The sequence below is a fragment of the Lagenorhynchus albirostris genome, chromosome 3 (genome assembly GCF_949774975.1).
Source record: "Lagenorhynchus albirostris chromosome 3, mLagAlb1.1, whole genome shotgun sequence".
Lineage (NCBI taxonomy): Eukaryota > Metazoa > Chordata > Mammalia > Artiodactyla > Delphinidae > Lagenorhynchus > Lagenorhynchus albirostris.
The window spans coordinates 127,401,178-127,545,356 of NC_083097.1; the positions used below are offsets into that span (position 1 = coordinate 127,401,178).

The window sequence follows — 144,179 nt, forward strand, 5'->3', positions numbered from 1 at the left end:
AGCCTAGTAGGGAGCCAGGGAAGCAGGCGATGATAATGCAAGATAATGCAAGTGTTAAAGGAGCTGTGTATTTGGAGCGAAGAAAGGATCTCTAACTCAGGGGCGGTTCGTGAAGAGAGGAGGCTTCCAGAGGAGGAAGTCTTCGTTCATCTGAAGATGGAAGATGGGCCAATTGGGAAGGAAGGAGACAGAACAGCATGTAAAAGTTGAAAGACATTAGAGGGCATGCCTTGGGAGGCAGAGATATTCAGATTGAGGGGCAGGCACGGAGAGAGATGGAGAAACGAAGCTGCAAAGACAGGAGACCCACAGATGCTCTAGGACACTTACAAAGAGGTGTACCAAGACTCAGAACCTCAGACACACACACACACACACACACACACACAGAGAGTACCAGGCTGGTTCTGTCCTTGTAATATCCAAGGGGCTCCCTCCAAGTTAATAGCTTCAAAGATCTCTCATCACTAGAACTGCTTGGAGAGCTTATTAAAAACCCAGATTTCTAGTCCTTTCATTAGATACACTGTCCCTTAATTTCCAGGTGTATTTTTAGTCTGCGTCCTCCTTCTGGTTTGGGGAACCACGTTGAGGAAAACTATAGTCTTTTTTTTTTGGCCAAGCAGCGAGGCGTGCAGGATATTAGTTCCAGGGATCAAACCCGTGCCCCCTGCAGTGGAAGCGCAGATTCTTAACCACTGGACGGCCAGGGAAGTCCCAAATTATAGTCTTAACACATACCTGAAACCTTTTTGAGAAAGTGTGCTGGTTGTTGATTTATTGTCTCTTAGCTCCATTTCATCCTTTTTTTTTTTTTAAAGAGCTCATTCATGTAATTTTATTTTTTTTTTGAATTTTTATTTTTTATATAGCAGGTTCTTATTAATTATCTATTTTATACATATTAGTGTGTATACATCAATCAAAATCTCCCAATTCATCCCACCACCACCACCACCGCCCCCAGCCACTTTCCCCCCTTGGTGTCCATACATTTGTTCTCTATATCTGTGTCTCTATTTCTGCCCTGCAAACCTGTTCATCTGTGCCATTTTTCTAGGTTCCACATATATGTGTTAATATACGATATTTGTGTTTCTCTTTCTGACTTACTTCACTCTGTATGACAGTCTCTAGATCCATCCACATCTCTACAAATGACCCAATCTCGTTCCTTTTTATGGCTGGGTAATATTCCATTGTATATGTGTACCACATCTTCTTTATCCATTTGTCTGTCGATGGGCATTTAGGTTGCTTCCATGACCTGGGTATTGTAAATAGTGCTGAAATGAACATTGGGGTACATGTGTCTTTTTGTCCAATTCATCCTTTTTGCCTGCTTGTGAAAATCTGGACCCATTAAACATTGTTTTTTCATTGCCTGATGGCAGGATGTTAAGCTTTGCCAGTAAAGGCTCTGGAGAGACACTAGAGGAGAAAAGCTTTTCCTTTCTGATTCCAGTGTGCTCGCTTTCCAGGCTCTTGCAGGATGTGTGATTGGCCTCTGCCTAGCTTCTGAGGATGGCTTCCCCAGCACCAGGCTCCTGCTGTGTACAGGGACCAGCAGCACCTAGCAGCCAGCAGCTTCTCCCAGTACCTGCCCTGCTTATGCACTTTCATAGAGTAACTAGAGTGAGATGATTCTCTGTGAACAGCTTTCTCCAGCATCCTAGAGGGCAGTTTTCCAGCTCAGAGGGTGAATTTCTAGCAAGTTCCACCAGCATGGTACCATAGCCACTCCTCTGCCATTCACAAGGGTTGGATCTCAGCCTGGGTGTGTGGGGTGCAGGATTCTTCTTTACTATTTTAGCCTTGTGGGCAGTGGCTTCTCCCCGAATTTGCTACTCCTATATTCTTTAGCGTTCTGTTTACCTCTTACTAGCCAATCCTTCATTACTCTAGCTCCATTGTAATCTTTAAACTCTTCTCTTTCTAATTATGGTGTGGTTTCCCTCTCCTGATTGAACCCAGACTGATTCAGGGAGTGACAACTTGCCTACCTCAGTTTAGGAAAGAGGATAATGGTTCCACCCTTAGTCTAAGTTCAAGGAAAACAGGACATCCCTGGTGGTCCAGTGGTGAAGACTCTGCCCTTCCGTGGTTAAGAATCCGCCTGCCAATGCAGGGGACACGGGTTTGATCCCTGGTCTGGGAAGATCCCACATGCCGCGGAGCAACTAAGCCCGTGCGCCACAACTACTGAGCCTGCGCACTAGAGCCCGCAAGCCACGACTACTGAGCCTGCGTGCCACAACTACTGAAGCCCATATACCTAGAGCCCTTGCTCTTCAACAAGAGAAAACACGACAATGAGAAGCCCATGCACCGCAATGAAGAGTAGCCCCAGCTCGCCGCAACTAGAGAAAGCCCGCGCACAACAACAAAGACCCAACGCAGCCAAAAATAAATAAATAAAATAAATAAATTTTTTAAAAATTAAAAAAAAAAAAGACTCTGCCCTTCCACTGCAGGGGGCACGGATTTGATCCCTGGTCCGGGAACTAAGATCCCACATGCCACACGGCCCAAAAAAAAAAAATAACCTTAATTTTCAAGGAAAACAGAAGGGTTAAGTCTAAACCAGGACCAGTCGCTGACTCACACTGACCCTAGATGACTAGGCCCACCAGCATGGTGAGTAGAAGGGGCATGGATATTAGAGCCCGTCCTAATCTGCTCAGGCTGCTGTAAGAAAATACTGTATCACAGACTGGATGGCTTAAGCAACGAAAAGTTATTTCTCACATTTCTCACAGTTCTAGAAGCTGGGAAGTCCAAGATCAAGATGCCAGCCCATTTGGTTTCTGGTGAGAGCTCCCTTCTTGGCTTGCAGACAGCTGCCTTCTTGCTATGTCCTCACGGGGTCGAACGAGCTAGCTCTTGTGTCTCCTTCTCCTCTTACAAGTGCACCAGCTCTACTGAATTAGGGCCCCCCCTCTTTTAACCTTTACCACCTCCTCACAGGCCCTGTCTCCAAATACACTCACATTGTGTGTGTGTGGGGGGGCTTAGGGCATCAACTATGAATTTTGGGGGAACACATTTCAGTCCATAGCAAAGCCATGTATACCACAGGTTGAATCTTAGCCCTATCATTTACTAGCTGTCTATCCTTGGACAGATTAATTTACCTCTCTAAGGCTCAGTATCCTCACTTACAAAAGGGAGCAGTTTGGGACTTCCCTGGCCATCCAGTGGTTAGGACTCCGCGCTTCCAGTGCGGGGAACACGGGTTCCATCCCTGGTCAGAGAACTAAGATCCCGCGTGCTGTGCGGCACGGCCAAAAAAGTAAAAATAAAGTGTTTAAATAAAAGGGAGTAGTTAAGATAACTATATACGTTTTTATCCAAACCTCTAGTTGGTGAAAGGGGATACCGTTAATAATGTTGTCAGGACAACAGGCATATACCATGACTGTTCCAGGGCATATGGTTCCCTCAAAGAAACCTACACTGTAGTATTGTTTGGAGGAATATATATGGTAATGTATGCATATTGTCTAGCACATTGCTTGGCAAAGGGTAGGCATCAAAAAATATTAGAATTCTTCTAATTGCTAAAATCTCTGCTGGCCTCCCTGGCACTGGGTCTTCCCCTACTGGCAAAATGCTCACCGGTTAACCCTCCACCCCCTCCCTACCTGCCAGGTGTTTCCTAAAGGAGGGAGGGAGAGAGGGAGGGAGGGAAACCAGTGAAGGTAGCACTGGGGACAACTGTTTACTGAGACTGGGGAAAGCTAGATCACTGTAGGAGGCAGAGGAGGGAGTAAAGGAAAGACAGAGGAAGAGTGAATAGCTCAGAGAATTGGGGAGGAGAGGGTTAAGCAGAGAAAGTGCAATTTAATGATAAGCAGCATTATGAAAACTCACTAGAGATAGCAAATGAAGACCTGTCAAAGAGGAGAGGAAAATGTACAGGATTATAGTTCCTATATATGAATATATACATAAATTCCATTTATTTACATGAAAATAAATCTGAAATGAACTACAGCCAGTGTTACTAGAAGTTATCTAGGATGGGTGCAGGATTACAGGCAAAATCCCAATGTACATATTATTTTTAAAATGTCGAATAATACAAAAAGATACGGAGGGAAAAGTCAGTCTCTGTCCTACCCTAATCCCCTCTTTTAAACAAAAGGCATACTATATACAGTTTTGCCCCTTGCTTTTCTCACTTTACAAAATATCTTAGAGATTGTTCTTTACTAGTACATGTCAATTCCCTTCATTCTTTTTAGCACTACATGGTGTCCTACTATTCAGTTGTACCATAATTTATTTAGCCAGTCCCTATGGCAGAAACCTTTGGTTGGTTAATCCAGCACTCATTCCCAGTCGTTTTACTCTAGCTACTGTAGAGGCTGGAATCCCTAAATACTTGCTTTCCCATCCTCTCTTGCAGCCAAGTGCACCCACATGATATGACTTAGGCCAGTGAGTCAAAAGCAGACTGCTGGGAGGCTTCTGGGAAAGCTCTTGCTTTCCTCACAAAGGAAACAGATACCACTCCTTTTCCTTTCCTGCCTAGAATGCTGATAAGATATCTAGAGCACAAGTGCACCATCTTGCAACCGTGAGGGAAATGTCAAGAGAATCTAGTTCTGACTGTGTGGTCACTGAACCGATGCCAGCTGCAGCTTGGGCCTCCGCACTTGTTATGTCAAAAATGTAAGCCCACCTTTATTTTTAGCTACTAGTACTAAGACTTCCCGCTGACACATTCCAGATACGGTCCCTTACCACTGGACATATAGGTTGCTTCCAATCTTTTATTGCTAATAACAGTGATGTAATGACTATCCATATCCATACATCTTTGCTTAAAATTTTGTATAGAATTCCTAGATGTGAAATTGCTATTCATTTTTAATTTTGATATAGCCAGATTGCCTCTCAAAGTTTTATTAACTACATTTTTCCCATCTCCAGATCTCTGTGTATTATTCTTACCCTTTCCGATATTACAGATCATTTTTATTTCCTTTTAAAAACTTTGTCATATTTTCAAGAGTGAATGTGTATTAAAAGAAACACAGGGAAAAATATTTTTAAAAAGCAGAGTTCAGGAATTCTGAGTTCCAGACTGCCCAGTAGCAGTCTCATTACTAGCCTTGTCAACTTGGGTAAGTTTCATCACTAAGCCAGTGGGCCTGGGAGAGACTACGGCCATGTGTAGTGGTGGGTTCTCACACAGTGATTGGAGCCTTCTTCCAGGGATACCCTACCTCTAGACTCCACCTACTGGAGTGACCCTTTGGTGGATGCTTTCCAGTTAAGCTTTGGAAAGAGAGGCCTTTATAGCTGCTGCCTACTCCCTCCAGGAGACTGTTTATTTTCTGTGTTATAATACAGGTATGCACTAGCTGCTTCACTGCTTTATCCACTAAGGAACGCTTAACCTAAGATCAAAGGTTCTGATCTGAAAGGGCCTGCAGAGAAGCCCAGGCATGAGAAGAGACGGGCTATAAAGCCAAGGGAGCTTGGGCTGCAGGCTTGGGAGAGGGAGCATAGCATCTGGCAGAGTTGCAAACTGGCTCAATCTGGCCTGTAGACATATTTTATTCAGTTCCTAAAGTATTCAAAATATTTTTAGAGTAGTTAACATTTAAGAACATTGAGTGAGGTTGCACAATATTGTGAGTATACTACGTGCCATTGAATTGCACACTTAGAAATGGTTAGATTGGTAAATTTTATCACAATTAAAAACAAATCTACTTGTAGAATGGCATGTGAAATTAGTTGCTTCTTTATTACAAGAACTAAGAAAAGCATTTAACAAATTAACATCCCAAATAATGTTTAAAAAAGAATGAATTTAGGGGCTTCCCTGGTGGCGCAGTGGTTGAGAATCTGCCTGCTAATGCAGGGGACATGGGTTCGAGCCCTGGTCTGGGAGGATCCCACATGCCGCGGAGCAACTAGGCCCGTGAGCCACAACTACTGAGCCTGCGCGTCTGGAGCCTGTGCTCCGCAACAAGAGAGGCCACGATAGTGAGAGGCCCGCGCACCGCAATGAAGAGTGGCCCCCACTTGCCACAACTGGAGAAAGCCCTCGCACAGAAACGAAGACCCAACACAGCAAAAATAAAAAAAAAAATAAAAAAAAAAAGAATGAATTTAGTTATAGTACTCTTAGAAAGAATATTTCATTATTTTTTAAAGTGAGAGCAAAACATTTTTATACCATTAATACAATGTTAAGAAAAAAAAGAATGCTGAGTGATGTCACGTGATGACCCAGATTTTGAGTATCTCCTGGAAAACTGGAAGATCTGGAAACCTATCTATAATTGGCAGGATAGGTCAGGTAATGCTGTGGTAACAAAGAATCCCCAAACCTCAATGGCTTGAAACAACAGATTTATTTCTTGCTCATGCCCTATGCCCACTGCAGGTTGGGCACCTTGGAGGAATGGCTCTGTGCAAATTGTTTTTGCCCAGGGATCCACATCGAGAGAGACTATCCATATGGGGCAACATTGAATATTGGGGGGGGTGGGGAGGGAAGACCTTGGCAAAATAATCACCAGCTCCAAAGACTTCCTGGAAGAGATCTCTGTCACTTCTGCTCACATTGCTTTGGTCAAAGCAGAGCACATGGTCATGCCTATTTTTTTTTTTTTAATTATTATCTTTTTGGCCATGCTGCTCAGCTTGTGGGATCTTGGTTCCCTGACCAGGGATTGAACCCACACACTCAGCAATGAAAGCGTGGAGTCCTAACTGTAAGGTCGGATCTTAACAAACGGCACCGCGAAACAGAGGAAAGCTTCAAGTGAGCTTTATTAGGGAGCGCTCCCGGGCTAGGTTCACGGGTCCGAGAGAAAGGGGCCAGAGAAGTCGCGCCCGGGTGAGGGTTGGGCAAGATTTTATAGGGGAAGAAGGGAAAGGGGTGTGGTGAATCTGGGGGGGCTGGGCTGGGTTCAAAGTCTCCAGGTCAGTTTCTGGAACTGGGTGGTCCGGAGAGTTTCGGTCTGATGCAACCTGTGAATCTGATTGTGTTCCCCTGCCTCGGGCCAGTTGGCCTTACACTAACCACTGGACCGCCAGGGAATTCCCATTCATGCCCGTCTTTAAAGGCTACAGTAAAGTATAATCTTGCCAGGCATCTGGAAGGAGGAGAAACAGCATTGTCAGAAAACAACACTAATGACTGCTAGGGACTGTTTAGACAAGGCACGAGCTCTTTGGGTCACCACAGTCCCCAGCATGCCTTAGTGGACTCCCAGCACTACAGCCAAAGGTCAGAGGACATTTGTTACACCGTCCTTTTGTTCCTTTATTTTCTGCCAAACTACTCTAGGCTTCCAGGCTTTAAAGCTGTGTTCAGTGAGATAATCCAGACAAACCTGTGCTCAATTCCTGGCTGTTCTGGACAATTAACCTCTTCAAACCTCAGTTTATTTCCCTGTAAGATAAAGATAATAATTAGACCTATCTTCATAGTGCAGTTGTGAAAAATAAGACAATGCTCACAAAATAGTTCACTGCCTGGTACACAAAAGCACTCAGAAGCTATTCTTAGGGTTATGACAAGTTATTTTTTAAATTACACAATATATGAGAAGTTTCTTAATGTAAAAAAAATTAAAAATAATACAGATAGGGCTTCCCTGGTAGCGCAGTGGTTGAGGGTCCGCCTGCCGATGCAGGGGACGCGGGTTCGTGCCCCGGTCCGGGAGGATCTCACGTGCCGCGGAGCGGCTGGGCCCGTGAGCCGTGGCCGCTGAGCCTGCGCGTCCGGAGCCTGTGCTCCGCAGCGGAACAGGCCGCAGCGGTGAGAGGCCCGCGTACCGCAAAAAAAAAAAAAAAAAAAAAAAAATACAGATAAAGTAAAAGTCTCCTTCAAGCTCTTAGGTCACTGTCTTCCATAGAGGTAGTAACTATTATCAGGTTGCTCTACATCTTTCCAGATATTTACCTATGCATTTACCAACACTGACAAACACATGCAAATAATAGTTGGGATTTTTTAAGCATATCTGACATACTGTACATAATTCGTAAGATGCTCTTTTTAATGAATATGCTCTGGAGATTTATGCTATATAATATTGCAATATATACTTAAAATATCAATATCTATGTATATAAACACACATATATACACATATTATAAACCAGGTCAATCTTTAAAATTACTGCATAAAATTCTCTAGTATGGATTTATTATTGTAAATTTAAATATTCCCTTGTTGATAGATGTTTCGATTATTTTTCAATATTAAAAACAATGCTATAATGAACATCTTTGCTCACTGTATACATGTGGGAGAGTTTCTTCAGAAGGGATATAAAAAAGTGTAATCTCTGGGTCATAGAGTGTATGGATTTTAATTTTAATGGATACATTCAAATAGCGCTTGGAATGGTTATGCTAATTTATATTTTCTACTAGTAGTATATGAGAATAACTACTTTTCCACACTCTTGTCAACATTTGATTTTAGCAAATTATCATTTTCTCAATTTGACGAGTGAACAGTTATTCAACTTCTTTTTGCCTTGGTTTCCCCCTGTGTTAAAGTGAGCAGTTTGAGAATTAAATGAGCTATTGTATGTATTTTATTATTGTTCCCTTTTTCCTTATTGGGCTTTGGATTTAGAGTGCTATTATCCTGAATTTGAATACCAGCTCTGCCACTTCCAAGCTATGTGACCTTGGGCCAGTCATTTAACCTTTCTGAGCCATAGTTTCTACTGCTGTAAAATAGAGTTAATATTTTAAGATGTTTATGAAGAGTTTTTGTGAGGAGGGACTCAAACATGGTGCCTAGAGCACCATGCTTATCATATAGTAGGTGCTTGATACATGCTACGTTATTTAGACTTCAAGTTTTTGTCCCTCTTCTAAGCCACAGGAAGTAAGGACACCTAGGTCTATAGATCGTACTGGAGTGTGCTCTTTTTGCAAAGAACTTTGGCTGCAGATTACCAGGATTTGCCATGGATTAAATTCTCAAACCACCTGGAAAGCTGTCTATGCAGCAATACCTGGTGCTGTGCCTGAGAGAATGAAAGAAAATCCCAGCCTCTCAGGGGTTTCTGAGGAGGTCCTGTCCCTTTTCCCTACTTGGGGCTGTATTATCCTGCCCTGGGCAGTACTGACAAGTGGGTAAAAGAATATGGACTTGAAGTCAGAGAGTCCTACTTTCTAGCTCTCGCTGTGTGACCTTGGGCAAGTTGCTTACTCCCTCTGAGCTTGTTTCTGAGAAATGGGAAATAGGGTTGTTGTGACTATTAAATTAAATGATCTTTGTAGAGAACATTAGTAGGGTGCCTGGCTGAGGCACTGGTCAGAGGTTGAGGAGGTGATGTGTTTGCAGACAGTCAATGCCAGAGGAGAGAGGGATCCAATTAGGCATGCATTTCTAAGCCAGTAAAGGGTCTCTTTGGATCTTTGTATGATTTTTGTAAGGTAAGGAGAAAAAGGAAAAGAGGTTAGCAGTCTGGGAGGGAGGCAGATTAAAACATTAATGCTTCATTTCCAAAAGCCCTCATATACCTAAAGGGGTAATGTAGTGTTCCAGCTGTTTGTTTTAAAGATTAAAGTTTTCATATGTGTAGTTCCTCATATCACTATTAAAATCTACACTTAACATTGAATTTTTGAAAAATACATGCACATGTTTAAAAAAATTATAAAGTACCAAAGGGTACTTTCAATGAATGAAAACTAAGCCTTCTTCCAAATCAGGTCCAATTCATCTCCCTGTTAGCAATCATTGACAGTTTCTTATGACTCCTTCCAGGTATTACCTGTGCATGTACAGCAAAACCATACAGGACTGTGCATGGATAACTGTAGCAATAGAGTATCAATAGAAATAATTGCCCCATTAATAATGGCCCCCTACCCTGTTTTCTTTTTTCCTATCTTCATTTATTGATATCTCTTGGAGATCTTTATAACCATACACATAGATCTGCCTCATTTTCTCTGTTTGCATGACAGTCCACTGTAAGAGTGAAACAGGAGGGAAGGGGGCAGGGCACAACTTTTAGAAGAATGACATAGCCCAAGGACATGACATAAACTGATTAGAACCAAATAGGTCCAAGATGGCGGATGAGCTGACTTTCCACTAGACCTTGAGCCTCAGTATACGCTCATTGTAATACATCAGCAAGCTAAATGACACACCCACAGGCGCCATGACAGTCCCAAGGCTGACCCTAAAGGTCGAGAAGTGGGTGGTGGCCCAACTTCTGGAAATCCCCACCCCTTCCTCAGAATAGCTGGAATACTCCTCCCACTCATTAGCCTATGAAATTACCCACCCCTATAAAAACTGACAACCCCATATCCTGGTGCCTTTCTCACCTTCTGAGATGGCCCACACTCTGTGGAGTGTGTTTCTCTCTAAATAAATCCACTTCTTACCTATCACTTTGTCTCTCACTGAATTCTTTCTGTGACGAGACATGGAGAACCTGAGTTTCATTAAGTCCTGAGAACAGTGTGTGGTCTCAGTTAAAAGACCATGGGTTCAAGTCCCAGTCTGAGTTGCACGGTTTCAAGAGTGCACTGTATTGTATTGTATCTACCCAGTCCCATATAGCTCGACATTTGGGTTGTTTCCTGTCTCTACTGCAAGCAGTGCTTCAGTGAATAATATTACACTGGGTCTTTGTTCATAGGTAGAAGTTTAACAGTTAAAGGTACATACAGGCACATATATATATATATATATATTTTTTTTTTTTTTTGCAGTACGCGGGCCTCTCACTGTTGTGGCCTCTCCCGTTGTGGAGCACAGTCTCCGGACGCGCAGGCTCAGCAGCCATGGCTCACGGGCCCAGCCGCTCCACGGCATGGGGGATCTTCCCGGACCGGGGCACGAACCCGTGTCCCCTGTATCGGCAGGCGGACTCTCAACCACTGCGCCACCAGGGAAGCCCAGGCACATATTTTTAATCACTCTTCCTGAGTGATTAGCTTTGTTTGGGAAATACTGATTCAGGTGATATTCTTAGGAGCATTCCTTACCCAATACACCACCCATCCATCCTCTCCACAAAAGTGTATTTTCTGGGGTCTTGCCCATGCTTTTTTCTGTTACTAAACACAAGTCCGTGTGCCAGATGCACAGTGAGGCTAAACAAACTGAAATGTCGGAGTTTGGAGCAGAGAAAGGTTTATTGCAGGGCCATGCAAGGAAAATGGGTGACTCAGGCTCAAAAACCACCGAACTCCTGACGGCTTTCAGGGACAAATTTTTACAGGCAAAATTTGGGTTGAGGGCTGTAGAGTGTGTGACTTTTTTCTGATTGGCTTGGTGGTGAGGTAACGGGAGAGTTTGTTCTTACTTAGTTGAGGCATGCATCGTTAAGGTGCCTGGGCTCTTCGCTGTGGTGTGCAGGTTTCTCTAGTTGTGGCATGCGGGTTTCTTCTCTCTCTAGTTGTGGTGCGCAGGCTCCAGGGCACATGGGCTCTGTAGTTTGCATCATGCGGGCTCTCTCACTGAGGCGTACAAGCTCAATAGTTGTGGCTCTCGGGCTTAGTTGCCCTGCAGCATGTGGGATCTCAGTTCCCCGACCAGGGATCCAACTGTGTCCCCTGCACTGAAAGGTGGATTCTTTACCACTGGACCACCAGGGAAGTCCCAGTTCCAGGAATCTTGTGCTCAGCCTGAAGTTATCATCTTCCACCTGGGCGGAGGGGCCTTAGTACCTGCAGAAGAACTCAAAGATATTGTTATGTATCTTCCTTCAGGAAGAACTAAGACCCTGCCCCAAGGCTGCACTATTGTTTCTTGACTTCTCCTTTATCTCTGCATTCCCTCCCTTCCCTGACTAGCAACTGTTTGAACCTCCCCTTTGGAACTCAAGGAAGGCCAAGGAGGCCGAAGTCTTTTTCCAGCAAATAAGAAACGAGACATGGAAAGGATTTGTACCAGGAAGGGCCCCACAGTTCCATTTCATTTCCACCTCCATTCTCAGACCTTTGGGAGAATTGGCAGAAACAAAAGGTTGAAGTTGTGTTCTGCAGGGTTTGCAGAATTTGTTTGCCAGTAGAAAGCCTAGTAGGAGGCTGGGTACTCTCCCTTAGATGACTACATCGGGGTTCTCACCGCTGGCACTATTAATTTGGCCCCCTTCATCATGGGGGCTCTCCTGGGCTTCCCAGGCCTAGGCCTCCATCCATTAGATGCCAGTAGCCCCTCTACCTAGTTGTGAAAAGATCGTATGTCTTCTGGGGGCAAAATCTCCTCCATCTTGAGAACAAGCGCTCCAGACACTTCCATGGTGGTAAATTACTCACTGAACATTTACTAAGTATCCAGCATCTGGAGCCTGAGGTAAATGACCACAGGAAGATGCCAACTTGTTCTCTCCTGTGGAAGACAGTCACAGCCACCTGAAGGGTCTTGTCCACATTCTCACTCTGGTAATCCATTTCCTCTTCCTTTCTTCCTACCCACTATTAGACAGCAAAACCATACAGGATTGTGCATGGATAACTATAGCAACACAGAGACAACACAGTACATGAACACAGTCACATTGTAAAACTTTCCAATAATATATTATCCTTGTTGCTCCCACCCTAGGGGAATCCCTAAGGGGAATGGCTTGTTTTAAATTTAGAATTCTTCCCCGGTGCACTTACATACCTATTTTAACATACAGAAATCAGGCGTTTTGGTTTTTCGTTTTTAACATAAATGGGAATTCACTGTATGTTTTGTTGAACTTGATTTTTTCAGTTAACAATCCAATTAACAACTGGAGACAGGCTCATATCAGTATAGTTCGACCTCATTCTCTTTTAGCTGCATAGTATTGTATACTATGGGCATATTACCGGTTAATCAGTTTGCAAATTGATGAGCAATTACGTTTTCAGTTTTTAAATATCATAACAAAGCTGACAGTGCTGTAATGAACAGGTAGTACATGTCTCTTGGTAAAAAGAAAACACATGGCTATCAAGCAAGAAGGGAGATATACACAATTTTAACAGCCTGCCAAACAGCCCTACAAAAAGAGCTGTTATCACTTAAAATTCCCTCCAAATGTGATTAAGAATAGCTTTGACCCCCATCACAGGCCACCTGGGTTAAATTACCAATCTGAATTTGAAGTGTTGCCAATCCGCTCTCCTTAGCGTTTCAATTTGTAAAGTCTTGTTGTAAAATGCAAATTTCTTAGTTCACCCTTTAAGAAACCTTTCAGGGGCTCTCCAACGCCCTCAGAATAAAGTCCAAATTCCTTAGCCAGACTAACGTAATCCTGGAGGTTCCTTACTCCAGAAAACCTCTAGCAGCTTCTCTCCTCTAAGCCGAGTTCCCTCCAGTGCCCCCATAGCCCCAAACGCCCGTTCCCCAGTTTGGGAGCTCCCGGCACGGCGCAGAGGCACTGTTTGTTGAATGGGTGACAGCGGCAGGAACAGCATCTCGGTCATCTCTGACCCCAGCCCCTGGAGCTCAATAAATGCTTATTGAGCAAGGCCAGTGCGGGAGAGGGGCTTGGGGGGCCAGAGGGACGCTCCTACTTTGCTCCTGGAGCCGCACCTCCGACCCCACCAGGCTGCTGCCTGCGCCCCATCGGCCCCAACAGAGAGGGCTCAGGTGCTTCATTTCCAAATTTGCAAAACAATGAGAGCCCCTTCCGCAGGGTCACATGCCTGGAAGGAGACCCTACAGAGGCGGTCTCTGTATTTCCATATAAAATGCTCATGTGATCAACAGAGGGCCCAACAAAACAGTAAGAGTCCTGGACAGGACCAGGCTGGAGTGCCACTTATCCCCTAAAGTATTTCGGGAAAGCTTCAGGGTGTCTCATATAGTTCTTTTTTTTTTTTTAAATATAAACTTATTTACTTATTTTTGGCTGCGTTGGGTCTTTGCTGCGGTGCGCGGGCTTTAAGCACGTGGGCTCAGTAGTTGTGGCGTGCAGTTTCTAGAGCGCAGGCTCAGTAGTTGTGGTGCACGGGTTTAGTTGCTCCGCGGCATGTGGGATCTTCCCGAACCAAGGCTCGAACCCGTGTCCCTTAGCATTGACAGGCAGATTCTTAACCACTGAGCCACCAAGAAAGTCACCATACAATAGTCTGACAATCAACCTTTTAAAGACTGCAACGACCTGAAGAAATAAACCCTCACAGCCACAGCAACTGGAAATCTAAATGACAATGGTGGTGACGCCCAGGATGCTGCAGGAAGGCCCAGGCCCATCGGAGAATTTACAAACTCCCGTTTCTCGGTGAACACCCACCAGCCAGCCTGCCGCAGCACTTGCCGAGAACAGCAGGGTAGAAATGGGTGTCCTCAAACTCAACGGTTTTCACCTGCGACCTTTTTACAGGATCTTAGGTAAACAAAGGGAGTTACTTTCTCCTCTGGCTTTCGTTGAACAGTTGTTCCACAAGAGTGCTGACTAATGGTGGCAGCCAGCAAGTGCCCTTAGGCGGCCTCATAGAAATAAAAAAGTTGGTATAAGAAAGAAAAACAAAACAACCAAACAACGGGAAACTGTACCACCTGGCTCCAGTGATACCAAACTGTGAGGAAAAGGCGGGAGAGGGGTCCTCAGGGATCGCACCCAAGAAGTGAAGAAGAAAAAAGGACATGAAGCCCGAGCCCAGACAGCCTCAGAACCGCCCCAGAGGGCACGGCGTACCCGGGGCTAGGTCTCCTCGGTGCGGTCCAACCTCTGCGTCAATCAGTTCTTTCCCGCGCTGTGATTGGTGGGCTTCCTTGGCCACCCTGGCGCCCACCTCCTAGTTGCTTGGGGTTTACTTCCCCAAAGTACACGGGCCCCACCTTGTGGAGCAACCGCTCCTGCATGGAAAGCGGATCTCCGCCCTGGGGAAGACGTTGTAACGAATGGGAGCATCCTCAAACATTTATTGGCTACCGTGGATATCGGTCAAAGAACTTCCCACCCTCCTTCCCACCGTACCTTTCAGTTATTGGTCTCTCTTAGTGCCAATCCGTTACTAGGGAAACGAGCTCCTCACAGTCTCATAGGCATGAGTCAAAGCCAATCAAGAGCCACGCCTTCATCCTGAGTCAGTACCCAATTGCTGCTCGAAGAGCCCAGGGTGCGCAGTCGGGATTGGCCACTAGACTGCCCGACCTGGCCGCAACAAGTTAGGCTGAATCGCCCTTATATAGCCCGGCGACGGAACACGCGTGTGTGCGGACGCAGTTGCGTGAGGGGTTTTTTGCGTTTTGCGGTGCTGTGGAGCAGAGCTTGTTCCTCTCCCGCTCAGCCGTGCAGGTACGCCGAGGTGTGGACGGGGCTGGGCAGCCCCGGGACGAGGACGAGCTGGGGCTGTGGTGAGAAGGAGACGTCCTAACGGCGGCCGCGCGAGGCGCGCCTCCCCCCCCCTCCGCAACGGCCGCAGGCGCGCGGCGGACGCACGGGCGCGCGGAGGCGCTTCGCCCCCCGCCCCCACCGGCCCGGCGCGCGTGGCTGTGGACGCGTCCGCCGCCTGCGCGTGCCGCGCCCAAGGGCCACGGCGGGCGAGAGCGAGCCGCGGCCGCCGCCCGGGTCCAAGGGTGATCTCGGGGGCCTGGGGCCCCGCGCGGCCGGCTCGGTAGCTTTTCCCGCCTGCCCCCCCGCCCCCCCCTCCGCGCGCCAGCCGAGTCCTTCCTCCCCTGGCGGGGGTCTCCAGCTTAGCCCAGACCAGAGGAGGCTTTTCTTTGGGTGGGGGACACGAAGGTGCGATGAGAATTTCTCGATTCGGGAAGCAGAAGTGCTGCTCCTAGGTTTCATTTACTAGGAGTAACGGGGGGAGCAGCGAGTTCGTGGATATTGAGTGATGATAATAGCTAACATTTTTCCAAGTCCTCGCTGTGTGCCAGGCACTGTGCGGAGCAACTTGTGTGTGTCTTCTTTACTCCCGAAATGCCCCGTTGAGGTATGTACGTTGCTTTCCCTCTTTTTACAGCGGACTCGAAGGCCCAGAGGTGGAGTGACACGGTCAAAAGCACACAGACCGTAAGGGGCAGGTATTTGTTTGAACCTAGGCGGTCTGACTCCCAGTCCCCGGACCTGTTTTATTCTTTGTCCCAGCGCCCTGTGCGGCTCTAGGGCATCTTTGCCCCCAGAACGCTAGTCCCTGGGGTCAGCATCAGCCTCGGAAGGCCGACTGCAGCGGCATTTGTACTTGGGCCAGTTGAGGGCTTCCAGGGAGACGAGGGTTGGACGTGGGATTATTTCAAAGGAAAAGAAAGGGTTTTTTGGGCTTCTTTTCTACAGATAATCCTAAAGGTAGTTGATGGATGTGCTGCCCTAAAAGCTTCTGGGAAAAGCGTAGAGTAAAATGAATAAGCCCCAATGATCCTGGACAGTGTTCCTCGTCAGATTTGAAACTTAGAGGCTGATGATGGGAAGTTCCCGCCAGCAGGAAGTTAGGCTCTGATATTAGATCTTGAATCTTCTTTCTTCCTTTTTTAATTGGAGCAGGCTTTTGAGAAAGACCCTCGAGAAGACAGTTGAACTTCCTCGATTTATGTAGTTGAAGAAAATGAGGTTGCAGAGCGATGAGTTTCAAATCTGGCCATGACGTATAAGTGAAAATTTGAAATTGGAGTGGGAAGCTTGGTGCCCAGTTACAGGACAAATTTGACCTCTGTGGAGCCTCAGCTAGGTGAATTAGGGGTGATTGAGAGGTGTTGGAAGTCTTACCCTTATGGCAGTTGGGAACTTCTGTGGATGAAAACTTGTCTACATACATTTATTTAGCATTGTGTGTATGCTCCTGTTATATGCAAACGTAGAAGACACCTTCAAAGACTTGAGTGTAAATTTTTCTGGTAGAGTTATATCCGAGATTTTTTTAAAACCAGTTTATTCCTTGACTTAATGAAATAAATGTTCCTGTGTTGCAGGTCCGCATCATTACTTTGCATCACAAATGTCTCTACTTGAGCTAAAGCTACATTAAAAGTTTTGGAGCTAGCTCTTCTGAATTAATTTTGATTGGAATGGCTGTCGACCATTTTCCTTTCTCTCTTTTTTTTTTAAAGAAGTTTATCTATTTTGTTTGTGCAGACACTTTTTAGAATTGGTCTTTGTATAAGAATTGTTTTTCTGCTAGAGGGAACACATAATTTACATCTTTGTAAGTAAATTAAAAAGCTGTGAGGAAACAAACATTTTTGTTTCCATTTACCCAGTAATTTACATATTTCTTGACAGAAAGTAGCGGTAGATACAGGATCAAAATAGCTTATGGACAGGTTCCAACACCTTTGTTGGTGTTGCCATGAATGACACATAGCTTTAGAGTATAACATTGTTTTCTTTGGAACTTGCCTTCTTGTAGCAATTCCAGTTACCTGCATTTATATACACCAGTTAGCTATTGAATTAACATTTTAAGTTATCAAATGTTAAAACACTAATGATCTACATTTAAACTGTTAATGAGTCCACTAATTATTCCTTGAGGTAAAATATATCAGAATGAAAGTTCTTTGTGTATTATTTGAGGGAAATTTTTGTTAGTTTCCCCTTCAGATATTTTAAAAAATACTGTTCTTGGCTTCAGGCAAATGGTTATCGGTTGGGTAGGAATATGAAACCTGGTATTTCACAGATTGGTAGCCCAGTTGATCGCTTGTGTATTCATTGATCAAGAACAAATGAATTGAAGCAAATTGATAATACAAGACTTGTCTGCCTGTCTTCAATCCAAGCTAGAGGTTACTTTTGCTGTTAAAATCCTTTGAATCTAAGCTTTTGTATCTCTTCTAACTGGTAGAAAAGTAGGTAGTTCTTTGTTCTTTTATTTAACTCACTTTAGTTTGCTGTTCTCAGCTGACAGTCTGCTAAGGGAACATCAGGAGATTTGGTAATGTTTCTTGGTGACCTACTTCACAGCAGTTTTTGGTAATTTACATTTTTTTTTAAACTTGTTTCAGTACTTTGCCTAGAAAGTAAAGGGCAGAAGTTTGTTTTAAATTTTTATAGGTTTGTGAATTGTATATGGTTCTTAGGACGGATGAGGCAGTGTTAAAAAATGAAATTCGGTATAAAGCCTGAATGTGTGACCTAAACCAGTTTTTCCTTTTGCCAGTTTACTAACATTACCCACTTGATCTTTCAACATTTTGCAGTTAGATTTGTTTCTTAAAATACTTCAAAATTCAAATATGCATTGTATATTCATTTAATTGCACTTTAAGACTTCCTTGGACAAAATTTACTGACTCTAAAGAGGGAGATAATTGTTAAAGTAGGTAGCTAAGAAAAAAAGCCCCCCCCCCCCATCAGTTTTTAACACCTAGTGGGACCTTTAGTACAGTACTATCCTTCCAGCCATGGAGTTAAACTTAAGATTCAGCAACTGTAATCACACTTGTAGTTGGTGATCACACTGTGGTGAAGAACTAAGTTTGTTTTTAAATCTCAAAAGTCAGCTTTCTGTTTGTTTGTTTATTTATAGTATTCTTGGTCACCCTCTCTGGCTTTGGTTGGGAAAGCTTAATTGCAAGCCTGATGATAAGATGAAGAGGGTGAAGAGTTAGGAAAAATGTGCACATGAAGAGTGGGAAGAGGGGGCTTAACAAAGCAGAAAGTTATTAAAAATTCTCTTGTAGGCTGTGGCCTTTGTAAATAAAATCAGGTCTTTAGATTTTAAGTGATAAGATTTCCACTTCTGCATTCTGGCCAATCTGTTATGTCATATTGCTTGGCTGTTTAGCCTGGGTGCTGTATTTCAGGTATTTAATAAAAAGTAAATATTAGAGATGGTAAGATATGGTTCAGAGGATAAAAAGCTGGCTTCCTAGATGGGACACACTTCAGCTTAGTAGGAATGTCATCCTTGGTGGCTGTTAAGTGGCTTTGTGGCAGCATCATTGCTTATTTGTATAGCTGTTTATGTATTTTTAAAGTGCATTCACAGATCTTAGGTTTTCTCCTGTTTTTGCATATAAGACCTGGAGCTCTGTAACCTAAGTAGTTGTCTAAACTATTTTGTAAAGCAAGTGGTGTAACTGGTAAGGATATGTGCTAGATATATTTCCTTGTTCAGAAACTTAGAAGGTTTTAGAATTTCCTTATTCAAAAAATCTTTGAAGGTTTTAGAAGGCATCAGTGGCACCTACCTGCCTTTCCAGGGTTTTTTGTTTGTTTGTTTTAACAACTGCACCTCAAGTATATCCCATGTTTATGGACTATCTTGAGCTTACTCCTAGGGATTCCTGGCATACATCCACCTATGCTTTATGAGATCTAAAGCATAGGAAATTCATGTTTTCAAGGAATTTCATACATGAAGCATTAGTATATAGTTAACAGTATTTTTTCATCTTGGTGAGAAAGGACAGATTGTTGCTTAATTATAAACCTAGCTGACTAGCTTTTAATGCTGGATTGGGAAAGGGATGTTAAAAACCAAGAAAAGTTAGTGAATTAATTTTGTCAGTTCTTGAATTTTTTTCTCTTGAGGAAACATGTTTTTTGAGGTAATTTTGTAGTTACAGACAAGTTGCAATACAGACATGTTTTGTATACCCTTTACCTAACTTCACTAATGTTAACGTCTCACCTAATCATGGTACATTTTTCAAAAATAAATTGACATTGATAAAGTATTATTAACAAAGTCTTGACCTTATATGGATTTCCTTAGTTTTTCCACTAATGTCCTTTTCTTCTGTTCTAGGATCCAATCCAGGATACCACATTGCAGTTAGTCCTCCTGTCTGCTTGGTTTCTCTTCTCTGATCTGTGACAGTTTCTTGTATTTTCTTTGTCTTTAATGACCTTGACACTTGATCTCAGTTTGGTTATACTTGGTGTTGAGTAGACTGAGGTTATGGATTTTGGGAAGAATACCACAGAAGTGACTTAGCCTTCTTACCGCATCACGGGGCACATAATACCATTCCTAGTTGAATTTAACCTTGATCACTTGATTAAAGTGGTGTGTACCAGGTTAGTATTTTTTTCCTTTCCATATTCTTTTTATGAGAAGCTAGTCACTAAGGGAGGAAAATCTTTGAATATGTGGACATATATTAAAGCTACCGCTGTAGTTACTAAACATTTGGGGGGAAACACTTTGAACTTAGGCAGATATTCTGTTTCTCTAAATTTTCCCCGCTTAATGTTAGCATTCATTAGTGGATCTTGCCTGCAGCTCTTAATGGTGCTGTTCTCATGGTGATTCTTTATTTCCCTTGTTTCTTCTCCGTCATTTGAAATTCTTAGGTAAGAAAGATTTGTCTCTTCTCCCCATTTTTTTAATTCTTCATTTTCCCATTTTTTAACACTATTTACCCATTAATTTTAAAATTTTTAGTTATATCAGTATGGGCTCATGGATGTTCTTTGGGGTTGTAATCCAGTGTTCTCCTAACTTATTTTTGGTTTTTTACTTATTACTTTATTTTTTGAATTGTTCCAGTTTTGACTCTTGTGTTCTTTTGATGTTCCCATATTTTTTTTTTTTTTAAGCATTTTCTTTCTTTATCAGGTACTTCAGGCTCATGTTGTATTTTGCCTGTCCTGTGTCTCCAAGAAGTTGTCAGGAAGAATTTTGAAGGAGGGTGACAGGTGGTAAATGTCAAGAGTTTGGAAAGTAGATTGAACTGTAGTAGATGGATGTAGTGATAGTTAATGCTGCTCTTGCTCTGAGCAAAAGCGGCTTGGTTTCTGTAGTTTTTTCTCTGGTCTGGGAAAGCATTTTTATTTCTCATAACTAAGCCAAATTTCAAATGTTTGAATACATAGCATAACTTTGCAACAAAATTTGCAACATATTCATGTTAGTACACAGAAACCCTCGCTGTTTATTTTTCCGTAGTGTTTTAGATAGGTTATTACAAAACAGTAAAAAGATCCCTTAAATGTCATTGTACTCAGAATTGACAGTTAACATTTTGAGTCACTCTTTTAAATTTCCTTTTTTTTCCTGTACAGGTTCCCGTTCTGCTCTCTTCCCCTGAGATGACCTTTTGTCTTTCCAAGCTATTATATTGGTGGGTTAAAAAACAGCTTTATTGAGGTATAATTGACATACAATAAATTGCACATATTTCAAGTGTAGAATCTGATAGCTTTTGGCATTGTTTATACCTATGAAACCACCGCAATCAAGATAGTGAAAATAGCTATCATCCCCAAAAGTTTTCTCATGCTCCTTTGCATTCCCTCTTTCCTGTCCACTCTCCCTCCTCTTCTGCCCCCAGGGATCCCTTATCTGCTTTCTGTCACTGAAGATCAGTTTATACTCCCTAGAATTTTTATGTAAATGGAATCATACAATATGTGCTTTTTTAAAAAAAATTGCTGAGTAATACTGTTTGTTCTGTCCTGTAAATATACCACAATTTGTTTATCCATTCACCTGTTGATGGACATTGGTTTGTTTCCAGCCTTTAGCTATTACAAATAAAACTTCTTAAGAAACCGCCTAACTTGTACAACGTGGTTGTACCATTTTACATTCCTGCCAGCAATGTTGGAGGGTTCCATTTCCTCGATATCCTGGCCAACGCTTTATTACCAGCCTTTTAAGTTGTCATTCTGACAGGTGTGTAGTGGTACTTTACTGTGGTTTTAATTTGCATTTCTATAATTACTAATGGTGTTGATGTTCAGCATTTTTCATGTGCTTATTTGACATTCGAATAATTTCTTTGATGAATTGTCTCTTCAGATTTTTCGTTCATATTTTTTAGTTGTTTTTCAGTTTTGAGACTTCTTTAATATATTCTGTATACAAGTTGCTTTGCAAATAGTTACCTCAAGCTGCTTTGCCTTTTCATCCTCTTGATAGTGTCTTTGCAAAGTGAAAGTTTTTATTTATTCGTTTATTTTGGCTATGCCGTGCGGCATACGAGATCCTACTTCCCTGACCAGGGATCAAACCTGCATCCCCTGCAGTAGAAGTGTGGAGTCTTAACCACTGGACCTCTAGGGAAGTCCCTGGAAGGTTTTAATTTTGATGGAGTTCACATTATCAATCTGTGCTCTTATAGATCACGTTTTTAGTGTTGTGTCCAAAAATGACTCACTGTCACATTCAGATTTTCTTTAGAAGTTTTATAGTTTTAGGTAAAACCTAAAACTATTAAGTAAATTTTAATATTCTGTGAGTCTTGAATTGAGGTTCTCTTTATTTCTATATATGGATGTGCAGTTGTTCCAGCACCATTTGTTGAAAAAAGTATCCTTTTTCTACTGAATTGTCTGCACTTTTGGAAATCAATTGTCCATTTATGTGTGAATATATTTCTTTATTCTGTTTCATGGATCTGTTTGTCTGTTTTTACATCCAGGCTGTTTTAAAAATAAATTTACCAATGTATCTATGAACAATACTGCTATTGTTTTGCGTATACTAAAAACAAACATTTCAAGGCTATCATACAGTACTTATTTGACAAGTGACTTTTTGTTTTCTTTAAATCCAAGCTGATTTATTTATCTTTTAGAAATTTATTTATTTATTTATTTTTGACTGCGCAGGGTCTTCATTGCTGTGTGCAGGCTTTCTCTAGTTGCAGAGAGGGGGGCTACTCTTTGTTGAGGTGCGCGGGCTTCTCATTGCGGTGGCTTCCCTTGTTGTGGAGCACGGGCTCTAGGTGTGCAGGCTTCAGTAGCTGTGGCACGTGGGATCTTCCCGGACCAGGCTTGAACCCGTGTCCTCTGCATTGGCAGGCGGATCCTTAACCACTGAGCCACCAGGCAAGCCCAACTTATTTTGTTTCTGAGATCTAGTTCATGCTGACTTTATGACTGCTATAAATAGGGTGACTTTATATCTCGGTTTCCCAGGAACACTCCTAATTCACTCCAGTTAAGCTGGCGTAATTATTAATTGTATCACTTTTTAATCTTTTTTTTAAGTGCCCATATGATAATCTTACATACAGCCCGCTCCATGATGTGAATAAACTGCAACTTAACCCATTACCCCTTTGATGGATATGTGAATTGTTACCTGTCTTATGTTTCAGAAATAGGGTGGCATTTAATTTCTCTGTTTATATCTTGTGTAAATGGGTGAGTTTCTCTTGTTTATATATCAATCTACAAGAGAATTGCTGGATTCATCAGATTGGTTTTAATTTTGTTAGACAACTGCAGAGTTGTTCTCCACCGTGGTTGTACCAGTTGACACAGCAGTTTTGCAGGTTCTTTTTTCATTACTTCCTTTCCAGTGTTTGATATTGAGTGATATTTTAATACTTTGGAGGATCTCCTGTGAGAAGTGATAAGTTTTAATATGCATTTTACTAGTTACTTACTTTATCTTTTGTTGTTGCCCGTTTACTTTCCTGAGAGTTGCCTGTTCCATTTCTTTGCTTGTTTTTCTCTCAGGTATTCTTTGTTTTAATGATCTGTGTGGGAGTTCTGTATCCATTTTGCATATTAATCTCTTAGAGTATGATGCTGTGCTTTTTCTTAATTTACAGTGGGCATTTAACAGATCCTGAGTTATTAAGACATTTTGCTATTTTGCTATTATTAGAAAGAGTAAGCTCAACTATTTAAAAGTTCAGGTGGATTATAGTTGGTCTTAATGCTTTCCTGTTCTTGGAACATAAATTCTCACAGCTTTATTAGACTCAGTTAAAAGAAGCACCTTTAACATTTCTCTGAATTTCAGCAAAATTGATGTGGAATTTCTTTAAAGTTGCCATGCAGTCTAGTTAAATTGGGCTAAGTGAGTATTTTGAAAGTTAGGGAAGTATTGAATATTTCACAGATCAGGGTCAACTAGTAAAAACAAATCAGTGATTATGTTAGTACATGAGGTATTGACATTTCCGTGAGTTTTTTTTAGAATAGCACTCATTGATGTTGCATGCTTTACAAATAAGGTAAGAAAAGTATAAAAATTACATTCTTCACTCCTTGTAGGTAACTAATATCAACTCTGTTGCCTCAAACTTTTTTTTCCCTGTTTTGTAGACTACCTTAGTCATGCTTTTATTGTTTGCTTTGATGGATCCTAAGGCCAACACGAAGTGATGCTATTGGAAAAATTATACTATTAGAAGCCAGAAGCGAATCTTTCCTAAAACTGGAAAACTTATCAGAAGATATTCTGATATAATCCTTTAAAAAAGCAAAGTACATAGATATCATAAGACAGATTTAGAGATGAAGCCAAGAGCTTTTTAGGAGGTTGCTCCACTCTAAGACCTTAACCCTGAAAGTTGGGAGAAAGTAACCAGATAGAAACTTCCTGCATCATGAAAAAGTTTAAATTGGACCATCTATACTTGCTGCTAGTAAATACAGAGAGATGTTCTGTGGTCCTCAGATCTGGTAAAGTATCCCACTTGGACTAATTAAAATCACACAGTGTGGAGTTAGTTTATGGAATTGTGAACTTAAAGGGATTTTTTTTTTTTTAGTTTTTTTTTTTCTTTTAAATTTATTTTATTTATTTATTTTTGGCTGCTTTGGGCCTTCATTGCTGCACGTGGGCTTTCTCTAGTTGGCAGCGAGCGGGGGCTACTCTTCCTTGTGGTGCGTGGGGTTCTCATTGCTTTGGCTTCTCATTGCAGAGCACAGGGCTCTAGGTGCGTGGACATCAGTAGCTGTGGCTTGCGGGCCCTAGAGTGCAGGCTCAGTAGTTGTGACCCACGGGCTTAGTTGCTCTGCGGCATGTGGGATCTTCCCGGACCAGGGCTCGAACCTGTGTCCCCTGCATTGGCAGGCGGATTCTTAACCACTGTGCAACCAGGGAAGTCCCTTACGGGGATTTTTAAAGATCATTTTGTTTTAAGAGCTAGAATATGTAAGATAACAGGTCATAAATTATTGGATGTTGGTACCCTTTGTTGCGTTTTTCTTTTTCTTTTATTCTGAAAGTAATTCGTGTTCATCCCAGGACATTCCAGCAATTCAGAGGTCTATGAATTTTATTCTTTTTAACATGTACATAGTATTCCATTAAAATGTTTTATATATATTATATGGAACAAAATATAATTTTCTGTAACACAGGTAATGAAATGGTGAATACTTTTTAAACCTTATGTTGTATGTATTTACACCTTGTGTTTTTTATATAGTACTTTTTGTATGGTTTATTTCATAATATAAACATCCTCTCCGCCCCGCCCCCCCCCCCAAAAAAGGAGTGGTCAGTATTCTCAGTTTTTAGGTTGCTAATGTGAGAAACATTTTGACTTGTATTTTCTTGTAGTTTTTCCTCAGGGGAAATATTCTTTATGACTCCGATGGCTAAAAATTGTTTTAGAAATACTTCAGTTCAGCAAACTTATTTTCCTAGCCTAAGAATAAAATAAATTTTTAGCAGTGTTTAACAGAAAAGTAAAACTTAATGCTTTATTTATGTTTTTTTAAAGAGAGCAGAAATTTTTATATCTAACATAGCATAAACGTACCTAAAATTATTGTAGCTTCGTGATGCATGTTTTAAAAGTTAAGATATTAAGATGTGCACGTCATTTGGTTTGACAGTTTAATTGGGCCAGTTACATTCTGTGGGCACACAGGTGACTCTGTGGCATTCATGAGTAGACCACTGCAGTCATCAAGTCACCCTAGAAGTTCACTAAAAAGTAGTTTTACATTAAGTGCTTGGGCTTCCGTAGTCCAAGGTACTCTAGAAAAATTCTTTTTTTTTTTTTTTTCTCTGCGGTACGCAGACCTTTCACTATCGTGGCCTCTCCCGCTGCACAGGCTCCGGACGCGCAGGCCCAGCGGCCATGGCCCATGGGCCCAGCCGCGGAGGCACGCGGAATCCTCCCGGACCGGGGCATGAACCTGCGCCCCCTGCATCGGCAGGCGGACTCCCAACCACTGTGCCACCAGGGAAGCCCTAGAAAAATTCTTATTCTCTCAGGAGATAATCCTCTTTTTATTTTGCTAGCAAAATAGTTAAATAGTCTTCTGGGTGACAGAAAATGGTGGGATGTAGAAATGTTTTCTTTCACTATAGTTAATGGTTATAATAGTAAAAGTAATAGTAACAGCTAACATTCATTTCTTACTACCCAGACACTTAATTCTTGCAGTTATGATTTTAATTTTAAAGATTAAAGAACTGAGGGCACCAGAGAGATTGTTACTAGCTCAGGAGCACAACTAGTGGTAGAATTTTGCTCAGTGAGAATTGGTCAGAGAAAATTTGAAGGTTTCCTTTTGTTGCATCTCAAATACTCATTCACTGTTTTAAAATAGAGCACTCAGTTTCAGAGTTCATTTGTTACATATTGCTGGTCTTAGATTTACCAGTTCAGTTAGAACTGGTAAAGTGAAGGTATTGTTTACTATCTTTGCTTCCTTAAGTATTTCTAAGTGGCCAAGTTTTTCTTTACTTCTTGAGGTCAAGAACTGTTCTGTTCTTCCCCTTTCCCTAAACTAGGACTTTTTCAGTATTTCTTGAAAAAATTTTTAAGGGGAAGTATAATTTTTAAAACGTATTTTTCTTGTCCCCTTTGTAGAGTACAATTTTGGCATATTATGACATTCAGAATATTACAAACTTGGATATAAAATTAATGGAAAGTAAACTTTAGTGGAAGTGAGTGATTTCCTCCTTCCCCCTGTATTCTTCCTAGATCCTGTTTCTTTCATCACTGATCTTTCTAGACCACAATGATTTAATTTTATATCATTTTTTAGGAATATTACTTTTGAGTGATTTGTAATATATACCCCAAAAGGTTTATCCTGTAGATCTGAAAGCAGTGTTGCAAGGGAGTGATCTCCAAATTGGAATAACTTGGAACGTTTAATGAACTTACTTTGTCTTGGGAGAGTGGCATGTATCTTTTAGGAAGTCTTCCAGTCTTCATATCAGCATGGGGAAGGGGGAATTGCTGTTGATAATTAAAATAATAAGACTATCTAGTTTGTCTCTTATTTCTGATTTCGGTGCATGCTTCATAGTCCAACCAATAATGTATCCGTTGGCATATGCTGTTATATAAGGAACAGCCAGAATCCATAGTATTATAAATTTGTAAAACCTCTTCTAAAAGGACACAGTGTTTCAGGAGTATTTAATAAATGAGGGAGGATCTCATGTATTTTTAGCATGTATTTTCATTGGTATGCATAGTTTCTAATTGTCATAGTGGATCAGTAACTGGTAAAACATCAGCTTTTCTGAGATGCCATTTGATTTTGTTTACTTTCATTATTTTAGATTTGACAGAATTGAGAGTTCTAATGAACGAGGGTGAGATTAAAGACTTTATTCTCAGGAGGGTATGATGTTAGTTTACATATTTCTCATAGCTTCTGTTTTATGTTTGGACCAGAAATAAAGGTGGAGATTTCAGGGTGGTGATTTACCAAATAAAATTTTTCTAATGAGAATTGATTGAGTCTGTTTGTATAGACTAAATCTTTTGGGCTCAAATTGCCAAAATTTTCTGCATTTTCTTTTTTACTGGGAATGATGATCAAATAGACAAGGTTATTCCCAAAACTTTCAGTGTATGGTCTTAGATTACTGAAGAACTTCCCTAAACATTTTGTAGTCACTGGTGCTATTGGGTGGTTCAGTACTCTTAATTATTCTAAGACATTTTATGATGTCTTCAGGATTTTTTTTAATGTGGAAGCATTTTTATTTAGATTTTTTGAGGCATAATTTACAAACCACAAAATTATAGAATTTAAGGGTTCAGTTTGAAAAGTTTTTTAGTTGTATACAGGTAGCCATCACCCAAATGCATACAGTCCTCTCACCCCAGCCAGTTCCCCTCCAGTCCTTCCCAGTCTGTTCCCTGTCAGGCAGCTTCTGTTTTTTAAGCATGGTAGCTTAGTTTTCTCTTTGGCCTTTTCTTAATCATTGAAAAAAAAATGTATCTACGGTCATAATCTGAATTCTGGACAGCCTGATAGTTCAGCCTGACAAATGGATGATCAGAAGTCTGTTTTGCTTGTATAAAATTCTAATCTCCACTTGTATTGAGAATGATGAATGAAAGAAAGCTTTTTATTCCTGAGTGTGTCAGACACTCTTAAGTTTTAGGGCTAGAAAGTTGCATAAGAAATTGTCTCTACTCGTAAGAAACTTTATGACTTCAAAGAAGCTTGTAGCCTTCTTTCAAAATGTTATTTTTATCTGACCATGGCTTACGTAGAATTCTTGACGCTTTTGGCTATTTTAAGAATCAGTCCTTTTTTTTTTTTAAATATTGAAGCAATATAGTTTCTTTTCACTAAAATGCTATGTGTATTTACACACATGGAATATTATTTTTTTCTCAATTATTGAGATATAATTGACAGAAAGATTATTTTTAAATACTGCTACCATTTCCCTCGAGCTGATTGGTCGATATTTATTATAGAAGAGCTTAAAGGAGAGACTTGAGCTGGAGTTTCCACCTTAATGGAACCATAGTGTGAATATAAGCCTTGGGAGTGCGCAAGGCTATTTGAGGTAATCCTGGAATAAAGTACCATCTGTTTGGAACATTTTAAAATGCTAATTGAGAACCTAGTTTGCAAAATATTCAGTTATATTAAGCTGTTAAACTAATAAAGAAACTCGGTTAATAATACGGATTTCTCTGACAAGCTTCAGAAGTATAACAGTTAAAGAAAAAATTCACAAATGAGGTAAAGATCAATTTACTGTATAAATATGTTAACTTTCTTGGCTTTATGGCAATGACCTGAAGTAAAACACTGATGATAATGGTAATCAAGCTAAGTTTTTTTTTTTTTTATTTTGAATTATCTAGATAATCTCAAAGGGAAAGGAGAAGTTCCAGATGTGGTCTTAAGTTTTTATTTTTCTTACCTTTGATATATAACCTGGAGGATTTTCATCATTTTTCATGGAAAGATTGGATGTGGGAAGCAATATTTGATAAAATATTATTTAGAAATTTATATTATAATGAGACTACTTGACAGTATCAAAGGATGCAGTTAGGTTGATGTTATTAGTCTAGTTTCTTAGATCCTGGTGAAACAAGTAATAAATGGTCTAGGTATTCAGGAATAATGCAGTCATGCACTAGATGAGGATAATCATCTCTATAGATTGCTTGTACGGGAATTGACCAACCAAACTCGATCCATTTTGCCCATTCTTTAGGAAAACTGAAATACAATTTCTCTTATTTTTCCTTTATACTGTAGTTAATTATACGTACCTCTGTTTGCCTTTATGTTTATAAAGTTCGGGATGATTTTATCTCCTCAAATGAAAACTTGGATTATCTCATGCCAAATATTTTTTTGAAAGGGTTTTTAAAAAAATAATAACTGACAGTAATTGAGAACTTACTGTGTGCCAGGTGCCTTAACACTCCAACATACTTTAAGTCATAATTTTGAGGTGGTAGGGATTATTTTGTTGAGTAAAAACATTATTTGTTACTTTTTGCCTATTTTTTTTCATTTTAGAATTTTTTTTCATTTTTAAAGATAGTAAAAATTTCTCTGATTTAGTTTGACTAAAAATGTGATAGTATGTGTCTATATTGTCAAATATATATTTATCACCCTTGAACCTAATATTGCCATAGTAATATGTTGTAATATTACAAGTGGAACATGCTTAATTGATTTTATTGGCTTGGGAAAGTTACGATAGGATGCATGTTGGCAATATGTACTTTTGAAGTTCTTATATTAAGTTTAAGGAAATTGAATATTGGGAATAATGATGAATTAATTCTTCGTAGTGATTTTTTTTTCCCCTATAGCATTCATCTGATTACAGTAAATTTGAATATATAAAACCTCACTGGTCTGTGTGGGTTTTGTTTCTTATAGTGTTTATTCCTTTTAAAAACCAAGAATTGCTGAAGTGATCTTGTTGGTCAATGAGTCCGTCTCAGCTCTTCTCCCCTGACCCTTTCTCCCCTTGTACTTGATCTTTCAGGTTGAACGTATTTGACTTTTTTTTTCCAGGTTGAATTGACCAAAGCAATGGTTATGGAGAAGCCTAGTCCCCTGCTGGTCGGGCGGGAATTTGTGAGACAGTATTACACACTGTTGAACCAGGCCCCAGACATGCTACACAGGTGAGACCTTTCTTTTCCTGAGCATCATGTAATGCTGTGTTTTAGTGTGTGGGTACTTATCCTTAAGATTCTCTTATTCATCATGCACCTTCTAGGGTTACTGCATAAAAGTGCTTTGTAAGTACCAAAAAGTGATGGTTGTTCAAATTATGTAATAGTAGAATATACAAATATTATTTAAAAATTAGTCTAAGTTACCTATACATTATCAGAAAAGTAATGCTTGATAATGTAAACGTATAATAATTGTGCTTTTGATTTTGTTTGCCGTTTTGCTGTTTTTGGTGAATCATGAATTATTTAGTAAGAATGTATTGAAGAAGATGTAAGAGTGTTCCTGTAATGACATACTTTTGTGTTGATATGCTAACGATTTTTCTATGTAGGTGCAAATTTTTTTATCAAACTGTGTTTTAGCTTTTTTACTTGATAATCTGTGGTCATCTTACAAGGGTAGTACATGTATCACAGTAATTTTGTTACCCATGAGGTTTTATTTTCCAGAGGTGTAACATGTGTTTTAATCCCCTAATGATGAATATGTAAGTTGCTTCCATTATTTCCTCTTACAAATAGTGCTGCATTATACAAAGCTCTTAAGTTTGTTTATGTAGACTTATTAGAATATTTTTTAGAAATTCTAAAATGTGTATTTGTTGGACCAGAACTATTTTTTCTTCTATATCTTGCCAGTTTGCATATTGGATACCACGATTATTAGGTGAAAGAGAATGTTTTTAAATTCATTTTGAGTCCTTGTTCTGAAAATGGAAAGAATCACTTGTGTTTTGGTTTTTTTTAAGGCTTTATAATTTCCAAAACACTTTTAGCTTTTTCTTCTTGATCTTTATAAAAACCTCTTAGTAAGGCATTGTAGGATAGTTAACTTCATTTTACAGATAAAGACACTAAGGGGTTAAAAATTTGTTGGTACTCACACACCTATTAAGTGATAGAACAAGTCCTAAACCTTTCTTTCCCCCTCTTTTGTTGTTCTTTTTGTCAATTGTATTCTGTGCCTTTAGAAGTTAGATACATTTGGAATTTAAAGTGGAGCAGGTGTTGAAACAAACTAACCAAATACATTTCTTGTCAATATTGTTATTTACTGGTTCTAACACATCTGTTTTTCACATTTCATCTCTGAGGTACATTTTAGATACAATGAAAAGTGGATTAGCCAGCAGTGAACTGATTCTGGCTGACGTGCAGCCTTTTAATAACTTTGAAAGTTGAAAGGTACTTTTGAGATCCTTAAGGCCCCAGATCTGTCCCTTTTTTGGAGGAAAAAACAATCAGTATGTAGAATGACATGTATGGGCTTATTTGTGAAAAATTGTTAATTTGGAGTACAAGTGTCAAGAAATCCTAAAAGTGATTATCCCCAGGTTAGGATATTTTCTCTGTGTCTGTGTGTGTGTTGGGGTGGGGTGTTGTTGGCGCTTCCCTAATTCAGTATTGTTGTAATGAAAATAAGACAATTTGAGGATATAGGTGAATTAAAGCTATGAAGATTTCAGTCTGAAGCTCTTAATGCATCAGCAAAAGTTGTTAAAACTACTCCTAAAACCCATCTGCCTGAGTTACTGGGTTTTTAATGGGAACTCATCACATGCATTCTCAGATATAAAAGGACTCTAAGTCGGTAGAGAGTATAGATGTCCTCTTGTATATCAAGACTACCTGTGGTCTCCTTGAGTGAAAACAGGAACTTTTATTTTAAGGTGCCTTCCTGACGTGAACTACAAGATCCTTCCCAACATGATCATCCTTTCCTGAGACCTGAAACTTGTGACTCATAAAAATTCCTTGACCAGATTCATTCCCATTCAGCAAATGTTGTGACATGTAGGTGATGCATATATTATGATACAAAGATGAAAAAGAAAATACATTCCTGCCTCCAAGAATGTACTAGTCAGACAGATGGGTTCAAACATGAATAGTAAATACCTGGTCTTAGGATACTTGAAGATGACAAGTATCTTTCTGTTTTACAGATTTTATGGAAAGAACTCTTCTTATGTCCATGGGGGATTGGATTCGAATGGAAAGCCAGCAGATGCGGTCTATGGACAGAAAGTAAGCAAAACAAGCTTCGTGTAGGCTGTTGAGTAGCTAGAAAATAACCCATAGAATTGAGGTGGATACATGCTTGATACATTTGTTGATATTTAAAGATGAAATTTCTCAACTTCTGTTTAGAAATTTAGGTATTCAGTAACTACTTGGTTTATATGATAATCATTGAAAAGCTTATAATGTCACTTTTGTTCATTTTTATGATATATTCTGAAGTTCTTTTATGTTAGAAGATGATAGGTTTTAGCATGGGGATCATCTATTGTAAACATTTTAGTTATGTTAATTAAGGACAATAATTTTAATAATTAAGGTTAAGGTGTCATTGGGAATATACTATATTAAGACAAATTACAGTGGGGTCTGTGTAGTTTGTAATTTAAATGTGCACAGGTAAATGCTCTATCTTTGTTGTGTTAGAAAGTTTTTTGTTGTTCTTGGAGATTCTGCATTCTCTTTCTTCGATTCCTTAGGAAATCCATAGGAAAGTGATGTCACAAAATTTCACCAATTGCCACACTAAGATCCGTCATGTCGATGCTCATGCCACCCTGAATGATGGTGTGGTGGTCCAGGTGATGGGCTTGCTCTCTAATAACAATCAGGCTTTGAGGAGATTCATGCAGACCTTTGTCCTTGCTCCTGAGGTATGAAAAAAAAATAACAATGAAAGGTTGTACATGTCTTTTTAAAAACTGTTCATTTTGAAGTTTTAAATATACAGAAAAGTTGAAATAATAGTGCAGAAGTACTCTTTCATATATCTTACCTAGAGCCACATTTGTCCACACATTTATAATTCTTTTTCTATTTACCTATAATTTTTAATTCTAAACTATTTTAAAAGTAAATTGGAGGACTTCTCTGGTGACACAGCAGTTAAGAATCCACCTGCCAATGCAGGGGACACGGGTTCGATCCCTGGTCGGGAAGATCCCACATGCCGCGGAGCAACTAAGCCCGTGCGCCACAACTACTGAGCCTGCACTCTAGAGCCTGCGAGCCACAAGTACTGAGCACATGTGCCACAGCTACTGAAGTCCGCACGCCTAGAGCCCGTGCTCCGCAACAAGAGAAGCCACCTCAGTGAGAAGCCCGCACACCACCACAAAGAGTAGTCCCCACTCACCGCAACTAGAGAAAGCCTGTGTGCAGCAACGAAGACCCAGCGCAGCCAAAATTAGATAAATAAATAAAATTAAAAAAAAAAAAAGTAAATTGGAGATATTATGCCCAGTCATCCTCCAGTACTTAAGTGAGCACTTCTTTTTTTTTTTTTTTTTTTTTTTGTGGTACACGGGCCTCTCACTGTTGTGGCCTCTCCTGTTGCGGAGCACAGGCTCCGGACGCGCAGGCTCAGTGGCCATGGTTCACAGGCCTAGCCGCTCCGCTGCATGTGGGATCTTCCTGGACCGGGGCACGAACCCATGTCCCCTGCATCAGCAGGCGGACTCTCAACCACTGCGCCACCAGGGAAGCCCGTGAGCACTTATTAAGAATAAGGACTTCTCTTCCATAACCATAGTACAGTTATCAAATTAGAGTATTTGTAATACAGTTATCCATCTATAGTCTATATTTAAATTTTGGTTATTGTCCCAGTAATACAAAGAATAGTAATTTTTTTTTCCTTGTCCAAGATTCAGTTCAGGATTACACATTGCATATAGCTGTCATGTCTCTTTAGGCTCCTTTAATCAGCTATAATTCATTAATCTTTTGTTTTTCAAGACGTTGACATTTTTAAAGAGGACAATCAAATTACCGTGTAGAATGCATCAGTTTGAATTGTCTGATATTTCCTTATAATTAGTTTTAGGTTATACATGTCTTTCAGTGCCTCACATTAGGTAGCACTTGATGTCATTTAGGCCCATTATTAGTATTACTTAGTTAAGGTGATGGTCACCAGGTTTTGCCACTGTAAAGTTAGTGCTTTTACTTTTCTCATTAGTAAGTAAATTGTGGGTGCTTCTTTGAGACTGTGCGTATACTTTGTTCTTCATCAAACTTTTAGACGCTAGTTCTAGCATTCATTGATTCTTGCCAGAATCAATTGCTACTCTGATGGCTACAAATGGTGATCATCTAATTCTTTATTTATTAGTTGGCATTCTACTGTAAAGAACTTTGCCTTTTCTTCTGTCTGTCATGGGGTCTTTATTTAATGGATTTAGTTAATTTTTTATTAATTTCCGAAGTGTCCTAGGATCTGCTAAGTGTGAACCCCTTCAAGCAGGTTTCTGTTTTTTTTGTTTGTTTGTTTTGGGGTTTTTTTTTGCGGTGGGGGGGCAGTTTGTGGCACAGATGTTTCAGGTTCACCTTGCACTCTCCCTGCTCCAGACACGACCCCAGTTCTGGAGTCAGCTGTTACTTCAAGGAGCCCTGTTTTTCTTTTAGTTATCATGCTTTTCATGAAAAGACTACAGGCTTATGTTGATTAATTGCATTTGTACTGCCTTCTCGACTGGTCTAGAATGAACAGAGTAAGGAATCCTATCTGTGAGCGTGTGGAAGGGGCTCCAAGAGGACCTGCTGACTAAAAGTTTTCTTTAGCATTACTTGTCAGATACTTTTCTGTTGAAGGGTAGTGAATCTAAAATCCCTGTCATTTTACTGTTTGAATATAAAATAACTCAGTTGTCTATTTTAAAAATTACATGAAGTCGCTTTAGTCATGATTTTTAGAGGAAGGCTTAGATTATCTATAGTGTTAAAATTGTTGATGGACTTCTAAATATTCAAGGAATCATGGGATGATTATTAATTATTCTAAATTTAGTTCTTTTTTGCCTTTAAAGATCTTAACATTACCATAGTATAATGGATTGTTACATAAACTGTCTCATTTAATATTCAAAGCTCTAAAGTATGAGTTGGTATCCTTCATTTTGCAGATGAAGAAACAGCCTTAGAAATTGAATGACTAGTAAATGACATAGTTGGATTTCAGTGTAGTTGTGTCTTATACCTAGGGTAGGCAAACCTTTTTAGCTACACGTTTGAGTGCTTGTGTCAATATTCTTGGGTAGAGATTTAGCGAATTTTAAAGTGTCTGTTGCAATTGGTAATATGTATTTATTGTTCAAGAAATGATTTGAAGTCTGGGCTTTGGCATCTTAAATACTTAGAGTTTGTCAGTTTTGGATATTCACCTGGTGGTATTTTAAGCACACAGTATGTAATGTAAAGCAGGGATCCTTTCAGCCTTGACCTTATTGGCATTTGGGGCTGGGTGACTGCTTGCTGTGGGGCTGTCCTGTGCGGCGTAGGGTGTCTGGCAGCGTCCCTGCCATCTCCTCAGTAGTTGTCAGCTCTCCTCCCTGACGGGAAACCTGAAATGTCTCCCAAAGTTGCCAAATGTCTCCTGGGGTGGGCAGTATTGCCTTTAGTTGAGAACGATGGTGTAGGGTGATGTGGAATTTTAAAAGTTTGCTGAATAAATGAAAACTTTCTGTTGGCATTGCAGGGCTCTGTTGCAAATAAGTTCTATGTTCATAATGATATCTTCAGATACCAAGATGAGGTCTTTGGTGGCTTTGTCACTGAGCCTCAGGAAGGTAAGTTACTTGTCTAAATTTTTTTGGATGGCATCAGATTGACCTGAAGAGAGTGTAGGTTTCTTGAATGTTTTCATAATTCTCTGTATCTTTCATTAGTAACTTCTGTCAAGGCATAAGAAGGGTTGGAGATTTTAACCTACTTGAGGCTGATAGGTTAGTCTACTTCACTGATACTGGTAGAAGACATCAAACTCCTAAATCAGAAGTAGACAGGTTATTATAGCAACAATAGTAGCATCTTAGCCATAGTTTCCGTAGGACACTGCAGAAGTTTAGATGATACCTGCGGTGCAGTGGGGTGCATTACTAGAGTGGAACCTAAGTTTCAGCAACCAAAACCTTATAATGGGGCAGCAAACATGCCTGCCCATTGCTCTGGAGAGAGACGCTGTTTTCTGAGAGTGTTGCTGTATAAATATTCTTAAATGGTAGTCTGGAACAAAGATTAGCCATTGCCTGAGTTGTAAGATATGCAGAAACACAGCTACCCGTGGAGAATTGTCTCTAAATGCTGAGTAATTAGTATTTTAGTGTTTTCTGTATGACTCAGAATTCTAAGTGCTTTGTACTTACTGTATAATACAACAGCCTTACAGATAAGTATTTTAGGAACTATTGTTCCCTTTTAATAAATTAGGGCACTGAAATGCACGGAGGTCATTTGCCTGATGTCATATAGCTAGTTAGGTGGTAGAACCTTCGTTGGATTACTGGCAATATGACCTCAGACTCCATGCTTGTAACCCAAACATTACGATGGCCTTAATTCTGTCCTTAAAGCCTACGTCATGATTTTACCCAATTTTCTTTATCTTTTATGTATGTGTACTGTTCTTATTTCATTGCCTTTTTTATCATGGTGAACATTGTGCAAGTGAATATATTTGTGAGTTAAGTGAGCACAAATATGTTAAATTTCTTTTCTCATTTAGAATCTGAAGAAGAAGTAGAGGAACCTGAAGAAAGACAGCAGACACCTGAGGTGGTACCTGATGATTCTGGAACTTTCTATGATCAAACTGTCAGGTAAGGAAAACTTTGTTCATCTGTCCAGAGCTGCATGAGAATTTGAGTTGTTTAGTCTTTCTCTTTGTTGGAGGGCAGCCATAATGCTCAGAATTATCTCAGAAAATAGTGATAATTTCCCAGAAGAAAGGTTTTGCTTTTGGTATGTAACATAAATATGTAACTTGTTTAATATAGATTGCAGTCTGAGGACTACTTAAATAGTATCCATCAGTTGCTTTTCGGTTATCAAGTATTTAATACATCAAGGCATAGCTTTAAGTGCTTTTTTTGAGATGCAAGGTGTACAAGGACTTAGACATAAATTGACAAAAATTCAGACATGAGTTAAGTAACAATAAAGAACTTCATTTATTAGCTCAGACAAATGTGTGACTATATCTTAGGTTTTTTTTAATCTGCAACTGGAACAGAAATATGTTGGATAGCAATATAAATTAATATTTACTTGTTGCCCTGTGATACCCTTAATGTTAATATTCAGTGCTTAAAGTATACTTTCAAATGTGTCTCAAGGTGTGGTGATGGGACTGACTTTACTCACCTGGGTTGCTGGTTGAAAATGAAGATTTGTTGTCCTACCACAAACTTACCAAATTAGAATTTCCGGTGGGGGAAAGCATCTGCAGTTTGTTAAAGTGACTTATGTGGAAGTTTAAGAACTATTCTGAGTCACAACTGATGGGTTTTTTTTTCCCTCCAAAATTCCTTGTGTGTTTTTGTGAGAAAAAATTTTGATACTAAAAACCACATAACATAAAATTTACCTTCTTAACCATTTTTAAGTGTACTTTTTAGTAGTGTTAAGTATATGCACGTGATTGTGCAGCAGATCTCTAGAAATTTTTATCTTGAAAAAACTGAAACTGTACCTTTCCACCTCCCCATAGCCTATTAGAGTTATGTGATAGGTAAATTGTAATAATTTTGGGATTCTGAGAAACACTGCTCTGGTTCATTTTGATCTGTTTGATGCATTTGCTTAATCAGAATTTAGCAAATCTGACTGCAGTTAAGATTTGCTCACTGAGGGCTTTTCTAAAAAGTTGTCTTGTTTTAATACGCAAATACATAATTCTTAGATCTTTTTGGGGAGGAGAGAGCTATGTTTTTTAGGTTCAGGTCTCTAGGAATTTCTTGCTAAATCAACGGAAGCAGAATGATATTTCTCAAATTTTACCATGAAAGCAATGACTTAGAAGAACATTTAGAAGAACCTGTTGCTGAACCAGAGCCTGATCCTGAACCAGAGCCAGAGCAAGAACCTGTGTCTGAAGTCCAAGAGGAAAAGTCTGAGCCAGTATTGGAAGAAACTGCTCCTGAGGATGCTCAGAAGAGTTCTTCTCCAGCGCCTGCAGACATAGCCCAGACAGTGCAGGAGGACTTGAGAGTATGCAATGCGTCTTCATTTTTATTCCACTTCTATTTTTAAAAATCTCTCTTCTTCTTTATTGTTGCTTGGTTGCCTTTTGTAGGTACATTTTCATATTGGTTGTTTAGGGAAGTTTCTTCCATATTGAGCCATACCTCAGATAAGAAGTAAGATGCATATTGCTTTCTAAAATCAAAAGTAGTTTTTCCCCTCCTCTAAGGAAACTTGAATACTTTTTAGGCCAGAAATTTCAGGTGCTATTTTATCACTGCATCAACAAACCTTATTTTTAATATTACATCTTTCAAATTGCAGATTATTGTGTGCTTGTTAAACAAGTGATAGTCTATCTTTGAAAAATAACATGGCACAACAGACTTTTCCTGCCCTTTTCTATGAAATCTAATTGAGGACAACTTTACAGTACAAGTAGAAACAAATTGCTCAAGTATAACTACTTTTCTAATCAGAATACCTGATTTGAAAAGTTTGAAGATTTTCACTTACTGTCCCTGAGTCACATCAAGATGATAACTGAACTAACAGAACCTTTACAGTTGATGCTCCTTGAAGGAATATGTTTTAGTGCTGTATTTATGGGACCAGGTTCTTGTAATGCCGTTTCTCTAACAGTTATTTCAAGTGTCTTTGCGTTAGGCATTGTTCTAGGTATGGGAACTGTCAGTAAAGTAGATAGAGTTCTTGGTCTCTGGAAGCTTCTGGGTGAGTAGGAAAGAGAAATGGTGAAATCACTTTAGCTTGCAGGTGGAAAAGTAGGTTGGCTGGATTGAGAATGGATGACAACTTAGGTGGCTTAATTATAGTAGTTCTGGAGAGAGGTAATGACATCTTGGATTAGGGTCATGGCAGTGGAGATGGAGAAGAGATTTAAGATGTAAATAATAGGATTTGGTGATTTTGGTATTGATTGATATAACTCAAGAAGATTCTAAAGTTGGTGTGATTGGGTTATAGATTGAGAGAATCATAGGAGGAAGAGCTGGTTTTGGAAGGAGAATTTTCTTTGATTCACAAACTTGAAATTATGTGAAAGTAGCCTCTCATACTTTGCTGATACTTGATTAGTCCTAAGGAATTTTAGTACTAAATTTTAAGTAAAGGGGAAAAGGAATCTCAAGTTACTTATAAATTCCATCTTGCCTCTGAAAATGAGATGTGCATGTAATAATACAAGAATTCAAAAGCTAATACCTTTTTTTAAATAAATTTTATTTATTTATTTATTTATTTATTGCTGTGTTGAGTCTTCGTTGTGTGTGGTCTTTCTCTAGTTGCGGCAAGCGGGAGCCACTCTTGGTTGCGGTGTGTGGGCTTCTCATTGCGGTGGCTTTTCTTATTGCGGAGCACGGGCTCTGCGTGCCCAGGCTTCAGTAGGTGTGGCTCGCAGGCTCAAGAGCGCAGGCTCAGTAGTTGTGGCACATGGGCTTAGTTGCTCCGTGGCATGTGGGATCTTCCCGGCCCAGGGCTTGAACCCGTGTACCCTGCATTGGTAGGCGGATTCTTAACCACTGCACCACCAGGGAAGCCCAAAAGCTAATACCTTTTATATTGTTGTGATAAGTAGTGTAATCAACTGATGTTGGTGTGTTCCCTTAGACCTTTTCTTGGGCATCTGTGACCAGTAAGAACCTTCCACCCAGTGGAGCTGTTCCAGTTACTGGGATACCACCTCATGTTGTTAAAGTACCAGCTTCACAGGTGAGTTTCTAATTAAGCTTGCATATTAGGCAAATTTACTTGTATTTTTGTGTAATGTGATTTCACAGAGGTTTAATGAATAAGGCAGAGGAGAAGGGTACAAGGTGATTGTTTTTTTTATTTTTTAATTTAATTTTATTTTTTTATATAGCAGGTTCTTATTAGTCATCAGTTTTATACACATCAATGTATACATGTCAATCCCAATCACCCAATTCATCACACCACCAGCCCCCGCCCCTGCCGCTTTTTCCCCTTGGTGTCCATACGTTTGTTCTCTACATCTGTGTTACAAGGTGATTTTTAATGTGTGTTTTTTTTTTTTTTTTGTGAGAGAATGAGGGAATTGTCATTTTCTAGTTTAAACCTTATTGTTAGCTAGGATACTTCACAAGAATAAAAGGTAAGCTTGCTTTGTTCTTACACAAAAGTTAACGTTACACATTTTTTAGCCTCGTCCGGAGTCTAAGCCTGAATCTCAGATTCCACCGCAGAGGCCTCAGAGGGATCAAAGGGTGCGAGAACAGCGAATAAATGTTCCTCCCCAGAGGGGACCTAGACCAGGTGAGAGCTCAGAAGGGTGGCTTCTTTAGTCTGAGCCTGTTGAGGGTGAGAGCTTGTTTTGGGAGGGTAGTTGATGTTTGCGTGTACTTAGATTTTAAAAAATATGTTGTGGAGTTAATGGAATTGCCTGTATTTAGGGGTAGAGAGAACTGTTGAATGGAACAGTCATGTAAAGGTGTCCTCTTTCTCATTCCTTCCTGCTTTTGTTTCCTCTTCAGTCCGTGAGGCTGGTGAGCAAGGTGACGTTGAACCCCGAAGAATCGTGAGACACCCTGACAGTCACCAACTCTTTATCGGCAACCTGCCTCATGAGGTGGACAAATCAGAGCTTAAAGATTTTTTTCAAAGTAGGTTATTGAGTTTTAAATACTAGATTCATTTAATACAGTGCTATCCAATAGAAACAGATGAGCCACATTTGTAATTTTAAGTTTTGTAGTAACATTTTAAAAGGCAAAAAGAACCTGGATAATTTAATTTTAATATTTTATTTAACCCAGTGTATCTAAGACATCATCTTAATATGTACAAACATGAGATACTTTCCATCAGCCTATCCTAAGTCTTTGAAATCCAGCGTGTATGTTGCACGTAGGGCACATCTTATTTTGGAGTAGCCACAATTGACATGCTTTGTAACCATGTGTTACTAGTGGCTTTCATTGGACAGTGCACGTGTAATACTTAAAGGAAATGTTCTAAGTTATTTGAGAATCTGTGTTCCACTTGCAGATTATGGGAATGTGGTAGAGCTGCGTATTAACAGCGGTGGGAAATTACCCAATTTTGGGTTCGTTGTGTTTGATGATTCTGAGCCTGTTCAGAAGGTGCTTAGCAACAGGGTAAGCAGTTTTTCATCTTGATTTTCTGTATCTTTGGTCTTTTAATGTATTCATCCTTAAAACTGTGTCTTATATGTAAAGCGCAGTTTATTCCAACATGTCTGGGTAATATTTTCCATCATGTTTAACCATTATTAAAAGAACTGCCTGGGAGTTAGAAAAACAAAACTGCCATCCAAATAATGTACTTTTTGAATATGTGCATGATGGAGAATGAAATAACTATGGTAACCAATGCACTGAAATTTATGCAGTTCCTTTCTTTGGTAGTGGCTTAGTGGCTTCTGGTGTAAGTGATGAATTAAATATTATGTTACTTTTAGCTAAGATAACTTAGAATCAGTTTGTTTAGCAGGTATATTTGTAGTCTTCATATATAACTGTTTGGGTATAACTATGAGGAACTTCTTTTGTTCTATAAGTTGTCTGGGTTTGGAGTCACCCTACCTTAAGGCACTTTTATTAACAGTACTTTTCTAATAATAGAGGGATTTGTAGAATCAGAATCTTATTTCTGTGTTCTTAAAGAGACCGTTCCTGGGCTTCCCTGGTGGCGCAGTGGTTGAGAGTCTGCCTGCCGATGCAGGGGACACGGGTTCGCGTCCTGGTCTGGGAAGATCCCACATGCCGCGGAGCGGCTGCGCCCGTGAGCCATGGCCGCTGAGCCTGCACGTCCGGAGCCTGTGCTCCGCTACGGGAAGGCCACAACAGTGAGAGGCCCATGTACCGCAAAAAAAAAAAAAAAAAAAAAAAAAAGAGCCCTTTCCTTTCCCCACGTCTTTCATTAGCAAAAACCACTTTCTGTAGTAGTAGAGAATAACAAAGGTGTAAATACTGTTAATTTACTGAGATGGGTGTGGGAGTTTTAAGACCTCACTTTTTTTTCGATTGAGGTGAAATTCACATAACAAAATTAACCGTTTTAAAGTTCAAGACTTCCTTGTTGGCGCAGTGGTTAAGAATCTGCCTGCCAATGCAGGGGACATGGGTTTAAGCCCTGGTCTGGGAAGATCCCACACGCTGCGGAGTAACTAAGCCCGTGTGCCACAACTACTGAGTCTGCGCTCTAGGGCCCGCGAGCCACAGCCACTGAGCCTGTGCACCACAACTACTGAGGCCTGTGCACCCTAGAGCCTACACGCTGCAGCAACTGAGCCCATGCGCCACAACTACTGAAGCCCGTTTGCTCTAGGGCACATGTGCCGCAACTACTGAGCCTGCGTGCTGCAACTACTGAAGCCCATGTGCCTAGAGCCTGTGCTCCACAGCAAGAGAACCCACTGGAATGAGAAGCCCGCACACCACAACGAAGAGTAGCACCTGCTCTGTGCAACTAGCAAAAGCCTGCACACAGCCATGAAGATCCAGCGTGGCCAAAGACAAATTAACAAAACAAAACAAAAAATTTCATTAAAAAATAATACAGGGCTTCCCTGGTGGTGCAGTGGTTGAGAGTCCGCCTGCCGATGCAGGGGACACGGGTTCGTGCCCCGGTCCGGGAGGATCTCACGTGCCGCAGAGCGGCTGGGCCTGTGAGCCTTGGCTGCTGAGCCTGCGCGTCTGGAGCCTGTGCTCCGCAGCGGGAGAGGCCACAACAGTGAGAGGCCTGCCACAGCAAAAAAAAAAAAATAATAATAATACAGTGTGCAACTCATTGGCATTTAATACACATTGTTGTGCAACCATCACCTATCTAGTTGCAAAACATTTTCATCAAAAGTAAGTCCCTTACTCATTGAGCAGTTTTTCCCCATATCCTCTCTCCCCAGCCCCTGGCAACCACTAATCTGCTTTCAGTCTCTGCCATTTAAAACTTACACATTTTATTAACCATGTTAGTTAGAAATGTTGTAGATCATTATTTCCCAGAGGTTCTCCAGAACCTCTGATGCTCTCCAGAATGTTAATGGGTATATTACAAAGTTTAATGTTGTGGTCATAACATTAAGTTAGCCTTAATCTGAAAGGTGCATTGTCTGTCAAACTGTTGGACCACTACTTTTGTGAAGCGTCTCCTGCAAAACCCTGAGAAGTGTGGAGAGAATATGGCTTATGTCACCCAGGACACAGAATACTGAACACAGAGATGTCCAGTAGGCTTTGTTGGTAAATCCACCATTGAGCATACAATAGATCCAGGGGCCACACTTTTTGGTGCAGCCTTGACTTTGTATTTTCTTAGATGGTATGATACTCCTGTGGGGCCAAACAAGGTCAGGCCGGATAGCTTGCTTCCAGTTAATTATCCAAGATGAGGGCTTTGGTGTTTCATTTAACCCCTGTGGGTAAGGCATGGCATCATTATGCATAGAAATTGTTGAGGTAAATTTCCTCAGAAAGTGGGCTGTATGTCTGCTACCTTTTTTCATTCAGATTGCTTCTATCCTTGTGATACCTCCATAGAGGTATCTTCTATAACTACCTTTTAAAATATCCGCAGTCCTAACCTCTCCTTATCTTTCAGACTTTAAATGATTTTATTTTTCCCATTGTATCTAGAACATTACCAGGAACAGCACTTCACATTAATGTGTGTGATTTATATGCTGTGTATATATAAAAATATATATATATAAATGTTTGTAAATTTGTGTTAAAATACTTATAAATGTACAAATATAAGTATATATTTAATCAGAATTTAAAATTCACTTTAGAGTCAGAGCTCAAAAGAGGCTCCCCGCCCCACCCCCATGCAGGTTTCCTTACATGCACTTTCAGATCATTCCTGTGAACTCTGGTGACTTCAGATGTAGCTTGCCTTTCCCTCACCTCACTGTACTGGTAGAAGTCTACCATACTCCCTTCAGAATTTTTTTAGACTTTTTTTTGTTTTGGTTTGTTCTTAATTTTTAAATATTTATTTATTTGGTTGCATCGGGTCTTAGTTGCGGCAGGCGGGCTCCTTAGTTGTGGCTTGCTGGCTCCTTAGTTGCAGCAGGCGGGCTCCTTAGTTGTGGCTGTCTGACTCCTTAGCTGTAGCATGCAAACTCTTGGTTGCGGCATGCATGTGGGATCTAGTTCCCTGACCAGGGATCGAACCCGGGTCCCCTGCATTGGGAGCGCAGAGTCTTAACCACTGTGCTACCAGGGAAACCCCCTTCAGTAATTTTTTATGAGTACAGAAATAGCTCATAGAATATGACCGTGGTGTCTGACCATGCTGTGTCGGTTCAGAGCTCATGCTTTCCTGTCAGGATGCCTTGGTTTACATTGCTCTTCTGTCTCTCACTAGCCTTGTGACCCGTGCAGTCTTGTTCCTTAACCTCCCTGGCGGATAGTTTGCTGGTCTCTATAAAATAGGTGTGCTAACAACCTTGAAAGGGTTGTTGTGAGGATTAAATGAGATAATAAAAGTGAAGTATATAGAATACTTCTCTGCGTAGTAAGTACTGTTAGATATTTATTTTAAAAAATATTACAGTAGAAAACCACTGAGTACCAGCAAGGAGCGTAAATTGAGTTCATTGGAATCTTGAGTAACCCTTTGTTTGCTGTACTTCTCTTGGCAAAAAAGAAAGCCCAAGACATAGTGGGAAGTATCTTTTTTTTCCTGCACTAAGATCTGGTATCTTTATTATCTTCAGTATTTTCCCAAATTCTGTTCAGGCAAATAGCATTTTAAGATTATATTTAGATGAAATTCATGATGTTTTTGAGACATAGATGTACTTTGCATAAACATGTGCAGCAAAGTCTTTCCACATTAGGTGATGATGGGATTTTATTCTAAGCCTCCCAATCCATGGAGAAGGTGGCAATTTTTATTTATATTCTATTTATATAATTCTGTGGGAATATAAGATGTGCTTTAATAAGTACAAAGAGAGTTACTCTGCTGCACTGTTTAAATTGACTTTTTGACTTTTGAACTAGCTTGCGTACCTAACTGCTTTTCCATGTATCTGTTAGTGGGAAAATTATGTGTTCTGAGTTTGAGACAAAAAACTGCGCTGTGAGAACGTAGGTGATTTGTAACCTGCTGGTTCCTTGTTTTGTCTTGGTTTTATAGCTTTGTTTTGTCTTTGGTAGTCAGTAGCCCATAAGCACTCTGTAAGTCTGTTCACCTTGGTTCTTACAGCCCATCATGTTCAGAGGTGAGGTCCGTCTGAATGTGGAAGAAAAGAAGACTCGAGCCGCCCGGGAAGGAGACCGCCGAGATAACCGCCTTCGGGGACCTGGAGGCCCTCGAGGTGGGCTGGGTGGTGGGATGAGAGGCCCACCCCGTGGAGGCATGGTGCAGAAACCAGGATTTGGAGTGGGAAGGGGCATTGCTCCAAGGCAGTGAATTGCTCTTCACCGATCTTCAGGCAGCAGTACAAACCCTAGCTCCCACAGAATGGTGATTTCTTCAGTCAACCTTTTGGTATCTTGGAATCTGATCCTAGTCTATGATAAACTGCTTAAGTTTGTACAATTCTACTTTTTGTGTTACTGGTGTGTGCTCCTTCCCCTCTCACCCCCACCCCTCCACCTTTTAGTCCTTCACTTCCAGTTTTGTGGAATGATATTTTAGGAAAAGTGGATTTTTAAAGAAGAAAAAAAAAAGACTGCGTTTCCTTGCTTTATTTGCATATAGACTGGATTTTTTTTTTAACAGTTTCCCCAAAGGAATGTGTCTTGCTTATTACTGACATTTGGTATGTTTCATTCATTGGAATGTTTCTTACTTATTTTCTACATGTTTCAAAAGCCTGTGAGAATTACAGGATTTGATAAACATTCTGAAGGCAGGTAGAACCCAAATTGTCTCTTCTTTGAGAGTCATAACTACCTTCTGGTGTGGAAAAATTGCTGTTGGAAAAATTGACAATTTAGATTCTCTCTGGTATGGTTAAAAACTGAATAAAAGGTGTTAGTAGAGTTTTTCTTTGGATACGTGGTTGCAGAACAGTTCCAAAACCTGTTTTTACCATTGAAATTTAAACTGTGAGATAGGTTTTAAATGTCTAGAATGCAACTGATAAGCTTTTCTTGAACTGTTAGATTTTTTTTTTTGAAGTAGAGTTTTTTCATGTTTAATTTGTATTTGTTAAAAAAAAACCAAAAAGACCCAAAAAAATTTCAAAAATCTGAATAACACAAAACCAGAGCAAAACTGTTGTGCCTTCTATTTATCTTTGATTCCAGTCTTGGCAATTGTTTAAAAGAAAAATAATAATAAAAAAAATAAACTTAGATTTGTTCTATTAGGTTCAGAGTATGTTGGGAATTATAGAATCCCTCTTTCACCCTGTATGTCTTGTGTTCATTTGTTATGCCTTATTCTGAAATTGAGTCTCAAACTGGAATGCTTTTGAGGTCAGATGCTTCTGTAGAGGTCCTTTGACCTGAGTAGTTCAGCATTTGTATTAAGTTTTATTTCAGTGTCTCTTCAGAATCATAATCGTGGCCCATAAGAAAGAATGTGACTTTAATATTGGACTTTGCTGGTGTGCTCGAGTGTGCACTAGTTTTTTTCCTTAAATCATAGCCATATGGTAATTTTCTATTTTGTTATGCTTCCCTTTTATTGGTGGGCATGCAGTGAGTGTTTCTTGGAAATGGGTGCTTCTTGGAAATGGCCAATTTTTTTTTTTTTTTTCTTTGTGGTACGCGGGCCTCTCACTGTTGTGGCCTCTCCTGTTGTGGAGCACAGGCTCCGGACGCGCAGGCTCAGCAGCCATGGCTCACGGGCCCAGCCGCTCCACGTCATGTGGGATCCTCCCGGACCGGGGCACGAACCCGCGTCCCCTGCATCGGCAGGCGGACTCTCAACCACGGTGCCACCAGGGAAGCCCAGAAATGGCCAATTTTTATTAAAATGTTTCTGGAAGAAAATTTAATCTGGCAATATAGACTAATACTCGTTTTGCATAGTATATTACTGTTGAGTGCTCTTAGGGAGATGGGTGAAGGTTTTGTTTACACATTTGTGAAGCAAGCCTTTGCATGATAACTTGTCATTAATCGAAGGGCAATGAGCTTGTCAAGTTTAACTTATTTGTTTTCTTAACAGTATTCATCTTTAGGACTATTGTTTGAGGATAGAATATTAGTAGGAATAGGAATGTTTGTTTTGCTGTTACTGGGAAACTCTAGGTTTGCTGAAGGGTGTAGCCTTAAACTAAAATGAAGTTTGATGTTATCAGTTGACCCTCAGTACCTCAAATATTTGAAAATTGGCAACATTTCTTTCACATAAAGAAACTTTTATAACTGAGTCACATGGCTGTGTTTTGAGTCAGTTTAAATAACTAATTGGTAACCACTTCATTTGGCCCAGGCCAGTGATAATTGGAAGAAATTCAGCTTGTACTTTCGTAGCTTATATTAAGCTTGTGGTAGAAAGAAGAAAATTTAGCCTGAGTTATTTTTGAGAAAAAAATTGAGTTGCAGTAAGTGTTTGGTGATAAATTATAGATAACCTAGAAACCATTTTTCATAAGTGAATACTAAACCGTACATTTCAAAAAGTTCTTCCTCCTTAGAACAGAGCTTTAAGGGCACTAACTAGGTGCAGTGTTTCTCAACTTGGGGCTGTTACTATATCCTAGAGGACATGCAGAAATGTGTGGGATTTTTGGTGGGTTGGGGGTAGAGGGAGATGCATACCCTGCATCTAGGGTTTGCTGGGTGGGGGCCAGTGGTGCCAAGTGCCCTTTGAAAATGAAGCAACCCCATTGAGAACACAGGTAGTCCCTACTCCTATAATTCATGGTGGGTGGAATAGTGGACTAGGGCAACTGCAGTGAAAGTTGTCCTTCCTCTGAAATAGAGCCTCAGAAAAATAAACAAATTAGCAAGTAAATCTCTCTCAGGAATTATAGTAACAACTACTGTAAGTAATAATCTCAGCTTTCCTTTATCTGTACCAATTGTGTGTTTTTTTTTTTAATTTGGAGAGGTAGTAGCAATGTACTAGATGCTGCTTGTAATTTATTGCAGGGGATTACTGCATAATTTCAGAAAAGAAAAGATTGCTTCAATAATTTCAAGTTATCATAATTGGGATATTATGGTGTTTTGATTAGCATTGGACTTTATAAATAGGATTTAGCGTCATGGTTAACACTATTAAGTATCCAGCTATCATCGATTACATTATTGCTGATGGAATAAACATGTCACCCTAGATACACATATATTCACATATTTCACAGTTAAAGAGTGAAAATAAAATAGATTAGGGCAAGATTTTCTGTAGACAGCATCAACTCATCACATTCAACATAATTTTTCATCTGTAGGAATGGCCCAACATGCAGTTCTTTACTGAGTTTAATTCACCCATGAATATTTTAGCTAGGTAAGACTAGTTTGGTTCAGTGGGTCTCTTAAGATCTGTTGAAAATAAATAGATCTTGGTTGTACAAAAATAATTTTGTTTGCTTTTGTGCTGAGGTTGGGCTTTACTTGTGTCTCCTGTGTTCTCAACTTTTTGAGCTGTTGCTGTGGAGCAGTGAAATGGATAATGCAAAAATACTTATTTGGCTTTGGATGAGTAGGTTACTACCACAGTGTTAGTTGAATTGCACTTTAGTTTTAGGTTAGACAACTAAATTTTCACAACTATAACCCTGTGGGTTAGGTGCGATTTCTCCCAACGTAATAGATGAAGAAATGACATCAGACGCCTCAAAGTCATCCATGTAGCTTAGGAGCAGATTGGCTTCCAAAACTCTTGCTTTTTCTCTAAAACCATAATGCCTACCTATTTATATTTGAATGACATTAGGGGCATAGGGCATGAAATAACTACAGTATAGAGACTTGAGTCTGCAAACATTCGGATCAAGGTTAGCATTACTGTTCTCCATTTCCTTTAGGGTAAAGTAGATGCATAAACATTGATTTTGTAGGGCTTTGCAGACTGTATGGTAACACAGTAATATTGAGTTACAAGATTATTTTCTCATCTGGTTTGATAATACATTTGATACAATTTAATCTAGATATGGAAGTAATATTTTTATCAGCATCATACAGATGAGTTTATAACAGTTGTGTTTTGCTTATAACTGCCATCCTCTGATGCTTTTCTTCATCCCTTTTATATTTGAAAACCTTCGTAGAGTTGAATGATTTAGTGGAAAACGTGGCACTTTATAGAAAACAATTTGTTCGAATCCATATGAAAATTTCTTTCTATGAGGTTTAAATTTGTAGACCATTGTTCATGTTGTGGCTTATTTTAAGTAAATGATTGCATTTGTCAAATCTACTGATCTAAAAATATCTTTTATATTAAAGTTTTATTTTTGTGCTACTTGAAAGAATCTCTGCAGGAACTGCATACAAATTAGATAATTGTTGAAGTTTCAGTTTAGCAATTTTGAACCTTGTAAAAGAAGCAAGTTCAGCATTTATTTGAAATTGGGGTTCTAGCTAACTGCCTAATATAATATACCACAGATGGGCAGTGGACAGTTAGAGGTACTTTCGCAAATGTTTTAGAAACCTTAAAGAGTGTGTTAGCAACTTAGCAATGTCTTATGTGGGATGGGGTTGTAGGTTAAAGTTGCTCATCAAGTAATGGCCATATTGTACTAGATAATTAAACAAGGATTTGTGGTTTTAAGGTAGTAATACCTTTTAGAATTTTACTTTAATATCGAGGTTCTGGGGACCATAGATAGGCTTGTGAACTCTTGCTAGACTGAATTAAAGAAGAAATGGTGGCACGTGTGAGATAAAACTTTTATTTTCATTCTTTTTAGTAGGTATGTATCTAACTCAGGATGATGCTGAAATTAGACTGCTTTGCTCATGCTCTCATGAAGCAGTCTTTCATAATGGCCTGAGTGAGTTGAGTGAGAAGTTGATTAAAGGTGGCCTACAGCCCTTAACCAGTTTTGCTTATGATTATGCTTATGTATTGGCTTAGAATCAAAGTTGTTTTCCTTTTTTTTTTTTAATTTATTTTTGGCTGCGTTGGGTCTTTCTTGCTGCGGGCGGGCTTTCTCTAGTTGCGGCGAGCAGGGGCTGCTCTTCGTTGCGGTGCGCGGACTTCTCATTGCGGTGGCTTCTCTTGTTGCGGAGCACAGGCTCTATGCATGCAGGCTTCAGTAGTTCCGGCGCACGGGATTCAGCAGTTGTGGCTCGCGGGCTCAAGAGCGCTCAGTAGTTGTGGCTCACGGGCTTAGTTGCTCCGCGACATGTGGGATCTTCCTGGACCAGGGCTCGAACCCCTGTCCCCTGCATTGGCAGGCAGATTCTTAACCACTGCGCCACCAGGGAAGCCTCTGTCTTTGATTGCATGACTTTTGAAGTCGACCTCTCTTCCAGTTTCCACTTGAACCTGGTAGCTTTTTCTAGTTCCCAGTGAGAGGAAAATAAAATAGTATTAGAAATCATTTCTCCTCTTGCTTCCATAAACCATGTGACCTGAATAGTTACAGAAATCCATATGTGTTTATTACTTCGAAATATGTCCAGTGTCACAGATTCCTAAGGGACTCGTATCCAATGTGTTTTTGTTTTTTAAAAAAGTAAGCAATGCTTACCAAAAATTCACTGTTGAATTACTTTAGCAGGTATTTATTTTTCGGAAACCCATTTATGGGAAGTTTGCCTGTATTATTGGTTGTAGTTAGAGGGATGGTTGTATCATTTAATATGTATATAAACAGTTTTAACTACTGCTATATTAACCACTTTGGTTACTGATAATCTCCCTAAGCTTTGTTGTCACCTGTTTGACTTTGGGTTTGGTTTAAATTCTTAAATGTTTTTATGAGGAGCGTATGTACCCTGATTTGGGCCTTTTAAATGAAGACATAAGGATGTAGGAAAGAAGAAGGGACTTCGTTTCTTTAAAGATTCAGTGTACACTCTAGATTATGCAGAACACATGATGTTAAAAATAAATTCGTATAGGTAGATGTTGGTTTTGAAGAAGAGTGGGGTGGGCATGGAACTTAGCTGATGGGATAGGAATCATTTACGGTTTATATAAAAGAAAAAAATCATAATTTTAAGTGAGAAACATCAGAATAGTTCCATAAAGTTTTTCTTCCCATACTGATGGTTACCACAAGAAACAGGAGACTCCTGTAATTCTTAGAATATTAGTGCTGGAAAGGACTAAGGTGATTTGTATAACCCCTTAAGTTTTCAAAAGATAGATGGCCCAGATTACTAGTACAGAGTTTCAAGTCAGCTTAAAGCATATTCGGGAATTGCCAGTCCTGCCCTATGTTCGCTCTGTAAGCCAGAGCTGTTAAAGGGTAGGATGTGGGGAGAAAAGGGAAGGAGCCACATTTTATATGCTTACTCCATTGCTTCATTAGCTCCATTTTCATACCCAAGTTTTCTGTTTTCTTAGAACTGTTTTAATGCCCAATTCTACCAGGGCCTGTTGTCAGTAAGGACATTAACTGTGTTCCCCTCAGGGATGGGTTTACTACTAGCTGTCAGAAAGCTATTGGGTATCCTAATGTGTTAATAGCTGAAACTCAGCTGTAATTTTCTCCTAAATCCTTCAGCATTTTGCATTCTGTACATTGTGGTGCTTTTTCCACCTTGTATTGTTATAACTGTAAGCTCCTAAGGGGCAGCAATTTGGTCTTAGGCATGTACCCTGTTCAGTGCCTGGCAGCACCGTGTTTGAATCAGGGTCCTAATCTTCCTTTCCACTGATTTTCCCTGTACTTCGTGAAAGGATGCTCCAGCCATGCTGAACTACTTAACGGTTCCTCTAACAAGCCAGGTATGGCTGATTCCGTGGCTTCAAGTGCCTTCACTTCCCTGAAGATAGACTTGCATCTGCATTCTCCTCACCACCCCCATCTCTCCCAAATCTCTTACCATCAAAGCCATTTTTTTCAAGTTTGAGCTTTTTTTTTTTTCTCCCCTAAGAGAAAAGATGTCTTACGAGAGGGTAGCCCCCTTTTAGGAGTTGATTTGTGCAGAATTTGAAGTGAGGAACAAATTTATTCTCATCTACTTTCCTTACACATTGTCCTTCCTGTTTGAAATTCTGTCCCAACCTTCACTTTAAAATGTGCTCCTAGAATACTTTATACCTTTCTCTTAGCTAATAACTTACCCCTTCAACCTAGAATTAGAACAGACCTACCTTATGAGACCATAATCTCCTGGAGGACAAGGACTTGAGGATTAATCTCTTTATTCCTCCTTCCTCCTGGAGGTACATGAAAGCATCCGTAAATGATGATTCACTCAATTAATAAATTAATGTATTTCTGTTTTCTTTCTCACAAGGGAGGCATGCCTAGAGACCAGACTTAATTCAGTAAATTATAGGCCCTGTGCATTTCATAGTGGAGGGGATTGTTGGGAAATTTTGAGGGGTGGGCAGAGGAGGGAGGAAGTCACTGGTCATTTTGAAGTACTTCCATCCCCGGTCTGGGCCCTTAGCTATTTCTTTCTGATTGTGCGCAGTATATCCTGGGCACTTTGTGTTTATGCACAAGAATTGTATGCGCCAAATTTCAATTCCCAAACCTACTCTGTTCTCAGTTTGTCATCACCCATGCCATAAGTCTAAGTCACCTTAGACTTACGTCTTAGTCACCTTAGACTCAGTCTTAGTCATCTGCTTCTTGTTTCCTTACTTACTCCAGTGTCCAGCTAAGTCCTGTCAGTTCTACCTCAGCAGTCTTTCACATCTTCCTCCTCACTTAGATAATTTCAGTGGCCTCTCAGCTTCCTTGACCTCTTCGTATTCCCAGCCTACTTTCTACATGATATTAGATACATCTTACTGAAACCTAGCTCTGACCATGTATCCCATGTATGTGTTCTATCCTCCCTACTAGACTGTAAGCTCCTTATGGGCAGGATCTGTGTCTGAGTCATCTTTGTATCTCCCATAGCACCTATCAATAAATATATCTTGAATGAACAGCGTAAAGCCTTGTCTTAAGTGAAATGATGTTTTCCAGATGATATGTAGGTTCCTCTCGGGTAATGGGGAGATTTCAAAAGTTCTCCTAATATAAAGTCGGTTAACTAGTAACAACTGTGAGTTAACCACAGGGAAAATTTCAGAAAAACTTTAATTTTTTTTCATTGGAATCATCATGGATATGTGTATATGGATGGTTCAATAAATATATTTTTATATACATGTATCACAGAAATTTTACATTCCATCTTCAAACTGCAGAAATAGATTTTTTTTAACAAGTCAAAAAATAACTGCCATAACATTTATGACTTCATGCAAAAAATGGGGAAGAATCAGGGACAAAGGGGAATTAATTGGTTGTTCAAGGTGAAGAGTCCAGTGAGAAGTAGAAAGGTACAGTAGGAAGCGATTGCTTAACATGCTGCTTAAGGTGGTAGCCAAACAAATCCTTAACTGCAGCATTAAGGCCATACCAAGTGTATGCACATATACAAAGAAATTTCCATAGAAAAGGCATACTGTCACATTTTCTTCCAGGAGAGGATGAGGAGCTTTGTGACTAATCCTCACCCAATTTTCCAGGCCAGTTAATTGTTTAAGATGTCCCCAGGTTACTTAGAAATGTCTTCTACTTTGGCCAACTGTCAGTTACTGCTCTGTGGGCTTGTGACTTTCGTAGTCTCTTACAGGGAAGTGTGAATCATCTTGAACCTCTTCCATCATGGGTGATCAAGCACTTCGTAGCTTAACTAACACTGCCCAGCCCAGCATAGTTTTTACATCTCGCCAAAGTATTGTAATTCGCATTTGTCTTAGCTGTAACAGACTGTGTAGCCAGTGATGGCATTGTGACCTGAAGAACTAAACAGTGCCTTTCTGTTCTTTGGGGTTAAGGTAACTTTTTGAATAGTTAAAGTGTAATGAACCAAAGTGTGAGGTTTCAGGTAACGACCCCTGGAGTTGTTGAAAGTTAATAATCAACTTCTATCCCCACTGTGTCACACATTTAAGTTGGCAGCTACCTTTTTGGAAAAAAGGAAATGTAAAATCACTTGCAGAAATATCGTAACATGGGATTTGCTCTTCTGCCTAAACATCAAGTCAGGCAACTTTTAAGACAAAGGGCATATTTTTTGTGCAAATATCAAATGGGTGAAATAGGGAGAACATGGGCAAGTCCTTTGGAGATGACTTCCAGTTATGCAGAAGTCATTTGCTTTGGCAAGGTTGGGGGGCAACTCTTGAGACTGGCCCATTTTAGTGGATGAATTGTCCAAAAACAAAAAAAAATTAAATCTAAGATAAATTATGTAAATAAAATACAGTGACTGACTTTGAGCCTTTATTTGATGATGTTACCACTCATTTTGGAGTGTTTTAGATCAGTCTAACACTGCTTTTTCATTAGTGTTGTCTTAGCTGTGAATTGGATATCAAGTAGTCATGTTCGTCCCCAATTCTTTATGGGCCAGTTTCCAAGTAGGGCCCAGGGTATTCACAACAACTGTGGCTGCAAGGTAATTCGTCTCCTCCCGTGGGTTCCCTGGGTCAGTCAAGTTTGAGAATGAGGTCTCTGGAAATGGCTTGTTCTGGGAGAGGACCAAATAATGTGTGACTTGGGAGCACTTTAGTATGTTTTGAACACTTAGAAAGTGAGCAGTCAGTATCCTTTCCAACTGCGTTTCACCCAAACTGACACTAGTTATTTACATTGCAGTAATTTGCATCGGTTCTAGATACAGCACTTTTGGACTGATCCAGACAATGAGACATGTGGATCCCCTTTGGCAACCTTGCTGAGAGGCTTAAAAGCATTAAGAGTTTTGTCTTGGACACTTTGTAGTTCATGTTGTGCACCTCAAGGCTAATTACAGCAGGGAAGATGTGTAGTGTCGTTTTTCAAACTTATTTGGAGGCTGCTGAGGTCCTTGGTATGTTTGTCTTGAAAGTAGAACTTGGCTATTTAACTTGCTTTAAAAAAAATTTTTTTTTTTTTGAGAAAGTTGTACTTTTGTTTAATATGCGCAAGAATCACATTGGGTAGGTATTTAATCTGTGTCCAGTATACTAAGTAGCAAGACACACCCCTTTGGGATTTAATTCACTCATCTCATTTTAACTGTTGTTTATGCTGAAAATATTATAATGGATCACGTATTAGAAGGTTGAACCATTAAAATGTGAAATAGTCTGAATTATAAATGCTCTGAAATGCATTGTGGGAATGTCCAATTTTTTTGTCTCTTGCATACTATTCTGGCTAAATGGCATGTTGAGCGTGGTACACCTTTAAATGTGGTAGAAATATATATCTAACATGGAAAAAACAGTTTAGCAAATTGATTATTTGATATATAAGCACCACTTCTAAAAAAGATGTGGGGCAATCTTTCATCTATTACTAGGATAGGTAATACTAACCTTCTCTTTCCCAAAAATATTCTTTCTAAAGAAAGGCAAATCATTCTGAAAGAAATTATTCTTTTTACATACTTCCACAAGCAGTGACTTATTAAAAACCAGTTACGTTTTGTCTTTTTTTTTTTTTTTCTATTCATATTTGACTTTTTCACGCTCCATACCCTTTTTACTTTATAGTCATGATTTCGTCCTTTGAATAGATGCTCTTTGGGTTGGGAGAATCATTTTAGTTACAGCTGAAAATAAAAAGGACATGCTAGATTATTCTTTTCTTCTAGGTCATCTCTGTTTAATATTTCAGATCAACAAAATGTAATAGTACTAGGATCACAATCTCTTCATTGCAAATAGCTACATTGTACTAAGAATTGCCTTGGTTTGAGATTTGACAAAAGAAGAAACTCTAGAAGTAACTTTTTTCAGAATCACTGTAGAATAGTGAGCTGAATGTAGAACCATGACTCTACTGTACCTTTATTGTCCCCTTTCTAGTGCCTACCTACCACAAACTAAATGCATAATACTTGGCTTGAATTGATGATGTCCTAGAAGATGTGAATTTCTAGTGGGTATTAACTATATCTGCTGCTGAGATGAAGGGAAAGGCAAGTTCCCTGCAACAAAGTACAGGTAAATTTGAATTAGGCTGGAAGTATCAGTTAATGGAGAGAGGGGATTGAATGAACTGCTTTGCAAACCATGAGGGAATATCCTATTGGTCTGTCTTTGAGAACTGACATACTCAATAGAGTCCTGACCCTTTATTCTACATTTAAGGTTGTCCTGATGCATTCCAAGTCTGTCTTTCCAAACATGCCTACCGTTCATTAGACTTCAGCCGAATGGATAGTCACTGTGCCTTATATTGTGCCTCTTGTTATTTACCTCCATATTTTTTACTCATGTTCCTTCTGCTGGAATACTCGTACCATCCGTCAAAATCTCACATGTTTTTTAATCTTGCTACTGCTCAAATGGCTCTTAAGCCGTGAAACATATCATGTTTTATTTTCTGCATGGTCCGTGGTACCCTCCTTTGTCACATATTTCCTGCATTTCACATTAGTAAGTATTACCAAGTATTGGTAAGTACCAAGTATTTTGGTACTTCTTAGTAAGTACCAAGCTGCTTACTTATTAGTAAGTACCAAGTATTTTGGTACTTCTATTAGCCCCTCCTGTGATGTAGGAAAAGAAGGTCTGCTTTATTCTGATGCCCTGCTTTCATTGTACACTGTCTTGCCACAGTAGATTTAATAAAGAGCAGGTAGGTGGAGACAGGCAGGTGCAGGGAGGTTAAAAACACAAAGCTGATAGAAAACCTGCACAGAATATGTACATTCTAGCCCTGGCTATGACACTTTCTTTTGAAACCTCCTCCTTGAGCTTTCAGCTCAAACCTTGAAGGGTTAAGCTGCTTTCTCTAGGCTGAGACATTTTGAAAAATCATGCAAAGGCAAGTACTTAACAGTTGCCAGGAGACCCGCTGAACCTGACTTGTGGTCGCTAAACAGGGTCCATTCAGAGCGCCACTTTGCTCACCAGCATCCAGAGCTGCACAGAAGGAGCGGCCCTGGTCCTCAGAGCGGTCGCCAAGACCTTTCTGGTGTCACTGCTGGTAGCTGATGGTTCTGTTAGGCCAGACGCCAAACTTGATGCAGCTGAAGTGTCATGGATGAGGCCAAAAGGGACTTCGGCAATGTAGTGAGAAGAAGCCTACCCCCATGAACTGGTCTGGCTAGATTATACACATCAAGTTACCTAGGCGATTGTTAAGTCAGGAACAAAAGGACTTGGAGACAAGCAGTAGCTTATTAATATATATTTTTTGAGTGTGTGGGGGAGGGTTACGTCCACATATTTACCTATGATTTTATTTTCCCACTTAATTTCCAGAGCCTGGATAGGAGTCAAGAGCTGTTAGAAGGCCCTCCTTTATTGGAACATTGGTCAGGCTGCCACTTGTAATACTCTTGTTTCAGTGGTACCTCATATAAACAGTTGCTCCGTCTTTACCTCCGCAGCTGCTTGGGGGAAGTGGTTACCTTGTGTTTAACACTTTCAAAGGTGGGTGAGACTACAGTTACATAAATCTAAAAAGTAAACTGCTGTGGAAAATAGTTTTTTGTTTAGAGTCTGAGCTCAGATGTGCCATCCTCCAAGAGACCTGTCCTGAATTCTTTCTCTGCCTCATCTGTTATCCAATCTTCTCTTGAATTAGTTATTCATATCCATATCACATCTCACTTCACTAAATATAAGTTCTGTAGTTAGGAATGGTGCTTAGCTTTGGTTCCTATGCCTTGTATTGTTTGTAGTAGGTTCTTAGTTGAGTGACTGTTTTAGAGGGATTCTAGACTTAGGAAAGACTTTCAGAAAAGTTCTAGTCCTTACCCAGGAGTCCAGCCAAATCCAAGCCATTCCAGGATACAGTGACCTCTCATGCAAGACTACAGACAAGGTGTGCTCGTGGTCCTCCAAATGCCATTTATTCCCATTTTGCCCTGTTGTTTACTCATTTTGCTCTCTTCCACAATTCCTTTAGCCAGAAAATGGCCCCATATCAATTCCAAATCCTTCATGTACCAAAAACTGGATTAGCAGGCTCTCAACCTTTTAAGGTGGGCTGATTTATATTCATTGTTCATTACCAAGTTCTGAGAAGAGGAAGGCCAAGGATTGTCTTGGGTGGTTCTTGATCTAGAAGATGTTTGATTTCCAGTCTAGTACAAGATAGTATGCCTTGGCACATAACAGGTTACAGGAGGTTAAATTTATGTGTATTGGACTGTACCTAGGCAAAAAGAACCATGTGCTTTATCAGTTAGAAGATACATTTGAGTTAAACTAATGTCTTTTCAATATACTGCTTTTTAATGTAAACTAAACTAAATTATTTTAATGTAAACTACCACATCAATTGATTTTATACTCAACAATTTGGGAAGATAAGAGCTTTTTACAGGCAGGTGACTAACGTCACAGAGAATGAAGTAATTTGTTGAAGTCAAAAACAGATGAGGTCAACATGTCATGCCTGTTCCAGTGACGTGAAACTTCCGCAAGGCTGTGACTTGGGCTAGTAACATAAGCTTTCTGAGCTGCCGTTTCCTGATCTATAAAAGGAGAAATAGGATTAGGGCCATTGTGAGAATTATATAATTTATAAGTTATATAATTTAAAGAGACTGACATACAGTAGGTGCTCAACAATATTTTTGCGATATTCAAGGTTTGCTCATATTCTCTTAATGGTCTATGTATGAGTGACCCCTATTCACAGAGCTTAATATGGTGCTTCTATTTAGCTGGTACTCATGGTATCCATGGGAAAAAGGGATGCAGGTGCTTGGTAAGTGGAATCGGTTCTAGAATTTAGGTCTCTCAGTGTGTGTTCAGGCTCTGAGGCAAGTGTGGTGTAATTCGCCAGTGAGAATCCTTGGGGCTAGTCATGCAGTGTCACTGAATCAGCTGCTCTGCAGGGCGGGTGGATTTAGCCCTTTGGGAGCCAGCCTCAATTCTGAAAGAAAGATTTCTGGTGACCTCTTCTGGCAAACAGGAAGAAGTGATAAGGAGCTTCAGAGAGATTGAGATAATGGAAATGCTCTACGGTTTACATCAAGGGAGTGGAGTTAGCATTCATTATGTCATTTTATCGAGACAGTGGGTCTGTGATGTGAACATTATCCCCAAATATATAAAGAAACTGAGGGCTGGAGAGGTGATGGTTTTGCTCAAGATCACTTGCCTACTTGCGTTTCAGCCTTCTAACTTGAAGCTCGTGGCTTTTCCAGTGCACCAGGAAAATCACAAGTGGGTTTAGAGAGGAAAGCTGAGAGGAGAAAAGGGAGAGTGGGATCACCTTAGAGTCTGGGGATGTCTTTATGTTTTTTCTGCAACTATAAGGCAACTGGAGAAGTGGCCTTTAAAAAAACAACGAAAACTTTACAGCTGGCAAAACTCGTCAGGCTCAACTAATTCAGTACTTCTGTTTTACAGATAGGAAAACTGAGGGGAAAATAGGAAAGAATTTTACAGTGACTCTCTATATTAACTACCCAGACTATACAACTACCATTTCACTGTATTTGTTTTATCACACATCTGTCTCATTCTAGAGGTCTTTTTAAATATCCCTGGGTTGAATCTTTCAGGGGCAAAGAAGGAAGTGGCTATATGGTGACGGGGAGCAGGGGTAGGAAACGGTTTCCTAATGGAAACATTATGGTTTCTATTTTATTATCTTATGCGAAATCTATTAATTTATTTTTAACTTTGGAACCCGAAAAAAGTTCAATCTGCAATATTCTCATTAATTTCAGGGCCAGATGAAGGGAGAGTGAAGATCATTTGTCATAATGTCACCCTATAAATATTTTGAAGAGATTCTATTGCTATAAACCATAAACACATCCCTGTTGGGAAAGACAGGAGCAGTGTTTTCTGATTATAAGGAGTGTTTGTTGGAGCTACAGGCGTGTGGAAGCAATTTCAGGAACATCGCTGTGAGGGTGAGGTTTGTTTGGGGGTGGGGGGCGATTGGAGAGGGCTGGCTCAACTCCAGCCATACTTGCTATAATATTTTTTCTCTTTCTTAGTATAACCTAGTTAGTGTTACGAATTTCGATGAACCTCCCCAGTGGTCTGGAGCAGTCCCATTTTTTTTCTGCCTGTAACTGGAACTAGAGTAATAGAGATAGAGGAAAATATTCCTAAGTCTTGCTGGAATTTTCTTGTTATGATTAAACGGTGTGTGGGGGACAGGCTGGGAGGGGACTTGGAGTCATTGCAGTTATTTCCCCAGGGATATTTCATAAGTTCTGCTCTGATGCGTTTCTCTTTGATCCTTCCAGAGTCTCTGGCAGAGAGAATTCAGACAACTGCCATAGGAAATGGGGTACAGTCTTCACAGGACATATATGCTAAAATACAGAGTGGAATGTTGTCCTGATGTTGGATGGGATTCTCAGGTGAGAAGCTAGTTTATCAGTACTGTGAAATAACTAGACTTTCACTGCCGGAAAAGTAAGATTGTAATCTCCTTGAGGACCAAGACCCTCTTCTTTCTTAATTTCTCCCTACCTGCCTTCTGGGCAGGCCTGGGATGGGGTTCCAAGCCTGACACTGAAATGCGGAAACAGTGAAACCTTTTACAACACACAGTATGCTCTTTTCTTCAACCCATCAAAGTATCCAGAATTTGGCTGTGATAAATCTCCTTCAACTCCCTCTTTTTACAGGGGGGTGATTGGGCCAAGGAAGGTGGAGTAGCTTACCCATGTTTCCATGATGAGCCTGAGGTAGCGCCAGAACGAGGACCCACTTCCCATTGACCTCTGTCTACTTCAGGAGGCAGGTGTGTTTAAATAGAACACTGGGTTTTGAAGTTGCATAAGAAAACAGTTGAATCTGAAGAAAGGTAGGCCTAAAACAAGGCAATGCGGGGAATTGGGAAGTAGGGCAATTGTGGGAATGGAAGACCCAATCTTGCTTGGAATCTGTATGTCGCCAGCGAATGTCTTTCATCCCCATTATTAGTTAGTTGGTTAATTAGCTGGTGTTGGTCTACAGCTGGTTAATGGCCTTACATAGAATATAATTTTCATCACTGGGCTCTCTGAAGGGTATATTTTTGGCTTGCCATTCTCTGTAGTCTGACTTTTCGACCCAGTGTTCCAGTGGAAATTTTCCAGAACATTGAAATTTCAAAATGCAAGAGGAAGAATAGAAATCACAGCCTTAAAACAAATGAGACAGGAGCTACTAGTCCATTCTAGTCCCCATCCCAGCATCCCATTCTCCACCCCCTCAGAAATACATCAGCATATCTGGCAGAGCTGGGTTTCACAAAACAAGATGCACAGCTTGATGAAACAGGGATGCTGATGGAGGCAGTGAGAGGAGGCAGTGAGAGGAGGCAGTGGTGGGGTGGAGAGCGAAGAGGGAGAAGGAGTGGTCTGGACGCTAGCTGAAGAAGCCTTAATGATCCTAAAAATTATTGGGCAATAATTGCTACCTTGGAACTCACTTCGCTGTTCCAAAGAATGATAAAGCACCTTAATTATTGCTTTAAATAACCACACAGCTCCATCAAAACAGCATGAAATAGCACCCACGTATGAGCAAACTTATCTACTGCCATTGCTGTTTACAGCCTGAGAAGTCCTTAAGGAAACAACAGGATAATAACTTGGTGGAGTCATCATCTAGTCTGGGCCCTCAAGATTCTAGGTTACTCAGGCCTGGGAGAGGTGCTGGCACGTTGCCCTCGTTCTCCTTGACATTCTGAGATCTTTAACTGGGACAGTGAGAAAGAAGTCATTGCTTTCATTCTCTTAACCATTGGGCTGGGGTGGGGTGGGCAGTGTTTAGGGATTTTTTAAAAGTTCCTCATTACGACAGGAATTTCAGCCTATCCACGGAGGTTCTTCCTATCCATTGGGATTTCAGGGTACTCTGAGACCAAAGCCTTTGCAACATATGCTTTGCCTCACGGTGCTACAAGTAGTTAAGAGCAGCCCAGCTCAATCAAAACACAGCGTGTCTTTTACTCCTTCCTTGGTCAGGATAAGCTCCTGTTTCTGGCTTCCTAGAGCTGCAGGAAAATAGGAGGGTTCTTCATTTAAATTTCAGGAGTTGGTTTCTGAGAGAAGGGACTTAGTGGAAGAAAAAACAGCTAAATTATATTTTAGCTTTTCCCTGCTAGAGAATTTTTGGTCTGTTCCCTGTTTGGTCTGTTTCTCAGCAGACCTTACCAGCCCCTCAGAGTGCAAACCTTTCGGTCAACCTGAGAACCATAGCTCACAGAGGAAACCTCATCTTGCCTGCCTCTTCAGAGTTAGGGTAGAGGGCAGCCTTCTGAATGTGCAGAAGGTGCTCGTTGAATAAATCTGATAGCTTCCAGAGTGGTATTCATCGTCCCTGGGCTGGGCTTCCAGCCAGACTAGGGAATATCTGTACATCTCAGATCTCCACCCCAGTCCTAAAGCTGATGCAGATTGTACCTGCTGCTTGCCAGCTTCTTCTCCTAAGGAGGCACTTACTGCAGACATGATAACTTCCTTCAATTTTGGTGTGTTGCAATTAACTAAGGAATCTAATTTTCACAAGACTGTTATCAGCGATGGTACCAGCTTAGCTGGGGCACCAATCTACTCTGCAATCAATATCGAGCCTCACAAAACACCATCTCATCTCTTTTTAATGATGTTCATAAAAGCACATACTTTCAAAGATAGGAACCATCTCCCATCATATGTATTTTCTCCTCAGTATGAAAAAAGTAGCCTATGAAAAATATTGGTGAACTTCTTAGAGGGGTACATTTCTTATTTATTGACAGCTTAGAAGAAGAAATAATTCGGATCAAATGACCTTTTGTCTTTGTAGACAAACTAAAAATAGAGTTAAGTTCAAGGTATCTCTCTCACATATAGACACACACATTTTTTGTTCTCTTCATGCCTGTCCTTGGTCACTCCCTGTAGCGTTAGTCAAGAATGGACTTTTGAATATTTGAAAGGACCAGAGGATGGCAGAGCTGAGCCATTTATTTTGGCTGCTCTTGAAAAATGAGACATGTTGTAAACTAATAGATAAGTTATTGGTATTATTATCTGCTTAATCACTTTCTCCTAAATTTGGCTCCTAGGAGTTTGGGAGGTGGGTGAAATTACCCATTCGTCTCTGCCAGTATCCAGTTCTTCCTTCATGCAGAAATAAATACTGGTCTATATACATAAGGGTTTGAAAACCAGTAAACCACTCATTATACCTAAATTAGTTTTCTCTGTACTGTAGCCCTTGGCATCTGTAGTCCCAAGGCATGATGTCCTCTGTGCACAAACTGAAGAGGAAGTTAAGGAAGTATTGCCCTTTTTGTTAAAGCCAACTAAAAAGATATTGGGCTTAAATTACCTAGTTTGATTTTCTGTAATGATGAACTCCATGTAACTAGTTGCTAAATCCTTACTACATTACACATTAATGATAACGTGTTCTCCTTGAGCATATGCTCCATTCCTCATTCCTGATGGAATTTTTGGCATTATAATGATTGGTGTTCTTTCCCCACATTTGTTCACCTTTGATAAAGTGGAGCGAAAGGAAAAACAAATCTGCAAATTGTCCAAAGAAAGGCAACAAGAATTGTGTGTGTCCATATATGTGTGCATATGTATATTCATAGCCACCCGGAGAGTTCAGAAATCAAAGTGACCTTAAACTTTCTGTTGTGTGAACTTCCTATAGACCAGTTCAAGCACATAGAGCAGTTGGTGCCAGGAGGGAGGTGGAAATCACCTGTACCACTCTCCCCATTATGTATTTAGAGAAACCAGAGCTTAGTGGTTTACCCGAGGTCACCCAGCATATTAGTGGCAGGACTAAAATTCACATTCTTCTTTTCACTGCTGTCATGCATCCGCTCACATTTACTTTCTATGAGAGATGCTGTGTTTGGAATAGTCTGAGAGAAGATCCCCTCTGTGTCTCAGAGAGATGATTCTGTTGTCTGTTGGGTACTATCAGCTAGACCTGGCAGCACCCAGTGGGCACAGAGGTTGACTATTGTGGCAGAAGTTCAAGGATCCAGCAGAGGTTGGGCAAATGGCCCAGTGATTTCTCTGTCTTGAGGAGATTCCAGACACCTCATACAAGGAGTACGGTGTGATTTTGCAGTTTGAATGGAGGAAAAATGTCTTAGAACAATTGGTACTGTCTTTAGTTCCTGATAGTGGCCTAGCGCATTTGTTGCCTGATTCACCTAGACTTCAGACATTCTGAATTTAGTCTAATAATGAGTAAAGTAGAGAGAATGGGTTCTTTAATTTTTTTAAATTAAAAAATGATTTGCCCCCTAAATTGAAAAAAATGCTAGTGAAAGGGGATGTTAGCCTTTCCAGAGACCCATGCACCACTTGAGAATTGAGGGTTTTTCCCCCTCTCCCTTAAATAAAGTGAATATAGTGCTCATGAAAGGTGCTAATGGCAGTTCAAAGGCTGATATTTTAGTCTTGAACTGGTAGTATTTGTTCAAGTCCCTCTATTTAACTTTTCCTCATTCAGACACGTTAGTGGTGGGGAAAAGGATGGTCTTACATGAGAGACTCCTACTCACTTGGCTCCCATTCCTCAATGCTTCTTAGAAAAAAGGATTCCGGGTTCCCTCCCACATCCTCCACGGCTAGAATACAGTTTGGTTTTCTGGTCTACACAGGCCAAGAGAAGGGAAGGCAATGATTAGTTAACCTTGGAACTTGGATGTAAACAGCTTTTTCATTAAAGCCACAAAGCCAAATCCTTTTTCGGCTGCATAGTGCATTTTCTTTACCTCAGTCACCTCTGGATCTTGTCTTAACCTGCTTCCTTGGGCTTCTGTGGGCATTAGTTATGGGCATAGGGAATGGGAGAAACTTACCCTGGGGAAGGTGCTTTAGGGAGGAGTTAGGTTCCCAGTGTCTCATGTCTATCCTGCCCTAAGTTGGGGATACTCTAAAGGCACCAGTGAGCCCCAAGCCTCAGGACGACTGACTGTCAGCTGTGTCTCAACAGCTACCTACCACTTTGTTCCACTAAAGTGTAAAGAAAGAAATGTAACCCCAGTATTCTGGTCACGGGCCATAGCAGGGAGGATGCCACAAGCCATAGTGCAGTCGTTTCAGGTGCAGTGGTGTTGACAGAGGGTGGGCAAGAGGCTGCTGGACAGAGCTCCCCTCTCATTCATCTGTGCACATCTGTGTCCTTGAGCGGGCTGCCCCACTCCCCGCAGTTCACTTCGCAGGCGCTCTCCTTTTTCCCCAGAACGATCCCACGATATCCCTAGCTATCTGGATAGTTCGGGCACTTCAGAGTTAGAAGGAGAGAGAAACGTTTGTCTAACGTTCTTAAATGTTAATGCCAAACAAAGCACCAAAAAGGAAAACAAAAAGAGACTTATAAAAATATAATGGGGTCTTCCCCCCCAAGCTTCCCCCATTCTTTGTGGTATATGAAATGTCAGAATATAATGAACAGACTTTATAAACATTACTCTCTTTCCACCCGTATACACACATCTAAGTGGCAGCAGCCTCACTGCTGCCCTTTCACCTCGCAAAACTTCACTCTGTAGAACCACGATATAATGCATCTGTTTCATCCTATGGACCCCACCTTCCCAAACATACACCCACTTGCAATTCCAGAGACTCTCCCCAAAAATAGACATCTGAAAAAAGTGCATCTGTTTATACTCAGTCTATCTGCATATTATTTCTTGAGATTATTACCTTTTTTTTTTAACCATAAAAAAGATTGCATATTAGCAATATGATGAGAAAAACCACAGCGGCCATTTCTGGGTGGTGGTGGAGGGTAAGTGGGGTGGGTGGTGAAGCACAGAAGCGTGAGGGCTCAGAGAGGGGCAGCTCAGAGAGAGGTCCTCAGCCTGGAGACGTGAGGATGGATTCTCACTCTTCGGGCCTCGGAAATGTCCCATCTCTTTAGTCACACCCTTCTCTTCTCTCCACTTTTCCCCATTTCCACTACCCATGCCTGGGCCGCACGACCCTCTTGAAGCAGAGGCAGAATGGCTTTTTGGCATGAGTCCGCCTGGGCCAGTTTGAAGATAGGCATGGCGTTTGGAGGGGTGTGACGTGGGACACACACCAGAGCAATCTTATTTGTGACTGTTTCCACTCTGGGAAAAATTGTCCATCACTTCTGTGACTTTAAAAATTTAAGCAGTTACTAGGCTGATAGGTTAAGAAACAAATCTTTTGTTCTTGTGGTTTTGGATTAATATTAAGCATGAATATATATCCTATATTATATTGCTTCCCTTCTGCTCTGGGGCAGACTGCACGCTCCTTCCAAACAGGAAAACCGCACAGCCCACGGACTCAAATTTTTGAAAGCTGTTTTCTCCCACTCCCCCCGACCCACCCCGAACCCTCCCCTTCCTCCCTGGCCCCTCAGTTCCTGTATTAGAAAAGCCCCTCCCTCCCCGCTCCCACCAGCCACCCGAGGTTAAATAGATAGTGCCACATTCTAAGAGTCATGCATCGCCGCATTTGGGATTGCACACATTGCAGAGAAGGAGATGGTGTGTGCGCCCCCTCCCTCCTGTCCCCTCCTTTTCGGCCCTCAGATTCCTGCGCTCTTCCCACTCTGCCCTCTCCCAGCCTCCCCCCATCCCAGACCCGTCACTGGTTGTGGACATCCTCCCTGCGGACGATCTTGTAGATGATCCAGTAGAACATGTTGAAGATGAGGAAGGCCATGGGGAAGCCTATGCGGGAGATTTTGTCAATCTTCTTGGCCCTCTGGATGAAGAGTTTTCGCATCTCCTCCGGGGACTTAGATGGCGCAGGAGGTGGGTTGTTGGTGGTGGTGTTGTTGGCGCCCTTGACCGAGATGCCATCCTTGGCCTGAAGGCAGGCCGGGCCCATCCCATAGGCAGAGAAGTTGAAGCGGCCCTCTCCGGCCTCATCCTCCTGAAACAGATTCAACATGGGGCTCTACTTAAAATAAGACAGGGGCTGGGCACCCTCCCTGCAAGGCACTCCCCTGGGGGGCCAGGCCATGCCCATCTGGCTCTCCCTGCCTCCATTCCAGGCTCCTGAAGGCTCTTTGGCTGGCTGGGGAGTTACGCCTTATAGAGGGGTGCCACTCACATACCAAAACAGATGCAAACCAGGGGATAGGAGTGCAGCGTGGAGTCTGGAGACCTGTGTTCAGGTCTCTGCTCCATCATTTGCTGGCTGTGTGACCTTACGCAAGTCACTTCCTTGGAAGACTTCCTTCCATGACTCTCAAAGAGTTTTTTAATTTCATTTTTTCCTTTAAGTGGGGATAAGATTCACTCCACTACTTCAAGGTGTTTTTCGACCATCAGAGGTTATAGATGAGCGGATACTCTGAACGCTGTTTTGTTAGAAATCCAGGGGACAGTTTTGAGAGATCCCCTGCTTTGCCTCTGTTGCCTCCTTGCCCTCTCCCACCCACTCCATTCCCCAGTAATGTCTTCTGTGCGTAGGTTGGGGGAGGGAGTGAATGGCCCAGGAGGGAGCAAGGGCTGTGGGCCTCACCTCCACTCACAAGCCAGGGCACCACAGCTGCTTCTTACCTCCGTGTTCCTGTATCCCTGGCAGGTGTAACCTCAGACATACCTCTGGATTTTTATCACGTTATCATTCAAGCCCTTCATCATTTGGCTCCAACTTACCTTTGCAGCTTCCCCCCTCCCCCACCCTATGCTCTGCACCCCTGCCTGTTGTGTTGCATGTTCCCCCCTCCCTGCCTCATGCTCACTACCCAAATGTCTGCTCCCCTGACCCTCCTCGCTTTTTCTGTTCCTCATCTGGATCGTGGAGACACTCTTGTCTGCTCTCATCATGTCCGGCTTTGTGGTCCTTCCTTGTGAGCTCTGAGGCACGCTGAGAGTCTCAGCTGGGCTGCTGATTCAGTGTGTGGCTCTGGGGGGTTTATGGGCTCACTCTGCCATCCTGGAGAGCGAGAGCTCTTCGGGTAGCCTCCCTGTCTTCTGCTTGTTCCTGTGAGGGGCAGGGCCAGCAGAGAGCAGGAAATGGAGCCCAGGGGCCCCTGTGCCTGTCCAGCTCTGCGCCTGCCACTCCATCCTGGGTCCCCATCTGGGCTTGTTGTGATGACGTCTAGCCTAGTTTCCCTCCTGCCTCCCATCTCCCCCCCCCCCGCCCCCTCCAACCCATCTGGGTTGTTATGACATAAATCTTATTGGTCGTCTTTTGCTTAGAACTTTTTAATAGGCTGCCACTGACTTGAGGATAATTAAAACTTTTACATGGTGACAAGGCCTTAGATGACTTGGGCAGTGCTGTCTGCGTATCTCCGTCTGGCATTCTGTGCTCCAGCCACCCTGTGATATTTCCATCTCTTGGAAAGTGCTGCACTCCTCTTTCACTCTGGCCTCTGGGAAGGTGCGTCTCTCTGCTGGAGCGCTCTCCCAGCCCCACCCCTGCTTCCATCTTCTCTTTCCCTGAACTAATTCCTACTCAGAGGCCTTCCCTGAGCCCAAGGATAGGCTAGGTGTCCCTGCTGTGTGCTCCATAAACTCCCTCTACACCCCTCCCTCTTTTTCCTTTTTTGTATTTTAAAGCCCTTATCACATTGTTTTCCTTGATTAATGTCTGTCTCTTCCATTAGACTGTAAACTCCATGAAGTCAGAGGCAAAGTCTGTCATGAATATATTTCCTGGGCAGAAGTTCAAAACTCTGCCAGTGTTTGTTGACTAAACGTTTACTTGTATATCCTCTCTAATCCCAGCTTCCCCACCTCCCAACCTTTTTTTAAAATTTAAATGTGGTTGTATTCCTAGCGCCAGGAGGATTTTTTTTTTAAATTGGAGCATAGTTGCTTTACAATGTTGTATTAGTTTCTGCTGTACAGGAAAGTGAATCAGCTACACATATGCATATATCCCCTCTTTTTTGGATTTCCTTCCCATTCAGGTCACCACAGAGCATAGAGTAGAGTTCCCTGTACTGTACAGTAGGTTCTCATTAGCTATCTGTTTTATGCACAGTAGTGTGTATATGTCAATCCCAATCTCCCAATTCATCCCACTCCCAACCTTACCCCCTTGGTATCCATACGTTTGCTAGCACCGGAGGATTTGACACATACGATGAATGCTCAAGAAATCTTTTGCAAATGACTGAATCTGGTCCAACACCCATGTTGCACATGTGAGGGAAAGAAGATGGGCTCCAGTGCCTGGCAGATCGGTGCTCAACCAATACTTGTCTATGGGGACGACAACTAGAGGGTTTGTGCCAGAGCCCAGGAGAGGAGTTGGGGGAGGCTGGCCAAGTCACTGGACCCTGTGCCTGGTAGTGGGCTGGCTCCGACTCTGTTGCTTATCAGTATAAATAGCGCCCCCCCCTGCTGTGGTGGGGTGGGTGGGAGTGGGTGCTTGAAAATGTTTTCTCGCTGGGCTCCAGGTATGCAGGGAGTGGCCCAAGTTAACTCTCTGTACAGCTTTGGAAAATTATTCTCTGCCTTTTTCATCTATTAAGCATGAGAGGGGATGGGATGGGGGTGTGGAAGCCTCATCTGGTGAGAAGGTGATCAATTTCACATTGTATCCAGGAGAAAGGAAATTCCCTAGAAATGACTGGACCGAAGCTTGTTATTCCTATTTGAGCCAGCAGATGGCAGGAAACGAATGCCCAACTGCACCTGGGGCTGCGTGGGGCTGGAGCAGGGGAAATCTGATAGTTACTCTAGAGCCCAGGGAGGTTGGTAGTGTGCCTGCCCAGTCAGGCTCACAGAGGTTTCCTAATAATCTGAGTAACGAGGCTTGCCAGGAAATTCGAGGACCAGATGCTTTCTGCCCAGCAAATGAGGTAACATGGGAAGACAGAGGGAGATGAGGAGCCTGGCCAAGATCACAGGCTCCGAGAAGCTCGGGCATATAAGCGAGTTCCTCTTCACTCCCATCTGGGGCTTAAAACCCCCCTAGGGCTCTGCGGCCCCAGCTTGTACGCTGCCAGTGTACAGGCCGCGTCCAGAGGGCCTTACTCCAAGGAACCTCTTCTTTATGGTGAGCCCGATTCTGTGTCCTTGTAGTTTCTGACATTTGTGCCAAGTTGAGAGCCCATGGGCACAAGGAAGGTCACCCTAATTCAGATGCACACCAGGGGCCAGGCAGGAGGAGTGCGTGATGAAGTGAGCCTGGGGCTGTGGAATGCATTCCCTACCTACAGGCATTTGCAGTGCGCCTGTACCACGTGGGATGTGAACCCAGCGGGACCAGAGGCTGCAATGTGTTGAGTGAAACTAGAAGTGTGACTTTTGAATGCTGGCACTTTCTTCCAGACTTTTAAGACACTGCTTAAAAACGTAAAGATATTTGCGTGGCAAATTTGACCTTCTAGCTACTAGTTTTTGACCTCTGCCTTGGGATAAATCTTAGTTTCTATTTAAGGTCTAATAAATGCAGGACTATTTTTATCTGCTTCAGGATGGAAACACTGATGAACAGATAAGCAGCAGCTGGTGGTATATGGTCAGTGTTTTGAGAATAGCCATGGGTCTTGAAAGGCCGCCTTGCCTTTGCCATCAGTGGCTCCATGAGCCTGGTAACTTGCCCCTCCTCTTTGTTGTCACCTCAGAGGAGGAGTGGACCAGATGCTCTCTTGAGAGCGCTTCCAGCACCAGCGTGCTGTGAGAAAATGAGGAAGGAACCGAGCAGAGGAATCTGATCAAATCTGCATAGTGGCCTTATGCACAGTTTACCTGGCCAGAGGTAAAACAAAGCTTTTGTTTTCCTCTAGTGTATAAAACTGGTAGGCGTTTGGCAAGGGTGAAGGCAGCCTTTGGAAGTACTGTAGGCCCTGCATATTACGTATCTGCAAGGAGCTTCATTCACAGTTTCGTCTCTGTAAACGCTGCCCCCTGGAGTTGTGCAGGGCACAGTCTGGTGGACTGGTGCCAGTCAAATATTTTGGACATAGTCTTCCCAAATAACTGTCTCTGCAACACATTTTTGAACTTCTTTTAGCAGAGGGAAATGCAGAAAACGCTAGCCTATGGGGGAGAAAGGGAAAATAAAAAGTAAATCCCAGAGATAGTTGTGTTTGGTCAGTTCCTTGTTTGGACTATGTTAAGAGTCAGAGGCTAGGTATCTGGTGGACAGTAATGGAAGGACTAAAACTAGGGTCTTTCAAGAAGTCCTGTCTGGCTCGCTGCACCCAAGATGGTTTCCTCTTCCAGCGCAGGTTATATCCTAACTCCCATGGGCATCTTCTGTCTCGGAACGTCTGCCTGCCGCCTGCGGTTAACTGCTAGAAGTTAATTGAATCAGTTTGCTGATGTTTAAGAAACATACTGAGGGAAATCTGTGCCTATGGAATCATTTTAATCCCTGGCACTTGTGTGGCAGGAACAAAACTTAAAGCTACTTTGGCATCTGATTTCATCTTCACCACAGTCCCCCATTATACCCACTTAGTCCATTTCACAGATGGAGAAGCTGGGCCCCAAAAGAGGCTAGCTGAAAATCACGTACCAAAGAGGCAGAGTCCTTTGTCACAGCACCTTGTAACTCGGTAGACAGCTATTTTCTGTAGGTCAACCTAAAGCAGCTAGGGCCTCGGTGTGTGGCAGGTATGTGGTGTGTGGCCTGTATGAGCCCGGAGTGTATGAGCCCCTGGTTGTCCTTATCCATTGCTGGAAACACAGTAACCTCTCTGACTGGCAGGTCTCCTCTTTTTTCATTAGGTTTTTTTTATCCCTTTGTCCATTTGTTCAACAAATGCCTATTGCGTGTTCACTATCTATCAGGCCTTGTGTTACGCACCAGGGATGTAGCACTGAGCAAGAGGAGACAGGGTCTCTGCCCTGAGGGAGCTTATCATTCAGTGGACGATGCGCAGTAAACAATCACGTGATTGAACGCATAATTATAACTCAAGATAAATGTTCAGAAGGAAAGAAACCGAGTTCAACTAGAGTATGGTTTTTGCTGGCATAAACCGTGTCTTTGTGCAAATTAGAAGAAAGACATCCGCCTCTTGGGGTGTATGAACCGAGATCCCTTCCTCTGGCTGATAGAGTCTACGCCAGGGCAGGATTTAGAGAAGAGCACCTCCTTGGCTGGGGGTCCTTGTAGGATACAACCTGCATGACCACACTTAACAGGCTGGCATACGCACCTCAGTACAGGACCTAACCTTGACTTAGGATATCAAGGAAAGATGCCTCAGCCGAGGACTGGAAAATGAGTGGGTTCATACCAGGCAAAGTGCACCGGAAGAGCAACCCAGGAGGAGAGAACCAGACGCCTAACATCCTGTGCGTATGCTTGAGGAACTATGAAAAAAGCCAGTGCAGATGGTGCTCAGAGAGCAAAGGAGGAAGTGATGTGAAGATGAGGCTGGAGAGAAAAGCAGCTTCTCTGATCCGCAGGAGAAAGGTCTCCTGGGGAAGTAGTTATGGACCAGGATGTGGAGCCAGTTTTCTCCCACAGGCTGTATGCTCCCCAGTGGCGCTTGTTGGTTGGGACACACACAACCTCTGAATTAACAGAAGTTGGTGACTTTTCAGAGGTGCTGTGCCAAGTATTTCTTTATTCAATTCCTCATAAGGTGAGAGGATCCACTCTGGGGGAGAATCTTGCTGGATGCCCTTTTCTTGGAAGTAGGAAACAAAGGCCTGAAAACTGGACATTCTACTCTAAGATCTCACCTTTTGTGGTGCAAATCCCTTCTGGAATCAGGCCCATTGAAATAATTGAAATATTTTCCACCCTGTAGAAAACACCAGCAGACACCCCCTCTGCCTGCCATGCTTTGGGCTTATAGCTAGTTTCTATCTTGACACCATCAGTGTTTGCTCCCTCAGTTCTGTCTTCAGGTGTAACCTGATAGATAGTGTTACTATCTGCCTATAGACCCAATCAGGGCATTGTTTATGGGAGGGGAAGCTAGGACTTCCAGAACTTTGACCCCTATTTTGTGCGGGCTTTACCCACTGAGAAGGATGGTCCAGTGAAACAAGTATCACAAGACAGGGTTGCCTGGCACTCTTCCGTTTGCTGCCAGCAGCGAGCCAAAGGCCTACCTTGTGATGTCTTCGCTTCCTCCTGAATCGGAGCAGCTCTTTGTGCTGCCGAGACACAAAGTTGACAGCGGCGTACTCGAGCAGGGCTGAGAACACGAAGAGCAGGCACACGGCCATCCAAATGTCAATGGCTTTCACATAGGACACCTGGGGCAGAGGTGGGGGGAAGAGCATAGGGAAGTGAGGAGAGAGCAGAGTGAAGTCTTGAGTACTGAGGAATGTTTTCTGCTCGTTAGGACCCCCTCCCCCATCACTCACTCACTGCTGTCCTCTCTCAGCTGGGATATTAGGGTGGAGGGTGCAGAGGGAAACAGAAGAGAAATGCATCAAGAAGACTGGACAGAATATTGGGGAAAAAAGAACATGGTGCCTAGAAGAGTACTAAAGAGAGGGGGACAATGTGTCTAGCATTATTGTTCGGTGGAACAGAATGTGGTATTTAGACTAAAGCTCTAAATAGGAAGAGAATTTGTACCTAGGGTTAAAAGTAAGTGGAGGATGTCAGGGCGAATGGCAGAGTAAGATCTTCAAAAACTCTCTCTCCCCATAAAAGCAACTATCAAAAACGGTCAGAACCAACTTTTTTTCAGAACTCTGTTAATTAATCAAAGTCTAACAGCAATCCTGTAAGCATTTATTTAAGAAAATCAGCTGGATCTCAGTAAGAACATCAAGCTTCATGGCATTAAAGAACCCCCAGCTTTATTGAGATATAATTCACATATCATACACATTTAAAGTGTACAATTCAAAGGTTTTATACATTCAGAGATATGTGCAATCATCATCACAGTCAATTTTAGAACATCTTCATCACCTCAAAAAGAAACCTGCTATCTTTTAGCTATCATTTCCTTATTCCCCCAGTTGTCTTCCTCCAGTCCTGGACATTTCATATGAATGGAATCATACAATTTGTGGCCTTTTATGACTGGGTTCTTTCACTTAGCATAATGTTTTCAAGATTCATTCATATGGTAGCATGTGTCAGTATTTTATTCTTTTTTTATGGCCAAATAATATTCCATTGTATGGATATAACACATATTGTTGATCCATTTATCAGTTGATGGACAGTTTGGGCTGTTTCTACCTTTTGGTTATTATGAGTAAAGCTGCTATGAACATTGGTGTGTAAGCTTTTGTGCAGATGTATGTTTTTATTTCCCTTGGGGCTTTGTGGTGTTTTAAGTTGCCCTATTCCCATCCTCTCATCCCCAGCTCTGTGCTGGCTTTGAAATCCAACAGCCTGCAAGCATGGTGAACACGAGTATCCTGACAGCCACTGCATGGGGCAGAACAGAGTAGGAGATTCTTTAAAGCTGCATTCTCAGGGAATTGTTATTTGACCAGTTTTGTGGTTCTCTGAGAGACCCCACTCACAAGGCTGTCTTTATTTGACCTGACTTGGAGCTGGTCCAGTGTGAACAGCTTTTTCCTTGAGGGCATTTGTTGAAAACAATCATGGGCAAGTGTTGAACATTACATCAGCCCCAGGCAGTTGGTAACAGTTGAGGCAAACAATAGGTTGAGCAAAAAGTATAAAAGGAAAATCAGGGGAATGAGCTGTCCATAGAGGGCTTTAGGAAGCTATGATATATTCCTGGGAATCTATGCACATTCTTAGGCCTGTGTGTATGCTCAGGGAAGACCTGAGAAGGCTCTTAGCACTCAACTCTGAATAAACAGGAAGTAAAGGCTAAGGCAAAGTTGTAAACTGCTTGGCTGAGTGTTGAAAGTACACACAGAGTCCCTAGGCAAAGGCTGGGAGATGTATAGGGTTCAGGCATTTAAGGAAATCGCTTAAAGTCTTAGCTAACCACTAAGCTAATTGTAGAGACTTCAGTGGCCCCACACAGCAAAGAATACAGACATTACAGAATTAGTTCTGTAAAGTTACTAAACAAACAAACAACAGCAAATCCTGAGGAGGGAGGAGAATCTGATTTCCAGAGATGCCACACTGTATAATGTAAAATGTGTAATTTTCAACAACAAATCTAAGACATACAAAGAAACAAGAAAATATGGCGAATGCAATGGACTGAATGTTTGTGTCCTCCCCAAATTCATATGTTGAAATCCGAATCCCAATGCGATGGTATTTGGCGATGAAGCCATTGGGAAGTAATTAGGTCATGAGAATGGAGCCCTCATGCATGGGATTAGTGCCTTTATAAAAAGAGTCCAGAGAGCTAGCATACTCTCTGCCGTGTGAGGATACAACAGTAAGTCAGCAGTTTGCAACTGGAAGAGGATCCTCACCAGAACCAGACTATGCTGACACTCTGATCTCAGACTTCAAGCCTCCAGAACTGTGAGAAATAAATTTATGTCATTTATGAGCCACCCAGTCTATGGTACTTTGTTATAGAAGCCTGGATTGACTAAGTCAGGCCCATACATAGGAAAAAAGCAGTCAAAAGAAGCTGTGCCTGAGCTTCCCTGGGGGCACAGTGGTTGAGAATCTGCCTGCCGATGTAGGGGACACGGGTTTGAGCCCTGGTCTGGGAGGATCCCACATGCCGTGGAGCAACTAGGCCCGTGAGCCACACTACTGAGCCTGCACATCTGGAGCCTGTGCTCTGCAACAAGAGAGGCCGCAATAGTGAGAGGCCCGTGCACCATGATGAAGAGTGGTCCTCTCTTGCCGCAACTAGATAAAGCCCTTGGACAGAAACGAAGACCCAACACAGCCAAAAGTAAATTAAAAAAAAAAAAAATCTGTGCCTGAGGAAACCCAGATGTTGGACTTAACAAAGACTTTAAATCAGTTACATTTCTAATATGTTCAAACAACTGAAAGAAACCTTGTCTACACAACTAAAGTATGGGAGGGAATTCCCTGGCCGTCTAGTGGTTAGGACTCTGCGTTTCCACTGCAGGGGCCACAGGTTCAATCCCTGGTCAGGGAACTAAGATCCCACAAGCTGGGCAGCCTGGCCAAAAAAAAAAGTGTGACAACAAAGTCTCACCAAGTAGAGCATGAAATAGAAGTTACAAAAAAGAACCAAATAGAAATTCTGGAGTTAAAAAGTAAAATAACTGAACTGAAAATTTTACTAGAGAGGATAACAGCATATCTGAGTAGACAGAAGAAAGAATTAGTGAATCGGAAGAAGAATCAATGAACTTGAGGTTATCCTGTTTGAGGAACAGAATGAAGAAAAATTAACAGAGCCTCAGAGACATGCGGGGAACCATCAAGTGCACTAACGTATGTTTGATGGGTATTTCAGAAGAAGAGGAGAGAGAAAGAGGCAGAATATTTGAAGAAATGGCAAATATTTCCCCAAATTTGATGAAAAACACTAATGTACACATCTAAGAAACACAATATACTCCAAGCAAGATAAACTCAAAGAGATCCACACCTAGACATACCATAATCAAACTGTCAGAAGCCAAAGAAAAAGAATCTTGAAAGCAGAAAGAGAGAAGCAATGCATCATGTACAAAGTATCCTCAATAAGATTAACAGCTGGTTTCTCTTTAGAAACCATGGGGTCTAGAAAGCAGTGGGATGAAATTAAAGATGACCTGAATAAATGGGAAGACATCCTGTGTTCATGGATTGAAAGACTTAATATTATTAAGATGGCAGTACTCCCCAAATTCCTATATAGACTCAATGTATTTTGAACTAAAATTCCTTTTTACTGTTGTTGCAGAAATTGACAAGCTGATCTTAAAATTTATATTCATGTTCATATGGAAATGCAAGTGACCCAGAATAGCCAAAACAATCTTTAAAAAGAACAAAGTTGGAGGACTCACACTCCCCAACTTCAAAACTCACTATAAAGCTATGGTAATCAAGAGAGTGATACTGACATAAAGATAAATATACTTACCAATGGAATAGAATTGAGAGTCCAGAAATAAATCCATACATCTATGGCCAATTGATTTTTGAGGAGAATATAAATTCAGTGGAGGGAAAGAATAGTCTTTTCAACAAATGGTGCTGGGGTAACTGGATATCCACATGCAAAAGAATGATATCTCTCCATATACCATATACAAAAATAAACAAAAATGGATCGAAACCCTATATTTAGAGCTAAACTATAAAACTCTTAGAAAAAAATGTATGTGTAAATCTTCATGATCTTGGATTAGGTATTTCTTAAGTACGATACCAAAAGCACAAGCAACAACAGAAAATATAAATTAGACTTCATCAAAATTATAAACTTTTGTGCATAAAGAACTATCAATTAAGTAAAAAGACAACTCATACAATGGGAGAAAATATATGCAAATCACATATCTCATAAGGGTTTTAAATCCACAATACACAAAGAGCTATTACAACACAACAATAAAAAGGGAAATACCCCAATTAAAAAGTGGGGCAAGAGATTTGAATAGATTCTCCAAAGAAGATACAGAAATGGTCAATAAGCACATGAAAAGATGCTCAGCACTATTAGTTGTTCAGAAAATGCAAATCAAAACTAGAGTGAGATACCACTTCACTTCTTTTAAGATATTGATAATCAAAGAGATAGAATAACAAGCGTTAACGAGAATGTGGAGAAATTGGAACTTTGGCAGGATTATAAAATGGTGTAGCCACTCTGGAAAATAGTTTGGCAGTTCCTCAAAAAGTTTGGCATATAATTACATATGACCCAACAATTCCACTCTTAGGTATATACTTATAAGGGTTGAAAACATATGTCTGCACAAAAACTTGTACACAGATGTTCATAGCAGCATTATTTAAAATAGGCAAAAAGTGGCATAACCCAAATGTCCATCAACTGATGAATAGATAAACAAAATGTGAAATATCCATACAATAGAATATTATTCAGCCATAAAAAGAAATGAAGTAGTGATACATTCTACAACATAAATGAACCTTGAAAATATTATGCTAAATGAAAGAAGCCAGTCATAAAAGTACACATATTGTGTGATTCCCCTTAGCTGAAATGACTAGGATAGGCAAATTCATAGAGGTAGAAAGTGGATTAGTGGTTGCCAGGGGCTGGTGGGAGCGGGGAACAAGGAGTGACTGTTGATGAATATGGGGGTTTCTTTGTGGGGTGATGAAATGTTCTGGAATTAGCGCTGAGGGTGTACAACTTTGTGAATATATTAAATGCCACTGAATTTTATGCTTTAATAAAAATGAAGGGGGAAGAATGTCAGGTTGAGTGTAATAGCAAACGAAGCCCAATATCAAGTCTAGTGTTAACAATGAGTGGAGTAGAATGTTGAGTCTAGTGAGGGGGAATGTGGCATCAAATATTAATAGAGAGTGGAGCAGCATGTTGAGCCTAACATACGGAACAGGAAGCAGAATATTACTCCTGCTGTTGCAAATGAACAGAGCAGAAAGTGGTGTCAGTTGGTAACAGTAAACAGAATTTGGTTTCAAGCTTTTACAGTAAATGTAGCAGAATGCAAAGTCTAGCGTTAATAGTGCAAAGGGCAGATTGTTGAGTTTTCTTGTGAGGATGAATAGAGGAGAGAGTGGTGTCTAGTGTAGATGGCAAGTGGAGTAGAATGTCATGTCTCACATTAAAAGTTAATGGTAGAGGGACTTTCCTGGTAGCACAGTGGTTAAGAATCCGCCTGCTAATGCAGGGGACACAGGCTCGAGCCCTGGTCCAGGAAGATCCCACATGCTGTGGGGCAACTAAACCCGTGCACCACGACTACTGAGCCTGCGCTCTAGAGCCCACGAGCCACAAGTACTGAGCCCACGTGCCACAACTACTGAAGCCCACACGCCTAGAACCCATGCTCCACAACAAACAGAAGCCACCACAATGAGAAGCCAGTGCACCGCAAGGAAGAGTAGACCCTGCTCACCACAACTAGAGAAAGCCCATGCGCAGCAACAAAGACCCAATGCAGCCAAAAAAGAAGAGTTAATGGAAGAGTCATGTCATGAAAAACAAAAAACAGTGAGGAGACTGTTCTAGATTAAAAGAGCAAGTGTATGCAGTATGAATGTTTATTGGATCCATGTCCATTGATGACAGTTTTTGGACAATTGGGAAAATTTAAAGGTTGTATATTAGATGAAATTATGGAATTATTTCTAATTCATTAATACTTATTCAATTAATGTTAATGTTTTTTAGATGTGATAATATCATTGTGATCGTTATTCCTTATTTAGAGGTGAATTGTCATGTCTGTAACCTTCAAATAATGCAGCAGAAGTTGCATCTATCTATCTACTTACCTACCTACCTACCTACCTATAAATAGAGATAACGTAAATGTGGCAAAATGATAACAATTGGCATTGAGGTGAAGGCTTTTAGGGTGTTTGTTGTATATTCTTACAACTTTTTCTGTGTCAAAACAATGTTAAGTGCAGTATTGCATTGGAAATGGTGCAGAATGTTGCACTTAACATGAAGCTGAAGGGAGCAGAGTATGGCATCTGGCATTAACAGTAGAGCAGAGTGTTGTGTCTAGTGATGAGTGAGTAATGGGGAATGTGGCTCCAGTGACTGTAGTGAATGTAGCACCTAGCACACAGCACCTAGCATTAAAAGAGAGTAAAGCAGAATGAGGCATCAAGAGTTCTTATGACAGAAATCTCTTGAATTCCTATACACTAATGATGAAAAATCTGAAATAAAAATTAAGGAAACACTCCCATTTCCCATTGCAACAAGAAGAATAAAATACCTAGGAATAAACCTACCTAAGGAGACAAAAGACCTATATGCAAAAAACTGTAAGACACTGATCAAAGAAATTAAAGATGATACAAACAAATGGAGAGATATACCATGTTCTTGGATTGGAAGAATCAATACTGTGAAAATGACTATACTACCCAAAGCAATCTACAGATTCAATGCAATCCCTATCAAACTACCAATGGCATTTTTCACAGAACTAGAACAAAAAATTTCACAATTTGTGTGGAAACACAAAAGACCCTGAACAGCCAAAGCAATTTTGAGAAAGAAAAACGGAGCTGGAGGAATCAGGCTCCCGGACTTCAGACTATACTACAAAACTACAGTAATCAAGACAGTATGGTACTGGCACAAAAACAGAAATATAGATCAGTGGAACAGAGTAGAAAGCCCAGAGATAAATCCACGCACGTATGGTCACCTTATCTTTGATAAAGGAGGCAAGAATATACGGTGGAGAAAAGACAGCCTCTTCAATAAGTGGTGCTGGGAAAACTGGACAGCTACATGTAAAAGAATGAAATTAGAACACTCCCTAACACCATACACAAAAATAAACTCAAAATGGATTAAAGACCTAAATGTAAGGCAAGACACTATAAAACTCTTAGAGGAAAACATAGGCAGAACACTCCATGACATAAATCACAAGCAAGACCCTTTTTGACCCACCTCCAAGAGAAATGGAAATAAAAACAAAAATAAACAAATGGGACCGAATGAAACTTAAAAGCTTTTGCACGGCAAAGGAAACTATAAACAAGAGGAAAAGATAACGCTCAGAATGGGAGAAGATATTTACAAACGAAGCAACTGACAAAGGATTAATCTCCAAAATATACAAGTAGCTCAGGTAGCTCAATATCAAAAAGCAAACAACCCAATCCAAAAATGGGCAGAAGACCTAAATAGACATTTCTCCAAAGAAGATATACAGATTGCCAACAACCACATGAAAGGATGCTCAACATCACTAATCATTAGAGATGCAAATCAAAACTACAATGAGGTATCACTTCACACCAGTCAGAATGGCCATCATCAAAAAATCTAGAAACAATAAATGCTGGAGAGGGTGTGGAGAAAAGGGAACCCTCTTGCACTGTTGGTGGGAATGTAAATTGATACAGCCACTATGGAGAACAGTATGGAGGTTCCTTAAAAAACTAAAAATAGAACTACCATATGACCCAGCAATCCCACTACTGGGCATATACCCTGAGAAAACCATAATTCAAAGAGTCATGTACCACAATGTTCATTGCAGCTCTATTTACAATAGCCAGGACATGGACGCAACCTAAGTGTCCATTGACAGATGAATGGATAAAGAAGATGTGGCCCATATATACAATGGAATATTACTCAGCCATAAAAAGAAATGAAATTGAGTTATTTGTAGTCAGGTGGATGGACCTAGAGACTGTCATGCAGAGTGAAGTAAGTCAGGAAGAGAAAAACAAATACCGTATGCTAACACATATATATGGAATCTAAAAAAAAAAAAGAAAGGTTCTGAAGAACCTAGGGGCAGGACAGGAATAAAGATGCAGACATAGAGAATGGACTTGAGGACACGGGGAGGGGGAAGGGTAAGCTGGGACGAAGTGAGAGAGTGTCATGGACATATATACACTACCAAATGTAAAATAGATAGCTAGTGGGAAGCAGCCACATAGCATAAGGAGCTCTGTGCTTTGTGTCCACCTAGAGGGGTGGGATAGGGAAGGTGGGAGGGAGACGCAAGATGGAGGGGATATGGGTATACCTGTATACATATAGCTGATTCACTTTGTTGTACAGCAGAAACTAGCAAAATATTGTAAAGCAATTATACTCCAATAAAGATATTTAAAAATTTTTTGAAACAAGGAGGGGATATGGGGATACATGTATATGTGTAGCTGATTCACTTTGTTATACAGCAGAAACTAACACACCATTGTAAAGCAATTATACTCCAATAAAGATGTTTAAAAAAACCCACGAAATAGTGACTAATTCCTTGTGCTCGCCTTGTCTCAGGCAGGGAAGGGAGATGTGTGTCTTCCTTATCTGTCCTGCTGTTCTGTGCTCTTGGGCAGTAGGACTTACCTTGGGCAGAGATGCTCGGGAGCCTGAGCTCTGGGTGGTCATGGTGAGCACGGTGGTGATGCCCAGGCCCACACGGGCTGGGGCAGCGTCCATGTTGATCCAGAAGGAAATCCACGAGAGGATGACAATGAGCAGGCTGGGAATGTACATCTGGATCAGGTAGTAGCCCATCTGGCGCTCCAGGTGGAACCGGGCCTCGATGCAGGTGAATTTGCCTGCAAGAATTTATAGTGGGAAGGCCAGGTAGCCTTGGACAGGAACAAGGCTTTGAGGTCAGAGCAACCTCGACTGGAGTCCTGGTTCAGCCTCACACTAGCTGTGTCCTTAGGTGAGTGTCTGAATCTTTCTGTGTCTCAGTTTCCTCATCTTTGGTAAATTGGGGATAATGATAATGATGATAATAGTAATAATAATACCAACCTCATATGGTTACTCATGGTTACTGTGATGGTAAAATGAGATGATGCCTATGCCTATAAAGAACGTAGCACAGTCCTCACAAACCATTAAGGCTGAGAATGTCATTTGCCGTCATCCCCATCAACACTATTTTGTTGCTAAGAGTGGGCCCAAGTGGATCATTCTCTATCCTTCTGCCAGTTTTGTTCCCAAAAAGTGACTCATTTCTGTTACTTCCTCTTGTAGAACCTTTCTTTCCTTCCATCTCTCCCCATACAAGAAAGTCCCCATTACCTACAGGGAAAAGTTCAAACTCTAGTCTGCCCTTCACGGTCAAGCTCTAGCCTGTTTCCACCCCATTTCTCTTGTTTCTTTACTCTACTCATGACCCCCTACACTCCATCCCTTGCCTTGAGCATCCTCTGTATTTTCTCACTTCTGAGTTTTTGAGCCTGATAATCTCTCTGCCCCGAATGCCCTTCTTCCGCCCCACAACCAGCCAAAGGAATCGTCCGTCTCCTTTATGGCAGTTTAACTGTGAAGTCTCCCCCAGGCAGAGTGCGCTTTTTTCCTGTGTCCCTTCAGCTCTCTTCACATGATCATCAGAGCCTTTAAGGCATAGTACACTGAGTTAGTAGGCAAGTTGATCTCACTCTCTCTCTCTCTCTCTGTCCTCTGCACCAGACTGCGGACAGCTCGTCTCCTCCCAATCTGTGAATCCCTGAAACTGGGCTGGGCCATCCCTTGGTGGCGTCTTAGCTCCAGTCTACTGATGCACAGTTACCAGGGGATTTTCTACAGCTCCCTGGACAGCCCCTTCCATGTGGACAGGGCCTTGCCAGTCTTCTCTCCTTGAATCCACAGGGCTAGCCCAGAACTCAGCTCTCACTTAAATGTGAATAGTGAAGGGCAACTGAGATGATGAATGAGAAAACGCTGTGTAAACAGTAAAGGGCTGTGTGTGGTATGTGAGAGTCTGTTGTGATTATTTGATTCATGGGGACTCACTGCTAATGAGAGTACAGTTGGCCCTCTATATCTGTGGGCCCTGCATCCTTCAGTGAGGAGGGCCAACTATGGTCTTGAGCATCCCTGGATTTTGGTAATTTGGCAGGTCCTGGAACCAGTTCCCCTTGGATACTGTCTCTGAGTCTCAGCTTGCCCAGGGATGAAGAGAGTATTTTTGAAGGTTCTAAGATATCTCCGAGATCACTGGAAAGAGACAGCTGTCCTAAACAGACCAGCACCCAGGCTGCCTGCTTTTTCTCTGGGCCTTCTACTTGCATCAGAACCCACAGTGGTTTCTCTGAACCCCTCTCCTTCACCTCCTCTTCTCCTGGGCCCCTGTCCCAGCCTGTCATGTGTCTCCACTCCACTCGGCTGTGTTCAGACAGCAGCCCCCGGCCCAGCTCCCCAGCGTGGCATACTAACTGACTGCCTTTTGTCCACAATGTTCCACGAGCTCCTTCCCAGCCTGAAACAGGGCAGGCAAAGCCAGTCTTGATCCGGTCCCGCTTCATCCCTGTGTTCAACCTTCCAACAAATGCTGGGCTAGGCGTGGGAGATAGAGAGCTGAGCTAAAAAGTGGGATTCCCTCCTCGTAGCTCACAGTCCAGGGGACCCTTTCCAACTTCACTGTTTACTAATCCTCAGTGCCAGCTCCCAGCTCCCCACTGAGGTCTAATGTGAACATTCTCTGTGCTTTTGCCCCCTCAGAAATGCCAGTCCCGGGACTTCCCCAGCGGTCCAGTGGTTAAGAGTTCACCTTCCAATGCAGGGAGTGCAGGTTCGATCCCTGCTCGGGGAGCTAAAATCCCACATGCCTCACGGCCAAAAGAAAAAAAAAAACAAAAAGAAAAACAAAACCAGAGCATAAAACAGAAGCAATATTGTAACAAATTCAGTAAAGACTTTAAAATGGTCCACATCAAAAAAAAAAATCTTAAAAAAAAAAAATAGAAATGCCAGTCCCTCTGTGATAAACACTGCTAGATGTCCTCCCACTGTCAGCTCTCCCTTCTGCCTTAGGGACAGGGTCCGTCCTGAGCTGGACATACTGCTACCTGGAAAAGAGACTGTATCTCCCAGCTCCCCTTGTCATGAGATATGGCCCAAGCTCAAGTGACTTGTCCCAGGACTCACAGGAAGAAAGCGTGGGAGCCACTTTTTGGTTTCAAGGGACATTCTCTTGACCACTAGGTAATAAATACGGAGATAGATCCACCACAGGTACCTCGGAAGATCCGTTGGATCAGCGACTGAATGAATGTTTGCACTGACCTCTGGCCCTGGCTGGGTTGAGGTGGGCCCTCGCACGTACCTGTGTTGTAATGCTTGGTGCAGTACCTCAAGTCCTTCTCCTCCTTCAGGATAAACTGGGGCAGAGTCAGTCCATCTGCCACCTGCACAGCCCCCTGCTCCTGCCACTCAAAGATGAGGTCATTCATGGTGTATCCAACTGGGATGGGATGAGAAGGAGGAGAAGTCACCACCCGGAAGCTCTTATTTGAAGCACGTCAGGGGTACTGCAGGAAGGGCGTCTAACATGAAGCATGTTAGAAGCAGAGAGGCATCAGACACTCAGTGGAACTCGTGAGACTATGTCACTGCTGCGGTTTTTTTCTCCCCAAACAAGAGGTTAAAGCTGTTTTCGTTGTTGACATCTACCCCACAGCCCTTCCACCTCTCTTACCCACCCCCGCCAGCCTCCCACATTAGCTTGTCCTCTTGCCCTCATCCCTCAGTCCCATGTCAGATTCAGTTGACCTCCGCTCTTTTTGCCTGTGCACCATCCTTGCAAGCCCCCCTCTTGTGCCCCCAGCAGATTTTCCTCTGGGGAATACTGTATGGTATGCTATCCTGGCGGGGCTATCAGTTGGGGGCCAAGGTGTGAGATGGTGACTCAACTAGGCCAGTCAGACTCTCTGCCCCAGGACTCTGTTGAGTAAAGTGACAAAGGGTTCGGAGATGGCTGGTGTACACTCTCCTCAGAGGTGGTGCTCCGAGGGGATGGTCTGTTAGTTCCTGTTGCCTAAATGCTCTGGCCTGGTTCTTGTACTTTAGCTTTTCCTTCAAGTCCATGTGGAACCCCTATGTCCTTCCACTTAATTCCATTCTTTACATGAGTCAGATTGGTTTCTGTGTTTGCAGTCAAAGAAGTGAGCTCCCCCATCTGTTAAAATCTTGGTTCACCTGTGATCTCCTCCATAAAGCCTTCTCCATACCCTGTCTCCTTCCCAGTCAGAAGGAAGTGCACTTTCTGCCTTGAGGCCACAGCATGTTGTACGTCTAACCACACACTTACCACTTGCTGCCTGCCTTAGAGTTACTTGTGCAGAAGACCTCTCCCTTGCTGGAGTGAGCATCCATGACTTATTCAAGCTATTGCTCCTCCATTCCTGGCGAGCATGTTCACAGGGGACATGGAACAGTGCCTCTTTGGAGAATGCTGCTGGCTCCAGAGCTGAACTTCAGTCAGACAATGTTAGGGAAGTTATGTTTCTAATGCGTTTTCTAAGAGCAAAGCTCCTCATCTGGTATTTTGGGCTATTACAGTAATCTCCTGGGGTCCAGTGGTTAGGAGCATCTGTGTGGGAATTTATGCTGGTCCCATGGGGATAGGAGAGTCTGGTTCTTTTAGAGGCCTCATGCAAGGGACTCACAGCTTTCCAGTTGCATAATGCACGTCTGGACGTCCATGGGGAAATTCTTCAAGTCCATGGGGCAGGCCAGTGTCAGGGTGATTCTGGGAAGAGAAAGGAGTTGTATGATGTTGGAACCACAAACCAGAGAAGCTGTGCCTCTGTTCCAGTTACTACTGGAAAATCAGTTATCTAGGAAAGGCCAAGGAGGCTAGGGAACCAGTGTTTATTGAAATAATATATGTATATTTCCACGTCAGAGAAATAAAGTAGGTTGCCTAAAGTCACACAAGTCAGTGGAACTTCTGGGCTTCTTTGGCGTCTGTCTGGCTTCTAGAAACTTGCCTTTAGCAAGTTGCCTGAAGGCCTGTAGGCCATGGGCCACCTCCATCCCTTCTCTTCTGTAGAGCCCTCAGGTAGGGCAGATCCTGAATTTTAAATTGAGCACCACCAGGCCTCAAGCATCCCCAGGTGCACCTGTATGTAGCAGGTGCGCAGGTGGTTCTTGGGTTCTCCCTTCACACACTGGGCTCATCAAAAGTGATTTCCAAGAGGCTCCCTGCACGCTGGGTGTCCAACACAGCTGACTCCCGTCTGCGGGCTCCTGCTGGGGTCAGTTGGGGAGTGGTGGTTGCTCCAGGCGTCTGGGCTAGCTGTTTATTTTGGGTTGTTCAACCCTGGCAGAGACTGCAGCCTCAGAACCAGAGGGAGTCCCCCTAACAGAATCTCGAGGTCTGCAGCTCAGCTGCGATGCAAGACTTCAGCTTGAAAGGCTTTGCCAGCATCTGAGCCCCTGCTGCAGGGAACAGAGAAGAAAGGCTCGTGGAGGCCAGAGAGACTTAGATCATCAGGCCAACTCCTGCACTGGACAGGTGAGAAAACTGGGATGCAGAGAAGGCTAGGTGGGGAGGCATGTCAGGTCACACAGCCAGCTGATGGCTCAGCCAGGGTCCGAAACCAGGTCTCCTGGCTTTTGGATTTTGAGCTCGTATGTTTGCTGGTGGGCTTTCTAGCACTGCTGTCCTGAAAAGCCAACCTCAATACCCGAACACCCCTAACTGGTGGTCTTGTGGGGCTTAGCTGCTGGCACCTCGGCCCCACGTGGTGAGGCCCACGGCCTGGCGCGAGCTTCCTCCTCCAGCCCTCACCCACGGCTGTGGATGCGGGCCCTTTAAGCACAAGGCAGAGGCAGGGAGGGAAAGGGCAGGGAGAGGGAGGGGAAGAAGAGGGGAAAGAGGGAGCGGGAGAAGGAGGGGGAAGGGAAGGGAAAGTGCACGCAGTTGAATTTCTGAAGATAAAAGCTCCAAAGTGGGGCAGCCGTCACACTGGGTGAACTTCCTGAAGTTGAATGACCTTGGAACATCACTTTCTGCTGATTTGTCTTTCTGTCATGCTGCACTGGGGCTTAGCTTCCTGGAGATATGAAACTGAGCCTGGCTGCAGCAGAATCCAAGCCAGCCAGGCCTCGGTGGCCATCCTGAGCCCGTCACCCTTCCAGTCTGGATGCGCACTGGGTGGGGCGGGCAGTGGGTGAGGAAGGCCATGTTGGCCTCGGATTCCTCCCAGTCTGCCCTTCCATGGTGCCTCCTTTACCTGCTGAGGTCCCTGAGTCCCCTCTCCCACCCAGCCTGCTCTCAGGGGAGACTCTGAATCCATTCACATTTGGGGATTAGGATCTGTGTGGCCTCTCCAATGGGCTTGGACACTTAAAGCTCATCTCCTAATGGAAATAAAAAGATATATTCCCCTGAGGGACTGGAGGGGCAGGAGAGTCATTTAGGACCAGTGTCCCCTCCCCACCTTTTTTTTTTAACTTTTTATTTTATATTGGCGTATAGCCGATGAACAATGTTGTGATAGTTTCAGGTGCACAGCAAAGCGGCTCAGCCATACATACACATGTATCCAGTCTCCCCCAAACTCCCCTTCCATCCAGGCTGCCACATAACATTGAGCAGAGTTCCCTGTGCTACACAGTAGTAGTAGGACCAGTGTCCCTTTAAGCTCTTTGAAATAAAAACATATTCATTCACTCATCAAATATTTGAGTGCCTATTGAATGCTCTGCACTGTTCTTCTAGGCTCTGAGTGGGCATTAGGTGCACACTAACAGATTAGAATCTAGGTTCTGCTACTTTGTAGCTGTGGGAACTCTGGCAAGTTGCTTAAACTTTCAGGTCCTCACTTGTCTAATCTGCAAAGTGGGCGTAATAAAGCCTACTTCATAGGGTTGTTAGGAGGATTATAAATAATACATATAAAGTCTGAGCCTAGTAGGTAAATTCCCAGTGAATGGTACGTAGTAAGGATATAACATGGACATTGGTCCTTCTCTCCATGCCTTGGGGGAGGAGACTGAGAATTAGGTGGGTTGGGAGGGGCACAGAGTGTGGCAGGAAGCTCTGAAAGTTTGCCCATAACCAATGTATGCAGGATATCCCCCAACTGGGGAGGGGAGTCCCAGCAGACTCAGTGCAAGGATTAGAGGATAGAAAGGCTTTCTAGAAGGGAAGGAGCAGCCCTGGCTTATACCTGTGAGCAGCACCGTCCACCTGGCAGGCCATTTATGTTGAAGTTGCTGTGATTTTTCAGACTTTGCGCCTTTGCTCGGCTATTATTTAAAATTATGATAGAAACGTTTACCATGAGATCCACCCTCTTAATAAGTGTTTAAATGTACAGTAGAGTATTGTTAACTATAGAGTATTGTTGTTCAGCAGCTCTCTGGAATTCATTCATCTTGAGTAACCGAATGTTCCTGGGGTCAGCATTGTCTTTGAATATTCTTTTCCCATCTTGTTTGATTGAAATTCTGGGTAAGCTTGGGGGCCTAACTTTAACCTTCCCCTTCTAGGATGCTTCCTTGGTCCCCCTGGTTATAATGAACTAGTTGCTTCTAGGAGTTCCCGTGGTATTTTATTCTTACTTGCTGAGTGTAAGCTGCAGAGCTGGCTCTGCCTGTTCCGTAAAGGTGTTCGGTTGCCAGGGCCTGTTCACCTCTGTTTGGCCCTCCTCTTAGCGTCTGCCCCCACAGGGTATGTTCTGAGAATGGAGGGGATGAGCCTGTACAGAACTCACCGGATGCTGTAGAGGACATTCCCATTCCGGGAGATCCTCAGCAGTTTGTTGTCCGTGGTGATCTCGTGGAAGTGGGCCCCCTTCTCATTGGCAAAGAACAAGTCAGGTTTCCAGATGGAGTCCAACATGGATGGGTCCAGGTCCAGAGAGTCATCCGGGTATTCGTTGTAGGCCAGCCGGGGGTCGTTCCACTGCTGCCGTAGGAAGATGTTGACCCTATAGTCCTACAGGCAGGAGATAAGGAGGTGGACTCAGAGTTAGGCCCTGGGATGTCACATCTTGGAGGACCCAGGTGCTTTCGGTCAGCACTTCCCAAAGCCCCTCCTGGAGGATGCTATCAGAGCATGGTTGCATCTTACATGGGGATGAGACGTAAAGTCTGTGCATCAGGCAAAAATCAGGGCAGTCATAATTATCCCTGAAAATTCTCTAGATGCCCTGTTAAGTATATTCAACTCTGAACTGAGATTAATTAAATGTTATTCTTCTTCTGAAAAATTTAAAAAATGAAGTTCATACTGATGTAATAAACACCTGTTTTTCATCCTGTTAACATTTTGTTGTGTTTGCTTCAGTTTTTGTTAGATAAGAGAAATAATACATCACAGATAAAGCTGAAGTCCCCCTTTTATTATCAACCCCATCAGTGCAGTAATTCTTATGCCCACTAAGGTTTGAGAGTCACTATTCTAGATGGATTGAAGGAACAAAAGAAAAGACTAAAAGCTGACGCCTGAGCATTCACACTGTTTTGCCCAATTCCCAAGCAGTGAAGGAAAGTTGGGTGGAGGGATTTTATAGTGTTCTGCTGGTCTTAGGGTTCATACCACTCTGTTTTAATACCAGCCTTCTGTTACCTTCTATAATGTGTTGATTTGTTTGTTTGGGGAGGACTAATAGATGCCACATCTTACTGGAACCCAGCGCTAAGTTAAATGCTCTCTGATGGGACAGAAAAAGTCATGATCAAACCAAGTAGGGAAATGTTTGATTAAACCAAATGTGTCAGATTTCTTTATGGCAGGACTTCTCAGAGACCTTAATATGCTGAGGAGTTGTGTGCATCTCCAAGAGGGCAATAGACTATGCAACATTTCCTTGATGTATTTTGGCCATAGAACTCTTTTATTGTGTGCATGAGGCTCATCTTCTACAGAATGTGGGTTAGAAATTGCTGTCCTAGTCAAAACTACCCGCTTCCCCACCTTTTTTTTTTTTTCCAGATGAGGGAACTGAAATCTAGAGAGAGTTGAGACTGGCCGTGTCTCTCTGAAAATGTAGAGCAGAGTTGATTTTGAAGCCCAGGTGCCTTGACTCCTAGCTGAGGATTTGTTCATTGGGTCTTAGAGGGTCTTAAAGAATCCATTTAGTTCTCATTAACAACCTGAGAAGCAATCTGTGGTAGGTCTCCACAGTGGGAAACTGGGTAATGAAGTTAAGAAATATTTCCATTAAGAAAAGTTTTAAATTTTGTTAGAGAGACATTGTAAACTTGGGGCCCGTGAATATTCCATTGCAAGTAGAATTTGGGGTGTATTTGTGTTTTCCTATGAAGAAGGGTATAGCTCTCTCTGTTGGATTCCCAAGAGGGTTTATAGTTCCCTAGAAGATTAATAACCTCAGTTGAAGTCCAACTTTAAATGTTCTCCTTCAGGGAATAATCTCTGCTCAGAAGCACCTGCTGCTGCTTTTTCTCTGAAGGTGCAGGATAAAGGAGGTTATGCTATATTTTCTTTTGGGGTGCTACCCGTAAATCCCGATCACCCTCGATCTGTCATCAGCAGGAATGGACTGAAGCAAACAGCCCTTCTGCCCCCCACGCTCCCCCCCGCCACTTCCTCCCACATTCTGTTTGCCTACAGGAATATCAGTAGCTTCTTGAAATGTTCCAAGACGTCTTATGGGACTGTTCTATAATTTAGTTGAAGCCTCTCCCTCCAGCCCCATAGAAAATGACATTTGGTCTCATAATCAGGAATAAAGACACAGACGTAGAGAATGGACTTGAGGACACGGGGAGGGGGAAGGGTAAGCTGGGACGAAGTGAGAGAGTGGCATGGACATATATACACTACCAAATGCAAAATAGATAGCTAGTGGGAAGCAGCCGCATAGCACAGGGAGATCAGCTCGGTGCTTTGTGACCACCTAGCGGGGTTGGATAGGGAGGGTGGGAGGGAGACGCAAGAGGGAGGAGGTATGGGAACATAGGTATATGTATAGCTGATTCACTTTGTTATAAAGCAGAAACTAACACACCATTGTAAAGCAATTAGACTCCAATAAAGATGTTAAAAAAAAATTTCCTATCTTATAAGTCCTGCGGAGGAGGGAAAACTTCAGGCTAGACTGGAGGTTGATTCTTTGTTTTTCCTCTTGATTGTAATAGCTCCCAACCTGGCCCCATCTCATCAGGGATTAGAAACAGCCTCTGTTTGTCCTGTGGATTTTACATGAAGTGCGTGTGTGTGTGTGTGTGTGTGTGTGTGTGTGTGTGTGAGAGAGAGAGAGAGAGAGAGAGAGAGAGAGAGAGAGAGAGAGAGAGAGAGAGAGGGAGGGAGAGATGAGGCACTGGGAGTCATGTCAGAGTAAACAGACTATGAATGGTTGGACAGAAAAAGCATTCAGTCCCCAAACCCCAGCTGCACTTCTGATGTTCTTGCCAGCAACATGTCAAGCCAGTTTATGTGGCTGGAAGGAAGAAGAGAAAGTGGCATTTCTTAAAATGGCCTGTTAGGCACCAGGCACTGTTCTAGATACTGTCACACACATTTAATCCTTACAAAACCCCTGCAAGCTAGACATTCAGATTCTCCTAGTGAGGTTCAGGAAACTGAGGTTTGGAAAGGTTGAGCTAGTAAGCAGCAGAGCTGGAATCTGAATCCACATCAGCCCGACCTTCTAGTGAGCACTTGTTGATTGTCCCCTGGCTGTGGATGGCTGGTTCTGTGCTGGGGAGCCTCTTCTCTCACCCCCACTGCCTGCTCAGTTTAAGCCTTATCTCCTGTAGGAGGCTTGGTGCCCCCAGGCTTCCCTGACTTCTTCCTTTTCTGATCTCCTAGCAAAACCGAATGGCCAGAAACGTTTAATTTAGCACTACCTCACTGTGTGTGTGTCTTATCTCCTCAACCTGAAGGGCAACAGTTTGAGAGGATAAACCTGACCTTCTCTTTCTCTTGCACCATCCTACCTACTCACCCAGTCGGTGTACCTGGAGCTACCCACCACCCAGGAGGGGGAGGGGGAGGGGGAAGCAGAGCCGGAAAAAGTTGGGGTAGGAAGAGCTTTCCCCATTTTTTATTTATTTTTTATTTTTTTGACGTACGCGGGCCTCTCCTGTTGTGGAGCACAGGCTCCGGATGCGCAGGCTCAGCGGCCATGGCTCACGGGCCCAGCCGCTCCGTGGCATGTGGGATCTTCCCGCACCGGGGCACGAACCCGTGTCCCCTGTATTGGCAGGCAGACTCTCAACCACTGCGCCACCAGGGAAGCCCGAGCTTTCCCCATTTTATAGCTGGAGAGACTGCGGGTCAGAGAGAGGAGGCATTGTCCAAGGTCACATAGCAATTCAGAAGAGACCTGGGATTAAAATCTGGATTTACTTCTCCGGGCCCCACTGTTAGAAGGAGGAGTTAGGCTAGATGGTCTCTAAGAACCCTTCCAAATCTAATAGGTGATCGTTATTAGTTTTATGTTTTCCAGCGACATTTAATGGAGCATCTAAGTGCCAGGCACTGTTCTCGGCACTGGAGAACACGCTGAGAACAAGAAAGACATGTTTGTGCTGTCACAGAGCCTACGGTGTAGCGCTTAAACCACACGGAGATTGGGCTGTGCTGGGGATTAGGTACAGGGCACTGGGGAGATACAGAAGTTAAGGTGAGACCAAATATGGCAGAGCCAAAAAGGAAAAGCATTTTGGGCAGTTGGAACTGCCTGTGAAGGCCTAGAGACAAAGCAAGAGCACGGTGCTTTGGACAGAACAGCAAGTAGATGAGTGAGGGCAGGAGGGGGAGGAAGCACGCAGCGCCCAGCAGGCTGTCCTGGGGAATGCGGACTCCATCCTGGGACTCATGTGGAGTCTTCGAAGAATTTTAAATAGGGAAGGATATTATTACAGTTGCATTTTATTACTGATATTTAAAAATACTTTATTTTTCTTATCACAGAAGTAATGCTTGTTGATTATAAAACAGTAGAAACATACGTCACCTAAAAGGAGAAAAACAAAATGAAAACCATAGGGTCTCGCTTTGAAGCGATTCATGAGAAGTGAGGGTAAGAGCTGAGGAGACTGTGTCTGGTGTCCTCAGGCGACTTGTCTCCTTCTCCTAGTGCCCCCTTCTCCCCTCAGCACCTGCGAGCTGCTGCATCGATTTTCTCCTCCCCGGTTGGTAAACAGCAGCAGGAAATGCCGTTTGGAAGGGACCAGTGTAACCATTGTAATAGGCTGAAAGCTAAATGCCGTTTTGCTTACTTGGCTCTACAGTCACTCTGGTCAGTGTTCAACCTGATGGGGGTCCACGTTCGGGCCCAGAGGCTGGAGGAACAGCACTGGAGTTCTCCAGCTGAGAACCTCAGGTCCCACCTCTGGTAGTTGGCTTCCAGGCCTTGACCCTCAAGGTGGCGCATCTTCTGAGTCCGAGGGGGAGGGACTGGTGGAGCTCTGGCTCAGCAGGCTCTAGCACCCACTCTCTAATCTTGCATCTGACATTCCCTGATGGCTTGATTTCTGGAAACTGGGCAGCTTCCATGCTTGCGAGACCAAGGTAGAGTATTAACTCATTCATTTGTTCGTTCTATCATTCAACAAACACGGATGGAAGGCTTCCTGTGTGCACCCACCGCTGCGCCATCCCCACCCCGGTTATGTCTAATTTCAGACTCTAACCTCTCCCGGCAAACTCCTCTAAACTCAGTATTGTGGTGAAATAGGAAGCATGAGGTGTTTTAGTAGGAAAGAGCTAAGAACCTGGTGGGTGTGTTGGTGGGAAGAGGACGTGAAGGGCAAGATGTGTGCCCACAGCAGGCAGAACCAAGAGCCATCACCCAAGAGGAGGATGAAGAATCAGATTCTTATACCCTCCTAAGTCTCAGCCTTCTAGCCGTTAAAGGGATGTTTCTTCTCTAAACTTGATTCAACTCTATAAACACTTATGAGGCCCAGTGGGAGAATGGTGAGAGCAGAGGCTCAGGTCTTGGCTTCTACCCTCACAGAGCTCAGATTATCTAGCAAGCAAGGCAAGGTATGGACACAAATCTAACATACAAAACTGAAAGTGATAAGGGTCAGAAGAGGTTCTAACAAGCTGCTATTAGATATTGCTTTCAAGTCATTGACATTACTTCCAGGCAGGTTGGGTGATTCTGGAAGTGATTTTGGGGAGAAGGTGGCATTTGAAATGGCCCCTATCAGGTTGTTTCATCCTCCTGAAGTTAGCATCTCTAGATCTGGTGGTGTTCTGAGATATGAATAATATCTGATTTTGGCTGGAAAGGAGGCCAGTGATGTGTGAGGAGGAAGGACAGAGGTGAGGAATACAGGTGTAGAGCAGGACAGGACGTGAGGACCAGGGCTTCGGCCTTGGTGTATTTAGGGTTAGGATTTGTAGAGTTGGCGGGGGTGGGATGGGGGGGCAGGTTATCAAAGGAATTTCATATGGAAGGAATGGCACCAGCAAAGGTGTATAGGCAGGGGCATTCAAACAGTTCAGTTTAGCTCAACCGTCAGCTGCGTAAGTAATAAAAGTCCCTCTTATTGAGGACCTACTAAGTACCAGGCAGTGTGCTAAGCATGCCACAAACTTCCGCTCATCTTATGTTTAAAACAGTCCTATGATTATAGGTGGTTTCACCTTAATTTTATAGATGAAGAAGGCTCAGGGAGGTTAAGTAATTAGTCCAAATTCACACAGTAAATAATGGGCTTGGAACTCAAACCTGGTTTGTCTGATTATATAAAGCGCATGCTCTTAACCACTCTGCTGTGATGAGGCTGTAGAGTGGATTGATTTGAAACTGGGGGTATCCTTACCTGCCAAACCAAGGTGTTTGGATCTTATTCTGTAGCCAGTTGGGCACCACTGGAGTCTTAAGCAGTGGAGCAATATCCCAGTTTGACTGCAGGAAGATCAGCGTGGGAGGCGTGACCATGAAGTGCCGAAGTGAGAGAAAACGGGACCAGGGAGACTTATTTTGAGGCCACTGTGACAGTTCAATGAAAGATAAGGAAGAGCTAAACTGAGATAGTAGGGATGGAGAGTGGGGCAGAGGAGAGAATCATTGTTCTTTGTCATCATCAGCTTATCCTTCATCATTTTCATCACAAATATTACAGGTAGACTTCTGTCTCAACTCCTTCCTTTTACACACGGCCCAGAGAGGGAAAGAGACTTTTCTCAGGCCACACAGCAGTTCAGTGACTAAGGTGGGACTTGCATACAGAAATCTTCACCCCTTTCCCACTACTTTTCCTAATCCCTTGTATACCTTTAAGGGCAGGAGGAGGAGGACCGAGCTGAATCTGCCATCAGGCAGTCTCTGCTGTCCTTGGAGAAAATCTAACTTAGACTCAGCTCTGACAGGATTTGGGATTAAGATGTGTGAGAACTGGAGCAGTCTGCTCAGAGCCAGGGACCAGGGGGCATTCAGAGTGGAGGGTCCCAGGCTTGGTTTACGAGCTGCTGCTGCTTCTCAAGCACTTTCCCAGACCTCTGAGAAGCACTGTGGAATCAGTCAAAGATGTTGCCTTCAGATGTGAGAAGAGTCACATCACTGCCCTGCGAGAGTATGGACCTGGCTCACCGGCACATGGAGAGTTTACTGAATCTTGACTGAGTGCCAGACGCAGTGCTAAGTGCTGTAATGATCCCGCTCCCCAGATTCTCACAGGGATACTATTTTATGGGTAAACTGAGCCTGGGGAGACTTAATACTTTTTCTAAAGTTAGTGACAGAGCTGAGGCTCGAATCCATGACTGGCTGACTCCAAAGTCCTGTGCTTTTAAGTAGTACACTGTGTTTGCTTCTTTCTTTTTTGTTTTTCTTTTTTGTGTCAGTTCCTTTTATTAATAACGTCTCATACTTATTAACTGCTTTTTACTTTACAAAGCACCCTCACATTAGTTTTGTTCTATGAAGTTCTATGAAAGGGCAGATTCTTATCTCCATTGGATAGACGTGGACATTAAAGCCCTAACAGCTCAAGTTCCCAGCACTAGTTACTGGCAGATGCAGAATTGATAATAACAGTGCACATAATACATCGAGATGTTACCACATGCAAGGGATGATGCTAAGTTCTTTATGTGTGTTGTTTTATATTTACAATAATCCTGTGATGTAGGTTCTATTATTCTCATTTTACAGTTAGGCAAATTAAGGCACGCAGAAGTTAAAGTACTGTACCTGACGTCACACAGCTAGTAAGTGGCAAAGCTGGGATTTGAACCCAAGATGTTAATGCCAGAGCCCATGCATTTAGCTACTAGACTGCACCATCCAGAATCTCCCAGATTTGTACTGAGCGACACTTTTGTGATACCTCAATGCCATCAGCTACTGCCTCTGGCTGCTGTTATGTTCCTGTGGGTTTGTAGATACCCACAATTAGCAGGAAGTATTAAAACAAGGCAAAGGAGGGGGGTGGGATGAATTGCGAGACTGGGCTGGACATATATACACTATTGATACTATGTATAAAATAGATAACTAATGAGAACCTACTATATAGCACAGGGAACTCTACTCAATGCTCTGTGGTGACCTAAATGGGAAGGAAATCCAAAAAAGAGGGGATATATGTATACGTATAGCTGATTCACTTTGCTGTACAGTGGAAACTAATACAACATTGTAAAGCAGCTATACTCTAATAAAAATTAAAAAAAAAAAAAACGGGCAAAGGACAAAAGGCTTCTGCCCCAGGTCCAGCAGTCTACTAGTACTCCTACATCGTTCCTGATTTGTCCCTTGAAATTTTTTTTTTTTTTGGCCATGTCGCACAGCATGTGAGATCTTAGTTCCCTGACTAGGGATTGAACCTGCACCCCTTGCATCGAAAGCACAGAGTCTTAACCACTGGACCACCAGGGAAGTCCCTGCCCCTTGGATTGACCCATTGTCTGCTCTACACTCAAGTTCAGAGCTGGCAGACTCCCCGGATCCTGACCATTGCGTCCTTGGCTCCAGTTGCCTGCTCCATGCCTTCAACCTCTTCTAAGTCACCACCCTGCCTATTGCATTCTCATTTGAATCGCACATAATCAGGGCTACATTTGTTGTGAAGAACTGCCGATGGTTTGGACAAGTGGAGCGGAGCCTCTTTGTTTATCTTCAGGGGATCACTAAAGCCCAGCGTGAGTTTAATAATTACATAAAAATGCTAATTGCAGCCACTTTTATTGGATGTCTAACGTTTGCTAGAATTTTATATGCATTGTATCTCTAAACTTTTCATCAGCCTAGCACACTGAATATTATTATACTCATTTTACAGGGGAGGAAACTGAAATTCAGAGAGGTTAAACAGAGCTTAAGTGTCTTGCCCAGAGTCCCATAGCTAAGCTAGTAGGTGCTAGAGCAGGAATGTGAATCCACGACTGTCTGGCTCCCAATTTCACATTCTTTTGACAATTGCATGCTGCCTATTTCCTTTTTTTTTTTTTTTTTTGGCCACTCTGTGAGGCATGTGGGATCTTAGTTCCCCAACTGGGGGTTGAACCTGTGTCCGCTGCAGTGGAAATGTGGAGTCTTAACCACTGGACCACCAGGGAATTCCCTCTGTTTCCTTTTTTTGAAAACCAAGTTCCTAGATGGGTAGGTGAAAGAAACATAGTAGACACAGTATACTGGAATCTCACTGAGCCCATGTGACAGGTTGGCTCATACATATCCTCATAGTCAGTATCAGATGGGGAACTTTGTATTGTGATGCTAAACTGAGGTGGATCTGTAACTGGTTGCTGAAGGATGCAAATTGAAGCGTGGGTATTAACCTGAAAAGAGGAAAGAGGACAGTATTGGCAGTACAGGGCATAAAAGTGAGACATGCCACTAGTGAACTTGGAAATATGGAAAATAAGTTTGATCTCTGCGAGTTAAACTAACAGGTGAACATGCAGCAAAGAAATTTGGCAAGGCTCAGCGTAATCACAAACCCATGTGTAATCTCAATGATTTAGAACAGGCCTGTGTTTGTAATTTATTAAGTGGAACCCTAATTTATTGTATTATGTCTTTTTTTTTTAAGGGTTTTTGCAGCTTTGGAGCTTTTTTTTTTTAAATTATTTATTTATTTTGGTTGCCTTGGGTCTTAGTTGCGGCAGGCAGGCTCCTTAGTTGTGGCTTGAGGGCTCCTTAGTTGTGGCTCGTGGGTTTCTTTGTTGTGGGTGGCCGGCTCCTTAGTTGTAGCATGCAGCCTCCTTAGTTGTGGTATGTGAACTCTTAGTTGTGGCGTGCATGTGGGATCTAGTTCCCTGACTAGGGATCGAACCCGGGCCCCCTGCATTGGGAGCGTGGAGTCTTAACCACTGCACCACCAGGGAAGTCCCTATTGTGTCTTGTTTAGAGAACTATTTTATAAACATATGGGAGACCTTTATTCGGTAGTATAAGAAAGGGCAGTTTGATGAGCAGGAATTTGGCAATTGGTAGTCTAGCATCATCTGAAGGATAGGGTCACACTGCTTGAGGGAACACCAACTTTTTTTGTGTCTGAAAAGAGGGTTTCTGTGTGGTGAGGAGGGATGGTTTCTTAGACCTCTCTCTGGCCTGGATGAGATTTTCCTCAAGACTATCTACCTTCTTTTCCTCCAATTTGGTATGTCAAAATCAACTTTTGATTTGTTTCCCTGGTATTCAACGAATGGCAAGGGAGTGCTTTCATGGAGGACACAAGCATGCTGTTATCGGAATGGAAAGCCCCATCATAAAGTAAAATAACTTGACGGTCTTATTTACCCACTTCAGTCTTTTGTGGCTTTGATTGTCATTAGTCAGCCTTCCTGAATCTGATCTGATGGAGAGCCAACCCTGGGATGCCATAAATTCACGACTGTGATGCCTCCCACGGTGGTATATTGGAGAGAGTCATCCAGCAGATGTTACCAAGACTGCCTATAACCCCATTTTCTGCCTCTTAACAGACTCTATGGCATGTGTGAGGGCTCTTTGCTTGGCTTCCTCTCGGTCTGCAGTTTACCAAGACTTTGGGAGTGTTGAGATACGTCTAACTGGATGGCACTTAATAGACTTTTTCTTGGACTTCCCAAATCCCAGAGTGTAAATGGCCTAGCATTAGCTGTGTAGACAGACTGAACGTGTAATGGAAAAAGCAACAACAAACAAGGATCTCATCCACAATATTAACCAACCTCACGCAATATTCAGTAATAAACCTAATGAGAAATGTGTGACTTGTGTGTGTATGTATATGTATATATTTATATATATATACACACACATACACACACAATGAAATGATTCTAAAGTTTTACTGAAAGACATAAAGGAATACCTATATAAATGGAGAGACATACCACATTTATATAATATTGTTAAGATGTCAGTTCTCTACAAGTGAATCTATAAATTCAATGCAACCTCAGTCAAAATCTGAGGCAAGTTTTATAGGCATCAACAAGCTGATTCTACAGTTCGTATGGAAGAGAAAATGGACTGGAAATGACAAGAAAACCTTATTAAAGAAGAACAACAGAGGACTTTCTCTACCAGATATAGAAATACAGTGTTAAACCATAGTAATTAAAATAGAGTTGAAACAGATAATAGAGCAATGGACAGTAAACTGAGACTAGAGAAAGATGTATGTGTATGTGTGTGTGTGTGTGTGTGTGTGTATGTGTGTGTGTGTGTATATATATATATATATTTAGTTTCTGAGAAAGGTAGCATTTCTGATCAGTGGAGAAATAATGGCTACTTAAGAATAATGCTAGAAAATTACTATCTAATCAGAGAAAAATAGAGTTAAACCATCACCAAATACGTTGCAGCAAACTAAACTCCAAATGGATTATGGAGGTATATGTAAAAGAAGAAACTTATAATATTATTCAAAATGCCCATTATGCAAAAAAAGAAAGAAAAAAAGCAAAGATACTCAAATCCACTAGGAATCTGGAGTGAAAATTAAAAATGACAGTGAAGTACCATTTAAAAAAATCCCATTTGGTAAAATTAAAAAGCTTGATAATATCTTGAGTTGGCAAGGATAAAAACGCTGTTGTGGGAACAATTATTGAAGCTTCTTTGGGAGCAAGTTGGGCAATAATATTTGCCAAAATAGTGCAGGTCCTTTGATAAAGTAATTCCACTTCTGTAATATATCCTAAGGAAGCATGCAAAGAGTCATGTGCAAGACTATTCATTGTGGCCCTTGTTTGTAATAGTGAAAGCTGCATGAACCTACAAGGCCCATCAGGAGACAAGTGGTTAAATACCATGAAGTGATGTTATGTACAGAGCGTGGAATTTTACAGGCGGGCCGTAAATCTGGAAACACTGATTAAAATCATTTTGTCACATACTGAATGTAATAATAATAAACCATTGTTATGTTTCCAAATTTGAGGGTGTGTATAACGTTAAGAATGAGGTAGACCTGTATGTAGTGATGTGGAAAGATTCCAAGACATGGTGAAGTGAAAAAAGCAAATTGTATTGCACAATCCTATTTAGACAAAGATGTGTAATAACGAAGGGATGTATCGATACATTCAAGGAAAGAAGACCAGTAAGACATACACTAAAGTGTTTTCTGCAGTGGTTAACTCAGATGGGACAGAGGGATACTGCAAAGCAGGGGCATTCCTGTTTCTCTCTCTCTTCTCTTTTTTACTGGACTTACTACAAAACTTGTTTTCATCTGTTGCTCATATACTTTAAAAAAATGTTCCAGAGTTTTGCTGTCCATAAGCATAGTGTCAGTCAACACTGACTTGTTACCTAAACTGAAATGTCTTTTTTTTTTTTTTTGGCTGCACCTAGTTCCCTGACCAGGGATCGAACCCATGCCCTCGGCAGTGGAAGCTCAGATTCTTAACCACTGGATTGCCAGGGAAGTCCCTAAACTGAAATGTCTTTGAGGTGGTGTGTGTAGAAATGATTTTAGGGTTCTGAGGAGGTCCCCAGAGCTACCTTGCGGGGGCCGATTGAGGAAAAGGCCAAGGCATTGAGATTTCTGGCTTCTGTTCCACTTCCTCCAGAACAGCCCATTTTCAAAAATCAGTGTGTTAAAGTGCTGCATAAGATTCACCTTAAAAATGGACTGTGGGGCTTCCCTGGTGGCGCAGTGGTTGAGAGTCTGCCTGCCGATGCAGGGGACGCGGGTTCGTGCCCCGGTCCCGGAAGATCCCACATGCTGCGGAGCGGCTGGGCCCGTGAGCCATGGCCGCTGAGCCTGCGCGTCCGGAGCCTGTGCTCCGCAACGGGAGAGGCCACAGCGGTGAGAGGCCCGCGTACCGCAAAAAAAAAAAAAAAAAAAAAAAAAAAAAAGGACTGTGGTGGTGGGCTGCTGTTAAAAACAATGCTTTGAAGGCCACTAACCCAGAGTAAGGATGAGCATGGCCCTGGTGCGCTCTGCTCTAAGCACTCCTGAGGGTCTGGGTTCATTGCTTGGCCTTTCAGCTCAAGGTGGAAATTGACATGCTGGCTGTACTCGGAGAGCACCCTAGATGGGAAAGGGACTGAGAACTGGGGAGAATGGCCAAGGGAGCCAGGCATGGCCAGGGAGCGAGAGGACTGACCTCAGTTATTGGAAGGGCTGTCAGGTGCAGAGATTGGTTCTCTGTGGCCCCAGGATCAGAATGAAAGCCATGAGCAAATGGAGATGTCAGAGGTGTCCCAAGATGAAGTGGGCTGCCTGGGGGGGTGCAGGGGTTCCCATCACTGGAGGTGTGCAAGCAGAAACTACAACATTTGTGGCAGAGGTTCTGACAAGAGATGAGGGTTCAAACTGGAGAACCTCCAACGTTAATTCTCTCTACAAATATTGATTGAGCTCCTGTGGTCCAGGCAAAGTACTGGGCACTGGAAATACAGGGATGATTGAGAAAGACAGGGTCCCCACTCTCAATAAAAAAGCAAACAAAACAACAAACTAACAAGCAAACTTTTACTTTTTAGGTATTACTCCGAAGATAATAGAACATGATGTGACAGTGACCGGAAGGGGGGACATTTTTAGATAGGGAGTCAGGGAAGGACCTTCTGAAGAAATATCTGAGCTGAGACCTGAAGGATGAGAAGGAACCATTCATGCAAAGATTTTTCTGGGCAGAAGGAGCTGAGCGTAGTAAAAGAATTAAGCAGGTGTTGCAGGATTTGAAGCAGGGGAATGCTGTGATGTGATTTAGGGTTTAAAAGGCACTATGGGAAGTGGTAGAGAAGGGGAGGAAGGGAGGCGGGGAGGCCGGTTAGGAGGCTGTTTCAGTCAAGCAGGATAGAGATGGTGCCAAGTTGAGCTAGAGTTGACAGCAGTAGAGTTGGAAAGAAGTAGATGGATTTAAGTTTTATCTTCTATGATTCAAAATCAATTCATTCAATCAACTGATTCCAATTCATTCAATCAGTTGATTCGATTTAGTCAATTGATCCCAGAAGTAGGCTGGCATTCAGAAGTGACTGCTTCCTAAACAATGTGTTAACTTTAATGGTTGGACATAGGGGGCATTTAACCTCCTCGCATGGTAGCTGTTTTCATAGATCTTGGGGTCTCATTTGCAAATATCGACAGGGATGGACAGCCAACGGCTTCTCTCAATACCAATTCTGATAGAATTGCACAGATCCTACTTGTTAGCCAAACCAGAGTGCAGGTGACCAGGATGAAGTCATGTCCTCCCACGACCCTGACATCCCCTTGGCTCTGCAGCCTCTCCTCTTGCCCCACACTCAGCAGGTGGCCTAGGCCAAGAGCAGGGCACCAGGATTCAGGCAGCCTGGGGATAGTAACTGGTCATGGTGTTTATTGGCTGGAAAAGCTTGGGTGAATTAAGCCTCTCTGAGCTTCAGTTTCCTCATCTGTAAAATGGGATTGTTGTGTTATATGAAATGATCCCCATACCTTGCTAACCACGGATGCCTGGTTTTTAGAACAGTGCTCAATAAATGACAAATGATGCCACCACCACCTCACCTTCTCTTTATAGCAGAGCTTTTTGGAAGAATTATCTTCCTACTGTCTTCACTTCCTTTTGTCTTGTGCTTTCGTCGTGCCCCTGAATCGCATTCTCTAATTTCATACATGCTCCCCTCCCCCATCCTCCATTGCCAAACCCATTGGATGAGATTCTCTTTTCTTACTTGACTTGTCTCCTCTTTTACTGCTGTTGAACACACACCAGCTTTTAAAACCCCTCTCCTCTCTGGGTCATTCTATAACGCCATTCTCTCCTGGAAGGTTTTATTTTATTTATTTATTTATTTTTAACATCTCTATTGGAGTATAATTGCTTTACAATGGTGTGCTCGTTTCTGCTGTATAACAAAGTGAATCAGCTATACGTATACATATATCCCCATATCCCCTCCCTCTTGCGTCTCCCTCCCACCCTCCCTATCCCACCCATCTAGGTGGTCACAAAGCACCAAGCTGATCTCCCTATGCTATGCGGCTTCTTCCCACTAGCTGTCTATTTTACATTTGGTAGTGTATATATGTCCATGCCACTCTCTCACTTCGTCCCAGTTTACCCTTCCCCCTCCCCGTGTCTTCAAGTCCATTCTCTACATCTGCGTCTTTATTCCTGTCCTGCTCCTGTGTTCTTCAGAACCATTTTTTTTTCCTCTTTCTGACTTACTTCACTCTGTATGACAGACTCCTGGAAGGTTTTAACATGCAGAGAACCATGATCAGATTTCTACTTCAGAAAAATTACTCAAAACCACACAACAGCATTTTCACAGCACCCGGCACATAATACATGTTCAGTAAGCGTTGCTAGTATTGCTGTCGGTCACTGTTATTCTCTGCGTTCCATGGCATCCTGTGCATACCTCTGTAATCTCACTCATCATATTGCGGTATTCTCTTTGACTTCCTTGTCCACCTTCTCCAATAGACTCCTTGAAAGCAGAGACCTGCCTGGCTCCTGTTTACTTCTGGGGCCATGGGAGGATTTTACTTTTCTTCAGGTGGGGCCATGTGGCTTCCTTTGGGTAGTGAAATGTGAGCAGAAGTGCTATATGTCACTTCTGGGTGGAAAGCACTTACTTGCCGGTGTGCCACCCCTTAGTGCCTTCTTCCTCTCACAGCAAATGTGCAATCGCCTGTTGATGTGGAAATGCAAGGCTCAGCCACGACGTGGAGGACAGTAGTCCTGGAGAGTCCCCCAGATCTGTAGCAGACTTTAGGTGAGTGATACATCGGTCTTTGCTGTAGGTGAGTGATACATCGGTCTTTGCTGTTCTAAGACACTGGGATTTCAGGGGTTGTTTGTTGCTGCAGGAAAGCCTAGCCTAATATGAGTAAAACGGATCTATATCCTTACAGCCTGTTCAGCACGTACAGTATAGGACCTTAAAAACGGAGGTGGAAACAATAAATGAATAAATAGGGAACAGAAGGAAAAAAAAAACTAGAAAGACATTTCCTTAGGCTTATGTGTTGGAGTCCTTGGCTGACTGGTTCAATAGTTAATAATCCTTTACATTTCTGTAGCATTCATAAAGGGCTCTCATACCCACTTCTTGTGTATTCCTACACACCATTCTTAGAGCCAGGTGCCAAGGGGGAGCTGAGTCTCAGTGGTATTAAACTGTGGCAGAGCTAGAGCTCAAACCTTGGTCTGTTGTTTCCTGGTTCAGGGCTCTGTCTATTGCCCCCCTAATATTGACAGATAAGGCCAAACGTGTGGACGGTAGTTGCATAGGCCATTGCCAATTGCCAGGGGTCCTGGCCACAGTGTGCCTGTCTCTGTGCCAGGCTATCCCGGCCCTTGGCAAGAGAGGCTGGAGCACACGTCCTCATAATGGAAATGCTGAGATTCATGCCCAAAGGACGTCAAGACCCACACACACAGACACTCACACACACATGCACACACTCTGTCTCTCTTTCACATCTGCTGACATTTAGTTCCACATGAATTCCAGCTGTCTGCATGTCCCCACGTGTGCACACTCACCTGTACACCTGAACACATGTATTGACATACTCGTACACATAGACTGTTACACATTAAATATTCTTTCACTTATTCACGTGTTCTTGTATTTACGCACATTCACATGCACATGCGTACAGACATATTGCTGGCTCAGATGCTGCTACATACTTAAGTATGTGCTTCACAAATATCCATACACAATTACCTATGTGGAAATAATACCCTTCATGCATTTTCACTCTTAAGCACTTTCACGTAGTCCTACGTATATACGCAGATACATGCACATCCTCACTACACACATTCACATGTGCATTTATAACCACAGAAGTACACATACTTATGTTCATAGCTGTACGTGGTCAGATACATCTCTCTCTGAGGTTACCTGTCTAAATCTGTTCATACTAGCGTACACATATACACAGGCCAATGTGTACATTTGCACAAACACATGGTCCCACAATATACACATGCACACACATGCTCCATGACGTATAGATGCTGCAGAGCACACACTTAGGTGCACTCGTAAGCGCATGTGTCAAGACAAGCTGGATGGTTCCCTCTAGGTCCTAGCTCCAGATCTTTCTCTTGTAGAGTGCCGAAGTTGCTGCTCTAGGCCAGGACTCCCTTCCCTCTTCTCCCTCGTCCATTCCTGTCCCTGCTTCTACCTTCATCTCACTGCATAGACTCAAAGAGAGTCGCTGGAAAGGTCAGATGAAGGCCAGCCAGACTCAGCCCTCCCCTCGTCAGGAACGGATAGAGACCCCTGTTGCTTTGCTGGCTGCCTTCTCTGCTCTCAGCTCTGGTGAATAAAGCCAGGCTCTGAGAGGCAGACAGTCAGGCCTGGGGACTCCAGCTGTTTACAGAGTGGCTCTGCACTCCTGTTGCTCTTAGAGAACAGACACAGCCTGGAAAGTTTCTGACATTGGGACTATGTCCATATTACCGTGGACCCAGGGTGCACGACCAGCTCTTTGCGTGGCTGGTGAGGCAGAGCCCTGGGATGAAAGTCTGGGGGCCTGGGCATGTCTGTTCAATGAAGTTCCCCTTTAGCTCTAACTTCTTTATGATGAAAAGAAACAAGCAAGGGCTGGGTAATCCCAAACATCCAGAAATTAAATGTTTATATTTGGCTCAGGAGAACGTGGGGTTTGGGGTGATATAGATCTGAATTCAATTCCCACTTCTGCTACTGATTAGCCGCATGTCCTTATGCAAGTGACCTAACCTTTCTGAGCCTCAGTTTACTTATCTGTAAAATGGGGATAACATGTCCTGCCTCATGGGGGTTGTTGTGAGGTCTACATGAGATGAAACATGTGGAAGTGCTCTGCATACTGCCTGGCACACAGTAGCATTTAATGTGTGGTTGTTGCCCTTGTTACTATATTTTTTTGATTTTGTTCTTGTTTTTGTTTTGCGGTACGCGGGCCTCTCACTGCTGTGGCCTCTCCCATTGCGGAGCACAGGCTCCGGACGCGCAGGCTCAGCGGCCATGGCTCACGGGCCCAGCTGCTCCGCGGCATGTGGGGTCTTCCTGGACCGGGGCATGAACCCGTGTCCCCTGCATCGGCAGGCGGACTCTCAACCACTGCGCCACCAGGGAAGCCCTGTCTAAACGTTATTGATCTCCACTCCAGGGGGCCATCTCTCTGTGCTCCCCTTGTTGGTTATCTCCATTTTCATTACTTACTATTTACTCCTGAGGCATGCTGAGCCTACCATGATTTGAGGTTGGATTTCCACATTTGGTAACGCTTAGGTTGTTGCTTAAGTGTGCTTTGTGGGCCTGGGGTCCCTCAGTTTCCCCCATCTGTGCTCTTCAGTGTTCTGGCAGTTACAAGGATTGGATCTTAATCCCTGCCCAGTCAATAACTAGTTCTGGGACGTGATGTCACCAAATCTCGGTTTCCTCTGCTGTAAATTGGGGAATAGCGTGTCTGCCATGTCTACTTTGTAGAGTGGTCATTACAGTAAGTATTTGGTGAAGGAATCAAGTGAGAGAATGAGTGTGAAAATGTGTTGAAAACTACTAGTGGCATTTCATGATAATAACTGACATCATTGTGTGTGTACTGTGTGTCGGACCCTGCACTTAGCACTTCTGTGCCTTATCTCCTAATCCTCACAGCAGGTCACAAGGTGGCTGCTATTGGTCCCCTGCTCTGCAGATGAGGAGGCTAACTTAGGCTACCTTGTCCAAAGCCACAGAGCTGAGCCTCAGATTTTGTCTGGGCATGGAAGACTGTGTCCTTACTGCTACACTGTCTCTGTAGAAAGCAGCATGCAGCAGGAATGAAGTCTGGAAAGGTAGACAAGAGATACCAGAGAAGGGTAAGGCTCAGAGAAGTCTAGGAATTGCTCAGGATCACACAGCTAATCAGTGGTGGCTTTGGGGCTTCAGTGCCCAGAGCCTCCATCATCGCCACCATCATCATCATCATTGAAAACATTTAGAGCACTTAACAAAGCATTTACTGTGATAAACACTTCCCTGCACATAATCTCCATCCATAATAACTTGAGGAGGTAAAAAAAAAACAACAACTTGGTGAAGTAGTATGATGTTAATCACCCCTGGGATTTTACATACAACGAAGCTGAGGCTTAAAGATACGAACCAAATCAGCTTCTTACATATAGTGAGTGAACCCAGGTCTACGTCACTTCAGAGTCTCGGCTTTTAACCACCACACAAAATAAGGGCAAACCACGACGCCTGTAGTAATCTGTAACAAGGAAATAGATCTCTGTGTGACAATTACAGGGAAACAGGTGGGGGTGGCCTTGGAGTGCAGATATGTACACCTGTCCTCAGATAACCAAGTTCTTAACATAACCGGGTGGCCCGTGACTTGGTTTGATGACTCTTTACCATTTCAGAAGAAGAGAGGAAGTGTCAACACTCACCGCACAGGGCCTATGAATAATGTAGATGTCAATGCACTTCTGATTTGGGAGGGAGAAGAAGAAAAGCAGAGAAGTTCACTAGAAGCTCTAATAAGATATCCATTCACAGAGTGGAAAGACTTGGCTTTCGAACCTGGAGGCCCAGTGAAAAGCAGCCATGCTGGTTCCTAGTCGACAGGTGGGACCATCTCCATATGGAGATAAAAGGCCTATGGGTTTTAGGGAATTGATCGCTTTTCCTTTGGATGTGGGCAGGGTCTCTTGACCATATTAAGACAGACCTCTCTGCAGGAGCATAGATTTTGGACCATTTGCCCCATGACATACGGAGCTCAGTGATTTTTGCCAGTTTGGGACTAGAAGGTTAGATCTAATCTCCATAAATGTTTAGGACCAAATAATGGTTTGAATCAATAGACAGTATATCTGATTTGGCTTATTTGTTTTAGACAATGACCGAGACCTGTTATTAGATCCCTGTGCCAGCTGCCGAGGTTACCACAGGAAATGAGACAAGGTTCTGGCCCCCAGAGAACTGACATTATAGTGAGAGGAGGGACACACGAGCAGACTGTGAGACTGTAGGTGCAGATGGTCAGTGCTGTTATGGGAATTGTAGCACGTGTCACAAGAATGGGTAGAAGGGACCCATCACAGGCTTAGGTCAAGCGCAGACATGAGCTCACACACGTGTACACACGTGTTAGAGTGTGAAGCCTTCCTGTGGAGGTCATTCCTTTTTTTTTTTTTTTTTTAAAGAATAGCTTTATTGCTTTGCCAGGCAAAGGGGGACACAGAGGGCTCCTGCCCTTGAAAACTATATGTCCCCTTGCAGAGGTCATTCTAAGAGGAGAGTTAAGGGACCCTGGAGGCTGGCAGTGGAAAGGAGGCTGGATGGAGCGGGTGCTCTGGGCAGAGGCCTCAGCAGCGTCAAGAGAAGGCTGAAAACCAGAGGGCGAGCACGGCCCATGTGGAGAACGCCGGACGATTCCATTTATCCAGAATGGGAAGCAAGAGGGAAGAGATGCAGCCGCGCAGAATCAGAGGGGCCTTCTAAGCTTAATGCTGACGGGGAGGGGGTTCCACAGGGAGGCGTTAATGCAGGGGACTGGCGTAGTTAGGTTTGTATCTTAGAAAGACCACTGTGTGAGGAAGAATGGATTGGAGGCGGGCAAGATGCCAGTCTTGGGACGCTTTGCAGTAATGTGGGCCAGGCACCATGGAAGCCTGAGCTGGACCAGGGTCAGGCGGACATAGGGGAATGGGTGGTTTAGAGGATTTCAAGGCAGGAACATCTACAGGGCTTGGTGAGCGACTGGCTGCTTCTGCCTCTGCTCATAAAGAGATGATTGAAACTGCCTTAATTATTTTCTCACAAGCTAGATTGCTCCCTTCAAAACAAGTATAATTGATTTTTTGTTTTCAAGGATTGAGAAAAAAAATTGAAAGTAGCATTACATTTAGTTATAATCACTAATGTAAGATTTACTCTTTGTAGAGATGAGAAAAACATAGAAATACTGAAGGATATGAAATCATGCATAAGTCTACGATCCAGGGATAATTGCTGTTAACATTTTGGTATTTTTCCTTCTAGTCTTTTTTTGTAGAATAACTGATTTACTTTAAACTTTTTACTATGGGAATTTAAAAATACATACAAAAGTAGAGAGAAGAATCAATATACCCATTTTAGCTTCTGTAACCAGTCTTCTGCTATTGCACAGTTGAATTTTAAACTTAAAAGCAGGTCTTTACATTTGCTTTAATCTAAAACTTTCACCTGTTGATAGAATTTTGCTTTTGTAATCCTGAGTGTTTAGCATGTGCTAGCCCAGCTAGCTCTTTGGCCATTTTCAGATGTATGTCTTTCCCCAAAACATTGCCTAGGACAGTAAAAATGTCCAAATCCCATAGTATACCACTGAAGACGTGAAAAAACACCAGATTTTCCACCTCCTTGGGGAAGACCAGCGCAGAGGGTAGATATTTCAGGGAGAGAGATATCCCGAGCAGGAAATAGCAGCTTGTGTTTTGACTCACTCACCATAGTTGTCTCAGCAATGGAACCAAAGCTGTTGATGAAAATGTTGCAGCTCACGTTCACCGGGGGACCTGCCAATCAAGAGACATTCCTGCTTAGTTCCAAGGCCAAGAAGAAATCCCCAGGATAGGACCAGTTTGTGGGATTTTGACTTCAGGGATGGATCCCCCTTGGTGGAGGAGACCCTTGCTTGACCTGCACCCCACCCCCAAGCAGCGGGGACTCCCAGCCACATTGCTATGCCAGATTCCCTGGTCCCCAAGTGAGCACCAGGTATAGAACACCAGAGGCTGAGCCGGGATGTACTTTCATTAACAGGATAATTCATCATCCTGCCATATGGTTGAAATCCCTTCCCCAAACCCCATTGGCTGCCTTTTAATTTGCGGCTGCAGGGTTACAGCTACAACATTTGGAGGCCATCTTGGGAATCGCAAGGAACAGCAAGTTCTTTGCCTTGAACTTATGAACCAAGAATGATTGTCTGAAAGGGCACTGATGGGAATTACCAGCTGCGGTATCCAGAGGGAACCTCAAAGGAAGTCCATAAGTCTTTGTTAAATACTTTCCAGGCAAGCTTTTTGAATACTACTGCAAGGGCAGGAAGGAAGTAGAGGAATATGTGCTCTTTGGAATCTCATTGCTAGAGGGACCTCTGTCCAATTGAAGCCCAGTCTCTTCATTTTATACTATTAATTACAGCAGCTACCATTTACTGAGCAGATTTTGCTGTTGTGCTGAGAGTATTACTAACATTATCTCATTCTATCCTCTCAGTAACTCCATGAGAAGACATGGTTATTCCCTCCATTTTACAGATGAGGAAACAGAGGCACGGAGAGGTTATTTGCCCACGGCTACACAGCTAGTAAATAGTCAAGCTTGAGCTCAGATTGATCTAATTCCAAAGCTAGTGGTCTTAATGGCTATACTTTTTGAAAGAGGTTCAGAGAAAGGAAGGGGCACGCTCAAGGTCACAGAGTGGCACAATCCAGGATTTTAAGCACTGGGCTTCCACATGTGCTGAGAAGAGGGCCGGCATAAAATAACCAGGGAGGAATGTGAGAACGTGGGTAAGGGTCATAGAAGCAGTAGGAGTCCAGGTGTGAGAGAGGTTCTGAAGAGTGAGGCATTAGGGAAGACCTCATGAAGGTGATGACCTTGAGCTGACCTTGAGGGTGGGAGGACTTGGATAATAGGTCATAATCCTTCACTTGAAGATTGAGACATGCCATTTGTGAATTTTTTCAGGTCCACTTTCTGGTTGATCCCCATGAGGTCCTGAGGTTGGCAGGGCAAAGTTACTGTCCCAGCTTCGTAAGTGGAGCGCAGAGAGTTTTAGTAACTCACCTGGGCTTATTTACCCAGCAAGTGATGGAGCCAGGACTCAAACCCAAGTTTTCTGATACCCACTTCTCTCTGTCCCTCTTGAAAAAGTAGCCCAAGCATTTCACCCAAACTCAGCCAAGACTTCCTTCTTTTCGGAAATCCTGGTGTATAGGAAGGGACTCAGTCCTGCTGTGAGAATCCAGGTTTTCCTTCCAAGGGATTGCCAGGATTCCTGGGTTTTAGACATAGCCCCAAGCTCTCCCTGGCTCTTTGCCCTGAGACACGCCCCTTCCCTTTTCTGGGTTGCAATTTCCCCATCAATTTGGTAGAGTAGATCTTGATCTGGGCAGTCATTCTCAGCTCCATGGGGTTGCAGTTCCCTTATGGAAGCTACCCATTTGAATTATGATGTTACTGTATAGAATTTGAGGGCTGGAAAGTCTCTCTCTTTTTCTTTTTTTTTTTTTTAACATCTTTATTGGAGTATAATTGCTTTACAATGGTGTGTTAGTTTCTGCTTTATAACAAAGTGAATCAGTTATACATATATCCCCATATCTCTTCCCTCTTGCGTCACCCTCCCTCCCACCCTCCCTATCCCACCCCTCTAGGTGGTCACTCGGTGCTTTGGAAGGTCTCTTAAAAGTCACCTAATCTATTGCTTCCGAAACTGAGGTGCAGACAGGATTGTCTGCCGTAGCATCATCTGGGAAACTTGTTAAACTACAGATTCCTGGGCCCGGCCCCAGACCCAGTGAACCCAAACCTGTGAGGATTAGCCCAGAGTTTATTTGTTTAACGAGCGACCTGGGTGATCCTCATGCAGAGCCAGGTTTAGGAACCGCTGCTACCCATGCAAGACTTAGCACTTGATCACCTCCAGCAGTGGGGAACTCATTTTGTCTCGAGCAGCCCTTTCCATAGTTGGATGGCTCTGCTTGCTAAAAACTTTGTTCTTATGCTGAGCGGGAATCTGCCTCCTTGGTCACTTTCACCCAAACAAAGGCCCACTAGGGTTTTCTTCCCCTCATTTAGACTCCGATCCAGGTTTTCTTTTCATTTAGCTTCATACCGTTAAGATGCCCCCAAAAGTTACTGCCTTTGCCTTGAAATGACGTGCACAGAGTTCCCACCCAGGCCCTGTGCCTTGAAATGACGTGCACAGAGTTCCCACCCAGGCCCTGCAAGTGTCTGGTGCTGTGACTCCCATATAAATTAGATCCTGATTTATGTGTGCGAGAGGACGCCAGCCAAAAATGATCCCATGGGGAGCTGTGGTTCATTGAAATAAATCTGAAATTAAATTATCCTCAAGAAAATTACAATCTGGCTGCCTTTGGCAGCAGCATAATGTATATATTTCATTAAATATTAAAGTTTAACTTTGCTTTTGTGTATATGTTTGCATTGGGCTGTGCCCCTGATCCTGGGAGCCATTGTGACATGCAGAGTCTTAGCGAAGATACAGAATACCGAAGCTGACGGGGCCTGGTCCTACTGGACCATTGTACAGATGCAGAGACAGAGGCCCAGATATGTCAAGTGATTTACTCTGGGTCACAGATATCAGGGAAGTAGTGGGAGGGTTAGAATCCAATTTTCGAGCTCTTTACTTCAGTATTACGAGTTGCATTGCCACTATGTTCTGCAGACGGAGGCTGCTCTCCCCGTCCCCCCTATCTTTTTTTTTTTTTTTCAGGGTTGGATCTCATCTTTATTGAACATTTTGATATTTTGCTCATCGTGCCTTTTATGCATTAGCTTTGATTTTTCTTTTTTTTTTTTTTAACATCTTTATTGGAATATAATTGCTTTACAATGGTGTGTTAGTTTCTGCTGTATAACAAAGTGAATCACTTATACGTACACATATATCCCCATATCCCCTCCTTCTATCTAGAGAGTCAGGAGCAGGCAATTTCCGGTGCTTGAAGGAACCTGCTGTGTGATTAATCACGCTGTGGAGTTTTCAAAGCAGGCAGGCCTCTCTTCCTGTTGTGTCAGGGTCACGGGGCCTACTTGGCCTGGCCTTTTCAGGAGCTCTGTAGTTTGCGGGGGGCTTTTGGGAATCTCATGTGTGCCTGGGTGGAAGCATGAAAGAGGCCATGGGGCTCAGGGGCAGGGGTCCCCTGCAACCAGTGTCTCAGCCCTCACCACAGGGAGAGTAGAGAAAGCTTGCTCCCTACCTCCTGGGGTGAGGTTCCAAGAAGCTGCACTTGTTGCTCAAAGCCCACATCGTCGAGGGGATTGTAGGGGTTAGAGATAGTGCAGGGTTGCGAGAGGACTAAGGGATTATCTAGTCCTGTATATTTTGGGCCCAAGTGCTTGGAATAAGGTTTTCAAAGTGAGGAGGGGAAGAGCCCCGATTCAACGGTCTTATAGTCTGGGTGAAATTTTATTTCTTAAACATGTTCACTGCTAAGTAAGTAAGTAAATAAATAAACGAATCAGGAAATAAGCAAATAAATAAATCAGTAGTATTAGAGAATTGAGTCAGAGCAGCTAGCTGGGTTAAATTCCCCGGTCTTGGCAGTGTGACTTGGGAAAGTCACTTAACAGCTCTACTTAGCATATTTGTGGGGTCATTCGTTCATTCATTCATTTATGACAGACTTATTGAGGGCCTTCTTTGTGCCAAATACGGTGGTATGCACAAAGGATCACTAACACATGAACCCTGGATGCACCCATGTTCAGCCAACGAGCAGAAGACCAAGGCACTTCTACTCAGGCTGGAGTTCCAAGAGAGCCCACCAGGGGGCGCACTGGGATGGAATTCCTGAAAACTGCAGATGCCACCTGGTGGTCAGTTCTCTGGTGTGTTTGATTTGGCCAGTGGTGTTTCAAAGATGTGATTTAGCTGCGAACTTAGAAGATTTCACATAAACCCCCCGACTTAAGTCTTATCTTGGAAGGTCCGCTGCCCAGGGCCTGCATTCCTACCTGGCAGCTCTGGGCAGGAGCTGAGAAGCGGCAGCCCTTAGAGGAGCCTGTGCTTTCTGGTTTTCTCTGCTTATCCCCAACCCACTTCAATCATGTACCATATCTGCCGGGCCCCTCTGGGTGTTGGGGGTGTTTGAGATTGTGACCCTGGTGGAGGGCTTGGGTGCTGACTTATCTGCCCTTGAGGGAAGAAAGTTTATGCTAACGATCCTGGAGGATAACGGCCTTAGGAGCGAGGCACCTTGAGGTAAACAGGGGTGGGAGGTGGGCCCCCAAACAAACCTCACTGCATTTCCCAGACTGTTTTCTGTTTGCAGAGCGCTTTGAGAAGGGGACTTACAGGGTGGGGGACAGAGTGAGCAGATATTAGGAAGCTGTTACCAGCTGTCACATCCCTTGTTTGGTCTTGGACTTGAGCCAAAAGGAACAGTGAGGAAGGGCATCTGGAATCAAGAATTGATTAGGAGGTTGGCTGTGGGTCTTTGAAATAAGATTTTTGCAGGGGTGCTAGGAGGAAGGTCAGAGTCGCAGACTCCCAAGGAGGTCCTTAAGACTGTGCCTGCAGAAAACCTGCCCAGCCGTTAGAGATGGTTAGAGCCTCCTAAGGCATCAGTGGACAAAGGGAACTGGTCCGCTCTTGGTGTAAGACATTAAGATCTCGTAGGATTGTGAGCTGAAAGAAACTTCCCAAATCGCTTCAGTTATGGTTTGTAAATTGGCTACCCCACAGGGCATATCTGGCTCCCAAACCTGTTTTGTTTGAATTTACATGTTTTAGGATTCAAGAAGTTTCACGTAAATCTTGATTTCTGGCTCTCGTTGGACTTTTGGATGGTCTGGCAACATGGGACCCACATTCCTGTAGGTTAACTACTCGCTGGGGCTAAGGAGGGGCCGCCCACTTTCGAGGGGACTGCTCCTCTATTTCTCCGTAGTCTCTCCCTATCTCCTTATTAGGCATTTGAAATTGAGACTGTGATTGGGCAAGAGAGTTCCAAAATTATTTGTTAATCCAGGGGAAGCTTTCAGTGGATGGATGGTAGTTGGAAGCTTCTCATGTAAGACGAATAAAAGTGCAGCTGCTTGGGGGAGAAGCAAGGGTGGGCTCGCTCATCCCGTCCTCTGTTTCTCCCTTTTGGGACACAGGGTAAAAGCCTCAGAACTCCATGAAGCATAGTTTAAAAACCACAGAGACAGCCAACTCCATGCCTGCGGAGAAGAGGAGACTGAGGCCCAGCAAAAGCAAGAGGCTTATCTAAGCTCAGAGAGTAATTTTGTGCCCGAAGCAAAACGTGAACCCATTTTTCCACATTGCACCTTAATCTCTTGTCCATTATACCGGAGCTAGCAAGTAGACTTAATTCACGTACTGACTCTGGTAACCAGAGATACTGTTGAGTTGGACTCTCCGAGCCTTTGTTTGGTCTTGGTGAATTGACGAACAGTATCTGCCTCGGGTAGAGGAAAGAGTCATGGAATTCATACCCTGTATATATCATCTGCATACAATTCCATGCGGCTCGCTGCCACAATCTAGGAAAGCAGACCCCTGGGGCTGTGAAAGGCAAGTTTATCTACCTTTAAAATTGGGCCTGATCCTGGCATCGTATCCAGAGGTCCTCCCCATTAGCTTATCCAGGAAATCCGACGGTGACATAGACTTGGGTGCGGAACGGGCCGCTTCAGCCTCCTTAGAAGCAGCAAGGCTAAGAAAGGAGAGAGAAAGCAGAGGGTTAATGACGGCCCTTTCTCACACTGTGATCAGATCCCAGGCTTGCTCAGCCCCTGTCGCTTACCCAGCCATAAGAGTCACTAGAGAAATAGGTGATAGGAGTCCTTAATGAGGTAAGGCCCACGCTACCTTGTTTACCCAGCCTAAGTATTAGCCAGCGTGGGGTCCTGGCAGGCAGCCGAGTGTCTGATTGATGCTGAGAAGCTGCTGACTCTTTTAAGGCTGTATCTCTAAGGTTTAGGGCAATCACAGTTGGCTGCTGGTTTCCCTGGGAGAGGAGATTGAAGGGTTAACCTCCCACTAGGTCCAGCCCTGTGCTTTGGGTGCCTGTACTTTCATAGGTCCATGCAACAGTGCAGCCAGAAAGAATGTTAGAGATCAAATAGTCCAGCCTTTCCCCAAAGTTTCTCTTCAGAATCAGTTCCTGATTTTCTAAAAAAAGATGCCAAAGTCAAATGCATTTGGGAACACAAATTGAATCAGGCGTCTTTACCTCAGGTCTTCTCAGAACCTGCAGCAAGTCTAGATCCTGTACTTATGGGACTATCTCATATACTTTCAAAATTGCTCAGCTGGGGGCTTCCCTGGTGGTGCAGTGGTTGAGAGTCCGCCTGCCGATGCAGGGGACATGGGTTCATGCCCTGGCCCGGGAAGATCCCACATGCCGCGGAGCGGCTGCGCCCGTGAGCCATGGCCGCTGAGCCTGCGCGTCCGGAGACTGTGCTCCGCAACGGGAGAGGCCACAACAGTGAGAGGCCAGCGTACAGCAAAAAAAAAAAAAAAAAAAAAAAGCTCAGTTGGGAAAACTGAGGCACAGCTAGTGAAGGAACTGACATAGGTCCCAGAGTCAATCAGTGGCAGCTAGCCTCAGTGTATCAAGAGTTGGGGGATTTGAAATCCGACTGCCGGGGATGCTACATGTTGTTTCTGTCACCACCCCCCCCCAACAGAGTAGTTATAGGTCTTCATTCGTGCCACAGTAAGAATTATTAATATCTAAGAACAGCGGCCCTTCCCCTGCTACACTCTCAGAGGCATGCAGATTCTTAGAACCGTCAAGACTGGAAGCTTAAGGGTTGAGGATCAATTATTTCTCAGTTGCTTTGGGCAACTGAGCTTCCCTGTCTTGAAATTATACCCAGGAGATAGCTGGAAGCTAGTGCAGCCCCGCTGTGCGTGCTGTAGGGCTGGTACGTTGGAGGAAGTGCATGTATAGAGATGCCTGTGTGTGTCGCATAAAATGAGAGCTTCTGTCACCTAGCCAAGCAGGACGTCGTGTCCCTCAAGGGTTTGTACTGCCTGTCTTGTTCTTTGCCTCGGTTCCTTTTCTGATCTCAGAGTTGTAACTGTTTAAGTGATCCCCTCTAATGGGTGGCTCTCAAATCTCTCTCTCCACCCTGGCCTCTCCCTTAAGCCCCCTTTCTTCATTTGCAAACGCCTGGGGGCGGGGGGGGGGTGCGTGTCTATCTCGATGTCCTGCCAGGCCTCAAGTTCATTCCAAACCAAATGCCGCAGCTTCTGTCCCAAACTTGTTTCTCCAGACCACAGATGCCCAGGTGGCACCGACATCATCTTCCCATTCTCTAGGACTAGACGCTTCAGAGCCGTCTAGTCTGTGTGTCCCCTCTCCTCTCGCGTCCTCTCACTCACGGGGGCCTTTCCTGTCTTGCACATGTCATGGCCATGCTACCTTGTCAGGTAGTTACTTGTGTTTGTGTTCCAAGACCAGCAGTCGTGGTGGTTGTATTTATTGTTTGTTTATTTAATCTCCTACTGTGTCTACCACAGCGTGTCTCCCACATAACGTGCTCAGTGATTGCACAGTGAATGAACGAATGAATGATAGGCTACTTTAATCAAATGTCCTGGTTAGTAGAAGTATTCATAAATATACATACATGGACTAACAATTTTAAAATAATTAGACCATTATACCCACTAATGAAAAATAGTGAAAATAATCTGTTATTCCTCTGAAGGTTCAGAGGTATTCCAGGATGATTTAGACACTCATGCTTAGTAATCTGAACGTTCCTTATTTATATCCTGAAGGGCTCGTTTTGATGAACAGAATGAGGGACAAATGCATTATCCTGTTTTTGTAGGTGTGAATATGGATATTTGTGAGTTTGTGTGATGTGGGTAGGTTTCTAGGTGTGATGTGTATGCACGTTATGTGAATAAATGGATGGATGTGTATGAATGTGTGTGGGGACTAGAGCATGCATGGGGGCATCTGTGGATGTACAGTGGATTGTGTTACAGAGATTCAGATATGCAAAAATGTGAAGACCTGTTTTCCTGTCAAAATATGTTGTTAAACGTGGTGTTTAGTGTGGGCATTTTTGTGTGTACATGTGGCATGTATGTGGACATGGGGTATAGAGTGTGAAAGTGTCAAATGCTTTCATGGCTGTATGCGGTGGGTATATTATGTTTGTGTTACTGAAACGTGCTGTCACATGTAATGGAGAATACTTCAAAAAGAGTGGAAAGAACAGGTGATTTGGAATCAATCCTGTCTCAGTCATTTACTAGCTGTGTGACCATGCGAAAATTACCTAGCCTCTCTGAACTTTGGTTGCCTGATATGTCAAAGAAGTTTTGCACAAGTAGTAACTGAGATAGCACAGTAAAAAACACCAAGGATGGTTCGCCGTGTGTGTCTGTGTGTGTGTGTGTGTGTGTGTGTGTGTGTGTGTGTGTGTGTGTGTGTGTGTGTGTGTAGCAGTTGAGATTGAGGCTGGAGGTTCTTCTGGTCTCACTGCTGCTTTCAGCTGCACCATAGTCCCCACATGATGGGGAAGTCCTGCCAGATGCCTTCCATGGCCCACAGTTGGTACCACAGTCCCAGCCTTTTCTCCTTTCAGCACCACACCCATGGCTGCTATGTGGCTCTGGTGTGGCAAAGGGGACCACAGGCATGCAACTCGTGATTTACGACTTTGCTGCTGCTATGATTCACTTCTCAAACCACTCTAGGAGTGGCAGTTATGAAGCTTTCATAAGCTCCTGTTCTCTCTAAGCCCCTCCTCTCAGATAATAAGATTTGGGGACGTGGTACTCCCTCCCAGCAATTACTACAGCACAGCCATCTCTGGCCCTTAGGCCTCTTTAATAAGCCTGAATCCCATTAGGCAGTACAGTGAGAGAATGAATTCACCCCAAATTATCTGCTGCCATTTGCTATTAGCAAACTATGCCATTTAATATCTGAATACTCCACAAATCTGAAGCGTCATCTGGCTCTTCTAGCTCACACATCTGCGGCAAGGTGTTTACAGTCTGGTCACCTGGCCAATGCCTCTCTAACAACCCTTGCATGGGGAGCTGAATTGGTGGGAATGGAGACTCCGAGAGGTTAAGTAACTGGCCTCAGGTCACACAGCACTCTAATGAAAGGATTAGAACTCAAATTTTCACGTCCTGCCTCATCCAGATGCTACAATGTATAGGAAAAAACTTTTATAACCTGTGAAGGGTATAGATCATGATAGTAGCTATTATTACTACTTGTTTGTGAAGCTCGTCGTGTTGTTATCCAAGAAAATCAAAACATGTATCCGACTGCCGGCAATCCCGACATACACAACTCTAATTTTCCCACATTTAAAAATGGGGAAGAAGTAGTTGTGACTTGTCGAACGGTCCTGTGTTTTGTCAGGTGATTCACAGCAGAATTCTTGGAAATTTTGAGATTCTCTAGTCTAGCCTCTCCCATGTAACGTGGACCAGTGGTTTCTTGGATATCATCACGTTCACAATTTTCACCCTGTTTCTGTACCACTTCTACTGTTAGTCACTTAAAAGTTTTCATTGAATTGTCTTACTTCTTTAAAAAAAAAAGAAACTTACTTCACTCTTCACAAACGAAAAACCAGTATTACTTGCCATAATAGAGGACAGCCATAACAGTGAGTACAGTGAAAACCAAACAGAAAGAGAAGTGTTTAAAAATCCTAGTTATATACTGTTGCTGGCTGAAGTCCCGAACCCGAGGCCTCCCCTCGGTTCCAGAGGAAGATCAGCTAGTATAAGAAAGGTGTTAGAGCATGGTAACACGTAACTGAGACTTTTCTTCCTGAGATAATGAGAAGGACTGAAATAATCATTCTACGTTATTATGTGTTGAACGACCTAAAATCATCCCCCCATCCCTTACTGCCCTAGTCCAAAATTTCTCTGATTCTTTTTCAGATAAATCCTCCCTTTGAATGTCAAAATAGCCATGCCTTTCCACTTGGTGATCATTGTACATTTCTGGCTATATTTAGACAGCACATTTTGCACAGAATTATTTCCAGGGCCCTCTCAAGTAAATCTATGCTTTGCGCCTTTGTGCAGAGAAAATATGCATCCAGGGGCCCTTTGTGCACATTTGGAGCCACTGCCTGTGGTGAGCTGAAGACTTTGCTTATAGACAGTAAGGTACTGGACGCGGAAGCTGGGAATGAGTCCGAGAAATGAAACACGTGATTGTTAGGATTTGCTGACCCTATAAAAGTATTTGGAAATGATGCAAATTGTTTCAGGGATTACTGAAATGTCATGTGGTGAATCAGACTTGGTTTAGACAGATTTGATTACTAGTCATTTTCAGAAGGACCGTAAGGTCTCCCGGGACCAAGCATTCTGTCCCTCGCTGAGAGGGCTTATGGGGATGGCTGCACTGACTGGACAGAGCCTTGAACTGTCTGTCGCCTTTTAGTGGGGGCATTTGTCACACTAGGAGACTTTGGCACTTAAAGGACCATCAGCTTTCACTCCTAATGACAGAGACTGTGGAAGAGTCCAGGGGCCGGTTCCACAGTGGCAGTGGAGGCAAGGTGACAAAGATGAGGGGGAGCTTCGAGACCTTTGGTGAATCACTTCTCTTTCCAGCTTTCAGTTTCCCAAGCTATGAAATGAGGGGATTAGAATAATCTCTAAGAGTCCTTCTGGCTCTAAACCATCCTTCTAGTAACCGTTAATATTCCCTCTCTTGTTTTTTTTCTTCTTTATGCATCTGGTCTTGGGACCTGAATTTGTCTGGACCCCTTTGGGGGAGTATGATTGTGTTCGTGTCTTGCTTCCTCTCCACGCAGTCTCCACATTTCTCTCCAGTGGAACAGCTCATTTCTCAGGGATTTGCTGGAAGACTGGCCAGATCAATGCTCAGATTCTCATTCTCTAGTTGCAGCATCGTTTGGAAATAGGGAATCAATATGCAGCTGTCAATCTGAATTTCAAATGAGCTGGGGTTGGCAGTGAAACTGGGGAGAAACGGTTTCAGTTAGACCCTTCATGACACCACGCACCCGAGTTCACCATGGGCAGAGAAGTCAGGAGGTCAGGGGTGGGAACAAGGGAGGAAGGACGAAGTGAGGGGCAGAAGAGGGACTCTGAGGCTGAGCATAGCCAAGGGAGGGGTGCATAGGGCTGGGGGAGGGAGTCGGAGGTGCAGAGTGAGAAGAGAAGGGAGGTAGGAAGGAGAGAGGAAGAGGCAAGTGGAGGTGTCTGAGGTGTGGCCAGTACTATAACCGAGGAGGTCTGTGAGCACAGAGGACGGGCACCCAACTGCACTTGGCGGGAGTGGGGTGGTCTCCAAGAAGCTTTGTGGCAAAAGTGGCTTTTACAGTAAAGTATGAAGGTTGGGTATGGAATTGGCCTGGAAGAAATAGGGAAGGAGAGTGTTTTGAGTAGAAGGAACAGCATGTATAAAGTCTAGAGGTGAGTGACGACTTGGAGAATTAAGAGAAGTTTAGTGTGCGTGTGAGGAAGTGAAGGGGGAGTGAAGGAGAGAGAGAAAAAGGGCAAAGATGAGAGATAAGGATGGAACACTGAGTCTGCAAGGTTGGGAGTAGCCAGGGTTTGACCCCCTGTTCTATGTCCTAATGGTGCATCTGAAAGTTAATGAAGATTGTGCCTCCTCAGTGCCTTTACAGGAAGAATAATCCATCTGGATTTCTCAGCTGTTCTCTGGTTAAATTGACTTGTGGCCTGGCCAAGCTTGGGAAATGCACTCTTCGAAGACACCTCCAAATGGTGGGTGTCCAACTTGGTTTCCAGGCAGTATGTCCTCTGACTTGGGCCAGAACATCCCCTTTGCCTTGGCAGGGAGGTAATCTAATGAGCTGGTTTTTATTCCGTGCAGAAAGTATTGTACCAAGTCAACTAGTTGGATGTTGTTTGAAGGTCTCTTCTTCCATGAGCATTTACTTAAGACACAATTTCACTGTGGAATAGAGGGAAAAACATGAAGTTTGGGCTGGGAAACAGGGATATAGTCTCGGCTCTGTATCTAACTTTCTCTCTGGTCATGGGCTAATTCTTTTTCTTTTCTCAGATGGTTCCCAGTTTCTTCATCTGTGAAATGGAAGTGTTGGATTAGATCAGGCATGGTAAACAGTTTTACTTTGAATGATTGCTCAGAGCTGGGTTCTGGGGCCTGACCCAGCTGGGAAGGGTAGCAGGATGGATTATCAGGCTCTGTCAAGGGACTAGATTATGGAGTGGGGGGCTCCTCTGATCTCCAGGGGTCCTCTTGCTCTACAGTCCTCTCTCACACCCACTATCTGAATAAGGCACTGTGGAGGAGAGGCAGATCAATATGTCACTGCCCACAGACGAGGCCCTCTGTGTGGACCGGGTTTGTGTCTGTCTCATTCAGTGCCTGACAGGTAGTAGCAATCAATGATCAAGTCTTCTTTTTTTCTTGGCCGTGCAGTGAGGCATGTGGCATTTTAGTTCCCCGACCAGGGACTGAACCCAGGCCCTCAGCAGTGAGAGCGCGGAGTCCTAACCCCTGGACCGCCAGGGAATTCCCAATGATCATTTGTTGATGAATAGCTTTTGTCCTCTTGTTGTTTATAGTTCAGCAGATAGACTAGGCTAGGCATGTATAAACAATTATAAGAGGGTGCCACCTAGCCTAGGGACATAATTGGAATGCCATAGTGCTTCAGAGGAGGAAGGTAGTATTTGGGGGCCGGTGGGGACAGGAATCAGAATTTTTCTGAGTTTTATGAATTTTTGCCTCTGTGCACTTTTGGAAAGACCTGACATTTGTCAATGTCCACGTTGTGTATTTTGGGGGAGAAAGCTTTCTTCTGCCTGTAGGCTGTCCTTGGAAAGGAATGGAGAGATGGTGGGAGGGCTGGGTGTCCTAGACTCCTGGGAAGGAGTGGGGCTGGGTGAGGCTGGCACTCTGTGGCCTTATGGGCTGAATCAGTTTCCTGTCCATGGCTCTGACACCGGGGGCTGGGGCCTTGCTGGTCACCATCAGCTTTGCCTGGGTTGCATCCTCAGGTCAACAGCTGGCTTCCCCTGGCCAGCTGTGCAATTCTGATTCTATTTGATTGCAGTAAGGGGCTTAGGCTGGCCTGGGAGTGCTTGACATTTTATTAGTCTCACTTCATGATCTGCTAAGCACCCCTGGGAGCAGAATGTCACAGTTGGCATGCCCTGAGCCCACTTCTCCCCAAGGTCTTATGAAACAAGACACCCTTCTCCCTTCCTGTCCCACCTCCTGCAGCTGTATCTGCCTCTTTTAAGGAACCGTTATCTGGGTAAGAAGCACAAGTATTTGAACATGATTCTCTCTGCAGTAAGATAAAATCTTGGATCTTTGGAGCTGAAAGGAACCTTGAGATTCCATCTTGTTCTTCCCCTGTCCCTAGGGAAGTCTGATTCTCTAGGGATGTTTCGTATTCCTTATCGTTGTCTCCAGAGTGTTCTCCTCCATAGCCTTCCCTCCACAAACAGAGAGGCATGGACATATATACACTACCAAACGTAAGGTAGATAGCTAGTGGGAAGCAGCCGCATAGCACAGGGAGATCAGCTCGGTGCTTTGTGACCGCCTGGAGGGGTGGGATAGGGAGGGTGGGAGGGAGGGAGACACAAGAGGGAAGAGATATGGGAACATATGTATATGTATAACTGATTCACTTTGTTATAAAGCAGAAACTAATACACCATTGTAAAGCAATTATACCCCAATAAAGATGTTAAAAAACAAAACAAAAAACTATTGCTGAAAAAAAAACAAAAAAAAGTATCCCCACGAACTAGGGTGAGACGAATGAGGCTCCTGGCAAAATTTAAGGAGGCGCTCACTCTCAGGGTTGTGTACATTCCAGCCCTGCACCTGCGGAGACCTGAGAGTGAGCGCCTCCTTAAACTTTGTGCCCTGGGTGCCTCACTTGCTTCACCCCAGCCCTGGTCCTCCTAGAGCATCATAGCTCTTTAAACCCAGTCTATCTAGGGTAGAGTTTCCTGTAGATAATCAAGTGTGTTCTGGAGAGGGAGTGTCTACCACTCACAGCATCTCATTTTATTTTCAGAAAGCTTCATTTTAATTTTTCTTGTCCAGTGGCAAAAGACAACATTACATATTTTATCACAGTTTATCCTTTCAACAACCTGAGAGGTAGGGATGTCTGTCTCCATTTTACAGATAAGCAAATTAAGGCTTAAGGAACATGTGGCTTGATTGTGTAACTCTGGCGTACCGCACTGCATTTGCTTAAACTATGTCGATGTTTTCTCTTTTCTCACTTCCCTTCTTCTTACCCCCTGTGCATGTTTCAAGGCTGGAATCATGGCAGCCTTTGGTGTTTTCTGGTTCAAGCTCAACCTTCAGCTCTCTAACCTTCCTTTCCCCCAAATTGGGGCAATCATGTGTTATGTAGACAAGACCCCGAGAGCATGACTTAGGCAAGCTTCTTCCGTGTGGTTTTCATGAAGTACAGAGCCTGGCACATGGTCAGGGCTCAGTAAATACTTGTTCAATGGATGATTATACACCTGTCACTTCAGAGGAAGTGGAATTTAGCTGTGCGGGTACTTGGGATCAATGATGTGATTTGACTGGAGTCAAAAAGCCCTGAACTCTGGCCCTGATAGCTTTAATCAGTCCCTGGGGAAAACCCTGATGTCCTCTGGGAAAATCCAAGGCAAGAAAGTAGAAGAAACCATCCCATTTTCTTTTAGGAGCATCTACGGCCCTCCCACAGAATGACTCGGATCAGCGTCCAAGGTCAGGCCTATGTCTGTGCATCTCTCCTCCCTTAGGTCACTAATTATAATTCTGCAGCAGCCCATCGCACTTTGCCCTGACTGTCCCTGTGTATCTCACTTAGGGAAGTTTTCCTGTGCCTCTGACCTTCAGTGTCATTCTGCAATCTGGTTCCATGGTTAAAGAATTCTTGGTTTAGGGCTGTGGGCATCAAGTAGCCTCCCAGATGAGTTACAATGAGAGGAATTCGGGGCTGGCGGGGGTGGGGGGGGATTCTTCAGAGGCTTGAGTGCTGAAGGACAGGCCTATGGGGCTTACTCTGCCTGAGTCTAAGCTCTTATCAGGCCGTGGGGAATCAGCGTGCATCCCACAAGTCGGACAGGAGAGCAAATGGCTCTCATTACCTTCAATGCAGTTTTCTTTTTAATCAGATAAATCTCCCTGGAAAAGTATGTCTTTGCAGAGAATGGAGTTCAGGGATTCTAGACAAAAAGTTTTGGGAAAAAATATTGCATTGATCAGCAGGTAATGGTCATTTTGTTGCAAAGACCCAGGAGTGTAAATATTGAGGAGAAATAGTAATATGATAAAAATAGATAAAGCTGTGATATTAGCTAATGATAGTAATAGCTACTACTCACTAAGTACTTACTATGTGCTGGGTCCTTTACATATGTTACTGTATTTAATCTTCTCAACAATCCTATGATGATAACAGCATGACCTCCTTTTTGTGGATAGGGAAACTGATGCTTGCATTTTCGGAAATTTAGCTGAGGCCGTATAGCTTATAAGTGTCAGAGCCCAACAGTCTGCTGGTCTCTAAAGCCCACACTACCCTGTTGACTCTCCCAAATGATGGAGGTTTGCAGAGTCCCTCTGAGGAGCTGCTCTTGTTTATAATAGAAATGTTTGTATGATTCTTTGGAACTATGAGTGAGAACTCGTGGAGCTCTGGGAATTGGAAATTATGGATTGAGAAGAATATGTTATTTGTGTGAAAGTGTGATCCCTTTCACACAAATAACACTTTCGGTTTACTTGGCGCTTCCAATTCATTTGATCCCCATGCCACCCCCATGGCAGCATCTCCATGTACAGGTGATGACATTGAGGACCAACCGAAAGGTTAAGAGACCTTCTCAGAGTCTCAGATGGCAGAGACCTAACATGACCAGGGTCTGGGGCATCTTCTGCTTGACTATTTGGCCAGTCCCAAGAGACGGGAAGAGGATGGATAAACCCTTCTTGACTACTTATTAAATTGTCACTCAGAATTTCTCTGTAGTCAACTTGTCTTTCATTTTATTTTTCTCTGTCTCAGTTCACCCATCTTTAAAATACCATCTGCCTTTATCAACTGCAGGTGTCATTTGAATGGCAAAAGGCCATGGTGCTTAAAGATGCTGTGGGAATAAATTCTTTCCCTTAGGCCAGTGAAATTTTTCATTCACTAGGTACGTTGAGATAATCATGTCGTTTGAGATGGCATTAATTTATTACTTCACTTATTTACTTATTTATCTCAAATAATTAGGAAGTGCCTACTGTATGTCAGAGACTGTGCTAGGTGACTGAGCAGAATATAAATAATAAAAATATAACAGCCCTTATTGAGTGGTTATAAAGTACCAGGCCTTACACAAAGAGCTTTGTCTGCAATATTTAATCCTGAATATAATGCTTTGGGTTGGATATCGTTACCCCCATTTTACTCATGAGGAAATTGAGGTTCATAGAGGTTAAATAACCTACCTAGGTACACCTGACCCCAGAGTCTTCTCTTAAAAGTATCTCAGTAATAGATATGCCATAGCCTTTGTTTTCCAAGAACTCCCAAATTAATAGAGAGAGTGTGAAGACAAATAAGTACTTGAATATCTGAGCCTATTAGAAAAATATATCACTTCTCCCTCTGAGATCTATACTAGTTCAAACTTATAGCGGAAAATAAGCCAAGGTGCAATGAACCCATAGGAAATGCATCAGCAAAAGGGATCTGTTTGTCCCAGAGAAAAAAGAGGTTTTCATAAGAGTGAAGCTTGGACGTGTGTGGTCTTCAAGCATCCAGGAGACTGTGATTCAAAGGAGGATGTTGAGAAAATAATAAATAATCTTCACTGGGCACTGAGGAAGAAATGACCTTAAATTGTAGAAAAAGCAACTTGGATTAAAATCTGCATCTGCCTTTAATAAACTGAGTGACTGGTCTTCAGAAAGAGAATACTTTACTGTGAGTGGAGAGGATTTAGTTGAAGTGGGTATTTGTATGTAAATACAGAGTTTTACAGAAGCTCCGGGGCTCTAATAACTCTCTAAATAGCCCTCCTTGATTCCCCTGTATCCTCTAAGATAAAGAGCTGCAGCTATGCTCAGCGGGGTGGAACTTCTTTGTCTCACTCAGCAGGTTCCAACATCTTGGGGAAGAAGTGGGAAGAAGAGTCATAGAATTATGGGACCGGGACATCTTGTGCATTAAGAAAAGATGTTTTTTGAGCACCTGCTATAAATTAATGACTGTATATTACGGCTCTGCAATGTCAGTAGGGACGATCATCTTCGTTTATAGATGAGGAAATTGACTCAGGGATTAACTAACAATGATAGCAATGGCTACCAATGATCAAACGCTTTCTGGGTGCCATGCAACAGTGCTAAGAACTTTCCCATACATGCTTTCTAATCCACCCAACCACTCTATGAGGTGGATACCATTTTCTTCTCTAGTTTTCACTTGAGGAAACCGAGGCTTGGAAAGTTTAAATGACATAATCAAGGTAATTTGGTGGCTGAGCTGATATATCAATCTAATTGAGGTGGAATTTTGCCATATGTTTTGGAGCAGCTGTTCAAATGTGCTAATACAGCTCACTCAACTTTAATATATGCATTGTTTTAAGTTCCTGCTCCTCTGTGGTTTAGTATAAGCTTCTATAAGGAATATTTACTGAGGAGTGTTGAGGAGAAGACGTGTCAGTGAAGCCCGTGGGACTCAGTGAGCTGAAAGCAAGGTAGGTGTACGATGAGGGAAGGACAAGGTGCCGTGGCTAGTGTCCCTTCCTGATTTTAGGAGGAAGGAGGGCTAATGGTGAAAGGATGGCAAGGGTCATTACTGAGACTTCTTTTCCTTCTGGGATTTCCTTCCTTTCTACCCTGTACCTTCAGGATCCTCCAGCAGGGTCACCTCCCTGTAGCTCATAGGAGGACAAAACGGGGGGCCCAGATTCCACTGCCCTCTGTTTCTTGTTGCACGGCTCAGAGGCAAATGGGACAAGCTGTGGCTGTAGAGTCAGAAGTCTTAGGTTTGGCTACTACCTCTTTCGATTCTTTCTTCTGTGATTGTGAGCATGTCCTTTAGTATATTGAAGCATCACTTTCCTCATCTATAGAGTGTAGATCCCTCCTATCCTAACTTATAAATCACTATTTGAAATTATGTGAGACTTCCCTGGTGGTCCAGTGGTTAAGAATTCACACTTGCACTGCAGCGGGCGCGGGTTCGATCCCTGGTCGGGGGACTAAGTTCCCACATGATGTGCGGTATGGCCAAGGGGGGGAAAAAAAAGAAATCATGTTGAAGAGAGCATAAGATACTACACAAATAAGAACTCATTTCTGGATTGAAACAGGAGCATGGTCCAGGGTTAAGCACACGAATTCTGCCAGGCTCTGCTGTTTACTAGCTGTGTGGCTTCGGACAAGTTACTTATCCTGTCCGTCTTTGTTTCTGCATCTGTAGAATGGGTAGTAGTTGTTGCTGCTCACAGGTTGTGGTACAGAATAAATAATTCTTCTGCAGTGTTTCTTTGGTGCCTGGCACATTGTAAATGTTCAATACAATTTTTATTGATTCAGATTTTCATTGGTTGATCTAAGCTCTATGACAGGGAATGAATATATGAACTTCCAGAGGCTTCTTTGCATTTTATGCTTGAATCTACAAGGACCACCCACACTCACATCTAGAGGAGTACCACAACACTTTCTGGTAATTCTCCTGCTCTGTTCTTAGTAATTTATCGCTGAAGTAGTAAATTAATAGAATTACTTTGACATTTCAATCAATAGGATTAAGATGATCTGATGATAACGGAGTAGTAATTCCTGCCGCACAGATGGAAGCCGTCCAGTGGCAAAAACTGTTCTTCACAAGCTGGCTGGCAGCCCTCAGACCAGATTCTTTCAATCCTTTAAAAAATAACATTTTCCTCTGATGCTAAAAGCAATGAACACGCATTGGAAAAATACAATGCGGTTCAAAGAAAAAAAAAAACCCACCTGGAAATCCCATATCTAGATACCTACTGTTAACATATTAGTAAATTTCCTCTAGTTTTTTTTTTCCTCTATAGATTATAATCAGTTTTGTTTCCTGGTTTTTTACTGAAGATTCTAAGGAGAATTTTGTTTTCTCTTGTTATTACACCTTTAGAAACACGATTTTAGATGACTGCGTATTTCAGTGTGTGGCTGTATTAGCATTCATTTAGCCACCCCTCTTTGACGGCCATTTATATTATTTCCATTTTTTTTTTTTTTTTTTTTTTGCGGTACGCGGGCCTCTCACTGTCGTGGCCTCTCCCGTTGCGGAGCACAGGCTCCGGACGCGCAGGCTCAGCGGCCATGGCTCACGGGCCCAGCCGCTCCGCGGCATGTGGGATCTTCCCGGACCGGGGCACGAACCCACGTCCCCTGCATCGGCAGGCGGACTCTCAACCGCTGTGCCACCAGGGAAGCCCCTATTTCCAATTTTAAGCTATTATAATCTATGCTGTGAAAAGCCCCCTTGGTCACAAACCTCTGTCCATGCCCTGGAAGCAAAATTGCTGAGTCAAAGGGTATGAATATTTCTAAGGCAGAAAGACTCTACCAGTGTAAAGGGGCCCCTCCCCACCGCAGGACCAGCAGCTTGGCTCCTTTTTCAAAATGAATTCTTCATCAGGCGGAGTCTACTAGGGGCCAGGGCTGAAGGTAGTGGTGAGTAAGTGAAAGCCGAAGAAGAGAGATGACCGCTTCTTTTTCCTTTTTCTCCTTTAACTCACATTGCCCGAGAAGCCATAGACCCTGGAATGTGCTGGAGGGGAGTAGGAGAGATGTTTGTGACAGTGTACTTCAGAAGTCCAGTGTAGCTTGGTGCCATACATTTCCTTTTCTCTTAAACTGCCCTGCCTATGTCTTCTCCCTGTGTCATATTCTTTTTATCCCTGAAAGTGCATGTATATAGTAAGTATCCCATAAACGCTTGAAACGGGAGGTAGGATAGCTTGGTGAACTTAAATCTGATTCTGCCGCATAGCTGTGTGATCTTAGGCAAGTCACTTAACCTCTTCACATCTGTTTTATTAATTTTTTATCAGTAAAGTAAGGGTAATGATAGCGCTCTTAGGATTGCTGGGATTAAAGGAGAAAATCAAGTGTTGATGCAGTGATAGATAGAAACCACTTAGTATCTTAGCCATTATTACAAATAAAAATAAAAATTTCTGTTTGTAAGATTCACATATGCTTCACTAAAATTTTATGCCAGTCTAGGTTACACCTGATGATTCTGAAGAACTTCAGAAAAACCTGAAGACTAAAAGAAGCAGGTATGGCAGGAAATACTGGATGTGGGCTGTACTTCACATCGTGGCTAATTTATTCTGCATCTTAAGAGGGACATTAATAGGTTGGAGCAGGTCCAGAAAGGAACAACTAGGCTGGTAAACAAACTTGAAATTGACCTGTAAGGAATAATTTGGCTCAGAGAAAACATAGATCATTTTTAACAAATCTCTGTAGGCTATCATGGGAAGAGGGACTCAAATTAGTAAAATAATATTCTTGAATATTTACTATTTGCCAGGCACTGAACTAAGCCCTTTGCAAATACTATTTATTTCTTCTTCTCCAAAAGACTATGCGAGGTACATATTTGTGTTACTATTGTCCAGGTGAAGCAAACAAGGCACGGATGGTGGAAGTTACATGGCTAGGAGGTGGTAGGGGAGGAATAGAAAGAGATCTTTCTGATTCCACAGTTTAGGTACCTTCGATAGCCCACTCACTTGTTCCAAGTGACCAGGGAAGGCAGATGGGACTCTCATATAGGGAGGTGGCTGCCTGATACATGTGAGGAAAGAATATTTTACCCATTAGAGCTAGCCGGTAATAGGAGAGGCTGCCTAAGGAGATGGTGAGTTTCTTGTCTCTGGAAGTGTCCACGTACAGGCTGAACTCTTAGTATCATATTGTAAGGATGAATCAGCTGAGGAGTAGGTTAGAATCATGAATTTGCTACTTACTTGTATGACCTTGAAAGTTGCTTAACCTCTCTGAGCCTCAGTTTCTTCATCTGTAAACTAGCAATACTTAATTCTAATTTTAGGTCTGTTGGAGGAGTAAAAGATTCAGATAAATTGCTTAGCCAAGAACCTGGCATACAGAAGTTGCTCATTATATGTTAAGTGAGCAATTATCTATGGTCTTTTTAATTTATTTGTACCTGTGCTTCTCATTTTATAGGGTGATCCTATCTATTTATTTCTTCCTTGAGGTCAATTCCAGATTTGGAGATGTCACCTGCAGAGTGAATATTCTAGCTCACTTCTGCAGAGGCAGGTATCTGCCAGGCTCTGTCCCCTCAGGCAAATGACAGGTTGGACTTTGGAACAGGGGCAGTGGAGTAAGCAGAAGGAAGGATGTTTGGACTGTAGTGTTAAGCAACAGAATAGATATTATTGAGAGAGCGAGAAATTAGAACCATTTTATTCTATTATCAATTATCAGATGGATGTGAAAAGCCGACTGTGTGCCCAGCACCTGCCATGTGGATTAAGGGTATATTCAATCAGTTGGAAGCATTCTCTTTGTCTTCAAGGGCCTCAATGCCTGGGATGCCTCAGACAACTATGAAAAGATTAGAGAATAGGACTGAGTGTCATTCTGTGCTAAGTCCTTTGGCACAGGGCAGTTAGGGAAGGCTGCTTAGAGGCAGGAGGTTGGAAAGAAATGACCTTGGAAGATTTCTTCCTGGCCTGGGGGATTTTCTCAGTTTTATGGTTCTCAGGATTGCATCCTGGCAGGCACAATGTGGTAATGTTGCAGTTGGAGCTCCCTTGGGCATATTTTCTAGTCATTTTCCCTAGGACATCTCCCAGAACCTGGGAATATGCTAATCATTTTTGCCCATTGTCAGGGAGGGGCTGTCCTCTTTCTCAGGCCAGAGAATAAGACAACATCCTCCCTCCTTCCACAGTTCCCTTCAGGCCCCTGTTCCTTAGACATCAGCCATGCCCCCCACCAACATCAGCCATGCCCCCAGCCAACATCAGCCATGCCTCTCACCAACATCAACCATGGACCCCACCAGCATCAGCCATGGCCCTCACCATCAGCCATGGCCCCCACCAACATCGGCCATGGACCCCACCAGCATCAGCCATGGCCCCCACCAACATCAGCCATGGCCCCCACCAACATCAGCCACGGCCCCCACCAACATCAGCCATGGCCCCCACCAACATCAGCCATGGCCCCCACCAGCATCAGCCATGGCCCCCACCAACATCAGCCACGGCCCCCACCAACATCAGCCACGGCCCCCACCAACATCAACCACGGCCCCCACCAACATCAGCCATGGCCCCCACCAACATCAGCCATGGCCCCCACCAGCATCAGCCATGGCCCTCACCAACATCAGCCATGGCCCCCACCAGCATCAGCCATGGCCCCCACCAACATCAGCCATGCCTCTCACCAACATCAGCCATGGCCCTCACCAACATCAGCCATGGCCCCCACCAACATCAGCCATGGCCCTCACCAACATCAACCATGGACCCCACCAGCATCAGCCATGGCCCTCACCAACATCAACCATGGACCCCAGCAGCATCAGCCATGGCCATCACCAACATCAGCCACAGCCCCCACCAACATCAGCCATGGCCCCCACCAACATCAGCCATGGCCCTCACCAACATCAGCCATGCCTCTCACCAACATCAGCCATGGCCCTCACCAACATCAGCCATGGCCCTCACCAACATCAGCCATGCCTCTCACCAACATCAACCATGGACCCCACCAGCATCAGCCATGGCCCTCACCAACATCAACCATGGACCCCAGCAGCATCAGCCATGGCCATCACCAACATCAGCCACGGCCCCCACCAACATCAGCCATGGCCCCCACCAACATCAACCATGGACCCCACCAGCATCAGCCATGGCCCCCACCAACATGAGCCATGGCCCTCACCAACATCAGCCATGGCCCCCACCAGCATCAGCCACGGCCCTCACCAACATCAGCCATGGCCCTCACCAACATCAGCCATGGCCCCCACCAACATCAGCCATGGCCCTCACCAACATCAGCCATGGCCCCCACCAACATCAGCCATGGCCCTCACCAACATCAGCCATGGCCCCCACCAACATCAGCCATGGCCCCCACCAACATCAGCCATGGCCCCCACCAACATCAGCCATGGCCCTCACCAACATCAGCCATGGCCCCCACCAACATCAGCCATGGCCCTCACCATCAGCCATGGCCCCCACCAACATCAGCCATGGCCCTCACCAGCATCAGCCATGGCCCCCACCAACATCAGCCATGGCCCTCACCAACATCAGTCATGGCTCTCACTGATGAGACATGGAGTTGGCTGCCTGAGAATAAAGTTTTTATTGTTGTAATTTTTGATGTGAAAGTCCTTCCATCTCCTCTTTCAGCAAAATAAGCAGATTCCACCTGCTTTGGGAGATACCTTCCTTTTTCCTCCTCCTTTCATTATTCCTCCTTAACATTTGCTTCTTCCCACCAACATTTCTCTCCCCTTCTGTTCCTCTACCTTCTTCCTTTCCCTTCATTTGTTTCTGAATCCTAGAATGATGGAGTTGAGAGAGATCTTAAAAGTCATCTAGTACAGTCTACCCATGCATTTTACAGATGGTGAGAATACTGTAGTCCAGGGAGGGAAAGAGACTTCCACAGTGAGTTCTTGGCTGAACCCAGAGTAGACCTGTGTTGAGTGCTCTTTCCTCTTTATTATTCTGCATGTCTCCCACTTTTCTCCCCCTTCTTGTCCTTTCCCCCCTTTTATTTCTTGCCCAGTATTATTTCTTATATTCTTTAGTGTCTTCATAAACCCAATGGTGATAGATGGGAAGGAAATCAGGGCCTCGGGTAGCAGAACTGAGGGGAAGTGTGTTGTCAGTTTCTCCTCACCTCTCTTCCTCACTGGGAAAGGCTGTGGTTTGGAGTGAGCCTGTCAGTGTTCTTCCTCAGAGACTCTACTCCCTCTACCCTGCCCCTCCACATCTCTGGAGAGGTTTGTACAATGTCTTTCTGCATATGAAGCCTTTGAGCTGGATTGGCAGGGTGGCCTACAGGCATCCCAGATTGGGAAGAACCGCACCTCAGTTTCCTCATCCACAAAAGGGGTATGATAACAGTGCCTACTTCATAACGTTGCTATAAAGATTAAATAGTTAATGCATATGGCACTTTTAGAGAAGTTCCTGGCAACCTATTGGTAGGTTCTAAATACATGTTATGTATAATATTGTTAATTATAAATATTATTATTTAGAGGAATTCCTGTCTGTCAGGCACAGGGTTGGGAGTCACAGATGTCATTTTCACATGAAAAGGGAATGGAAGGGACTTCTCTGGCAGTCTAGTGGTTAGGAATCCACATTCTGAGCCCACTGCAAGGGGCGCGGATTCGATCCCTGGTGGGGGAACGAAGGTCCTGCATGCCACATGGTGTGGCCAAAAAAAAAAAAAAAAAAAAAAGGGAATGGAAAACTATGAATGTAGCTTAAATAGACACTCGTTGGTGACCTTGTCCCCACTGTGCTCTGCCTCCAAGTTTGATTTTGTGCCCATGCTTTCTGATATCCTCTTTTTGTTTTTGAAAAAAACAAAACAAAACTACTTTTCAGCTTTCAAAAGTAATATACCTTGTTGTAAAACATCCCAGCATTACTAAAATATGTAATGTAGGAAATAAAAGTCTCCCATAGTCTCATTCTCAAGAGACAATAACAACTATAAACAGTTTTGGGTCCATTTCTCTAGACTTTTTTCCCCATATGAGAACAATAAAACATTAAAAAAATAAAAACAGGATCCTACTATACATACTATTATGCTACTTGCTTTTTTCCCCTATTTAATCTTTCATCCTCAGTATTTTTGACTTTTCTGCATGGAATGAGGTCATCTGCCTTTGGCACTTGCTGGCTGTGAGACTTTAGATGAATCACTGCTCCTCTCAGAGTTTCAGTTTCCTCATCGGTAAAAGGAAACAGTCCTTTCCCACCTGCTCACCTCCATGTGATACAAGCTTTAAGGGAGATAGTGGGCATGTGTGAAAGTGTAGGCATCCTGTGATGGAGTCCAGTGAACCATTCTCTGTCCCATACTCCTGTTTGACTGGGTTTGGAGCACTGACCGTGGCCTGAAATTCTGTAGTTTCCCAAGTTGTTCCTTTGTTTATACCCACCTGTAGAAGTTAAGCTGTGTGAGAGCAAGGACCACATCTGTTCTGCTCGTCACTGTATCTGTCCCCAGAATGTAGAAAGATTACTGGCTTATAGTAGGAAGTCAATAAATATTTTTTGGATAGTGAAGAAATTATCCACGCTTAGCCAGCCTTCCAATTGATAAAAGACCAATTGGGAGAGAGCAAGGCTGAGCAGGACTGGGGTGAGCCTAGGTGATGGTGGACAGCTGGCCCATCAGTGTCCTTGAACTCCACATCACCCAGCTTGCCTGTTCTGTAAGCCCTTGTCCTTTGCCTGCATCATCCTCTCTTGGCACTCTTTGCCACCTGGTGAATTAGTCATTCTTTATGGCCCAGTTTAAGTGTTCTGACTCCTATTAAAATTGTCTTCAACTTTGTACTGTCCCCCCACCTCCAGGCAGAGTTAGTCAGACTCTTCTTGATGCTCCCACAATGCTTTGTACCTATTCCTTTTTAATAATAGTAATCATGGTTTTCCCGCTTTGCACAGTTGCTATGTGCCATAAGCAGTGGTAACACTCTACATGCCTTCTCATATTGAATTCTTAGGGTGATTTGTCAGGGTAGGGTGATTTGGCAGGGGACGATAATTATTATTGACATTTTATTTATTTTTATTTGTTTAAATAAATGTATTTATTTATTTTTGGCTGCGTTGGGTCTTCGTTGCTGCATGTGGGCTTTCTCTACTTGCAGCGAGCAGTGGCTACTCTTCATTGCGGTGCGCGGGCTTCTCATTGCTGCGGAGCACGGGCTCTAGGTGCACGGGCTTCAGTAGTTGTGGCAAGTTGTGGCTCGTGGGCTCAGTAGTTGTGGCATGCGGGCTCAGTAGTTGTGGCGCATGAGCTTAGCTGCTCTGTGGCATGTGGGATCTTCCTGGACCAGGGCTCGAACCCATGTCCCTTGCATTGGCAGGTGGATTCTTAACCACTGCGCCACCAGGGAAGTCCCCAAGCCAGAGTTTTTAACTTCTGGGTCTTCTGTGAGCCAACTTAATTTAAGAATTATGCAATAACAGCTGGAAAGACATGGAGTCTTTATGTAGTCCAGTCTTATTTTAGGGATGGAAAAACTGTGACTCAGTTACAAACAGCAGCGCTTGCAGGGGGAGGAAGATCTTTTCTAATCTCTAGGCTGTCCAATTTTGAGGTAGAATGGGGATTGACTCTTTTACTAAACCTTGTTGCCTTCTTTGTCAGGAAGTGTAGCTTTTCATATTTCAAGGCATTTTCCATGAATTCCTCCAAGCCCCTTCTCTCTGGGCATGATGCAGTCTTTTCTTGGCTCCTGTGAAGAGTTTTTCTTTTCTACTAGATGTTCTAGGTCACATCAAGAAAACTATCTCCAATGAGGTCCACGTTTTCTGCACGATTGAAAACCATTTAAGAAAGTTTGCCTTGTCCTATGGAAGGGGCCTCTCTGCAGACCCAGGTCATAGTGGGAAGCAGCCTTATCTGCAATGGCTTAGATGTTTTGAGAGGGCCAGAGTTTGAACATGCTTGGCCAGACAGCAAGGATAAGGCTGAAGAACTCACTGCAACAGCTCCTGAGGCAGGGCTGAGCTGCATGTCTAGCTCACTCTCACTGTGACTCATTTCTTGGAGCAAAAAGGGGTCATGTGAGACATAGCACCAGTGCTTTGGGTTGGCTGGTTGGAAGCCTCCAGTCCTGGGCCTCTTCAGAGTCAATAAAAGAAGGATGGGAGCAGGCATATGGGGGCAAAACAATTCAATTCAATAAGCACTGGATATCTAACATACAGTACATGAACCCCTGGGGTGATACTATCTATGAGGGGAAATAGAGCAAGTTGAAAACTCTGGGACGCACCAGGGGATGTGTCCCTTGTCTTCGTGTTGGCCTTTCACATGAACCAAGAAATCCATTAAGTTCCTAGCCTTTGAAGTGCTTGCAATCCAGCAGGAAGGTTAGAAGGGCACCCAAATGTATGTGAGGCCACATTGAGCAAACTGACTGCTGAGGGTTAATGCCTACATTTCCCAGGGGGTTTAGGAAGGAGAATCCATGCCCAGTTGGGGGTAGTGATGGTGGCAGTCTGGGGTTGCTTCGTGGAGGAAGTGTTGCTAGCAGGGGCTCTTGAGGCGTGGATGATATGTCAGAGAATTGGAGAGGGAATCCACTCAGGGCTTGTGCTTTGCTCAGAAAAAGGGCTTAAAGGTGACTGCATTTATCTATCGGTAAAGGGGTTATCTCCATTTTTTAAGATGAGGAACCTGAGGCTCAGAAAGTTTGAGCAAACTGTCAAGATAATACAGCGAGGAAGTGACAGAGGTGGGATTCAAAAATCACCTGAGTTTGAATCCAGAGTTGGCGGGTGTGCCTTTCAGGGCAGAAATGAGGGGAGGGGTTTTTCTAGATATGTGGAGGGAGAGGGACCAGTGTGAGAAAAGTACGGAGCTGAGCGCAGTGGGCGTGTAGCAGACCAATAAGAAATTCATCTGAGGTGGAATTTGGTTTGTGTGAAGGGAAGGAGCTGGAGGTGGAGGTGCGGTTACATTGTGGCAAAGCTGAGAGTGGGAGCGCACTAAAGCCCCGCGTGTTCTCAGCGAAGGGCAGCACAAACGCACAAACGCACGAGATGCATCTGTATGTGCACTGACACAGTATTGCTGAGGGGAAGAGAGGGATGTCACAGAGCTTGGTGTTTAGTATAACCCCATTTTTGTCAAATAGGAACAGCTTATGCCTGCAGCACAGCAGTTAAAGACTCTCTGAAGCTGGACTGCTTGGATTTCAATCTGGCACTGCCATTTCCAAGCTGGCAACCCTAGGAAAATTATTTAACTTCTCTGTTTCCTCATCTGTAGCCTCATCTATACAATGGGATGAATAATAATATATCCTTGCAGGATTGCTCTGAAGATTACATGCGTTAATACATAGTCAACTTTGAGAAAGGGGTCAGGCACACAGTAAGCATTCTTGCCATTATTATGTTATTAAAATTATTTGGAAAGATGAATATTGAATTAAGTGATTTCCCTTAGGGAGTAGGATTTCTGTGCCTTTTGGTTGTAAACACATCTCCCTATGTGGTTTAAATATTTTATGGCGAATGAATAATGTTTATAATGCAAACAAACAAACCAGCAAGTTTATTTCAAAAGTTGACATTAGGAGACTCTATTTCTATTGTATTTTTTCTTCTACTAGCAACAGGCCTGCTAGCAACACATTCAGTACTGTCTCTGGTGTCACTCAGACAGCTATTGGAAACAGGTGTTGGAGACAGAGTTGTTTAGACTGCCCACAGGCCTTGTCTGGAGTGATGCTCCTGCTTATAAAGGAGAACTAGCCCAGTCCTTGCTGCCTCGCTCCATGTGCTCCCCTGCCCTCATCTGCACTGGGTATGTTTTCCTGGCCTAGAGATGTTCTGAGAAGTCCTTTAGGTCTGCTTTGGGAGCAGCAATTCTGGAGCTTGTGGTGAGATCTCCGATGCTGGAGATCGGGCTGCCTCTCCAACCTCCCATACAGAAGATGAAGGGAAATTGGGTACCCTCAGTCCTGTGTGTCTGGGGGTTAGAGCCTGAGGCTTGAGAAGGTCTTTGGTCTGAGTACTAGGGATCCGCAGTGAAAAACAATTTAAAAACGGGCCAGAGATTATGCTGCCTTTCTCCCTTGCGTCCCCACTCAATCAGACATTCTCTCCCATAATCCCCGATAGCTCTTTCATTGGAGTGATTTGGGGACGAAGAAGCAAGGATGTGCTGCAGGGACCTGTCTCTACCCTGAGACGGAGCTCTAACCACATACTCTCTGCCAGGAGTGGAAGGTAGTGCAATTTCCCTCCTCTGTGAAGGATGGAGATTAAAAACTCACATCTATTTATGGATGTGTGTTAACTTTACTGTTATCTAGAACCACCTGCAGGAGATGAGTCCTTGGTTTTCTGAAGAGGCAAACTCCACCCTTTTTTGCCTCCATCTTCCTCATCCAGTTCAGTCTCCTCCCTCCTCCTCCTTCTGGGTTCATTCTTGGAGTAATAGTGGCAGTACAATGGTTAAAAGAATGTTTTCTACAGTCAGACTTATTTTTGAATCATGGCTCTGCCTCTTATGAGTTGTTTTACCTTGGGAAAACTATATAACCTATTTATGCCTCAGTTTTGTCACCTGTAAAATGGAAATATAACAGTACTTTTGTCTAAGGATTTATGACATGAGCCATGTGATGTTAGCACTGTACCTAGCATTCAATAAACACTCAATAAATAGTAACGATTATTGTTGAGTTGTTGCAGTCAAGGATGAGATGGAGCATCATAAGGGAAGAAAGGAATGTCTGCCTGCAGTGTCTGTTAACACAAAAGATGCACATGCCCTGTGACCCAGCTAGTCCATTTCTGTTCTTGTTATCTGCCTGGAAAAATGTCTTGTGTTCGTTCACAAAGATGTAGGTACACTGTGGTTATTGCAGCACTGATTTCAGTGGAAAAATCAGAAGCAAGTAGAAATGCCCATCAATACAGGAATGGCTGGAAAACAATGGGATATCCATAACATAAAATGTATTGCTGTAGTTAAAAGAACGAGGTGGAGATGTATGCCTCGACAGATAAAGCTTTCCATGACATGTTGATATGTGAACAGAATAAGTTGCAGAATCACATGGGCAATTTGATTCCATGAAATGATAGTATATATATTTAATAGTATATATAGTTCAATAGATTTCAATATTTATTTCAACCTGTGTATAACTATTGAAATATACATACTGTCATTTCATATGTGCATATATATATGAATAAAAATGATCAAGTAGGATACCCCTTAAAGAAATAAAAGCTGGGAGGGACCTGGAGATCATCATCAAAGGGGATTTTAGGTTTAAGTCTAGTATCAGAGTTTTTTAAAAAGAGAATGTATGCATATAATGTACAATTAAAAGCGATCAAGAAGAGAGAAGGAAATACCTATCTGGCTAAGAACTGGAAAACTATGACTTTGTCAAACCAACACCCTGATGGGAAATTCCCAGCTCATAGGCTTTTTTCTACCCCCGTGGCCCACTGGTAGAGGGTGAGGGCTATTAGCCTGATATCTACATTAGCTCACAGTGGTTGCAGCTTTGAGAATATATAAAAGAGGAATACCTATATCTATCTATCTGTATCTATATCTATCTATCTCTCTATCTATCTATTGATCATTTATATATTTAGGGATGTATATATTCCAGCTGTAGGTTAGGAATATAGACATATGCCAGCTTTAAAAGGAAAGAGGCAGTGTGGTGAGCTAGGAGGAAGGAGATTTGTATTTGAATCCTGACTTTACCCTGAGATAAACAGCATTGTCTTAGGGAAGTCACTTTTCTTCTCCAAGTCTCAGTTTTCTCAACTCTAAAATGCGGTTAGTAACCACTGCCTCGTATCTATTTTTTAAGGTGATTGGGAAGCTCATATGAGATTGCGGATGTGAAATACTCTATAAACTGTAAAGTGCTCTTGTAAGAGAATTCTGCAAGTCTGCCTGGCAGCCAGGGTTGCAGCAGCCTTGCTGCATTCCTCTGGAGCTGGGGACTGTTGTAGAACTGAGCGCACAGCAATAAACACGGAGCTCTCAAAGGCTGAAGATGATGACAGTCACTCTATTTGATGTATAAGATACTAATATGCTTTCTGGAAAGAATGACAGGTCATAGGGAGAGAGAGGAAGGAAGGACATGGTTTTCTGAGGTCAGACAGATGGCAGAATGGGGCGGCATTCTCTGAACATCTGGGAGTCCTAAGTGAGCGTCTAGTTATGCAGAGTTGATAGTACAATGTGCACAGGAAGACTGGTCAGTGAGATCATCCTTGGAGAAAGAACCCACCGATTCCCTCCTTCTGACCCCCTTTGCTCTACCTCTTCCATCCATCCCTATAGGCTCTCACTGCTGTGTCCCAGGGCCCCTTGGTGCCAGGATTCAAAGCCAGTTCCTCAGTTGCCCCTTCTCTTTATCCAGATGTCACACAATTGTAGTTCCCATCTGTGTGAATGAGAACTTTCTGGTGCACCAAGACTGCCTTCAGTATGGGGATGGGGATAGTTCCCTGAGGAACCCTTCTTGAGGTGCATGTTTATGTTTATGAGGGAGCACAGTGTGTGAAAGGGCTGAAGGACGGAAAGCACAGTGGCAGAGTTCAGGGCACGTGGGCTGTAGCGGAATAAGTCTGGGGGATGAGCACAACTGTGTAGGGCTTTGGGAGCACTGACATTCACTCTGTAATCTTGAGGAAGTCATTTATCCTCTCCTGATCTGCGAAATAAAAGGGTTGGTCTATGTCCAGGGTCCCCAGTCAGAATGATTCAGAGCCCTGGTACTCAAAAACATTTGGTCCACAGAAGGATCAGCATCATGTGGTGGCTGCTAGAAATGCAGTCTCTCAGGCCCCACCCCAGACCTCCTGAGTCTGAATTAGCATCTTAATGAGATCCTCAGGTGATTCATACACACACTGAAGTTTGAAAAGCACTGACTTAGAGACTCTTGTCACCTTTAGAGGTTTCTGGGTCCCCATCCTGAAAGATTGTTTCAGTAGTCTAGTATGATGGTAGGAAGCTGTACGTTTGATAATCCCCTCACAGATAGATTTGAGAGCTGTTGAATTATAGAACTGCCCTAAATCTTCATGATTCTGTTGGTACCTAAGACCCCCTGAAAGAAAGTGCGATTCTCTGTGGGTGAATGCGTGAGAGATGGAGAAAGGACCTTGCGAGTAAGGAGACTTGTTCTCTTGGTGCCTGGGGCTGCCCAGCGTATGAGGCAAGAGAGAACGCTGCCCATTTCACAGCTGGGATTAATGACTGTCAGCAGCTCCCCTTTAAGACGGTAAACTCGTTTAGCAACGGACACTGAAAACCAGCCGAATTCAAAGGCAGAGAGTGGTAATCTAATTGCACTGAATTAGCCTTGGGAGACTCGGACAATATCAACTTCAGAAAACCACAAAGGGATCCTTTATAAGGAGTTTCAAAAGCGTTGGGGCCTCAGCACCCCTCATTAGGGCTTGCATTACAAAGCGTAGGCACTGTGCGCATAAGCCCCTCTCCTCATCATCTCAGAGCACTGGTCCCTTCTCATGTGCTTTCTGAATGAATTTCCTGGCTGGCCCGATGGTGTTTACAGTTGTGTGTCAGGCTTAACAGGAAGTTTGTTCAGGAGAGACAGCTGGAGTTCAGGCCTGAGAGGCCTTTAGCCATACAGGCCATCAGTCCTGTGAACACCATCTGTGCCTGAGGACTTGTCCGTGGACCAGTGCATTTTCTGGTGGTCTTTCTGGTTCTGACGTTTTCTTATTCTGAGGTCCTTCTCATATCTTAAGACCAGATTCTTACATAACCAAGGTGATTTCCTTTTAATAATCCTTTGTCGCATCGTGAGTTTGTGTGTTTGCGTGCGTGTTCATTGCCCAATTTATTTATTATCCAATCCATTTTAGAGAAGGAAAAGGCATGAGTGAGTGTGTGTTTATGGCATGACTCCGAGAGCTTACGAAGATCAGATGGGTAATTTGTTGATGAGGAAAGGGGGGGAGCATAAGTATCGTGAAGATTTGTCTCTGACCTGCATTGCATTTACTTTTCTGTTGCAAATTGCAAATCTCAATGCACAAAAGTGGCTTGAATTTCTTCTGCATCCCTCCTGGGAGGTGGATTTCCAGTGTCTGCTTGCACACCTCCACTGACAGGGACCCTCACTACCACTGAGGCAGCTGGTGCACATTTGACAGATCTATCAGAAGGTTCCGAATTACTTTGAAACAGAATTTGTGCGTGCACCTTAAAAATATATTTATCTATTTACTGCAGTTCTTCTCTTGGAGCCATATAGAATAAATCAAATCTAATGTTTCCCAAATGGGGTCTCTGGGTACCTAGGGAGTTCATGAAATAGTAATGAGGACTCAGAATCCATTTTAAACATTTCAGAGACTAACAAATTACATATTTATTTCTGACAAGGCTCTATGGGCTAACAAAAAAGCATTACACCTTTTCTTTTGTTTTTTCTTAGGTTAACTCAGCGTGGTGACATTGCTTATCCCATGATGTTCAGTATTTCTGGCAGTTATGTATGCCTTTGGTTGATAAAGATGGGGAAAACAAGTTAATGGTGAATGGGGTTTGGTAAACAAAATTTAAAAAACATAGTCTTATAGGGGAGGAAAAAACCAAACAGAGTCACTGATAAAAGTATAGAAACCTTTGGTCTTTTTCTCAGGCCCCTCTGCAGATCTATGAGAATAGTGATCAGACATCATGTTTTCTCATCATGCAAAGCATTTCCTGGGGAAACTGACATATTTATAAATGGGATCTGTCAGTAATTGTGTCCAGATTGGGATAAATCTCCAGGGAGTGAAGTTGTTTATTGAGGGCCTCAGTTCTTTTAGATCTTTGAGCCTGAATATAATTCTTGTAATAATTGAAATATACTGCAATAGCTGTAACCAAAACTGTTCTATCATGAAGGAGATTGGGAGGCGATAATCCTTGACTGGCACAGGTAAAAATGATTTTAGGGACAGTGATTTGTCAATTCTCTTTATGTTAGAGCTGAGGAAACTGAGGCCGGAAAGGTCATGAAACCCTCTCAAGGGCATGCCACTAGCTCAATTCTGGATCCTAGGTCTTGTGCCCTTGGTGCCAAGGCCGCTTTGCCTAAAGCAGCAGAAAAC

At 43.0% G+C, this 144,179-nt stretch overlaps 2 protein-coding genes and 1 long non-coding RNA gene across 5 annotated transcripts; 1 reads left to right on the top strand and 2 right to left on the bottom strand.

Annotated features, from left to right (window-relative positions):
• Positions 1-11,133: 11,133 nt before the first annotated feature.
• Positions 11,134-14,575, bottom strand: LOC132518532 (uncharacterized). Of its 2 annotated transcripts, XR_009539908.1 has the most exons (3): positions 14,233-14,575; positions 12,278-12,476; positions 11,134-11,686 (listed from the first exon to the last, which is right to left on the bottom strand). It is a non-coding gene; the product is annotated as an uncharacterized LOC132518532 (long non-coding RNA). The 2 variants fall into 2 exon arrangements; XR_009539907.1 differs by having other exon boundaries at positions 12,278-14,575.
• Positions 14,576-15,129: 554 nt separating this feature from the next.
• Positions 15,130-46,320, top strand: G3BP1 (G3BP stress granule assembly factor 1). 2 transcript variants are annotated; one of them, XM_060144068.1, is made up of 13 exons: positions 19,732-19,911; positions 20,899-20,957; positions 29,848-29,960; positions 31,961-32,042; positions 32,516-32,689; positions 35,512-35,602; positions 36,538-36,631; positions 37,820-38,021; positions 39,621-39,722; positions 40,175-40,286; positions 40,505-40,633; positions 41,019-41,128; positions 45,210-46,320. In XM_060144068.1, the coding sequence occupies exons 3-13, from the start codon at positions 29,866-29,868 to the stop codon at positions 45,414-45,416; spliced, it is 1,398 nt and encodes a 465-aa protein (XP_060000051.1). In that variant the 5' UTR covers positions 19,732-19,911; positions 20,899-20,957; positions 29,848-29,865; the 3' UTR covers positions 45,417-46,320. The 2 variants fall into 2 exon arrangements, with proteins under 2 accessions (XP_060000050.1, XP_060000051.1); XM_060144067.1 differs by lacking the exons at positions 19,732-19,911; positions 20,899-20,957 and adding an exon at positions 15,130-15,240.
• Positions 46,321-66,586: 20,266 nt separating this feature from the next.
• On the bottom strand, positions 66,587-117,655 carry GLRA1 (glycine receptor alpha 1). Its single transcript, XM_060146375.1, has 9 exons — positions 117,621-117,655; positions 115,817-115,944; positions 109,970-110,037; positions 88,877-89,100; positions 85,820-85,902; positions 84,478-84,615; positions 81,759-81,973; positions 72,985-73,131; positions 66,587-66,877 (listed from the first exon to the last, which is right to left on the bottom strand). Exons 1-9 carry the CDS (start codon positions 117,653-117,655, stop codon positions 66,587-66,589), a joined length of 1,329 nt encoding a protein of 442 aa, XP_060002358.1.
• Positions 117,656-144,179: the final 26,524 nt, after the last annotated feature.

What these genes read in the sequence shown, in the direction of transcription:
- G3BP1 (XM_060144067.1), top strand. Translation starts at nt 29,866, where the DNA reads ATGGTTATGGAGAAGCCTAGTCCCCTGCTGGTCGGGCGGGAATTTGTG. An exon ending in TTCTATGATCAAACTGTCAG is followed by an intron (nt 36,632 to 37,819) that starts GTAAGGAAAACT and finishes TTACCATGAAAG; the next exon opens with CAATGACTTAGAAGAACATT. An exon ending in CAGTGCAGGAGGACTTGAGA is followed by an intron (nt 38,022 to 39,620) that starts GTATGCAATGCG and finishes GTGTTCCCTTAG; the next exon opens with ACCTTTTCTTGGGCATCTGT.
- GLRA1 (XM_060146375.1), bottom strand. Translation starts at nt 117,655, where the DNA reads ATGGCCATGACATGTGCAAGACAGGAAAGGCCCCC. An exon ending in CCATTGCTGAGACAACTATG is followed by an intron (nt 89,101 to 109,969) that starts GTGAGTGAGTCA and finishes TCCTGCCTGTAG; the next exon opens with GACTATAGGGTCAACATCTT. An exon ending in CATTATGCAACTGGAAAGCT is followed by an intron (nt 84,616 to 85,819) that starts GTGAGTCCCTTG and finishes ATCCCATCCCAG; the next exon opens with TTGGATACACCATGAATGAC.